At 42.9% G+C, this 144179-nt stretch overlaps 8 protein-coding genes across 9 annotated transcripts; 3 read left to right on the plus strand and 5 right to left on the minus strand.

Moving 5' to 3' along the window:
- The first annotated feature begins 9797 nt into the window (after window positions 1–9797).
- On the plus strand, window positions 9798–17263 carry LOC123403908 (MADS-box protein SOC1-like). Of its 2 annotated transcripts, none has more exons than XM_045097819.1 (6): window positions 9798–10259; window positions 15966–16056; window positions 16174–16235; window positions 16376–16475; window positions 16626–16672; window positions 16861–16953. In XM_045097819.1, the coding sequence occupies exons 1-5, from the start codon at window positions 9979–9981 to the stop codon at window positions 16662–16664; spliced, it is 573 nt and encodes a 190-aa protein (XP_044953754.1). In that variant the 5' UTR covers window positions 9798–9978; the 3' UTR covers window positions 16665–16672; window positions 16861–16953. The 2 variants fall into 2 exon arrangements, with proteins under 2 accessions (XP_044953754.1, XP_044953753.1); XM_045097818.1 differs by having other exon boundaries at window positions 9812–10259; window positions 16631–16672; window positions 16861–17263.
- Window positions 17264–36744: 19481 nt separating this feature from the next.
- Window positions 36745–64078, minus strand: LOC123404775 (two-component response regulator ORR27-like). Its single transcript, XM_045098722.1, has 6 exons — window positions 63816–64078; window positions 63562–63717; window positions 63011–63385; window positions 38135–38217; window positions 37300–37986; window positions 36745–36802 (listed from the first exon to the last, which is right to left on the minus strand). The coding sequence occupies exons 1-5, from the start codon at window positions 63952–63954 to the stop codon at window positions 37300–37302; spliced, it is 1440 nt and encodes a 479-aa protein (XP_044954657.1). The 5' UTR covers window positions 63955–64078; the 3' UTR covers window positions 36745–36802.
- Window positions 64079–89463: 25385 nt separating this feature from the next.
- Window positions 89464–92242, plus strand: LOC123403587 (cytochrome P450 709B2-like). Its single transcript, XM_045097511.1, has 5 exons — window positions 89464–89954; window positions 90153–90376; window positions 90715–90965; window positions 91048–91459; window positions 91651–92242. Exons 1-5 carry the CDS (start codon window positions 89696–89698, stop codon window positions 92077–92079), a joined length of 1575 nt encoding a protein of 524 aa, XP_044953446.1. The 5' UTR covers window positions 89464–89695; the 3' UTR covers window positions 92080–92242.
- A 1265-nt stretch (window positions 92243–93507) lies between these two features.
- On the minus strand, window positions 93508–97269 carry LOC123403588 (receptor kinase-like protein Xa21). Its single transcript, XM_045097513.1, has 3 exons — window positions 97184–97269; window positions 94271–96949; window positions 93508–94164 (listed from the first exon to the last, which is right to left on the minus strand). The coding sequence occupies exons 2-3, from the start codon at window positions 96906–96908 to the stop codon at window positions 93776–93778; spliced, it is 3027 nt and encodes a 1008-aa protein (XP_044953448.1). The 5' UTR covers window positions 96909–96949; window positions 97184–97269; the 3' UTR covers window positions 93508–93775.
- A 1586-nt stretch (window positions 97270–98855) lies between these two features.
- LOC123402453 (extradiol ring-cleavage dioxygenase-like) lies at window positions 98856–100392 on the minus strand. Its single transcript, XM_045096378.1, has 2 exons — window positions 100071–100392; window positions 98856–99708 (listed from the first exon to the last, which is right to left on the minus strand). The coding sequence occupies exons 1-2, from the start codon at window positions 100383–100385 to the stop codon at window positions 99073–99075; spliced, it is 951 nt and encodes a 316-aa protein (XP_044952313.1). The 5' UTR covers window positions 100386–100392; the 3' UTR covers window positions 98856–99072.
- A 16774-nt stretch (window positions 100393–117166) lies between these two features.
- LOC123403301 (flavonoid 3'-monooxygenase CYP75B4-like) lies at window positions 117167–119530 on the plus strand. The gene is made up of 2 exons (XM_045097252.1): window positions 117167–118145; window positions 118729–119530. The coding sequence occupies exons 1-2, from the start codon at window positions 117234–117236 to the stop codon at window positions 119362–119364; spliced, it is 1548 nt and encodes a 515-aa protein (XP_044953187.1). The 5' UTR covers window positions 117167–117233; the 3' UTR covers window positions 119365–119530.
- Window positions 119531–137661: 18131 nt separating this feature from the next.
- Window positions 137662–139306, minus strand: LOC123404858 (pentatricopeptide repeat-containing protein At4g25270, chloroplastic-like). Its single transcript, XM_045098802.1, has 3 exons — window positions 139022–139306; window positions 138881–138938; window positions 137662–138839 (listed from the first exon to the last, which is right to left on the minus strand). Exons 1-3 carry the CDS (start codon window positions 139304–139306, stop codon window positions 137662–137664), a joined length of 1521 nt encoding a protein of 506 aa, XP_044954737.1.
- Window positions 139307–141643: 2337 nt separating this feature from the next.
- On the minus strand, window positions 141644–143309 carry LOC123402902 (isoflavone reductase homolog IRL-like). The gene is made up of 5 exons (XM_045096868.1): window positions 142996–143309; window positions 142767–142901; window positions 142449–142692; window positions 142144–142347; window positions 141644–142044 (listed from the first exon to the last, which is right to left on the minus strand). Exons 1-5 carry the CDS (start codon window positions 143185–143187, stop codon window positions 141878–141880), a joined length of 942 nt encoding a protein of 313 aa, XP_044952803.1. The 5' UTR covers window positions 143188–143309; the 3' UTR covers window positions 141644–141877.
- Window positions 143310–144179: the final 870 nt, after the last annotated feature.

Consider the following 144179-nt stretch of genomic DNA (forward strand, 5'->3'; position numbering starts at 1 on the left):
GTAAACATTTTTTAAAAACCATGATATTTTTAGAATTTGCAAAGTTTTTGCTCAAATTCATGATAATTTTTTTGCATATGCGAACATTTCTTTCAAAACCATGTACTTCTATTTGAATCCATTTCCATTCTATGATTTCTTGAATGTTTTTCTAGAAATCACATTCTTTTTAAATTTAGATCTTTGTTTAAATACCAAATTATTTTAAAGAAAATAAAAACACAAAGTAGAAAATAAAAAATAACAATAAAACAGGGCCCATCCTGCCCCATGCATGGGATGTCCTAAAAGGGACCATGCGGGGAAGGGGGGTGTGCTGACTCGATCGCCAATGCATAGTGTGCTAAGGCTCTGTTTGTTTCAGAAGTCCTGGGAGTTTTTTTAGTCCCAACTTAAAAGTCCCTAGTCCCTACCCGTTTATTTCCAGGGACTAAATAGGGACTAGAGGTCATTAAATGATATGCAAAAAGACCATGTTATCCTTAGTAATGTAGTAGTAGTTATTAAAATGACATGCTAAAAGTAGGGGCATTGTTGGAAAAAGTGCCAAAAAAGTCCCAAAAAGACCTTCCCACAGGGACTTCTCCAAATAGTCTCAAATACCCCCTTTTAGTCCCTAAAAGTCCCTCCTGTTTGTTTCACATGGGACTTTTTAGGACTTTTTTTAGTCCCTACATCAAAAAGTCCGTGGAAACAAACACCCCCTAAATAGGAGCTCCCATAATTGTGTGTACCCACAGAATAGGATCGAGCCGCTTCGAGAGATGTCAAGGGAAATATGATCTATTAGACTACCCAAAATAAAATGTAACATAGAGTAGTAACATCCATATATTACTGGTATTAGTTATTACCTTCATAGTGGATAGTAAAATAGGGATAGTAACATCGAGCCTTTGGTTTATTAGCTTATAGACTCATTATGTCTTGTTATGTGCTATGTTACTCATAGTGTGAGTAACTAGATATGTTACTCAAATTCTCTCTGTTTTCACTAATTAGCTGTCATATCATATTTTGTGCTTAGGTGACATCTATGCTACTAACTATGTTACTCCCATTACGGATAGTCTGCATGCATGCGTCCACTGCATGTCTGCATGCATGGCCGTCATACACATGTCCCTTTTTAAAACTTAGTCATGGGATGCAAAGAAGAGTAATATTAAAAAAAAACAGATGAAAACATGGCGAGTATGAATTAACAAACTAGACAATTCCCCGCGCATTGTTGCGGGAATTGTTGGCAATATGTTAGATGATAATTGTTTATGTGGAACGTGATTATTATAATTAACAATACGAGCATGAACATACAAATATATTGGATTTATTGTACTTGATTAGTTTATTGTTACAAAATAGTTTTGAAACATAAGGAGCATAATATGAGTTCGAAATTGCTTGAAGTTGTCCACGCGAGTGTCTTCTTCATTGAGGAATATTTGGACATGGATAGTGAGAACGGCTCTCTCCCCGCTCCTTGATAGATAACTTTATTTAAAAAATGCGTAAGTAGTTACTAAATCTAATAAAAAGAAAGTATAAAATTAAAAAGAAAATAAAAGAAAGTGTCTAAAAATAGAATAAAATCTTTTGAATTACAGTAAAAAATGGCATTCTGAACAAAAATATAAGGGGTGACTAACATGAATATATGATGTGACAGCATTACATGCATTGATTAATGCAAAATTAATTGTAATTTATAAGTTAAATGGATGACCCGCTTAGGTGGCAGATTTTTCATGACTTAGTAGAAGAGAAGACTTAATGCATTGCTTAATGGGACGTTGAGGTGGACACTTTGCATATTGACAACGCTTATGTGAATTTTTTTGCAAGGCTTAGTGGGAGAGAAGATTTGAATGCAACGTTTAGGTGGACTCTTTGCTCGCAACTAGGTCATTTCCTTTGTCCAAGTATCATCTCAGTTACTAACTGTGAGCAGGTAGTTTGGTTGTTTAAATGAGCAATGCTACTTCCACGCAAACTTACGTGGGCATTTTACGTAAAGACGGATGTAAAGATCATTAATTGAATCAACATTAGTGGTTGGCCCCCACTTGGTTGAATTCAGGGGGTAGATTTGTTAGAGATAGAAAGTTATATAGCCTTAAGTAGCACTTACGTAGGTCTAGCGCTTTCGAGTTTATATTACACAAAAGATGGTGTTAACGTTGCATTCAGAAAATATTTTCGTATGCTTATGATTTTGAAATCATGGACTAGATAGTGTATTTTTTTTTCCTTTTTTGCGATGATTGAGTAGGTAGTTTTGACAGGGTAACAATCAAAATGTGACTGGACACCCATCTCACACTTTTGATTTATCTGTTCAGATTCATTTTTATTTGTTTATTCGTCTGGAGGTGAATGGTTAGGGTTACATGCAGCAAGATTATTATTATTTTTTGCATGGAAAATATCCTGATAAATGGCGGCCAAGGGGTTTTTAATATGGCAGCTGTAGCTTAAGATATCTTCATACCTAGTGTGCTTCGGACCGGGCTGGCCCACTTTTGGGCTATCACTTGAAGCCCAACTAAGGCCTGATTTTCTAGTTTGGGCTGCAGATTGAGTACCAATCTAGGCATGGGATTTTGGGCCGAGTTGACATGTTTTTTTTTCTTTAAACACAGTACAAACGCAAACGCTCGCATATACGCGCATACACTCATACCTACGAACGCACATATGCACACCATACTTTTATGAGCATCTTCGAGAGATTGAGCCGCATATCATCTTAAGATTTACGAAGTCATCGTAGGCGCCTCGTCATCGACGGACACGACTCCTCCCATTGAAAGTGTACCATCAAAAATCCTGAAATAATTTCAGAAATAATGCAAGCACCTGAACTTAATACATGATGGCTCACGATAGGCGGCTTCTAGGCGCCATCCGGATGTACACAGACGAAACAACATCCGGTGTTGCAGCATCGGTGGCTCGTCGATGTGTTGCTTGAACCTCGTAACATCTTGTGGCAGCTGACGCATGCTTGCCGTCATGTAGGCCTCCCCTTGCTACAACATCACACCCCTGCTCCTTCGGTTTGCAACGACAGTAGCTGCTGCAACGAAAGGGTTGCACGATTACGATGAAAGTGCGACCTTGAAGCGCGTTGGCGGGAGGAGGATGCGACAACGCTTGGCGGCGGCATCTCATGACATAGCGGTGGGCTGAGAAAAGGAGATGAGGAAAGTGGCTTTGAGAAGAAGACGTTGTGTATACGAGGATAAGATAGGGATAAAAGAGACGTGGGTGGTTCCACGGGACGTGTGGCGGACAGAACAATCGGCTGTCGACCGACTTGCGTGCATCCGAGTGAAACTGAGCATTTTCCGTGAGGATATCACCATCCTTCTAACCATCCACCCATCTGTTGATTCACTGGGTTACAATGTTGAGTACTATTATTTTCGACCTATATTATTAAATACTAGTACATCTGCAAGAACAAGTAACTATTCTTAAGAATTTAGAACATCTACAAACCGCAACTTGCAAGTCCGGCCTCTCAAATGCCCGCAGTCGCGCCCGGATGCGTCTGTTGACGCTGACCGGTCATTCCTCAAATACATTATACAAACCGAACATCTCAAATTAGAAACCACAAATCCATATTATTACATGCAACATAAAGCTAATACAAAGCGGAACTTGTCCAGCGAAGCCGTGCCCATGTCCGACGACCGGTTGCGCCCCTCGTAGTGCTTGTTCGGTCATCGGCAAGGTAGAGTAAGACATGGGACATTAGTCGGCTCATGAGATGAATATATGTGAGGTTGATGCCGGCCAATGCGGGTCAGGCGGATATGTCCGGGGCTCCTTCATATCTGCCCATATTTGGGGTGGATATGAGGGTTCCAATGAATCCGGGCATTTGAGTCCCGTTTGTGAGATCCGGCCGAGTCATTTTTTGTGACCGGCCAGTAAGGCCAACTCCAACGCATGCCCCCAAACAGATCCGTTTCGTTTGCTTTTTGTCCGTTTGGGCAAAAAAATGGACACCACCGCTCGTTTGCGGTCGTGGGGCCTTCGATGCGTCCAACGGGTTGACCGGACCCCAAACGGCCCGTTTGTTTGGACGTGAAAATAAACAGCAAAACCCCAAATAAAAACATTAAAACAACTCGAAAATATTACCACGGGCATTAATAGGTCCACATTACCCAAGTTCTCATCTTAAATATAAACAAGATAATTTAAAACATTAAAAAAAAAGGGTCGTCGCCGCCGCCCATGACCGCTGTTCCCTGTCGTGGCCGCCGTCTACTCCTTGTCGCCGTCCTCATCGCCAGTGAGGTCGACGTATGGCGGGGATGGTGACCATTGGCCGGCGTCCACCTCGGGCATGCACGTCACGATGTGTGGCTGACAACCAGGGCTCGCCGCGCGTGCGCATTAAGTTTGGGCGGTGAAGGTAGGTGGGCGGCCGCCATGCGTTCCCGAGACGGACAACCCGTAAACACGTGCCCGTCTATTCCGCGTCTTTGTAGACGCAAACTGAGCGCATGTTTGCGCCGGAAATGGAGCGGGCCGGACGCCAAACGGATAATATTTATGGGGTCATGCGTTGGAATTGGCTTTAATCGAACGGTATGATTGGACGTTTGAGGGGGTGTTTGGTTTGAAGGAACTATTTTTTTTTTAGTTTCGGGGACTAAAAGAAAAAGACCCTCCAGTAGAGTCTTTTTCTAGTCGCTTAAAGAAAAGTCCCTCCTGTTTGATTACATAAGGACTACAAGAAACTTTTGTAGATGATGTTTGTTTTCAGGGAACTAGACTTTTTTTAGTCCCAGGAATAAATAAAAAAATTCTTTAATAAAAAGCTCCTCCTGTTTAGTTACGTAGGGATTAAAAGAGACTTTTTTTTAGTAAAGTCGTTGTAAACAAACCGGGCCTTAGTTTAGTCAGTGTAAACAAATGGGAGCTGATAAGGATGTGAGGGGTGTCCAGACTGTAGATGCTGTGACTGCTGTCCAGAATGTAGCAAGGCATCTACCGGCGCGATCCGCACTCTGCCCACTGTGTTGGCGTTGGCGCCAGGCAAAAAGCGGCCCCGCCCTTCCTTCCTTTTAGTATTTCCCGGATAATAATAATAATAGTTTAGTGGACCGGACCACCACCGGACGCGGATGGGGCCGCGCGCTAGCAAAGCCCACTTGGCTCGTTCATGGTGGTCCATGCTCCGCGTGTCGACGGAGGGTTCGCCGGGCCGTACGGCCCCCCACGCGCCCCGCCGTACGGACCCCGGCCGCCGGTCGACACGTGTATATAGGATAGGAAACAAAAGAAAACAAGAATGGGCGGACGCGGGTTTCCCGATCTGGGGAGGCGGCCGTGGATTGGATGCTCGTCGGACGATGCATGCAGTGCAGCAGTACAAAAAAATATTGTTTTCTTTCTTTCTTTCCTTCTTTCCTTCTTTCTTGAGATGAGATACGATATGCCTGTCCTGTCCTGTCATGTCTTTTGAGATGAGATGAGATGAGATGCGATGCGATGCATGAACTCAACAGCTGGTTTCCTGCTGCTCATTCTTTTGAGGCCGTCTTAGCTTCAGTTTAGCCGCATGCGTCCCCCACAAGCCTGCACCATCAGGCTACTTAATCTGAACTTTTTTTTTTCTCTTGGTACTGCACAGGTTTTGGTTAAGGTGATTACGCGGTTCATTTTTTAGCGCAGTTTTCATACTTAAAATAACTTCTTACATAAGCTAGACCATTCGCACGACTAGCCGCAAAAAAAAAAAAACACTCTTTGGATGCGTAGTTTATAGAACAAACTCTAAAAGCATCTCCACCCGAACCTTTTATATCTGTCTCAAACGCCCGCAGACCGTTTGGTGAGTAGTCGATTATAAAAACGCGATCCAACCAAAACTCTCATATCCGTCTCAAACGTCCACGCTAACCGACACCCCTCATATCCGTGTCGAATACGAGGACGATATGAGGGCTTCTGGACGCGACCGGACTGACGGGCACCCCTCATATCCATGTCAAATACGAGGACGATATTAGGGCCCGCGGCCGCGCCCGTACTAACGGGCACCCCTCATATCCATGTCAAATACGAGGACGATATTAGGGCCCGCGGCCGCGCCCGTACTGACCGGCACTCCTCATATCCACGTCAAATACAAGGACGATATTTGGGCTCGCGAACGCGTGTGGACTGACGGGCGCCCCTCATATCAGTCTGAAATACGAGGACGATATGAGCGCTCGCGGCCGCACACGTACTGACCGGCACTCCTCATATCCATCTTAAATACAAGGATAATATGAGGGCTCGTGGATGCGCCCGTACTGACCGGCACCCCTCATATCCATGTCAAATACGAGGACGATATTAGGGCCCGCGGTCGCGTCCGTACTGACCGACACTCCTCATATCCACGTCAAATACAAGGATGATATTAGGGCTCGCGAACGCGTCTGGACTGACCAACACTCATCATATCCGTTTGAAATACGAGGACGATATGAGGGCTCGCAGACACATCTGGACTGACCAGCACTCATCATATCCGTCTCAAATACGAGGACAATATGAGGGCTCGCGGACGCGTCTGGACTGACCGGCACTCCTCATATCCATCTCTAATACGAGGACGATATGAGGGCTCGCGAACGCGTCTTGACTGACCGACACTCCTCATATCCATCTCTAATACGAGGACGATATGAGGGCTCGCGGACGCGTCTAGACTGACCAGCACTCCTATATCCATCTCAAATATGAGGACGATATGAGGGCTCGCGGACGCGTCCGGACACGTTCGGTCAGTTTGCCATGTAGGACACGCCCCATCCTGAACCATCGTTTTCTCTTTCTTTATTCATTTTTTCTTTCTCTCTCTTCTTCTCGATCAATGACATGTAAATAACCAGACATATGAGAAATCTGATTGCGTGGACGAAAAAGTAGAGGTTCAATACACACACACACCCAGTAATTGACCGAACACGCTCACGAGCGTATAGGGGATCATATTTGCTAAGTCCGGGTATATATGCTCTAAGCGCCCCATGCCACTACATGGCTCGAGCCCGGATGGGCTAGATAGCTCTAGCCAACCGAGTGACACCCTGTTCTCATTTAGAGGATGTTTGGTTTCCAGCCTAAGGTTACCACGCTTAACCTTAGTCATGTCACAATATTTTAGGCATGTGTTTGATTCATTACCACACTTGTGGCTTGCCACACTTTTATAGGTATATGGTCCACATGTCATAGACTCAATTTTTTGCCAAGTCTTACACTTTGTGGTGTCTATTTTGTTAGCCACACTTTTTATGGCAGCCACGCTTTACCTAAGGTTAGTTGTGACAAAGTTAGTCGTGAACCAAACATGCCCTTAATTACTTCTTTAAATGCAAAGGCTTGAACGATCCCTTAATTTCTAACTAGTGTTAAGCTTTTAGAGCAAGTATAATAGAGCTGAGTCAGTTGGCTATAAGGGATAAACTAATATATTTTTGTTTAGTTAGAGCAAAGAGAAAAGGAGAGAGAAGGTAAGCGGGCTCTTAGCTAAGAGCCAGCTCTAGCACGTGCTCCTAGGCATTTTGTGAGTATGAAAGGTGAACCATATAATAAAGAAGTAGCACACTTTTACAATGAACTATTGTACATGTTGGCTTTAAGATGAGTTATAGATGACATGACAATGACTTATAGCCAGTAGCTGACTATACTAATGTACTTGCTCTTATAGTTGCTGATAGGTTGTCAGATGTGATTCCTATTAGTTTTTGTGTTGTTGGTACTCCTATGAAGTTTGACAAATAGATAGAAGATTTTCATCACACAAGAAAAGAAAAGAAGCACCCACTTGTAGACGAACTGGCCACACTAGTGTCCGTTCGTGGGGCTCCAACAAAACCGGCAATCGGAAAAGCATCCACATGTACCATTTTTATTTAAGTACGTGATCGATGTACGTGACCGGGCGACCTAGGCCTATTGGCGCTTGGCGAGCATGCAAGGACATTTTCGTTTTATATATAGTACAAGTAGTACGGTACTATTTTACTTTAGTCACATGCCTTGGCATGCATACCTTGCCACAAAAGGAAATGTTGATTGGTGCAAGCATGTACTGATATGTTTACTACTCCCTCCATACCTAAATATAAGTCTTTTAAGATATTTCACTAGCTGTCTACATATAGAGCAAAATGAGTGAATCTATACCCTAAAATATGTCTATATACATCCGTATGTAGTCCATTAGTGAAACTCTTAGAAAGACTTATATTTAGGAACGGAGGGAGTATATGTATACATAGGGTACTAGGTTGCTAATTGTCTCCTCCTTCTATTCACCATAATAAAACAAGACACCACATGGTTAGATTTTGGTAGACTACCCATAGCCGGGAGTGATTTCGGCTAATAACATGCATATGTTACTAATCCCTGTTACTACCTTTATAGTGAGGAGTAACATATGTATGGTGTCATGTAGTATTTTATTTATTAGTTTATAGACTCATCTTGTCTTGGTACATATATATATATATATATATATATATGTGTGTGTGTGTGTGATATTACTTATGATGTGAGTAACTAGATATGTTCCCCCAAAACAAACTAGTTATATTACATAAATAATTTTTTTCCGCATTAAATCATTGCCATATAAGCAAATTTATTGAATTGAAACTTGTGTTACCGCTGAAGTTACTCGCACTATGAACAGTAGTATAGCCTCACAATGTGGCTAACTATTGCATGGAAAAATAGCATGTGAACCTGCCCAGCCAAGCCAAGCCTCACAAATTCGCTATCATGAATTGATTGACCACTATTGGCCTTGCTTCGCGTACCACTCGATCGACCATGATGTTTGTGCCCACGCCATCACGATGAAAAATCAGTTTGACATGTATGACATCACCCCTCCTCGAGAAAATGTCATACATAGTCGCAACTCGCATGGTAGCACGATTCACTATCATATTCATAAAAATTGATTGACGGAAGAAAATAACCCTTAGCTAAACAAGTGCAACTCCCACCATATCTTTTAGATTAGTTCAGTTTGGTATTATGTGGGCTAGCAACCAAGGTAGGTCGGGGTACGTGTGCGGGTCGCCCGGTTCATAAAGTGGGCTCCTACTCTACAAAGACGGCCATCTCTCTATCTCGGTTAGTTGGGCGACTAGTCGTGGCACAACAAGCCATTGGCCCAAGCACCGTAGGCCCACTCGTAAAATAAATAAAAAACTTGAAACAAGAAACAAGTACTTTTTTGAAGGAAAAATTGCTTGCGCCGAATCTTGGGAACGGTTTTCGCTCCCACGTTATCGGGACCACACGAATCTTAAAAAAACAGAGTACCCGGCGTGATATTCCGGCAACCACAGATATGTATACATGCGCGCCTCCACGATCATCCGCGCCCCTCCGTTGCAACCAACTTTTATATCGGCCTCCGACGCCATCGATTAAGACAATAGACAACCACCTCCCCTAAACAAACCCAAGGGAAAAAAATACCCCCCCCCCCCCCCCCCCCCCCGGGAAAAGTGAAGTAGAAATATGTAGTGTAGCAGTGGTGATAGCTCCTCCTCCTAGTAGAGAAATGAGAAATCAAGGAGCATATGGGGCAAGTCAAGCCGTGCTAATTGTGGCAGCGGTTTCCACTTTGGTGGAACCCGAGGTGAAAGTTGGCAGCGGCCAATGGGGAGAGGGGAGAGGAGAGGGAGAGGGAATCAATGGGGGAGGGGGGATGTGGAGGTAGCCATGGGGGCCAACCAGGCGTTGCCATTTGTGGGGCGGCCCCGCCCCTTCCCGGTCCTCGGAACCTTTCCTTTCTGAGTAACAAAATCGGCCTCCCCCCTTTGCCTCCCCGGAAAACACATCTCCCCTCCCTCCACCAGATTAGGCCTGGGCCGCTGCTGCTGCTCCTCCTCCTCATCACTCCCTCCCTCTCTCCCTAGATCCGTCCGATCCATGGCGCCGTCGTCGCCGGAGGCGGCGGTGCCTGAAGGAGGCGAGCAGCAGCAGATCGTGGCGGCGGCGGCGGCGGCGGCGGCCAAGAAGGGCGGCGGGAAGAGGGGCCGGCGCGAGATGCGGCGGATCGAGGACGCCACCAGCCGGCAGGTCACCTTCTCCAAGCGCCGGAGCGGGCTGCTCAAGAAGGCCTTCGAGCTGGGCGTGCTCTGCGACGCCGAGGTCGCCCTCATCGTCTTCTCCCCCCGCGGCCGCCTCTACGAGTACGCCTCCGCGCCAGAGTACGTCCCCTCCCCCCCCACCCCGCCGCCGCTCCTTAACCCTAACCCTAGACCTAGATCCCTTCCCTTCCCTGCTTGATTTCCGCTTCCAGATTCATTTCCTTTCTTCTTGTTACAAAATCGATCGACGTGGGCACTGCTGCCCGTACACATGAAATACATGCCAGCTCCTTCCACTGTCCACTCCCCCCTCTCTCTCTCTCAACAACTTTCTTTCCAAGATCGATCGATTACGTGGGTTTGGATGCAGGCTAAGCCATATCGGCAGATCTTGGACAATTAAACCACTGTTCTAGGGTTAGCCACCGAAAATTCCGGAAATAATTATCTCACACCTTCCCCTCAAATACATATTTGGTACTACTATATATGTACTCATCAAATGATTAATTACAGATACGTGCCTTGCTGTTTTTACTACTTCTGGCAGACACGCGTCCACCTCTGCGCATTGTTTGTTTGCGGATGAAAAAGCCGCTCGTGCTAGCCAGCCAGCACACCCCAAGTGCTAGCTAATTTCCTTCCCAATCTAGTAATCCATCTTGTTATATGACTCCAACAACCATGAAAAAGAAAGGTGAAATCTTGACAAGTCGCCCTCAACTATGAACTGTTTGTGAACACAGTTTGTTTCTTAGCCCAAAATATTTCCCCCTTAATTAGTAGTACTACTATCATTGGATTTTTTTTTTGATAGCAGTGGCGTAGCAGCAGCACGGACGCATGCATGATCCCGGCCTGCTTTTGTAGCCTGGACACACGTTCGTTCGTTCGTACAAGAGCTGGCTCAGCGCCGCGCCCATGAGTCAAGCTTGCTGTGTGGGGTACGTAGTAGTACGAATGGACTATATCTTGAACTGGCTGCTTGGCTTTAATGCACATATATATCAATGCGCCTGTACTTGCCTCCCTGCAAACCCACCAACTATCATACCGAGATGCAAATGTGTTGCTGCCTGCTGACACCGCGCGTCAGCGATGTGCATCTGCGGACTACGCCCCCATACTTTACTAACCGGATAGTACATGAAATACAGTGAACGTCTACAGTAGTTTCTGCCCCTTTTGGGGGGAAACTAATTTGCAGCTGTGGGGAATCCGCTCAGTTTGTTAGTATTTCTCTCCCTTGGAATAAAATGGCGATAAAATGCACGCACTTTATTGGAGTATGCATGTTATGTGTGTGCGTGTGTGTGGAATGACCGAATGAATGACTAACATGCTTTCTTTCTTTTGCCTGATGAGCGAGATCCAGCCATTGACACTACTTAAGATAATGGTTTCGCAATAACAATACTGCGAGACTCATTTTGATCGGAACTGAAGAACCTCTAATTGCACGTGATGCTACATTGTTGAACAGTCGTGCATATGGCCATTTTTTCCCCACCAGTGACATGTGCATCTTGTTCTTTGTGGCAGCTCATTTGATATGCTTTTAAACTTCAAATGCAACAAGTTCCTCTTTTCTTTTTGATAAAACTCTCCATGTTAAACCGACACACCTTCTGGAACAATTCTCGATATGAAGGCTACTGTTGCTAAAATAACGTCATGTTGTTGTTACACTGCCGAAATGTAACTAGCTAGAGACCTCAATATAGACCTTATATTTTCAGTGCAACACATAAGGTAAATACTTAAGGTAATCATGATCGATTTGGTTTTTTGTGTTGTTTCATTCCTCGTACCAACACAAAAGCTTCTTGTACTAATTCCATCATCCACTCCTATACACTTTGTGTTATCAAATGAAATTAGAAAGTTTTTGCATGACATGCTTATCAGTTGCTGAAAAATAATAATACCGAGCATATGCCGGCTATGAACTTTCATGTAAATGCTCTACATGGTGCAGGATGAACAGGAAATAAATATGGATCTTTTCAATTTTGTAAGATCCTAATTATCGCTATAGCTTGTTTAGTATTTTTCAACTTTGTTAGGATCTTGGCCGTAGGCCTCAACTTAGGTGGTGGGCAAAATAATGCCTACCTCGTGCTTGCATCGAGGGTAGGCAAATATCTAACCAATTGGCACACTCAAAGTTCTCCGCTCTCTCTCTCTCTCTCTCTCAACCCTAGTGGTGGTGCTTAGGCCGAATTCAGGGTGTGCGTGTTGGGGTGGGGGGAGAAAAATCACTTTGGGCCAATTTTAAATGGCCATATAGGCCGAATATTAGAGGCTCATGGCCCTGGGGGTGGCAGCCCAGGTTGGCCCCTCCGAAGCACCGCCACTGGACAACCTTCTCCTTGTATAGAGTCGCATTGTAGATGTGCAGGGTCTTGCCATATTACCTCTTAAAACATTATGTCCCTTTCACCCTAATCCTCCCACAAATTACAGACCATGTGACAATTTGGTATTAGCCCCCTTCCTCCCCCACAATTTCTACCATCACCAACAAAGGCATGAACCTCGCAAAGATTGAGAGGACCCGGAAGGTTTCTGTTGTTATGAAAACAATTTTTGACCAGGGATATCTCTAGCACCATCATAAGTGATGTTAGCAAGTATGCATATGATGTCCTTATAGCGAAGCTCATTGTACATGAACACCTCAGTGGGATTGGACAATCGCAGGCTCTGAGTCATAATGCGCTCCTCAGAACCCTCACAAAGTCATGGCCGAGGTAGGCCCGAGTCGCAACGTGAATAATTTGACTCATTTCGAGAGTGACTTGGGAACTATAAATAGGTCCAAGAGCTTAGAGCATCTCTAGCAGACCCCGTAAACTGGTCAAATCGGTAAAGAAACAAGGTATCTACAGTTTCAGTCGGAAAAACGGCGCCGAAGAGACCCTGTAAAACTTGTTCGATCCTTCAACTTTTTAAGGGGTATGGTAAACTTATCCGCAAAAACCTTATATGTGCATTTTCAAAGGAAATATACGGTTCAACCCTTAAACCGGCCAAACCTTGTCGGAGCAGACTCGCCGCTGCGGAACTGGCCGGAATGTTCCTGGAACTCATCGGAATCCGTCGCTGCACGCCGGAAGAAGTTGCTGCATGCCGGAATTTGCCGCCACCGGTCCGAATTGCGGCTGATTCGACTTCCAGTGCCGAGGCGAGACCGTCCACGGACAGGGCGGAGCAGGCCACTGGCGGCCCGAATCAGGGCGGGAGGCACCGGGAAAGAGCGGGGCAAGGGTGGGGGAGCTTGCACGGCCACGACGGCGAATGCGCGCATGGCGGCGGGCAGTGCCTTGCTCAAACAGGGGACGGGCGGGTGCGCCAGGGAGCGTGCGGTGGGGGCGGGCGGCACAGGGCTCCTCCACTGCATGCGTGGCTCGGAACAGTCGGTGCCGTGACGAGGCGAGCGCGAGGCGGGCGGCGCCGAGGCGAGCCGGGGCGCTAGGGCGAGGCACGCCATGGCCGGAGACGGACTCTGAGGAAAAAAGAAAAAAGGGGCTATAATGGGATACAATTTTATTTACGGGGTTTGTTCTGTTCGGGGCAATTTCGCACCGTAAAAATGGTTTACAGTGCCCTTTATACGCGTTTTGAGGGTCGACTTCTACTATTTCTGCTAGAAATGCTCTTAGTGCCCTCCCCTTGAGTTTTTTTTGTTTGCGGAAAAGGATCCACATTTATTATAAAAGTTCAACAAGAGTATAAATTAAAGACCTCAAACATAATAATTTTTCTTAGTGGTCCCTAGACCTTCGAACAACTACTACCGCCGCCAGACTGAGCCGCTATCGCCGCGCCCCTATCGGAACCGGCTTGACCTTATTAATGACAGCCATAAAGTCTTCATGCACATGCCCCTAAGGACCTGCGCTTTGGAACCGCAGTTGTTTCCGTTGAAACATTGAATAGATTTAAAGTACCTCACACCAAATCTCGCCACACGACAATAAACCTAACCTCACTGCTAGGATATGGCATGAATCTACCCTAGAGCTCCGTCGACTACGTTCATACGGACAAACTCGGGGAGGATCAGAGCCTGGAAAACAAACTCAAAGAGGAAGCAACACCATCCACAGGAGTTTTGCACCTGTGAGGACTAAAAACTCGCCCGAATCGCCGATCCACCCGAGCCTGAAAGACAAACTCGAAGAGGAAACAAAACTGCCGTCTACTGCATGTAGCTTCTTCAATATGGAGTTCCCACCTACATTGGCAAGGTTGACTCCCCAACATGTCTTACCCGTTGCTCTCTCTTCTTTGTCAAGCAGAGCAACGTAGAAGCTAAGAAGGTGGGCATAGCCTCATTCCATTTGGTGGGTGACACCCAACACAGTACAACAAATACAAGGATGCTTGCGGCCATTGACCATAGCACCAATTCATCGAGTTCATTAATAGTACTCGATTTGGCCGAATGTCTCCGAGTAACACCCTTTTCAAACCCATCCCACTCAAGCGCACCAGCATGGTGGCAGTCTGGTTGACTTCAGCAAGCAGTTCAGTGACTTACTTAGCCGGGTGATGTGACTATACCAATTAACCCTACAGGTGATGACTTACACCACCAACCACCAGGAACTGCTTAAGATTGAACTGAAGTTGGGGCGCCTGAATTCTCACTCGAGGCGATGTATTGCCACTGCCAGCTCTAGAGATGACCGTGGGCACAAGCGATTTACCTGGGCTTTATGATGCATACCTCTGGTCAAACCGATCATGAAACAGTGAATCAGTTATACCCCTCAATATTTCTTCCCTTGCATGTGTTGTGTGACAACCCCTTAACTAGCTGGAGTGGCTCCACAGAGTTCAGCCCCCCCCCTCCCCTTCTTGTAGTCTACTCCCACAAATTACCCACCATTTGATGTAAACCTATTATTATGGTTGTTATGACATTTATTAGGTTCTTAGGCTTAAACTGCAAATGGGGTTGTCATTAGTCATTTTTGGTATTCAATGTCATTTTTCCCTTTTCAAGGAGTATTTGAAGATTAAATTAAAAAGTGGTGGCTTTCATTAATTTATTTGTGTTCATTTGTAAAATTGGTATTTCTCGGTGCTCATTTTCTGGGAAATAAATCCTTATAAGAGAGTTTACATGTAATCCAATTGTCACACAAAGTAATCACAAATGTTTCATGCCATTTACATGTAATCATCATCTAAGTGATTTCTTAGCATTTCTCTGCCTCCTGATTTAACTGGCCTCATATATATATTTTATCTCATGATCTAGAATTTTGATAAATAGAAAATATATGTTTAGAGTTTCTAAAGTAGTGTGATGAATGCAATTGATCAATATTAAACACAACACAGGCAACCGTAAGCTGAAAACGAATATACAAATGGTTGAAATATCCCTTCCATACATTAGCATCTAATGCACCAGCCCTAAGCTGTGTGTACTTCGAGGAAGTGAGTTTCGTGGACATGAATTTAGGTTTCTATTGTACTGTACTCTTTTATTATAGTTTTCCTTAAAAAAAAGTTATATAGCCTACAAGAGCACCCGCTGCCAGAATTAAGAATTTCACCCGCTCACTTGGTAGTAAAGTATTTTGTTTCTTTGAACTTCACACTAAGTTCAGATAGGTTGTAAATTATGGTTTTAAAATTAACAATTAAATTATTTTTTCTAAAAGAATTATGAAATTCCAATCTCGTCTGTGAGCATCAAAATAATTATTTATTGACAATGTTAAACCATGATCATTTAATTATACACATGTACATGCACATACAACTTAATTAGTTTATTATTTTTTGTTAACATTTGGAAATTCTCAGTTTGCAGAGGACGATTGATCGCTACCTGAACCACACAAAAGGGACATCTGCCAATCAGAAAACTGTTGAGCAACCAGCTGCTGGCGTCGAGGTGCAACTCTCCACCTTTCTAATACTACCGCAATTAATCTAGATGCTATACTACATATGTTTGGCTCATTATATATGCTGTGTATGTGATGTATTATATATATGTATACGGGTGCAGATGTGTAGATCTGAGGCTACTGCCTTGAAGCACAAGATAGACGCAATTGAGGCCTGCCAGAGGTGACGACAGTGGCTTGCATGCTGAATCATCAACTATTCTTAGTTCATACACGTGAAAACAACCAAGAATATGTATATGTAATCCGTTCGATCCTGGGAAATAAATTATTAAATTATACACCATATGAATGCACATGCAGGAAGCTATCTGGAGAAGGACTGGGATCCTGTTCGTCCCATGAGCTGCACGAGCTGGAGCTGCAGCTGGAGAAGAGCCTAAGCTGCATCCGGCAAAAGAAGGCAAGCTAGCAGAGCAGAATACACTAATTCGGCTCTTCTTTTTCTTTTCTAGCTGAATAATTACGCAATGTATAACAGTATTTATCGATCTAGTTTCTCCAAATTCTAGGCTGAATCGCTGGTGATAACACCTTTTGTTTCATTTTCAAGAGCAGCAACAGAAAATGCTGGATAAAATCTCGGAGCTGAGGGAGAAGGTATGTGTCAACATGTTCATCTGCCGTTAATTAATGTTATTATTGCACTGGACATTATATATGTGAAGAACTTGTCACCTGTATAGCTAGTTAGTTAGTTAGCAGAATCATAAAACAATGTATCCACGAAAAATAGCATGATCAAGATAAGTGTGTAACATGATGGTTATGTATGTGTATTAATACAGGAGAGGAAGTTGTTGATGGAGAACTCGGTACTCCGTGAAGAGTACAAGGCGCTGCCTCTGCTAGAGCTGGCGACTGCTGCTGCTGCTGAAACATCGCCTGATGGTGCTGGAGCTGAAGAAGATGAGGAGGACGAGCGGCAGCGGCATTACATGGAAGTGGAGACTGAGCTGGTCATTGGAAGGCCCGGGTCGTCTAGCTAGCAGCAGTAGAGAATTGATTGATTAAATCTGCTCAATCAATCAGTCCATGAAGATCGATTCAAAAATCGATCAAATATGTTTGTCCATATATAAAATCGATTCAATTAGGTCGGTGTGAGACTGGGAGATAGCGATGCAAAAAATAATTGACAGGCTGCAGCATGCGTGCAGTGCAGGTCTTATAAAAAAGAATTGGTCGCAAGATCGATCTGCATGCATATGCTTTTATTTGTTTTTCTATCCAAATTAATTTAACGAATATATGTATGTGAAAGTCGAGCGGAATGATGTATGTGTTGGTGGAGGGTTGTTGCGTTGCCAATGCTCGATCGATGAGTTTGGTTACAGTGGCACTTGAGTATATTAGATACTCTAGCTGTGGACCATGCATGCAAGATACTTAAATATAAGCCTTTTAAAAGATTTCATTAATAAACTACATATGAAGTAAAATAAGTGAATCTACATTCTAAAGTATACCAATATACATCCGTATATAGTCTTTTAGTGGAACATCTAAAACGACTTATATTTAGGAACGGAGAAAGTAAATATAAGTCTTTTTAAAAATTTCAATATGAACTACTCTCTTCGTAAACTAATATAAGAGCATTTGGATCACTACTTTAGTCCAAACACTCTTATACTCCCTCCGTTCCTAAATATAAGACTTTTAAGCGATTTCATTAGGGATTTATATACGGAGCAAAATGATTAAATATACACTTTAAAGTATGTCTATATACATTCATATGTAGTCCACTAGTAAATTTAGGAATGGAGGAAGTATTAGTTTACAGATGGAGTACATAGGAAGCAAAATAGATGAATCTATTCTTTAAAATATGTCTATATATATCTGAAACTCCGCCTATGTTGTCTCCGCATAGTCGGTCCCAAGTCCGGGTAAAGGAGGAGGGTTGTGATAGGCGTGGCGAGCCAACGTGAAAAACCCAGCCACTCTTATGGAGATGAAACCCAAAGGAAACTCGTTGGGGCGTAACCCTCTTAGCGACGTGCCACATCGGAACCCGGACGTGGTGTCAAATGGGCAAAGGCCAGGCCGTCACCCCCTTGGTGGCGCGCCGTATCTTGATCTGGATACGGTGATAAGTGAGCAAGGGTCGGGTCGCCGCATCCTTAGTGGCGCGCTGCACCGACGCCCCGGTGTAGTGAAAAATGAGCAAGGGTCTTCGCATTTGACTCGACGAGTGCGGAGGGTAAGGAAGTTAGCCGAGCCTAGGAGGATACGCTTAGGTAGCTGGAATGTAGGGTCCCTGACGGGTAAGTTACGAGAGCTAGTTGATACGGCGGTGAGGAGGCGTGTTGATGTCCTATGTGTCCAAGAGACCAAATGGAAGGGACAAAAGGCGAAGGAGGTGGAGGATACCGGCTTCAAGTTGTGGTACACGGGGACAATTTCAAACAAGAATGGAGTAGGCATCTTGGTCAACAAGAGCCTTAGGGATGGAGTTGTGGACGTTAAGAGGCAAGGGGACCGGATGATCCTTGTCAAGATGGTAGTTGGGGACTTAGTCCTCAATGTTATCAGCGCGTATGCCCTGCAAGTAGGCCACAATGAGAGCACCAAGAGGGAGTTCTGGGAAGGCCTGGAGGACTTGGTTAGGAGGGTACCTATTGGTGAGAAGCTCTTCATAGGAGGAGACCTCAATGGCCATGTGGGTACATCTAACACATGTTTTGAAAGGGTGCATGGGGGCTTTGGCTATGGCATCAGGAACCAAGAAGGAGAAGATGTCCTGAGCTTCGCTCTAGCCTACGACATGGTTGTAGCTAACACCCTCTTTAGGAAGAGAGAATCTCATCTAGTGACGTTCAGTAGTGGTCTACACTCTAGCCAGATTGATTTTGTCCTCTCTAGAAGAGAAGACATACGCGCTTGCATTGATTGTAAAGCGATACCTGGAGAGAGTGTTGTCCCTCAACATAAGCTTGTGGTTGCTGACTTCCGCTTTAGGATTCGTGTCCAACGGGATAAGCGCGCCAAAGTCGCTAGAACGAAGTGGTGGAAGCTCAAGGGGGAGGCATCCCAGGCTTTCAGGGAGAGGGTCATTAAGGAGGGCCCTTGGGAGGAAGGAGGCGATGCAAACTTGATGTGGACGAGTATGGCGACCTTCTTGCGGAAGGTCGCTGTAGAGGAGTTTGGGGTGACCAAGGGAAGTAGAAGGGAAGCTAAGGACACCTGGTGGTGGAACGATGAGGTCCAGAAGGTTATTAGGGAGAAGAAGGACTGTTTCAGATGCCTATATCTGGACAGGAGTGCATCTAACATGGAGAAGTATAAGGTGCCGAAGAAGGCAGCAAAGCGGGCAGTGAGTGAAGCGAGAGGTCGGGCGTATGAGGACCTCTACCAACATTTAAACACTAAGGAAGGCGAAAGGGACATCTATAAGATGGCCAAGATTAGGGAGAGGAAGACGAGGGATGTCGGCGAAGTCAAATGCATCAAGGACGGAGATGATCAACTTCTTGTGAAGGATGAGGCGATCAAGCGTAGATGGTGGGAGTACTTTGACAACCTTTACAATGGAGAGGTTGATAGCTCTACCATTGAGCTAGACGACTCCTTTGATGATACCAGCATGTGCTTTGTGCGACGTATCCAGGAGTGTGAGGTTAAGGAGGCGTTAAAAAGGATGAAAGTAGGCAAAGCGATGGGTCCTGATGGTATCCCCATCGAGGTGTGGAGAGGCCTTGGAGACATAGCGATAGTATGGCTAACTAAGCTTTTCAACCTCATTTTTCGGTCAAACAAGATGCCCGAAGAATGGAGGCGGAGTATTTTAGTACCAATCATTAAGAACAAGGGGGATGTTCAAAGTTGTACTAATTACCGCGGAATCAAGCTGATGAGCCATACTATGAAGCTATGGGAGAGAGTCATTGAACACCGCTTAAGAAGGTTAACAAGCATGACCAAAAAGCAATTTGGTTTCATGCCTGGAAGGTCTACCATGGAAGCCATCTTCTTGGTACGACAGCTGATGGAGAGATACAGGGAGCAAAAGAAAGACCTTCATATGGTGTTCATTGATTTGGAGAAGGCCTATGATAAGATACCTCGGAATGTCATGTGGTGGGCCTTGAAGAAACACAAAGTCCCAATAAAGTACATTACCCTCATCAAGGATATGTATGATAATGTTGTGACAAGTGTTCGAACAAGTGATGGCGACACCGATGACTTTTCGATTAGAATAGGGCTACACCAAGGGTCAGCTTTGAGCCCTTGTCTTTTTGATTTGGTGATGGATGAGGTCACAAGGGATATACAAGGAGATATCCCATTGTGTATGCTCTTTGCGGATGATGTGGTGCTAGTCGATGATAGCCGAACGAGGGTTAATAGAAAGTTAGAGTTATGGAGGCGGACTCTAGAATCGAAAGGCTTTAGGCTTAGTAGAACTAAAACTGAATACATGAGGTGCAGTTTTAGTGCTACTAGGCACGAGGATGGAGAGGTTAGCCTTGGTGGGCAGGTGGTACCGGAGAGAGACACGTTTCGATATTTGGGGTCCATGTTGCAGAAGGATGGCGATATCGATGAAGACGTGGGCCACCGAATCAAGGCTGGGTGGATGAAGTGGCGCCAAGCTTCTGGCGTACTCTGTGACAAGAGAGTGCCACAAAAGCTAAAAGGCAGGTTTTATAGGACAGCTATCCGACCTGCGATGTTGTATGGCGCGGAGTGTTGGCCAACCAAGAGACGACATATCCAACAGTTAGGTGTAGCAGAGATGCGCATGTTGAGATGGATATGTGGCCACACAAGGAAGGATCGGGTATGGAATGACGATATACGAGAGAGACTTGGGGTAGCACCGATTGAAGAGAAGTTGGTCCAGCATCGTCTCAGATGGTTTGGACATATTCAACGGAGGCTGTCGGAAGTGCCGGTGCACAACGGACGGATAAAGCATGCTGAGAATGTTAAGAGGGGTCGTGGTAGACCAAACTTGACATGGGAGGAGTCCGTTAAGAGAGACCTGAAGGTTTGCAATATCCACAAATACTTAGCCATGGACAGGGGTGCGTGGAAGTTAGCTATCCACGTTCCAGAGCCATGACTTGGTTTCGAGATCTTATGTGTTTCAACTTTAGCCTACCCCAACTTGTTTGGGACTGAAAGGCTTGGTTGTTGGTTGATTGATATGTCTATATATATATATATCTGAATGTAGTTCGTATTAAAATATTTAAAAATACTTATAGCCTTTTACATATATTAGACACCCGCTCCCCCCGCCCCAAATTTTTGAGCAAAAATATAAGTAAGAAACAACTCAAGCCTCTTGCTGGAAAAAGAAAAAGAAATACTACATTGAATCCCTACTGGACTGGGCCATAACAAGCTGCCTTTGAGGTCACCATTCCTCCCGTGTTGCCAGCAGCAAGAAATAGTGCCGCCCATCGACTACAGTCAACATCATGTTCTGCATGTTTATCCATTTAAATTTTTATTGTTTTTTATTTTATTTATATTTATGAAATGTTTTACAATATGTATGAGAAAAAAAATCAACTTAGTTTAAAAAATGTTAATGAGACGCTAAAAATTAGTGAAATTAGAAACAAATAGTTAGATCATTTTTAAGATTTTTTTTTGCAACATTAAGAAAAAGGTTCATAACTTGAAAAGTATTCATACATATAAAAACATTGCTCATGACATTAAGAAAAACATACATCATATGAAATATGTTTGGGAAATTTTTCGTAAATGTTGATATCATTAAAACAATGTTCATGATATTTAAAAATATTCGCACATTTACAAATATTCATGACATATAATTTTGTCTCCAACCTTTTAATTTTTTTTGTAACATATAAAAATGATCACATGTTTACAAGCATGTTCGTAAACAATGTGAAAAATTTCAGACCTTTATTTAAAAACTTCTCAGCACTTAATTGAAAAATGACCAGATGTATATGAAAAATGTTTAGCAGGATTTCTGAATTATTCAATATGTATTTGAAAAATCATGATTTTAAAAACAATTATTGGTTAAAAGAATGTTCATGAAATGTAAAAAATGTCTGTGAAACTTTGAAAATTGTACATGATATATTATAAAATGTTCCTATACTAAAACTGGATGAAATACATATTTTATGAATTTGGAAAATGGGAATATAAAAAAGAAGAATAAAGGGAAAATATAAAAATACATTTAGAAAACATAAAACAAAGAAGAAATTAAGGAAAAGGGGGAAATAAAAAACCACCAGAAAATTAGATTAAACCGCCAATAACAAAAAACCAGAAACACAAAAACACTGAGAGAACCTCGCTCGCTTCTGGGCCTACCTGACCCATGTCAGCGTGCGACGAGGGGATGGTAAGTCTCGGGGTAAGAGAGACGTAGCATGCACATATCATTAAGATAGCTATGCGAGCTGGAAAGCCTAAATGGGTCGGCAACATGTGCAGTCCAAGGGTAGGTATTTTTTTATTATTTTGAAATGTTTTCAAAATTAACATATAATTTTGTAAATCAATTTTAAAATAAATAAATACTCCCAATATTTTGAAACATAAGGCGTACAGATATTCGAAAGTTAATCATTCATGCTTGACTAATTTATATCAAAATTCACAAACATCTAAAATACAAAATAAATACAATATGAAAATATATTTCGTGAAGAATATAACGAGATTTTTTTTGTACCATAGACATTTAAATGTGCGTTGATTTTTGATTGAATGAATTGTTTTCCTTATGAATTTCTTATGCATATGAAGTGGGAGACATAAATGTGTTTTATATATGATTCATGATGCTCTTTTATGTTTCAACTCCCACTTTTATGGGAGCGTCATAAAAATATATCAATGCTTAGCTAAACGGCATTAAACAAAAACGCTTATTGAGGGACAACCCTATATATATCTTTGGTTCCCGGACTCAGATGAGCCCGACATGAACATTAAAATCATAAAAAAATAGAAAAATTGTTTGAAAAATTCCGTTTTTTTGGTGGTGAAAGATGCATGAATGCGTGATGTTCGTACCAAATTTGAGATAATTTGAACATCGGAGAAGCTTCCAGGAAAAAAGACAAAATTGGAGGCTGTGAAAAAGTTTACTGTTATGTACTGTTTAGACCCGATTTTGTCTTTTTCGCTGAGAGCTGCTCAAATGCCGAAATGCTCTTAAATTGGCACGGAGATCAAGTACATCTTCTACCACAAAATAATTCAGAATGTTTTGAATTTGGTTTCTATTTTTTTCGTTTTAACTGTTCACCGGGAGCATCTCAGCTCGGACTCAGACATGGATTATCGAATCTAATGGCACTACTAAGTGTTTACCATGCTGAGTTTGCAAGTTTATGAGTTCTGTTTCGAAACGAGAAGTTTTTTTGTAATGTCCTGAATATTCCTGGATAATCAGAACATGAACAAATCTAAAAAAATTCACAATAAACATTTATGAGTTCTTTGTTATGTGGTAAATTTTCATAATTTTTGGATACAAAAATATGTTAATTTATTCTTCCTTTATAGGTTGTTCTATTCAGAAAAATTAATGTTATAGTTGCATTGTTTGCTCATGTTTGCTCCAACTGTCATATCAGACCCACCTGGTTTCGCTCAATGACTATAAACACCAAGAACCCTCTACCTTTCTTGTTTAGTTGCTCTAAGTGATTTGACAAGTGTTACACGAGCAAACCGTCCTCCTAAAGATTTGATAGAAATCGTAAGAGCGGAAAAACTAGAGCCTAAAATTGCTAAGTGATTGAGCATCGCCAAACAAGTAGATCAAAGTTGTACTTGTACTTTTTACTCTTGAGGACTATGCATCCTCCACACGGTTAAGAGTCAGATCAAGGGCAATGAGAGTGTATTCGCTAAATAACAGGTCCGTGAAGGTCCGGAGATCACCTCAAGAGCTACCATGAGTAATTGAGAAAGTTGTGAGGAACTAAACTCAAGGACAACAAGTCGGGAACTTTTGTGTCTTTAGATATGTGGCTTGGTCTCTCCAACCTAGCGTAGAACTGTGTCGACAGTTTGAACGAGTTAACACATCACCATGTCTTCACCGAGCTACGAGTATCATTCTTCACACTACCTTTATATTTCTCTAACCCATCGGTGTTTGAAGAACTTTCCCTTCTACCTTATTTGCTTGTGCATGTCTCTCCACACGAGGCTCATTACTAAGGGTTCAAATCCCACGTGTAGCACCTACTTTTTTTCTTCAGATTTTTTGAAATAACACATGCAGGTGGGTATGCTTTCTAATTAGAACAACTAAAAGTGTTTTTTCATTTATTTTTTCAGTACATGTAGTGCCATTGGACATAGTACAAATGAATTGAGCTACCATGTATTATCACTAACCAAATACTAGCCCAAAATGAAACCTTTGTCTCCACATGAAGATTCAAATCCCACGGGAAGCACCTATTTTTTCCTTCAAATTTTTGGAAATGAAACATGATAAGTGGGGTTAGATTTTTTAGTTAGACTAGTTTCAAAGTAAAATTTTGTTTTCACTAAAATATACATGTAGTGCCATTGGACATACTACAAAATAATTATCTCACTGAGATGAACATGTAGTGGCATTGTACATAGTACAAAAAATTGAGATACAAAGTATTATCACTAATCAAACACTAACCCATTGGTAAACCTCTCAGTCTGATGCATACGGAAGGTGAAGTCATGAGTTTGAATCTTCCATACTCATTCTTTTTCTATTTATATGTTCTTTACTAACGCGTCCAAGATTTTTGATGGCACCGAAAACCATCACTGAATATGCACATGCAATAATCCTACACCTACGAATAGATCCTTCGTAAACTTACTTAGCATTTCATAAATACTCTCCCCGCCCTTGAATTACACCAAGGTGGAGCCCAGCTGCTAATCTTGATCAAATTAATTAATTATATCCTCACGTAAGTTGTGTGAGTCTATGCACATGTCTTGCGGCATGGAAAATCATCACCTAAAATCTAAGTGAATTCTCACCGGTGATGCCCCGGGCAAGGATTAATTTGGGAAGGCTATCGCGAGCTAAAATGATATTACGATCACGGTTTTCCCCCATCACGTTTTTTTACAAATGATCACCTTTTTGTAGTGTATCATGTTATACCCTCGTTGATCAAATTGGAAGGTGTATTATGTTTTAAAAAGTTAAACTTCTCTAGAAAAATCTATTAATATTTTTTTACTAACCATTCAAAGGTTTTCGGTGACATTGAAAATCGTTACAAAATATGCACATATCTTGTGACAATGAAAATGGTCACCTAAGATGCCTGAAGGGCTGTCCTAGGTAAGCATTAATTTGTGACAGTTACAATCACCAAAAATGATCTTAGGTTACGGTTCTTTCCCTGCCACAAGGGGTTTCATCACACATGATCACATGTTTTCCAGTGTATTATTTTATACTCCCTTTGTTTCAAAATATAAGGTGTATTTCTTCGAAAAGTAAAACTTCTCTACATTAACCAAGTTTATGGACACAAATGAAGGCAAAACAAATGAAACTTCAAAATTATCAACATATAGAGATGAAACTTAATATTGTTAAGATACCTATAACCACGTGTACCTCTCTCATAATAATTTCCAGTGGTGTAATGAAAAAAACTTAGTAATATAACTATCACATAAAGCATTATTTTGATGATCGACATGCAAAAAGTTATTGTCACTCTAAGCAAATTTCTTCTTGTTAGTAAATACAGGGAGTAAAACTATTGTAGCTAACATATAAAACTTGAAAACGAGAAACTAATTGTACATTAAAAGGGTAGTGTTCAGTAGGAGAGTACTCAAAATTATGACAAATTTCATAAGAATGATTATCACTATTATTTACAGCATAAGTATCATCACAATAACATCATGATTAGCAAATTTGTTCTCATCGTAGTCAATTGAAACATCTTCCAAAATAGTGGAATCAACACTAAATAAAGTTATGACCTCTTCAAATCCACTTTAATTAGTATTCCAGTAAGATCCAAAATAGTGAGAACATTGCTACCTAAAGTTGACACTCTTCCAACCCACTTTCATTATTGTAAGCATCTTATCTAGGAGGACTATTCTCATCATAATTAATTTCACCATCAAAAGTAGGGGGACTAAAAGATATATTCATAAAACCCTGGATCCCCAAGCTTATAGTTTTGCATATCATTAGCATCATTGATATTCATAGAACACATACTAATAACATTGCAATCATGATTATCATTCAAGGAACTCTCATGAATCACATTTTAAATTCTTCTTAGAATACAACATGACCATTTTCTTTCTCAGATACAATGTTTTCAAGATAAACTTTTTAAATAAGTGCACCCAACTCCTTTTTCAATTTTATAAATCAACCTAGTGAATAAAACAAGAAACTAAAAAAATCGGTTGCAAGATCTAAAGAAGATACCTTCAAACTCCCACCTCCCTCGCAGCGGCACCCAAAATAGCATGATGTCCACTACATGCTTCTATTTTTGTAGACTCTATTGGGCCTCCAAGCGCAGAGGATTGTTGGGAAATAATTTACTTCCCTCAAGTGGATGAACTAAGATTTGTCAATCAACGTGAGGTGTGGCACGAAAGTCGTCTTTGTCAAACAACCATGCAATCAAATACTAGTGGTCTATTGTGTCCCCAACACACCCAATACAGTTGTGACTTGTATAGGTGCACTAGATTAACGAAGGGATGAGAATATATGTGTAATATGGATGATAAAAATATGTTTTTGTAATCTGAATAAATAAAAACAACAAGGTAGCAAGTAAGAAATTTAACTAAAAAGGGTTTTTCAATGCTTGGAAACAAGGCTAGGGTTTACACTTTCACTAGTGCTAACTTTTAACATCATTAACATAATTGAACATCATGATAATCCCTCAATAATTGTAGCAAAGAATCACTCCAAATTTCCTACTTCTATCGGTGAAACTAGTACGAAAACGTGTGGGTGCGCTTAATAGCAAATCACCTCAAAGTCTCATTTCCAATCTTGATCTATTAAACCACCCCAATGTGAGAGAGATAGTCGAAATTTTACTACGACAACACCATATGATACTTACCGTTCAAATTTTACGGGAAGAGTACCACAATGTCACCATGGGTATCCGCAAGTTAATTACTATACATGCATCATGTATTCTCAAATCCAAAATATTCAGTCCAGCAAAAAGAAACTTCAAAGAGGTACTCTCAATTCAACCCAAAATAATAATGGGGGATGGACATCATCAGATCCAACTATATTAATAAAGCCCAGGATACAATAAACATCAAATCCTTCAAGAACATGGGAGAGAGAGATAGAAGACAAAACTACTATACATACCCTTAGTCTTGATGATGAAATACTCACACATCACCAATGAGGATGAAGAGAGAGTTGTTGGTGATGGCGATGACGGAGATTTCCCCGCTGGTGTTCAGGCTCCACCAGAAGAGAGGGGGAAGGTCCCCCTCTTTCTTCTTCTCCCTTGGCCCTCCGAGAAGAGAGGGATCTCACCCCAAGATTTGATATCACTTTACTATCTTCTGCTTTCGCTTTTGTTTTCTAGCCGGGCACCATTTTTAAATATCTGGAGATCCATAACCCCGACAGGTCTGAAATTTTAACGGGATTTCTCTCTCCATAGCTCACACACGGATACGTAGCGGGGTTGGAGCCTAGGACAAGTTAGGAGCCCTCGGACACCACCATATGGTGATTCCTTCGCCCAATATTTTTTTCCCATGAAAACATCTCATTTCGGCTCCATGAATTTTTGACCTGTGAACTTCAAAACAATAAAAAACGGACCTCTCACACTGGATTAATATGTTAGTACAAATAAATATTGTGTCAGAAACATATATATTTGATGTAAATATAGCATGAGCACTTCATATATTATAGATACATTTGGCATTTATCAATGGCTTTGTGTGCCAACGCCACAGATAAGACATATACAAATGGTGTTGGGGCCGGACGCTGTCAGTACCAGCTTACCACTGGCGTCAAACTAGCGGTGACACATTAGCGGGGCGGTGCCACTGAAGACATTTTTTCGCTTGCCGCTAGTATGCATTTCTGCACTATTTTCTTGTGGTCCTGGAAGCAACTTCGTCTCAAGCCGCCATTGTCGTCCTCCTCAAGTAGCCTCGCCCAAGACAGCCCATGATTGTTGATTAGGAGTTGAGATATCAAGCCGAACACATCTTAAAGAGGAGCATGAATGATCTGTATAGCGATACATATCGACATAAATCTCCCACCTTTGGACATGTCCATTAGCGGAGGCAATCGTTCAACGAGAAATGGTTTCGGCTGGTTTTCAAAAGTTACTCGGAACTTCTGCCCTGTTTTGGGAAGGTTCCATAAAATTTATTGCTGTTTTTTTCTATTTTATTTACGATTTCTCCCTTTTTATGTTCAAATTCGCGTCATTTTCCAAAATTGCAAAGATTTTACAATAGTGAACCATTTTGTAATTTTGCAAACATTTTCTAAAATTTTCCAACATCTTTTGATTTTCGGAATATTTTTATGGTTCATGAACATTTTTGAAAATTTTGCGAATATTATTTCAAATTTGAGAACCTTTTGAACAAGCAAACATTTTCAAAATTCACAACAATTGTTCAAAATTTATGAGTATTTTGTCAACTAAAATAAAATTGATCAAGATATATTTTTAAGATATTAAAATCGGCTAACAGGAAAAAACCAGGTGAAAAAATGGGAAGCAAAAAGAGAGAGGGTACCCTTGGGAGGCCTATTTACTCTGTGTTATGATTATCATGATGGGACGATCACCATAAGTGATACTAGCAAATATGGTCATGCGTTGCAACGGCATGCTACAGTTAAAAATATTACACCCACTTTTCCTGATATACATGGCTCAAGATCTATATTATAGAACCCCCTTTTTGAAATAGTAGCACAACGGTCATGCTTCACTATTTTCTGCTAAGTTTCAATATGGCATGATTAATATGGGACTATAAATTAGAAGATCGTAAGTATTTTATAGATGCATTTGAATCTGACAAATATATAAAATGAAAGGGATAACACTGGTTACTGAGCTGAATTACATTTAGTGCAACCTATATGTTATCCATCCCCAATTAAATAAATAGGAATAAAGAGAGAAAAAGATCCTAAACAGAATTTTGGAAATGATTAACATGCAACATAATAGCCTATTTAAAATTTACACATTTTTGAGGAATTTTGTATATACAAGATGGTAGATTTGGAGTTAGGGTTTGAAAGTTATATATATATGTATGTATGTATATATATATATATATATATATATATATATATATATATATATGTATATATATATATTTTAAAAACATTTGACTCTGCCCAAAAAATAAATGATAAAATAGAGTAGTTGGGCCGAAACTGCAACATTTTGCAACCCATCTGCTAAGTGAAGCTTGACGAGGCATTTATATCATACACCCACCAACATTTGAATAGAAAAAGGAGAAAAAAAAAGAGAGAACATGAAATCAAACCCAAGTCTCGGATATGGAGTAGCGAAGCTCAAGTCATTGCGCTGCTTATATGCCTGTGGAACATCAAGGGCTTGCTGTAAATAAACTAAAGTCGATGGTAACTTGAGAAGGGGAAAAGCGAATAGTTTTTTTTCATTTACCGGTGACTGGGGTTAATTGTTGAAAACTCCAGGAGCAATATGATGAAGAACGGGCATATGCACTAACACCTTTATTAGTTGGTATAGATATATCTCCTTGTTCATTTGTTCTTTTAGGGCCATATATCACCTTGTTAGGTGAAGCGCGGGCTGGGGAATCATCAGATTCAGAGGAAATCCAAACAGGTCGTTAATCTTGCAAGAGCTTCTCCTCCTTACTGGCCAATGGGTGCCGCTATGCGCTTCCTAGTGTGGTGCACATGCAAGAGTTATATCTTGCATATACCGAGTTATATGCTTCTCTCACCTAAAGCTCTTTCACAACGTCCACTGTTTTGCTATTCTTTGGTTTTATTTAGTATTCTTTCGTTTATTTTTGATTTTACCGGTTTTCTTGGTTTTTTACATCGTTTCACTGTTTGCATTGGTTTATTTGATTTTTCCTTTTCCTGTATGTTTTTATTCTTTAATTTTATTTGCTTCTTTATTTTATTTTTCATTTTTCACCATGTTGCACTGTTTTGGATTTTTTTCTTCATTTTTGTATTATATATATTTAGAATATCTGTAAGTGTCCAGAAAGAAATCAAAACACAACAAAAGCGTAAAAAGAAATAAAAAAAACGAAGCTGCTGCATGTCGGCCTGCCGCGTACTGGGCTGGCCCAGCCTCGCTTAGCGATGCTTCCCTATGTCTTGCTTGGTACATAGGCTCACACGGAGGCTCATATCTGGTTCGACTTTAGAGCGCTTGTGGTGGCTCGTCCTGCTGGCATCAGGATATTATTGTTTTCTCTTTTATTCTCTTATTTATATTTTAAACTAAGTGCATATATTTAAAAAAAATCAACATGGTACATAAAATTTGTTAGAGGAGTTTTATAACAATGCTGAGGATTTAAAAACATTTTTTATGACAATGAAAAATAGTCCAGCGTTTCAAATAAATATGTCCGATTTTTTTAAAAGGGTATAAAATATAGTCAAATGATTTCATAATTTCATAAAAAAAATTCATGTCATTAAAAATGTTTTCCTCACTTGATTGAAATTAGAATTTATTTTAAAAAATAAAATGTTTTTGACATTTTTAATATTGTAATATACAAATGATAATTTGTTTTCACGTAAGTGCAAAAAAGTTTCCAAAATATAATTAATCCCGACATTCTAATGAAAGTAAACATATATTTGAAAAATATGTTTGTTATTTCAAATATGTAGACATTGTATTTGGATAAATGTTACCATATATTTGTCGTTGGTGAAGTCCGGATGGTTGGGAGTACTTGATAAATTGTCGACATATGTGCTCGAGCGCATTCTAGGGAAATGGTGATGGCGAGTTGTAGTTTATGGCCAATGAGATATCTTGTGAGTAGTGTCCAGTTCAAAATAGAACCTAACCAAAAAGTTCGAAATGCATGTGCACATACATGGTATCAATGTGGTGTGACGTTCCACTATATAAAAAGTAAAGTATGGTGCTAACTAGCATTCGGTTATATCTTGAAGTGATTGATGTGTATTACCATCTACATTGTTGTAGAATAAATTTTATACATTAAACAGTGGCTAACTCTGGCCACATTGTTATTAAATTATTGTTGTATATCTCTACTAATAAAAGCACGAGAGTGCAGATCCAAATCACGATCTCAGCCGTCTATTCACTTAATCAAGGGTGTAAACACGTCGTTAACGAAACTGACGTTTTCGTTAGCGCTAATCAATCCCTCGCTCGCACGCGAATAGTCCTCGCACGCTCGACCGCCTCCTCCTGGTTGACCCGCTCGCCGCGCCTCCTTCCTCGCTCGCCGCAACCCCCCTCCCGCCGCTCGCCGCGACCCCTCCCACCGCTCGCCGCGCCTCCTCCCGCCGCCGCGACCCCTCCCCCCGCTCGCCGCGACTCCTACCGCCCGGTTCCGCCGCCGCCCCCGCGCACTCGCTGCCGTGCTGCTCGGTTCCGTTGTCGCTGCCGCCGCCATGTCGCTCGATTCCGCCGCCGCCCCCCGCACACTCGGTTCTGCCTCCGCCGTCCGCCGATCTACTCATCGAGGAAAAGGAGCGACACGAGTTTGAGGTCAACGCGATCTCGCCTTCGCCCGCAACCGCACGCGACGTCGTTGGTGCATATATTTAAAAAAAATCAACATGGTACATAAAATTTGTTAGAGGAGTTTTATAACAATGCTGAGGATTTAAAAACATTTTTTATGACAATGAAAAATAGTCCAGCGTTTCAAATAAATATGTCCGATTTTTTCTAAAAGGGTATAAAATATAGTCAAATGATTTCATAATTTCATAAAAAAAATTCATGTCATTAAAAATGTTTACCTCACTTGATTGAAAGTATAATTTATTTAAAAAAAGCAAATGTTTTTGATATTTTAAATATTGTAATATACAAATGATAATTTTCTTCCGCGTAAGTGCAAAAAAGTTTCCAAAATATAATTAATCCCGACATTCTAATGAAAGTAAACATATATTTGAAAAATATGTTTGTTATTTCAAATATGTACACATTGTATTTGAATAAATGTTACCATGTATTGAAAAATGTGTTCAGAGGATTTAATTTTAAAAAAGGTACATCATGTTTTTTATAAATGTCCAAGGCATATCAGCAATATATTTCATGTGTGTTCTAAAAATGTTTGTACTTCAAAAAAGAAGACACGTGTTAAAAAAATGAGGAATACTGATAAAATCAGGTGAGGAATCAGAAAGAGAACGAAGTAAACACAGAAAACTAAAGTAGAAACAAAGAAAACCGAAGTAAAGTGAAATTAGAAAAACAATTAATGACAAAAACGAAGAAAATTAAAGAAAACCGGTGGAAAAACAAGGAAAAAAAGGAAAGGAACAAAAGAAAGCCAGTGAAGAACAGTCAGGCGAACCTGCGATGACGGCTATGGGCGCCAGTGACCAGCCACCCTAAACGAGTCAGCCTGCTAGTAGTCGCCTATAAGCGATTGTTTTTAGGAATCGGTACGGACGACACATAGAAATGTTTGATTTTGTGTCCAGCCAAACACCTCCAACGCCACGTTGAGATGGGGAGCTTGTATTTGTCGATTATAGCTAAGGATAGGCGCCAAGCCATGTGGGAGGGGTTGTTGCTATCCATGTTTTAGCCGTCAGTTGGCTCAGAAGAAAAATGTGGCTGAAAAAAAAGGTAGCTCCCGTTAAAAAAAGAAAAACAAGATGTCAGTGTTTTGGCAGATTGTGAAAAATGTATAAAAATAGTTTCATGATATTGTAAAATATTTATTGATTAAAAATATATTTATATTAATAAAAATAGAAGTCTATGAATTCCTAAAAATATATGTGATTTATAGTAAAAATATGCTTCTACAAAAGTGTTTAAGATTAAAAAATCATTTTCGTCTTTCTCAATTTTCCAATTATTTTAGGTTTTCAATGAATTTTATTTTTTTTATCACGGATTCTAAAAAAGCTCATAGCTTTGAAAAATATTCAATAATTCGTATTGAAATTTAGAAAATGGTTGTACTATTTTTAAAGCATTCATGGAATTTCAAGAATGTTCATTGAATTTGAAAAAATCTTGATGTATTTAAAAATGAAGAAAAATGGTAATATCTGAAATAAAGGAAAGATGAAACCGTAAATGTGAAAAGAAAATCATTGAATAATAGTTGTAGTGAAAACTAATAATAAGTGAATCATTTTGGAAGGAGAGAGAGCCAACAACAATCTCTAAAGTCCTAACCGTCACCTGGCGTCTATCCCTCGCGCCGACGCTAGGGCGGGTTGGTGGGCAAAGTCCGTGCGATGCCCGTCTCGGCGGGGAGGTGTGGATTGAGGCAGTCTGTTGTGGAGGTGTTGGAGGGTTGCCGTGGGATGGCGAAGGAGATGTGTTATTGAGTGGCAACTGTCATTAGGCGGTGCGTGACATCGTCGTTGGTGAAGTCGGGATGGTTGGGAGTACTTGATAAATTGTCGACAAATGTGCTCGAGCGCATTCTAGGGAAATGGTGATGGCGAGTTGTAGTTTATGGCCAATGAGATATCTTGTGAGTAGTGTCCGGTTCAAAATAGAACCAAACCAAAAAGTTCAAAATGCATGTGCACATGGTATCAATGTGGTGTGACATTCCACTATATCAAAAGTAAAGTATGGTGCTAACTAGCATTCGGTTATATCTTAAAGTGATTGATGTGTATTACCATCTACATTGTCGTAGAATAAATTTTATACATTAAATAGTGGCTAACTCTGGCCATATTGTTATTAAATTATTGTTGTATATAGCTATTGAAAGTAGCATCTAACTAATAAGATTTTAATATTCGCACAAGACACAATTCTAGCTTTATCGTGGATAACCACCAAAACCGCCACATAGTTTATTCCAGCTCTGCAAAAATAACAATACTACTAATACCACCACTTAACATTTTTCTTTTATGATGACTGCATTATTAATAAATATCTCAGTCCAAATATCTTCTGCGTGAGTGTGAAACTTAACACTCAAATAGAATTGGTGAATTTAAAACAAAGAAAGCCTTGCATCAACGCGGCTGATCATTAGGAAGCGCAGAGACCTTACAAGTGGTGTTAGTGCAAGGAGTAAGGATCATCATGCAACACACGCATTAGAGGTACGAGTGTATGAAAGGTCTTACATGGACTAGTAGGGTGTGCATCCAACTTGCTCTCTCATGACGACCTAGAGCATTTGAGGAAGCTCATCATTAAAATACCACCTCCGATCAATATTACTTGTCGCTCAAACAAATGCATCTAACACTAAAATAAACATTCATTGAAGCAACTGAAAGCACAACTTCTCCCTAGGTGGGTTTTATAATTAATAACAACATATAGTTTATTGAACTAATGAGTTTATCAAGTATATTTCAGAAAAAGTTCAATGGATGAATTGGTAGGATTGTCAGGAGGATCCCTGGATGCAAGGAACATCAATTGGCAAGAGCTTCAAGACTCTACATTTTATCTTATCTGAGAAATCATAATTGAGTCCATAGAAAAGCCAATACTATTAAAATGGGATGATGTATTAATAATGATCTTGTTGCTCAAAGTTCTTAGAGATTAGCCACCAAAAACCCCAGTCATTCTCCCACAAAACATTCTATCCAAAACTCATATGATCAAAATCAGTGCCACCAACTTGTTTCATTTCGGCTCCACCTAGTTTTCCTTCGACAGAACCGAAGCCAAACCCTAGCAACTCGGTACAACCGAGACTCGCTTCGGTACAGCCGAAAAGCACCATCCATAATTCACTAGATGCGCAACCTTCGACCACATGTTAGGCGGTTATTAACCTATTTGACTGTCAAATTTACACTTAAGAGGGCAGTATACCAAGAAAATGTTCTATGTTTAGTTTCCTGTACGACTTTTAGAACTCTTCCTGTTCTACCATTTTGTTTGACATGATTCTTGTCGGTAGATCACTCCTCAGCTTCCGAAAAACTAAGGAAAGAACAATAATAATGTAAGACTTATTTTGTAAAATCAATAAATTCGTTGTACATATTCATTTTTACATGTTCCCGTAAAGACTCCAGAAACTATTTCACAATCTTCAGAATACTACTATTTTTACATATAAGAATTATTTTTTACAGGCAACTTTACTAATGGAGGCAGCGATCTTACGGCAGCGATCTTACATGCCGCTGCGATGCTGCTCGTTTTTGGGAGTGGTATTGGCAGGGGGTGTACCCATAAAGTAGGACAAACTGTAGCCCTGATTTTACTATCGTCTCAGGTGTTGGAGCTGCCTATTTTAATCTGAATAATTGTCCGTGAGAAAAGAACATTCTGAATAGTCGGCTAAACCTATGTTGCTTTGAAGGTGCCCATGGTAAGGAATTGAATGAGGTTCTTGTCCTGGTTTTTGTTCTTATTTTATATTTGTGCAAGATAAGAGAGTGTTATTACACTATATTTATCTACCTGGTAAATCAAAGTAAACATACATTTATTTTTATTTTATTTGAGACATATGGAAATATTGTGGAATTAACCAAGATTGTTATAGATCCACTGCGGTTGCAAAATAGAGCCAGAATGATATTTATTTTGAAGTATTTTTGTTTTGAGAGAAATTTGTAATAACACTAAAGTCCTTGAAAAAAAATCACAAAAGTAGCCAACAACAATATAGTATGATCACACAATTTTTAAAACTGGTAATAATCTCTTGCGGTTAGCATCCAGTAAGCTTGCATCGTTGTCCATCACTAGCTCACCATCTTATTGTTTGGACTTAACACCAATCTCACTCATGCAACAACTCTTGGTGCAATCAGCTTCTCCTTGACTGCATATAAATAAATTATGAAAATATTCAGACATTTATAACACACATACATATTTAACAGTCTTATCTAACATAAATGATAACTGAATTTCTCGTACTTATGATTTTTACAATAAACATAATGAATACTAGCTCACAAGTCGCGTAATTCAGACAAGAAGTTAAAGTTTACTTGAGCCCTGCATTCTGAAAATGTTCAGGCTACACACTGAACATATCATACTCGAGTAGAGGGAGCTATCATGTTTCGGATTAATGAGCAGATAGTGAAAAATCTTAATGATTAGTAAAATTGTCGTTCAACGGTGCTCAAACCCTTTTTTCTGTTATTTGGAGCCAATTAAGTAACACACACTGAGTTGCATGCTTGGAGAACGATACATGTAATTTCTAATTGCTTCAACCTTTACATGATGAAGTTACTTCACAAATTAGTATACAAATAATTGTAATACCATCATACTGAAATCTGCTGCACAAGGACGTTGTAAAGAAGCTTTACTGGAAATTTGAATAAGTATTTGCAGTGCGTAGAACGACATCAATGCCTAGATCATGTTTCGGTCCGAGGAAACTATACCATACTAAAAAATGAAACATCCGCTACGTACCTTCTACGCAAATTTATATATTAAGTTATTAACCCATGGAAAAAAAACTTACTTTTTTGTGATTTAAAGAACCATTGATCCATTTGACTACCTGCATAGTTGTTCAGATAAAACAAAATAATGTTAAAATGGTATAGGTAATTAGGTATTAGTAAAAAAATTGCAGCAGCACTCGCCAAGGAAAGATACACACGAACGGAGGTAAAGGGAGCCGAGAGAGACATCACAGGGACGATGCATGGTGGCAGCAAGGATGATGAGCTCAGATTAGGGTGGTAGAGGGAGCTAAGAGTGATCGCGAGGGTGGCTGATAGATATTGGCCTTCAAGAAGAATTAGCCTAACCGTTTTGGTTGAAAATGCATCTCGAATTAAAAGAATATGATGTGAATAGTATTTATGTTACTCACTTCGAAACTAAATGGTAAGATGGGACTAATCCTGTCCCCACCCCTAGGAGTAAAATGTACCGTAAAAAGGCTATTTGTGATGGAATGGGGGTGCACGGGTACTAGAAAAATGGTGAAATTTTGGAAGGGACAATGAAACGAAAACATCCATGCATGCTAATATAGAGAATAGTACGTACCTACTGCTTCATAAGGTTTTCAAATTCCTCCTTAGTTAGTCCATGAATCATCCCGTCTGTCACTACACCACCTCCACCTGATGTGCCAGCTGTTTCAGAAGTAGTGTTCTCCGAGTTGAAGAAAACATTGTCAAGGTTTTGAGGCTGCACTGCATTGGTATGACCAGCAAAAGCATTTCCATGCATTCCATGTTGTACTGGTGGTGCTAGGTTGGACGGCAGTGATACACTTACCATGCTTCCACTTGTTATAACTCCACCACGACCGCCATTACCATTACCATAAATATTATTAGAATTACCGTAAGGATAACCATAAGGATTATTATTGCCATAACCAGAATGATGATCATAATCATTAGCATTGGTAGTACCATAATGATGATCATAACCTTTTATGTTGCCAATGCCATTACCATGATGATAACCATGCCCATAAGGAGAACCTCCACCAAGATTAGTTGTGTGGTTCCCATTTCCAAGAATGCCATAGTTAACTGGTGATGCACCACCGCTTAGCCAACTGGTTTGGTTAATATCTCTTGCACCCTGGGATCTCATATGGAGTCTGTAAGTTCCCTCACTTTCTTGAGATTCCAAATAGTTCTTGGAAGTACTATTAGAATGTGATGGCCTAGAACTTGGCATGGTTGATTGCCCACCAGTACGACAATCCCTTCTGTATTTCTGAAATTTCAAATATTGTGAAAACATGAATAAATGGGTGCTTCGTTACTAGGACATAATTTCTGATAATTTATCTCGTGATCATAAAATTTGATCTCATAGTTGGTTTCAGAATGAAGAAACATCAACCAGGTTGTCTAAATCTTACCTGCAGATGGCTACTGACTTGAGTTGTAGTTAGATATATACCGTCAACCTCCAAAAATTCTCTTATATTGTTTGGCGTGTCACCTGTATTAGAAAATAATAAATTATAACAAATGGCTAGAGCTTAGAAAGATGGAAAAATCACAAGCATGTGCTTTATTTATTTCAGCTACCATACTAAGCTCACTCTAAAATTTTCCTTGACTATTCGTGCGAATTGTAATAAGAAAACATCTAAATGATCAGACTTGGGCAATTAATTCAAATAAAAAATGCAATGAATATTACTTATGTGAAGGTATCATAGTTTCAAATAGCTCGCTATCTCAACATTATAACGACACTATAGCATTTGGTGGGGCATCACACTAAGCCATTTAGCACTATTTAGCTCATTTGGCACCCCATAGCTCAATTATTTGTAATAAAATTAAAATATTAAATTTTGCAATTTCACATGGAAAAAATATATTAAAATTTCAGCAACGTACAAGCGTTCATAGAATCACAAAACCATTTCATTCATAATGTGATATAGAGGTAACTATGCATCTTATGTGTTATCATATTTACCTATATTTGTCCAAATATATGCTTCAAAAATGACAAAGATGTAGAAGTAATGAATTTATTATGCATTAATAGACTTGCAAATTATAAGTTATACATGGAAAAAATAAAAAAATATGTTGAAAAAAGAATAAATCCTGTCAAATATAAGATAATTTAGCTTGTATATACATGGGAGGTAATTAAAGGGTCAAACTGTACCACATGAACAAGACTTATTTCGTATTTGGCTCAACTGATTTTGCTTAGGTGTTTTTGTGATAGATATTTGGGTAAACTGACTTGGGCAAATAATTCGAATAAATCATGCAACAAATATTACTTATGTGAAGGGATCATAGTTTTAGATAACTCGCTATCCCGTCGTTATAATGGCACTATAACATTTGGTTGGGCATCGCACTAAGCCATTTAGCACTATTTAGCTCATTTGGCGCGCCATAGCTCAATTATTTGTAATAAAATAAAAATTGCAATTGCACATGGAAAACAAAAAAAATTAAAACTTCAAGAACATAAAGCGTTCATAGAATCACAAAACCATTTTGTTCATAATGTGATACAGAGATAACTATGCATGTTATGTGTTATCATATTTATCTATAGTTTTCCAAATACAGGCTTTAAAAATGACAAAGATGTAGAAGTAATGAATCTGTTATGCATTAATGGTCTTGCAAATTATAAGTCATACATGGGGGAAATTAAATTAAAACTTTTCTGTTACAAAATGAATAAATCCTGTCGAATATAGGATAATTTAGCTTGCATATACATGGGGGGTAATTAAAGGGTCAAACTGTTCTACATGGACAAGACTTATTTCGTATTTGGGTAAAATGATTTTGCTTAGGTGCCTTTGTGATAATATTCTAGAAATGTAGATCTAACTAGCTATAATGTTTTAGGACTCTCTCTCCCTCCCTCCCTCCCTCTCTCTCCCTCCCCCCCTCTCCCTCTCTCTCTCTCTCCCTCTCTCCCTCTCTCCCTCTCCCTCTCTCTCCCTCCCTCCCTCTCTACAATAGCTATGTGCAGAATCCATTTGCAAGCATAAACCCCAAACGGAGTAATCATGTATAAATCTCTATCAGACATGCACAATCGTAACTTTTTTGCTAACTCCATTGTTCCTCCACCCCCTCCCACGTGAACAAACAAGCGATTTGTAGTGCTACAATTAATGGTTTTCCATATTGGGGATGGCATTTTTCAAATTCAAGTGGCCTGGCTGGCTGAAGCCAGCTTGCCAAATACTTTTAAACAGAGCCACTTATATGTTTAGGTGGGTTCTACAAGGAATAACGCATAGGATAACAAGATCGACGAGATTTGTTGATTATAACCGTACTTATATTTTAAAAATGATTTATCTTAATGGTGTATCTATTTTTAGGTGAGAGGGCATTCAACCATTCTAGTCTTGGTACTCAAATATGGTATAAATTTTGTGTTCACCGCTCATTGCTTAATATCTAGAGGTCAAATGATAGATGTAGCAGTCGAAACTAACTCATAGATTTGTTGAAAGCAACCGATGGATCTTGTTGGATCAATCTACTTGTGATATTAGATGTAGTTCATAAATGGAAGCATGGTTTCCATGAGATAGAGGACAAACTTCATAACAATTCTTACTCAGTTCTAACCATCGGTTGATCTTGAAGAGGTATCTAGTTTAGACGAGAATGTATTGAACTAATGATATGTCATGTTTCCCGCAAACATGGTAGAATTTTGAGTGTATAAGACATAATCTTATGTATTTTTTAAGTAGGACAAGTTAATCTATTTTTTTGTTTGATCAAAGTTTGGACATGGGAATGTCTGATAATGAGATAGATGGGCAAAGTTCATACCATTTTAATATCTATTCAGATATATTGGATGGTAAGAGGTCTATATTTTTATTGATATGTTCTATCTATGTTAGTAGTACCTCAATGTACCACCTAAATATGGTAGGAAGTTCATATTAATTACCTAGTGTCCGCCTCTGCATAGTGGGGGAAGATAGTAGAAGTTTGATAGACTTGACAATGAACAAAGCTAGGACAATCAAGTCAACTACCCCTAGATTACCCCACATGTGTCACTGCAATTGTCGTTGTAGCTCATAGACACTTTCGTAAGTACCAATCTAGCATAGCCTTGGTAAAATTATTGGCTTAATCATATTTTAAGACCATTGGCTATATACTCGAACATTTTAGTCTTTCATTTGATGTAACTTGCTCATCGTTCCCATGCGAACCTCCTTGCCGAAGCTTGTAATTTGAATGTTTTTAGTGGAGCCAATTATCTGTTTATTCATGGTTTGACCATGGAAATGTAGATGAAATGTGATAGATGTAGAAATTTGGTAGCAATTCTTATGATATTCCAATTGATGGTAGAGTTCTAATATGTGTAAACTATAAGTTCTAAATGTACTTGATTAATAGTATAACGGAAGTGCATTCATCCGACGAAGTTTTCCATGACAAAGTGAGATGTGGATTATTAAATGCCACCGCAATAAAAAAACTAGGAAAATAATAGGGTGTTGTATATTCTTTCCCCAAGGAGAACAAGCCAATGTTGACTTAGGCGAATACAAGGTCATAGGAACTTCTGGAAGCTATGGAACATGAGTAATTGACCATCACACGCAAGTAATATCTCAAAAAATATATATATGAACTTAAAAATGTATGACATAATGTACTACAAGCTTTCCTCAATGTACTGACGCCTATTGAGTCTCATGCATGAACAATTGGGGCCGTGCTGACTGTAACATGTTGAATACTTTTGGAGGAAGCTATTTTTGTTGGTAGAATAGGTCTCCGAGTGTGGATATATTGGCAACTAGATTAATGGTCAAAGTTCATATATAATAGTAGTGTACTCGAACTGAAGGTGTATCTTTAAGAGATATCTATTTTAGGTGATAATGTACTAGACTTCTGGTACCTTATCGTACCATCCAAAATATAGTAGAAAACTGTGTGTTTTTTGAAATTAGGGGTCCATGCTTAATAAACTGTATTGAATCCTTTGAAACAAGTTATGTGTATAAAAATGGTTTAGAAGTGGAATCATATGGGCTACAAGACTTTGGGAGGAGTATTCGTAACAATGGTACATATATGAATCAAAGACAAATCTTGAAGAGATATCTGCTCTAGGTATTGAAAGCTAGTACCTCGTGGCACAACACAAAGGTGGTAAGAAAACTCATGTTAATTGTTAACAAACTAATAGTCGTCCCACAAAAGTATAGACAGTCAAACTTAACACGTCTGCCGCCATATAGAGTTCCCCATGTCCCTTCATATAGTCCTTATGTGTGTGAGAAAAAGTCAACATCACTACCATAGAATCAATAACTGCCTTTGAGGTGTGCTCATGGAGGTACACCTTCCCAGTCTTGCCTCGGTTCCACCATGGCATGGTTCTTTGCTTATCACACACAAACTTGTTCTAGTCTGATACTAATGGGCGTGGCTCCGAGTGGAAGGAACCCGAACTCCAAGCATTGACATTGATATTCTGCTCACTATTGTGGTAATATTGGGGTGAAGAGGCGGTGCCACACAGTCTCGCCGTGTTCAATTTTTTGTTCCTATAATGCCTTCAAGAACATCTTTGTGTTGCCGTGCAATGTCAAGTCCATCCAACCATGATATTCATTGCATGGTGATGCGTTTCTTGTTCTAGGTGTGTTCTCTTGCACGATCTTTGATCTTCGATCTTCGATGGTGCATGCGAAACACTCTGCACCACATGTGATTGTTCTTTTGGTAGTGGTTCATATGTTCACCGTCTAGACAATGCTTTGTCATGCACAACCTCGTGCCTCCTTAGTTTCATCCATTTGTGAACTTGTAACATTTGCATGCTTGTTATGATATTTCCCCCTACTGCTATGGAACAAAGTAGTACACATCTAATCTCATTGTTGATTTACTATGGAAATATAGAACTTTCCTATTTTTCATAGCAAACAAATTTCTTGGTTTGGGTCTAATGGGCAATATTTCAGTGATATTGTACATACATGGACAAAACCTCAATCTCCACTTTTCATCCTCATTGTGCTAGTTTGCTCTATTGATTTAACTCCCATTGTGCTCGTCTAGCCCCCCTTCTCCCCGCAATGTTGCACGTCCGCGATCCTGTCGACGTCATAGGCTAGCGCATTCGTGACCTTGAAACCGCGTTATAAGTTCATGGCTATTGATTAGGGGTCAATTATCTAAAACCTAGGTGTATTTTGCAATATAGATAATGTGTGGAATTAAAATTTTCTTCCAGGTGACAGTTGCCACAACTATCAAGCCATCACTTAATTTCAAGCATGCATTAATATGCAACTAAAAATTGAATTTGAATTGAACATAGCCAATATACAAAGGGTAACGCTTAATTTTCCAATGTATAAGTTCTCCAGCAATTCAAAACAAGTCAACGGATGAATCGAGCTCATGAGCCTAGACATCTTCGTTGATCTTGCTACTTATTATGTTGATGCAGGTGTAGCATGTCCTTTGCAACAACCATGTAGCAGTTCCATCGAAGTCGCCAACAAAGAGGCCATTGGACACGAAGAGTGATGACGACACTGTGAACCACTTCATGGTGGTCATGATTCCCTTGGCACATGTTACCTATGTCGTCCCCATTTGTCATTCCGGAGATGAGATACTTCCTGTGTAGCCTCCTCCTTGATGACGGTGAACTCCTCATCTACGAAAAAGAGGCAGCTCGCTATCAAAACCTAAGAAGAAGTAGAATGGGTGTGTCACCTCGATTAGTTAGCAGGCCAAAAACTAGGATCTTCCCAAACTTCCCTCAAATTACGTATACTGATTGCCACAAATGAGCAATGCTCCCTCAACTTCCAACTCAATTCAACCAATATACATTACACATGGAAGTTTGATCTCCATGATTGAGTGGCATATATTCATCATAGGGAACCATAAAAGAAGACTAAATTGTAAGGTCACAACCTATGTATCCTGACCAGTGACCTCCTGAAAGGGATGTCAAGTGTCTGGCGTTGTAATGTATTTGAAGTAATATATTCAAATTGGGGTCCTTTCCACCTTGGGATTGTCTTGAAAAACCATTCTCTTGTGGCTTGCAAGAAGAGATCACTAACACATATCATTAGACATGCCTTATTTGAGAATTGGAATGGTTCATATAAATAAGTGAACTTTTAATTTAATAGAACATACTAAATATGGTTTTTATTGAAAGGTCTTTAGGGGGTAAGCCCAAATGAAGATTTTCATTAGCCGTAATCGTGGCAAAGCATCATGGCTAAAGGGTTTTAGGCTTCTGACAAGCGAGCAACAACCAAGGCAATTAACAGTGCACTAGGGCAAGGCAGTGAACCACTACACTCAATATTCTAAGATCGATTTATATATCATACATGAGCATCACCACAAACACAAGATGACATCAATGTTGATGTTGCCCACAACAATAGAAAAGGGAGCACGCTTGTTGCAGATCACCTTAGTATTTCGCCTCTCCCAAATGTTCTAGACGACGACAAGGCAAATTGTGGAATATAGGCGGGTGTGATCTGGGAGGTGGAAGGTGCTAACAAGGCACACCACCTCCACTGTTGTGGCAATAGGCACATGCAGTGCCCAAATGCCATGGGTGTGGCTGCATGCGTGAAGCAGGCGCGGAGGGACACATCTGCCATGAACGAGGCACCGGAGGGGCGCATGACACAACAGTCCGACACCCTCGATGAGAGTGACATATTCCCCAACTTCTTATGCAGACTGCCAATCTCGACGTGCATGATCGTAGAGAGACTAGGCAGTAGGTGGTCTTCAATGCACATGAGGACAACTGAAATGTATGCTTTTGGACGAATGGAGTGCGCGAAGAGAAATGGGAAACGAGACTCCAAACTCTCTTCACCCCACCAGAAAGCCATGTGCTTAACGTCTCCAAGGCTCGCGGATCTCCATCCAGACAATCTTGCTCTTGGAAGCAGGTACGATGGTGTCATTTTCCTAGAAAATTGATTGGTATCTCTTCACGAAGGTGGCATGTGTGTGCTTAATAAGTTACAGCGACCCATGTTAATGGATGGTAGGGATGTGAGGATGGCGTCGACAAAATTACCCTTGCCAGACGAGGAAAGTGGTGTGCCACACCATCGAATGAGCCATTTGTCTGCATGGGCTATGAGAGGGACCAGATCGATGATCCTGAGCTTGTAGGTGGAGAAAGCAAGTGAAGTACTGTTGGGGGATGTTGGGCACCAAACAACCAAACAACCAGGACAATTGTTCGATAGTCTTGATTCGGCCCTCAGAGGAACGAACATGCACTTGGCAAAGTTGAGGGTGATGCCAGTGATTGCTGTAAAGTTGTCGTCCACATATAGCAGCACTAGGCACGACAATAAGGGGACAAGGGGGTTTTAGGCGGCCACCATCTGCACCAATGTACACAACTAGGATGAAGAGGTAAAGGAAAAGGGATCCCTTGACGGAGCCCTTCTCAGTAGGCGCTCCAATTGCCGGGGACACCGTGTTGGAAATATGCCCTAGAGGCAATAATAAAATGGTTATTATCATATTTCCTTGTTCATGATAATAGTCTATTGTTCATGCTATAATTGTATTAACAGGAAACAGTAATACATGTGTGAATAAATAGATCACAATGTGTCCCTAGCAAGCCTCTAGTTGGCTAGCTCGTTAGTCAATAGATGATCATGGTTTCCTGGTCATGGGCATTAGATGTCATTAATAACGGGATCACATCATTGGGAGAATGATGTGATGGACAAGACCCAATCCTAAGCATAGCACTAGATCGTATTGTTCGTATGCTAAAGCTTTTCTAATGTCAAGTATCTTTTCCTTCGACCGTGAGATTGTGCAACTCCCGGATACCGTAGGAGTTCTTTGGGTGTATCAAACGTCACAACGTAACTGGGTGACTATAAAGGTGCACTACGGGTACCTACGGAAGTGTCTGTTGGGTTGGTACGAATCGAGATCGGGATTTGTCACTCCGTGTGACGGAGAGGTATCTCTGGGCCCACTCGGTAGAACATCATCATGAGCTCAATGTGACTAAGGAGTTAGTCACACGATGACGTGCTACGAAACGAGTAAAGAGACTTACCGGTAACGAGATTGAACAAGGTATAGGTATACCGACGATCGAATCTCGGGCAAGTTCTATACCGACAGACAAAGGGAATCGTATACGGGATTGATTGAATTCTTGACATCGTGGTTCATCCGATGAGATCATCGTGGAGCAAGTGGGAGCCACCATGGGTATCTAGACCCCGCTGATGGTTATTGGCCAGAAAGGTGTCTCGGTCATGTCTGCGTGTCTCCCGAACCCGTAGGGTCTACACACTTAAGGTTCGGTGACGCTAGGGTTATAGGGAATTGTTATACGAGGTTACCGAAAGTTGTTCGGAGTCCCGGATGAGATCCCGGACGTCACGAGGAGCTCCGGAATGGTCCGGAGGTAAAGATTGATATATAGGACGGATGGTTTCGGACACCGGAAGTGTTTCGGACATCACTGGTAACGTACCAGGACCACCGGAGGTGGCCCCGGGGGTCCACCGAAGGGGGGCAACGACCCCGGGAGGTAAGGTGGGCCAAGTGGGGGAGGGAACTAGCCCCTAGGTGGGCTGGTGCGCCTCCCCACTCAGCCCAATGCGCAGGGGAGAGGGAAGGGGGGGCAAACCCTAGGCACAGGTGGGCCTTAGGCCCACCAGGTGGTGCGCCACCCCCTCCCACCCTAGCCGCCGCCTCCTTTCCCATCTGGTGGCTGCCGCACCACCTAGGGAGGGAACCCTAGGGGTGGTGCAGCCCCCCTCCTCCTATAAATAGAGAGGGGTTTTGGCCCTTGGGAGACAGACTTCTCCCTCTCCCTCGGCGCAGCCCTGCCCTCCTTTCTCCTCCTCTCCGCCGGTGCTTGGCGAAGCCCTGCCGGGAGACATCGTCTCTCCATCAACACCACGCTGTCGTGCTGCTGGAGTTCTTCCCCAACCTCTCCCTCCTCCTTGCTGGATCAAGGTGCGGGAGACGTCACCGGGCTGCACGTGTGTTGAACGCGGAGGTGCCGTAGTTCGGCACTAGATCGGAATCACACCGCGATCCGAATCGCTGCGAGTACGACTCCATCAACCGCGTTCTAGTAACGCTTCCGCTTAGCGATCTTCAAAGGTATGAAGATGCTCTTACCCCTCTCTCGTTGCTGGTCTCTCCATAGGAAGATCTGAATATGCGTAGGAAAAATTTGAATTTATGCTACGTTACCCAACACACCGTTGAGCATGACTATAGACCGACTTGATGTGTTGAGGGCCTAAACCCACCTTCTCCTGTAGGAAGGAAACCACTAGTGCCACCTAAGACATGTAATCTAATTTTTTTTGAAGCAAAGTTTGAGTACCACCTCCCGTGCACTGTACTTATGGAAGATTTGACAAGCTTCGCATGAGGATGGAATTTTCCAAGATTCATCGCCCGTGCAGAATGCATGTCTACTCAAAATGCACAAGGAAAGGAATGAGCGGCTCCTGGTGAGACAACATGAGGCATGACAACATCTTCGAGGGAGGGGGGAGTTTTGCAATCAGATATATCAAGAATTTGTCGGAGAGGTGGGAGCATTCACCTTTAGCAGGAGGGCGATGAAGGATACGTTTTGTTGAATAATCAGCCTCGTGGTTGTACAACCATTTTATGAGAGCGATAAAATTGGGGAGAAATTCCCCTAGGCCCTCTTGAGAAAAATCGGACAATATCCATCACGCCTAGCATAGTCCCAAGATTTTATCCAAGGATAACCTTCTTGAGCTCAGAGGTAGAGAGTGGATACACGAGCAAAGACCACCTAGAAAGTATCCAAGAGAGTATGTGTCGTGGTTTTGTCACGACGGATGTCCTCGTGAGAGAACTTGAGTGTGAGGCCATCGCCCCTGTGTGGCGACTCAAAGGGGTTGATCGGGAATGAGAGACGAGTTTACCCAGGTTCGGCCCCTTTGATGGAGGTAAAAGCCTACGTCCTGCTTTGTGTGTATTGATGATGAAATCGATTACAAGGGAGCGGATTCACGTGACCTAGCTATTGATTGATTGTAACTTAGCCCTATCGACCTCAGGGGCTTGCCTTTATATAACAGGTCAAGACCCAGGGTATTACAAGAGACTGGGTCGTGCTATCATTCGTTACCCGACACATCTCTAACTCGCCTTGCCTTTCCAGCAAGGATATCTTCTGCCGACCTTCTACCTCATGAGCCTTGTCCCGCCATCTTCGTGATCGAGAGCCGCCAGGCGGCTTACTGGAACAGGCCGCCTTGCACCTTTGGTCTTGTACGCCAAGGCCCATCTTGATTACAATGGTAAGCCGCCATAACCATGACCCGGGCGCATAGGACGGGTCATACGGCGGGGTAATATCCCCAACATTAGGCCCCATATTGACTTGAATTTATTCATGCCAATATATTTTACCTTAATCTTGGCGGCTTGTGTGTAATTCGTGTCTTTATCTCCTCTGAGGTTGAAATGCCGACTTTATGAAACTTCAAAGATCTTTATAACCGCTTTCTCTACTCATGAGTGATATCACCCGCCCCAGAATCTAGGGACTCGATGACATCATCGTAACGCCTCTTTATACTTATCTGTCTAGCTCGGAAATCAAGGCGCCCCGGGCTCCGAAATTTACTACTCCTCCTTGATTCCAGCGCCTACCATTTACACTTTGGTTTTTGGCCTTAAATACTCGCGAGGGGCCCTTTAATTTTTTACCTTTCCCTCTCGTCTTCTTCCTTGTACACACCTCTGGTCATCGGGTCGTCGCCGCCGCCGCCGTACTCCTTCGTGGCCAACAGCGCCCCAGGAACACGACTCCTCCTTACTTCATTGGGACGCAGCTAGTCGGCTCCGCCGCCATCAACAACTCTTCCGGTAAGTTTTTTCTTCATCCTTAGATCCGCATTAGGTCGAGGTTTGTTCATCGTAGTTCGTCGAAGTTCATCATATGTTTCTTCCATTAGTATCAATCTTCACCCATGCCGATGAGATTCCCCATAGTACTACGGCGGTAGATTCAGTTGCCCCATCTTCGTCATAAGGCTCCTTAAACTTCGATTCAAACCTTACTGTTTAGGGTTAGCAAATATTTCCCTTTTTTGAACCATTCACAGATCTGTAATTTTGAATGCTTAAGTAGAAACATGTTTGTCCCATACTCAGTAGAAAAAATAGAAAACCTTGTCCATCTGTAACCCGCCTTTACATCATGCGGGCTCCTTAATATGATTGTAATCCACCCGCTTCTATAAATCGCTTCCCCTTTGTGTGGCGACTTACGTTAGGGTGACTTCGGTATTGTAGATTGTCCTGTTACTGAAAACTAGAACCGCCCAAACTAGTTCCTTCTTGAGCATCACTCTTATCAAATAATTTGTTTTTCCTTTAAATAACCTGCCAAATATGCTTCTGAAGCTCCTTTCTCCTGAATCCATCATCATGTCAAAACCCGCCTCATGCAATTGGGTGCCTTCTCAAGTCTCTAATACTATACTCCAACACTATGTGTCCTTTGGGGCCTTGTCACCAAAAGAGGAAATCGGTTGGTGAGCCGGCGTTGGGGAGGAACTACCACAACCTGGTGAAGGAGAAGTAGTGGTTTTTACAAATCATCTTGAGTGGGGTTTTTCTCCTCCCGGGTCAAAATTCTTTTTAGATGTTCTACACTTTTACAATCTCCACCCTCAAGACCTCGGTCCTAATTCCATAACCAACTTGTGCCAATTTCAAGTGTTTTGTGAGGTGTACAAGGGAATGGAGCCGAGTGTCCTTTTGTTCAGAGAGTTCTTTTATCTCAACCGCCAAGCATAATTTGCTGATGGACCCTGTTTTAGAACTTGGCGTGGCAACAATCCAGAGGAGAAGGAAATGTGGATTTCCTTCTGCTATATTGCCTAGTCATCCTAAAGGTTGGGGCAAGACTTGGTTCTATTGAAAGAACACATACCCAGCCAATGAGAATCCCCTGCCGGGTTTCAGAGCAGAACGCCTTCCAATGAATTTTGAACTGCCCGACCCAATTACTCAAGAAGAACGTTCCCAACTCGCCTTTGTATGGACCAGACTCACAGCCTTGACATTCAATGGGTTAAACAGAGTTGACGTGACCCGGTGTTGGGTTGATTGGCGGATCATATCCCTAGGTCACCGTGGCGCCTTGATGTGCGAGTATGACGGCGACTTGAACAATGCACAACGCTTCAACAATATCAACCTCGACTCAATCGAAGTCAACAAAGTTGTGAAGAAGCTATTGGGTGAAACAAAAGAAGTTTGCTGTAAAATTGGTCTGAAGCAGTTCTATACTCACAACCCAGGTCTAGAGGTAATAATCTTTTACATCTCTTTTCTTGCTTATAAGTTTCTTCATAGTTCAAAACTTGCTTTTCCTTGTCAATATTTCTGCAGATAGACTCGCCATTTTGGAAACGAGAACAATAGAAAGTTGCTGGCAAGAAAACCAAAGCCGCCCCTAGCAAGAAGAAGAAGAAGAAGGCGATTGTTGAGGAATCGTCGGTTATGGGCGAGTCACAAACCGTTGACAACCAATCTGAGGTAAAACCTTTACTATAAAACTGTCTTTAAATTAAACTTGCTGACACCCCTTCAGTCACAGGGTGATGAAGAACCTAACCAGGATGAAGATGTCGAGGTAATTTCTATCTCTTCCAACTCATAAGTCTCATTTCCAAGACCACCAAGGCGGGTCGTTGGGAAAGTACCTATGTCTCACACGCAAGCTTATTTGGATCCTGATTTCCTTTTGAAGAAGACTCTATATACACAAAGGCGCCAGACCCGCAGCGCCTCAAGTGATCTTGTGGCAGGCTTGCCTGAAAAGTCAGCCACTCATAAACGTCAGAATGAGGTGCCTCATAATCTAACTCTTTCTTTCCCAAAAGTCGTCCTTATGCGACAACCTCTTAAATATTCTAATTCAATCTATCAGGAGTCACCGCCTTCATCAGGTGACTCGGCTGTTTCAAAGCTGCAACCACTCATTGTCAATCCATGGTAACTTTTCCTTTTGCATCCAACACTATTTAGTACCTTTAATCTTTGCATATGTCTTAACCTTGCTTTATAGGGCCCAAGCCAAGAAGAGAAAAAATGGCGGGTCATCAACCAATCCTGGTGCGCTACAGAAGGAGAAAGAGGAACCTGTTATTTCCGAGACTCATGTTGATCCTGCTGATATCCACATTGAGCTCCGTGAAGCTCATCAAGATGCTAGTGATGATCTTGCTGATACTCATGTTGAGCTGGCAAGTATTGGTGATATAGCCATGGAGACAAGCCTGAAGGCCAACCGTAAACCACCTAGTCCTCTGAAACCAACCAAAGACACTGCTTCTTACGAGGAGGGGTTTGTTATCACTGGGACATGTTACACGACTCCCGTCTTCACTATGTTGGCCAAGTAGACCGATAAAAATGCAGCACCTGCTATTGAAAAAGGGAAATCTAAGCTTGAGCTTCCCAATATTGGAAACCTTAGTTTCGAAGAATTGCACTCTGGGTATCTAAGCCGCCTTTCCACAAGACGGGATACGGAGGCCAGCCTAGTTGGTATGATGAAAAAAGATTTGAGGTATACTCAACTCGATCTTGTACTCCATATACCCTTATGTAGCCCTCAAGGGCTGGGTCATATTCTTGAAGATGGGGCGGGTCTTGATGAAACTGAAAACTTTGGTGAAGCCTGGTGTAGCCCTCAAGGGTCGACTTATCTTCTTGAAGATGAGTCGGGTCTTGATGAAATGGAAACTTTGGTGAAGCTTGGTGTAGCCCTCAAGGGCCGGCTTATCTTCTTGAAGATGAGCTGGTACTTATCATGCTTAATTGTAAGATTTCAACCTGTAGCCCCCAAGGGCCGGGTCATTATGAAAATAATGAGCTGGGTTTTAGCATTCCGACTTGTAAGATTTTGACCTATAGCCCCCAAGGGCCGGGTCATTATGAAAATAACGAGCCAGGTCTTATTATGATGACTTATAAGATTTCAACCTGTAGCCCCCACGGGTCGGGTCATTATGATAATAACGAGCCGTGTCTTATAGTTTGCAACAACATAATGTCAATCTATCATGAAAAGTGTAGAGCCTGTACACCCCCAAGGGTCGAGTCATCTTGCTTGAAGATGAGCCAGGTCTTCATGTAATATATGGTGTACAAAACCAGTATACATTAGCCCCCAAGTGTCGTGAAACTTGTAACAAACTTCTTTGCAGCCCCCAAGTGTCATCATGCACCATGCTGGCAGCTTAAACTCGACTAATATCCATTTTGGCGACTTTATTTTTCAGGAAGCATTCAATCTTTCTGACTCAGAATTGAACAACATGAGAAAAAATCTGGCTCTATAGCAAGACGCACGCACAAAAGTTGATGAGAAACTTCGGGTCTCTTGTGAAGAGATGGAAAAAATCAAAGCTGATTTCAAGGCGTACAAGGAATCTTCTGAAGCTGAAAGAGTCGCCTTGGTGGAACGTGCTGAAGACGTCAAGGGTCAGTTGAAAAATGTTACCGAAGATCTAACTGGTCTCAAACGACATATCTCTCAGATGACCACAACTGCCTTTGGTAAGTAGTGTTTGATGAACTTGTGAGAACTTTCTTTATAAACAAAAGACACGCCAGGCGACTTATATGCTTGAATTATTTGCAGGTCTCTGACTCGCAACCTTCAAGATAATAGCTTACTGAAGCTAAAAGCTTTGTATACGTTGACTGAGCGATTGTATGCTGGGAGCTTATTCACCATCAAAGCTGTCATGGGGGATAAAGATCCAGTCAAGTTTATCAATGATGCGCTGAGGCGCCTTTCAACAATTCCAAAACAAATTGAAGAATTGATGAGATCAGCTTCTCGGAAGGGTGCAATATTTGCTCTGAGCCGGCTTTAGCTTATGCACCGGAACTTAACCCGAAGGATATAGCTGGGGAGTTTCCTCAACTCAAAATGACGGGTCAGGTTTTACACAGGAAGACTATGCCCACTGTATCAAGGCGTATCGAGTGGTGGATAGTCATCTGGCTAAGGGTGTAGATCTGAAGACATATCACGTGGCTTACGGTAATAACAACACACGAGTGCGACCACCTACGTATGAACCGGTGGATCTGACTCCTCAACACCATAAGCATTTTTTGCCCGTGATGTTGACCCATCCCCCATCTTGAATGACGAAGCTGAATTCCATGCCTTAATCCCTTGCAACTGGGATGTGGACAATCTTTAGATCCAGGAACCAGAAGGCTCGACGCAGGATGACCCGGCGGCGTCTTAAATGAGAAATCATCCTGAAGCTAACCCGGATGAACTGACAGCCGGGTGATATTATTTATTGCTTGATAAACTTTTGTTAAAGATCCTGGGCTCCATGTAGCCTTGTAATATTCTGAATTGCACCAAACTGAGTGTCTATGCCATGCCTTCGTGCATGTTTTAAGATCTTTGTCTTCCAGCTTTAAGTTGTCACAGGAGTCTTATAGGAATCAAATGTTGCTTCGTCTTTTACATCCTTGTTTTGGAGATCATACATCCATCATAGGATTAGAACTTCATAACTCGCCATCACGGGACTGGAGCTGTATAACCCGCCATCATTGGACCAGAAGCTGTATAACCCGGACACTCTTTGTGAGCCAGTAATAAATATTGGATTATCCCTGAAGTAAGTTAAGGTAAAACTTAACAGTATCAATAAGCCGACTCAGTGAGACTGGCTTGCAAGGCTCTAGTCTTATCCTTAATTGGGCGGGAAAAATAACCCATATGAATTATGATAAGCCGGCTCAATGAGATTCGGCGATTTAAAGTGGCTGATCAGGCACAAGTCATGCTTGAGTGAAGCAGGTTACATGAACCCATGATTTCTCCTTTTTCCATATGCCGGCTCTCACACGACACACTCAATGTTTTAACCTTGACAAGTTCAGGGTCCACAATGGATTGACTCACCAAGAGTACACGAGGCCAATAGGGGGAGTCGCACAAACATACAGTCAGGTCTAACCATCGTATAGCGGTAATTTTTCGCAGACCAAGAGGGTGAGAAAGCTAAACTTAGTGAGTTGGAAGCCCTCAAGTGACCCATGATCAGGGAAAAGCCTATCATAGGATTGCAGAAGACAATGCTATTACTGCCAAACAATCTGGGGACCAGTAGCCCCCAGATAAGCCGTCTTGATTCTCCTGACCACAATTGGCGCCTACGTATGAACCGTGCATCATGGCAACTGATCCTCTTTGGCTTATTAGCACCTATGTTTGAACGGTCGCAACATGGCGGATCATCCTCTTTGGTATTAATAGCGTCCATGTTTGAATGACTGCCTCACGGCGACTCATCCTCTTGGGTGGCTTAGGTTAAATAATAAAGACTCATGCTCATTGTGTAGGCTTAAACGGCAGAAAGCCCAAATTTTGTGGGTGCCGGTTTTATTATATTAAACATAAAAGGGTATGTACAAACATTGTAGGAGGTATGTAATCGAGGAGCCATTGGCTCTAGGTATAATAAGGCCGAAGATGAGCAATGTTCCAAGGCCGGGTCGTCTCTTCCTGAGAGGTGTATGAATTGGGCCGGAGGTCCACCAGGTAATATTAACCATTGTTGAGATTCTTACTGATGACGAAAGGACCTTCCTAGGGTGGTGGGAGCTTGTGCATGCCTTTATGATCTTGAATCAATCAAAGCACTAAGTCATCCTCGTGAAAAGCCCGGCTCTTAACTCTACAACTATGATAGCGACGTAAGTCTTGCTGATATGTAGCTGATCTCGCTGCTGCCAAGTCACGTTCTTCCTCTAAGGCGTCCAAAGAATCTTGGCGTGCCTATTCGTTGTCGGCTTCGACGTAAGTGGTGATTCATGGAGAATCATGTCGTATATCACTTGGTAGAACCACCTCAACTCCATAAACCAGAAAAGGGGGTGTGTAACTAGTGGATCTATTTGGCGTCGTCCTGATGCTCCAAAGTACTGCAGGGAGCTCCTCAACCCAACAACCCGGAGTACGTTGTAAGGGAACCATGAGTCGGGGCTTGATACCTCGTAAGACATCCTGATTAGCTCGTTTTGCGTGCCCATTGGACTGTGGATGTGCTACCACCGGTACATCAAGCCAGATATGCTCATGTTGGCAGAACTGTTTCATGGCCCCTTTGGATAAATTGGTACCATTGTCAGTGATAATGCTATGAGGATAAACAAACCAAAAAATCAGCTTTTTCAAAAATTTGACTGCCGTCTCTGCTTCGCAATTACTGATGGGTTATGCCTCAACCCACTTGGTAGACTTGTCAACCGCCACTAGTAGATGGGTCTTTTTGTGAGAAGACATCTTGAACGGGCCAACCATATCAAGCCCCCAGACCGCAAACGACCAAGTGACTCCTGAGCCGACACATGAACTTGTCGAGCAAACTTTTGACATCCATCACACCTGTGTACGATATCGTCAGCATCTGCATGAGTTGTTAACCAGTAAAATCCATGACGGAAAACTTTTGACACCAAAGATCGTGAACCAGCATGATGCCCACAGACTCCTGCATGTATCTCATTGAGAATTTCCCATCCATCCTTAGGGGAAACACATCGCTGAAAAATTCCACAAGTACTTCGCTTGTCTAACTCGCCCTTATGGATAGTCATAGATTTGCACCGTCATATTATCTACCGCGCAACGATTTCCTCAGCCGACAGGTCTCCCCAAGCCAAGTAAGCCATATATGGAACCGTCCAACTAGGAGTTGCCCGGAGAGCCGCCACCAACTGCGATTTCGGGTCAAGGATACATATATCCTCCTCAGACGGTAACTTCACACAGGGGTTGTGGAGAACATCCAATAACACATTGGGAGGGACAGACTTGCGTTGAGATCCAAGTTGTGACAAAGCGTCGGCCGCCTCATTATGTCGGCGATAAATGTGGTCAACCTGGTAACCATGAAAGTGACCCGCCACCTCGGTTACTGTACGCCGATAAGCCGCCATCACGGGGTCTTTCGAGTCCCAAGTTCGAGAGACCTGTTGAGACACCAAATTTGAGTCGCCCAAGCATCTGACCAGGCTAAGGTTCATCTCCTAAGCTATCCTGAGCCCATGTAAGAGAGCCTCATACTCAGCCACATTGTTAGTACAAGGGAATATGAGCCGTAAAACATAATAGAACTTGTCACCTCGTGGAGAGGATAACACTACATCAGCCCCCGAGACTTCCAATTGCGTGGAGTCGTCAAAATGTATAGTCCAGTACATGTTATCCGGCCTATCTTTTGGAATCTGCAACTCGGTCCAGTCGTTGATGAAATCCACCAGTGCCTGGGACTTTATGGCTGTACGAGGCATGCACTTCACATGATGAGGACCAAGCTCAATTGCCCACTTAGCAATCCGACCAGTGGCCTTGCGGTTCTGTATGATGTCTCCAATTGGCGTCAAACCGACCACAGTGATTGGGTGTTCGTGAAAGTAGTGCTTCAGCTTCCGGCTTGCCATAAAAATTCCAAAGACCATCTTCTGCCAATGTGGGTATCGCTGTTTGGACAAGGTTAGCGCCTCGCTGATGAAATACACCGGCCGCTGAACCGGATACTCTTTCCCTGCTTCCTTGCGCTCGACGACCACTGCCACACTCACTGCCTTAGAATTAGCAGCAATGTAGAGGAGCATGGGCTCTTTATCAATCGGAGCGGCCAAAACAGGTGGCTTAGCAAGCTGCTTATTGAGGGCTTCAAAGGCTTCATCACCTGCATCCGCCCAGACAAAATTATTCGTCTTCTTGAGCAACTGGTAAAGAGGGATAGCCTTTTCACCAAAGCGGCTTTTTAACCGGCTTAACGCCGTGATGCGACACGCCATGCATTAGACCCGGTTGGTACTAGCCGGCTTACCCAACGAAGTTATCGCCTTGATTTTATCCGGGTTAGCCTCAATGCCTTGCTCGGACACCACGAAACCTAGTAACTTGCCCGCAGGAACACCAAAAACACGCTTGGTCGGGTTAAGTTTCATCTGGTAGACTCAAAGATGATGAAACGTCTCCTTGAGATCCTCCAAGAGCGTTTCCTTCTTCTGAGATTTCACCATGATGTCATCAACATAAGCATGAACTTTTGCCCAATATGATCGTGCAAGCAATTCTGGATGCAGCATTGATAAGTCACGTCTGCGCTCTATAAGTCCATAAGGCATAGAAACATAGCAGAAAGCGCCAAAAGGGGTTATGAAAGCCGTCTTCTCTTGATCCTCCTTAGCCATCTTGATCTGGTGGTAACTTGAATATGCATCCAGGAAACACACGCGCTCTCAACCCGCCGTAGAGTCAATAATCTGATCGATACGAGGAAGAGGAGAGGGATCCTTAGGACAAGCTTTGTTGAGGTCGGTGTAGTCGATACACACACGAAAAGTGCCATTCTTCTTCAGAACAAGCACACGGTTAGCGAGCTACTCAGGATGAAAAACTTCAACAATGAACGCGATAGCTAGGAGCTAGATGACATCTTCCCCAATAGCCCTGCGTCTCTCCTCGTTAAAACGACAGAGGTATTGCTGTACGGGTTTCATCTTCGGATCCATATTAAGGTGGTGCTCAGCGAATTCTCTCGGCACTCCAGGCATGTCAAACGGCTTCCATGCAAAGATGTCCCGATTCTCATGGATGAATTCGATGAGCGCGCTTTCCTATTTGGGATCCAAGCCGGTCCCAATAGTGAACTGCTTAGAAGAGTCGCCTGGGGTGAAATCAACTTGCTTGGTGTCGTCTGTTGGCTTAAACTTGAGATGCGGCTCAGAATCAATAGTAGGCTTCTTCAAAGGGCTCATGTATGCCGGGTCAACATTGGCCGTATGGAATTTCAACTCCTCAGTTGCGCATGTCGACTCAGCATAAGCCGTGTCTCCTTCCTCGCACTCCTGAGCTATCTTTTGACTCCCATTCACAGTAATAGTGTCCTTGAGACCCGACATTTTGAGTTTGAGTTACACATAACAAGGTCGGGCCACGAAGCGGGTATAAGTCGGCCGTCCAAACAAGGCATGATATGGACTCTTGATTTTAACCACCTCAAACATCAAAACCTCGTTTCTGTAAGTGGACTCGTCACCAAAAGCGACGTTTAGCTTGATCCGCCCGACCGGGTATTCCGACTTGCCTGGAACTATACCATGAAAAACCATTGTCGATGGTAGTAGGTTATCCTCAGAAAGGTGCATCCTCCGTAAGGTGTCATAGTACAAGATATTAATACTTCTCCCCCATCCATGAGAACCTTTGAAAGGGTGTATCCACCCCACCACCACGAAAGCCAGACCATCAGGGGTATAACCTCGGGGCGGGTGATCTTCCTTGCTCCAAGTGATCGACTGTTTTGACCAGTTGAGATACCTGGGAACTGCCGGCTCAACCATATTGATGGCTCTCTGTTTGAGTTTGTTGTCCCTCCTGCAGGTGCTGGTGGTGAAGACATGATACTGACCACTATTAAGGTACTTAGGGTTACTCTGAATACCGCCCTGATTGTTATGCTGCTGATTATTCTGCCCAGAATGTTGTCCACTGCCATTACCTGAGCCGCCCTATCCTTGAAAGCCGGATCTAGGGAACCCGCTAGATGAACCCCCCATGTGACCCGCCTGGACCAGGCTAACCCGGGTGTCCACCACCATTGCCTCCTTGGTTATCCCTAGAGGCTTGGAGATGAAATTCCTGCATAACATAGCAATTTCCCCAAGAATGAGTAGACGGGGTATCTGGGGTACTATGCTTGGGGCAAGGTGCCTTGAGCATCTCCTCGTAATTGTGTGGTTTTTCCCATTGAAACCTCATCCGGGGCCAGTGTTTCGAGGCTGGTTTATGAACCCAGTATTGGTGTTGGTGACAAAATCTGACCCGCCATCTTGCTGCCTTCGCTTTCCTTGACCTCCCAGGTTCCCATTACGTCCATGGTTTTGATAATGACCCTTTGTGCCGTCTCCTTTCTTGCTCTTTCTAGCTTTGTCCTCATCTGAGCAGGCATCCTTCTTTCCATCTGACTCGGCGTACCTGGTGAGGGTGTCATTAACTCGCGCATGTCCTGCACCTTTCGTTTCAAGCGGCCAAGCTTCAAGACCAGCGGCTGAAAATGGCAATTCTTCTCCAAAATCAGGATAGCTTGAGCCGCTGTGATGCCATCTGATGAATGACTGATTTCGGTGACCCGACGTGTCCAATGGTGCGTCGACTCATCAGAGCGTTGAACACAATGCTGCAGATCCACAATCTTCATTGGGGGTTTGCATGTTCCCGTGAAGTTTCTGATAAACCGCTCCTTCAACTCCACCCAAGTGTTGATAGAATTGGGCGGCATGTTTTTCAGCCACGTTCGAGCCGGACCTTCCAGCATTATCGTAAAATAGTTGGCACACACCGCATCACTGACATCAAGCATGTCCATGACGAGTTCATAACTCTCAATCCACGCCACCGGCTCAAGATCCACCGTATAGTTGGGTACCTTGCGGGGCCCCTTAAAGTCCTTGGGCATGCTTTCAGTGCGGAGAGCCAGAGACAAACATGGGACCCTGCTCGTTCTGCTATTTGACCCGCCTGGAGTCTTCTCTGGCTGGGGGTGAGCCAGAACTGCCTGATCCGCCACTGCTGCCGTTGCTTCAGCTTTGGCTTGGTGGGAGGCTCTCCCTTCATCCAGAAGTGCTTGGTCATTTGATAGCGGATGCCGGGTTGGGCCGACCTAAGCCGTTGTCGGTAGCCGCTGCTGGATACTGCTGGAGACTCCTCATGGAGGCTCTTGGTACGGCTGGCGTACGACGTGGAGTGCACCCGATCACGGCTATAAGAAAATTGCGCATGTTGAACCACTGCGGTCTTCAGCACCTCGATGGCGTTTCTAGCCTCGATCTCGACTCGGGTGTTCCATGGATAGGGAGCGACTCTAGGTTACGCGTTGCAACTAGCATGTTATCAACAGGGTTGGAGAAGTGGCCGTGTGGCATCTGGGACCGCTGAGTCGGTGACCGTGCCAGTGGAGGCTGAGCCGGCCCAACCTGTCGGCCTGTCTGTCGAGGGGGGTTGCGTTCCGCCTCGGGCGTGCGCAGGTTGGTGAATAAGTGAGCCGGGTTAAGATCATCTCAAAGCCGAGTCTGATGTCTTCTTTGGTGAACTGCGTCGAAAGCGTTTTGGTGATGCTCCAACTGCCAAGCCTTAGCCTTCAAGCGCTCCGACTTGTCATTGATTCGAGTGTGTAGTTCTATCATCCAGGTGTTCTCAACGTCAATATCTCGTTGTACCATGGCCATCTCCTCACGAAGCTTTGTCAGCTCTGCGTTAATCTCCTCCTGATTTTTTGCAGTGACTGGGGTTGCCATTAGTTTTGCCATCTCCCCCAACAGATCCATCATGGCTTGAGCCGACGTCTTGCCTGACCCACTGGCTCTGTTTGCGGCGGCTGATCCTGGTAGGTCCTGAGCCGCTGAGGCTCCCACCATGTAGATGGTGACCTGGCGTGGCGGCTCTTGGGACTCCTCGGAAATTTCTGCCTCGGGGAAACCCCCGAGTCTCCCATCGTAGAGGGGGCAAATCAATCTGCACCCCCATGGATGGCTCGCCTTCTGAGTTAACACGGGTATCTCCTCCGGTCACTTGCTCATCTGGGAGGGTGATCCCTTGCGTCAAGCCTACGAAGACGTGACACCGCCCAGCTTGACGCTGGGCAGGTTGGGCGAGCCGAGCCGGCTCGACGATGCCGGTGCAGATGTCCGGCTCGAGAATAGACATGCCGATTTTGCTGATGAAGACGTGTATCTTGCCGAAGAGGACAGGGTATCCAGACTCGATTGATTCAGCCTCGGGGCCCCAACTCGAATTGTCGATGTAGCGCTTTCCACGACGGATTTTGGTCATTAGACCAACCGCATAGCTCCCGCACCCCGGAAGGGATCCTTTTGAGAACTCAACTCCACTGTGCGACAACCCCACGGTGGGCGCCAACTGTCGTGGTTTCGTCACGACAGATGTCCTCGTGAGAGAACTTGAGTGTGAGGCCATCGCCACTAAGGGGCGAATTGAAGGGGTTGATCGGGAATGAGAGACGAGTTTACCTAGGTTCGGCCACTCTGATGGAGGTAAAAGCCTACGTCCTGCTTTGTGTGTATTGATGATGAAATCGATTACAAGGGAGCGGATTCGCCTGACCTAGCTATTGATTCATTGTAACTTAACCCTATAGATCTCAGGGGCTTGCCGTTATATACAGGTCAAGACCCAGGGTTTTACAAGAGACCGGGCCGTGCTATCATTCGTGACCTGCCCCATCTCTAACTCGCCTTGCCTTTCAAGCAAGGATATCTTCTGCCGACCTTCTACCTCATGTGCCTTGTCCCGCCATCTTCGTGATCGAGAGCCGCCAGGCGGCTTACTAGAACAGGCCGCCTTGCACCTTTGGTCTTGTACGCCAAGGCCCATCTTGAGTACAATGGTAAGCTGCCATAACCATGACCCAACCGCATAAGGAGGGTCATACGGTGGGGTAATATCCCCAATAGTATGTGCCATGAAGAGCTGGAGGTTGATGTTGTTGTGTACCGACGTCTTCGTGCCCGGGAGAGGATGGTAGAAGTAATGAAGGGTACATTTCCTGTACCCACACGTGTGGTGCTTAACCCCATTACGATCGAGGTAGGCGATCTGATTGTTGCGGAGTCGGGCTGGCACACAAGCATGGAAAAACTTCGAGTTCCCATATCCGATCTTGCAAAAGCCAATCTTGTTTCTATACCACCAAAAATCCACAAAGCGGCGTTCATGGGTTGAAAGGGAGTGTTGCATGAGGTAGATTACAAGGGAAATTTAGGGTTAGCGAAACCATGTTTATCCTCGAGGTGATCTAGGAAAAGAGTCGTGTTGTGACTGTCCTTGACGATGACATCGGGATATTTGAGCCGCTTTGCCCAAATCCCGAGGGCACTCCAGATCCTCTTCAGGCGCACCACAAAACAATTGGTCGACTGTAGGTCAAGGGCACTGCTACAGTGGCAGGGGCGGTAACGACATTGAAAACAAGGTACCCAACCCATTGCTCACCGAATCTGAAGATGTAAGCACATGGAACCTTCGTAGTAGTGATGATGAAGATAGGGATGTGCCTGAAGGCGAGAGATGGAATGAAGGTTACGACAAAGTCCGGCATGATCGAGCACCAATCGTTCTTCACAAGGAACATATCCATCTTGACGAGTGGGTGGGGGGCTCGTAATTTCATCAAGTGTTGAGCCAGTCGAGGAGAGGTAGCTCGACTAGAGCAGCACCATCGATGTAGACACTGAATAGGAGGGTGTCAATGGGCATTGAAGTTATCATTTTCTTGCACTGTAGGGTCGAAGAGAAAGTAAAAATTGCCCACCAGGGACCATGAATGCCGATGGTGTTACCCATAGCGGCGATTTTCTCTAAAATACTCCTCTCTCCTGTCCATTGCACGGGTCATATGCGCTGGTCATGGAGAAACATTCCCGGGATGTCGGACAGGAAAACCCCGCCAAGATGAACTCGGGCCTTTAGTTGATAAAACTAGGCCAGAGGCCCTCTCATCCCAGGTGGCATGGACGCTAGCGCGGCCTGTCCAACAACCTGAATTACAGTTTATATAATTTGATATCCAAACACGTCCATCTAAATTATTTTTATAAACCAGATTATATAATCTATCTTCACAATTCATATTATCATAATCTTCTATTATGGTTTCAAACAGGGCCTAACATGGCCAGGGCAAGGGCTAGGAATGTGAGGAGGAGTGATCACATCAATGTACACAAGACAGGCCGGGGCAGGTCGCGGTACGTAGTTGTCTCTCCTGGTCGCCACAACACCCGAGTGTTGGTGGGTCTCACACATCGAGGGGAATCGGAGCAACACTGGCTACAACATATTGGTGATACAATCACCTGGATCCTACCCGTAGAGAGACCACTCGAATGTCAGCACCTTTGGCTACACATGTCTATCTAGCTAGTACTACACCATTAAACCTGGTAAAGGTGCAGATGCTTGCATATGCAGTAGTAATAAAGCATGTAGTAATATGATTGAGTTGAATACGATGCACTTATTAACAACAAAACAATGGATAAAGGATGGATAAAACATGTAGTAGTACTATTAGTTGACCATCAATTGAACATGCAGTAGTATCTCACGCACGCACCTCCTGTTTCCTTGAGCTGGGTGACCGCACTGACGAACAACTCGTGCATCTCTGAAGTCCACTCGAACTTCTTCTTCTTCGTGGTGTTTGTCACCGGCTGGACGCCGCCGCCGTCGGAGGCCCCCTTGCCCTTGCCAGAATCGTTCACCCCACGCCCTCTCTTCCTCGGCGTGTCTTCCAGATGGCCGCCCTCGCTGCTGGGGCGAGGGTTAGCGTTCGCCGCGACTACGCCGGCGGCATTCTCCCTCCTCCACCGCAGGACGTGCTGCCAGATCATGTATATCTGCGTGTCGCGCATGGGCTTTTCCGCCAAGTAGCAAGCGCCTCCCTGCGTCCCCCTCCTCCTCGTCTCCATGCTCTCCTCGCCCGAGAACACTGCACAAAAGAATCCATCAGATCTATATATATATACCTACAAACAAGTTAGAACAATACTCCTCCTCCTTCGTCTCAAAATAAGCGTCGTTGATCTAATGCGACATTTATATATTGATTTAATACTAAGTATGGAACATTGAAGGTGTAGTATATGCGTGGAAGCTGCTACTTACGGATGACGACTGGGTAGCGTTCCCCGATCCGGTTGAGGAGGTCGAAGCCGTCCATCCCTCGGCCCCGGGTGAGCGCGGCCGTCATGACGAAGTCGAACCCGTCAGGGTTCTTCTCCAGCTCTTTCAGCGCCTCTGCCGGCGATGGCTTAGCCGTCACTGCAGCACGGAAGGTGGCCGTACGTCGGCCGGTCAGAACACCAAGAGCAAACTGCGGCCAAGAGGCCCTAGATCAACGGACCGGACGACGTACGTACCTTCGTAGCCGCAGCGCCGAAGTGTTTGCGTCAAGGTCCGGAGGTAGACGGGATCGTCGTCCACGGCAAGGACCTTCAGCCCCTCCGTCTCCACCATCATTTCGTCGATGGCCATGTCCTGGTCGTCGTCGTTCGCCATGGCCGCCGCGCGCCTCCTCAGTGCGGGGCGTGCTGTGGCCTAGAGGGTAAGGAGCGTTGTGACCTGTGAGAGTTGTGAGCGTGCTCTCGCCAAGAGAAGTAGAGAGCCGAGGGCGTCCAAACAAGCAGACACGTGTACACTCTACCACTCATCTGCACTGGTACCTGCCACTGCCAGCATGAAGAGACAAAGCTTTACAGCAGCACCACCATGAAGAGACAAAACCTTGCAGCAGCACCATGAATGCTTAGCTAGGATGCACAGCCGTTACGGTCAAACACGTAAAGCATGCACCCAAACATCTGTATTAGTATCATCATTACCATTATCATCCACAAACACTAAGATATCTACATAATTAATTTTCATTATTAATCAGCCAAGATTTTTAAGAGATACAAAAACCTACATTATACCCCCCCACAAAAAAAAGAAACAAAGATGAGTTTGTGTTGTCCCGTCCTTTCTTCAAAAATGCGTTGCGTCTCTCTAATCGAACCGATGTCATGTGAGGAGAAGGCCATGGGGAATCTTTCAAGCGGGACAAGTCCGGTGTGTGTGCTACATGACCCGCGATTCATGATCGAGATCACACGAAGCATGTCCAGTCTTGCGGATGATACACACCCCTAGAGGCAGGAACTAGTGATGCAAGCAGGAAACAATGAGACAAAAATTATATCTTCAAGATGGAAGAACTTTAAGCATAAAGCAACCAACCACCTGAATTAGTATTATGATACATAATTAAAACAAAAGCAAAAGATGCCACACACTAGTAGAAAAAGGGTCTTTCGGCTGAGGGCCGAAAGACCATTAGTCCCGGTTCAAATCAAAACCGGGACCAATGGCAGGCATTGGTCCCGGTTTGGTTCACCTCACTAGTCCCGGTTCGGGGAAAAATCCGGGACTAAAGATCCAGCGACTCCCACGTGGCGTGCCGCGGATCATTAGTCCCGGTTCGGGGAAAAATCCGGGACTAAAGATCCTGCGACTCCCACGTGGCGTGCCGCGGATCATTAGTCCTGATTTGTGGCACGAACCGGGACTAAAGGGTAGGCTGATCCTGGTTTTAGACAAAAACCGGGACTAAAGTTTTGCCTATGTATACCGTCGCCCCTGCCCACTCTTCTCTGTTTTTTGGCTGAAGTGTGCCCATGCTATATGCCACCCTTGCCACTCTAGTTCATGCACCTGACGTGTTCGATGAAATGCCCGAGCCACATTAGTTAAGCTTTCTCCTCTTCAAACTCGACCACCAAACTTCATTTTCCTCAATATTTGTCTACGTTTGGCCGTGCACCAACTCCAGGAGTGTTTTAAAAGGATAGCTACTTCATCCTTTCATGTGTCACTGCTAGTTTAGATCATTTGAAATGCTCAAATTAACTTCTTAGAGTATGCACATGTGTAGGGTGTCGTCCCGTGCCCGTCCTCACCGTTGTCAATCGCCCCACGCCGATCTTGTCGCGAGCACCACCGTGGTGAGCCTCTTGTTCTTGTATTTTTTTAAAAGAAAAAAAATTCTTACTTGTATGATTTAGATACATATATACTTGTATAAATTACTTACTTTTATTATTTTTTGTTATTATATAGTACGATGGTTTTGGTATCCGCCTCCGTCGGCGCTCGTCCTATTTATGATTCGGATGTGGTATATATTATCTTTTATAACTATTTGTTTATTTATTGTTTATGACAATTATGACGACCAACGTGACATATATTTTTTAATCTAGGAGGTATGTGAACCGAAAATTCCAACCCACATAGAAATTCTTCTCGAGAAGTTAAATTTGGTTGAAAAAGAAAACAAATACTTGAAGGAAAAATTGAAAATAATTGAGGACAAGAATATGGAACTAGAGTTGCATATCTCCGATGTCATTGATGATCGCAAGATGAAGATCGATGCGATGTTGTTGAAGATGGATGCACAACGCTTGAAGATGGATGCAATGCGCTCGAAGATGGATGAAATGCGATTGAAGATTAGGAATATTAGAAAATATGTCATTGATAAAGAGGCTTGGTATCATTATGCTGTTGGGTCAATTGTTACCTTAGTTGCGATTTTGATCGCATTTGTTGCTGCATTTAAATGTTTTACATAGTTGTGTGTTGTTTTATGAGAGAACTTTATGTATTTATTTTTGCAATAATAACGTTTGATCACTACTGAGCTTTGGTTTTAATGTGATGATGAACTTGTATTAATTTGGTCATTTCTTTATTCATGATGTTCTGCAATGGTTTTTTGATATACTTAATTTCATAATAGAGATGAACCGCCAATGGATATAAGGTGACCGACACACTTCAGAGTACATTACGAACCGGGACTAATTAATGCCTGAGTCACACTAAAGTTCACACGAAATGGTATCCTCGACCGAGGTTAGCAACTTTCTTCAGGTGTAATTGATACAAAAATATTGCATGTGTCAATGTACGGTGGTCATTTCACTATTCATGTATAATGCCAGATCGATGCACGGAAGCGATGGATGTAGGCGAACGACGCGCTTCCGGATTCATTGCAGGCCTGCATAAATTTATCGATGTGGCTGAGGCAAACAAAGTGGATAATTTTATGCCTTGTCCATGTGTTGGCTGTTGAAACGTGAAGGGGTACTCTAGCTCAAAAACTATTCATCTCCACTTGCTTCAGAAAGGTTTCATGCCCTCATATTATTGTTGGACCATGCACGGAGAAAGAGGGGTTACGATGGAAGACAATGAAGAAGAAGATGATGATGACAACTATCCTATGTTCACTGAAGAACACGGTGATACTACAATGGAAGTCAATGAAGAAGAAGGAGGTGAAGAACAACCGGCATCAGATGAGCCCGCTGATAGTCTTGGTCGGGTCATTTCTTATGCAAAGAGAGAATGCGATACAGAAAAGGAGAAGATGAAGTTGGAGGTCATGCTAAAGGATCATAAAAAGTTGTTGTACCCAAATTGCGAAGATGGCAGCACAAAGCTCGGTACCACACTGGAACTGTTGAAATGGAAGGCAGAAACTGGTTTATCTGACAAGGGATTTGAGAAGTTACTGAAAATATTGAAGCCGAAGCTTTCAAAGGATAACGAATTGCCCGAGACTACGTACGAAGCAAAGAAGGCTATCTGCCCTCTTGGATTAGATGCGCAGAAGATACATGCATCCATTAATGACTGCATCCTGTACTGCGGTGAGAAGTACGAGAATATGGATAAATGCTCGGTATGCACTGCAAGTCGGTACAAGATCAGGCAGGATGACCCTGGTGATGTTGAGGGCGATGACGAGCCCCCTAGGAAGAAGGTTCCTGCTAAGGTTATGTGGTATGCTCCTATAATACCACGGTTGATACGTCTGTTCAGAAACAATGAGCATGCCAAGTTGATGCGATGGCACAAAGACGAGCGTAAGAAAGACGGGAAAAAGTTGAGACACCTCGCAGATGGGTCGCAGTGGAGGAAAATCGAGAGGGAGTGGCCGGACTTTGCAGATGACCCAAGGAACTTATGGCTTGGTCTAAGTACAAACGACATGAATCCTTTTGGGGAGCAGAGCTTTAGTCACAGCACCTGACCCGTGACTCTATGTATCTACAACCTTCCTCCTTGGTTGTGCATGAAGCGGAAGTTCATTATGATGCCAGTGCTCATCCAAGGACCGAAGCAACCTGACGACGACATTGATGTGTACCTAAGGCCATTAGTTGATGAAATTTTGCAGTTGTGGGCCAAACCAGGTGTACGTGTGTGGGATGAGCACAAACAGCAGGAATTTGACCTACGAGCATTGTTGTTTGTAACCATCAATAATTGGTCTGCTCTTAGTAACATTTCAGGACAATCAAACAAGGGATACAATGCATGCACGCACTATTTAGATAAGACTAAAGGTACATATTTGGAAAAATCTAAGAAGGTTGTCTACCTGGGGTGTCTTCAATTTCTACTGACCAATCATCCCGTAAGAAAAGAAAGGCAAGCATTTCAACGGTGAGGCAAATCGCCGGAAGAAGCCTAACCTCCCTACTGGTGATGAGTTATTGGCTATGGTCAAGGATTTGGATCAAATAGTAATCTTTGGAAAGGGTCCTGGCGGTCAATCTGTTCCGAAAGACGACGTTGCCGGACACGTGCCCGTGTGGAAAAAGAAATCTTTATTTTGGGTGCTACCCTATTGGAAACACCTAGAGGTCCGGTCTTCAATCAACGTGATGCACGTGACGAAGAATCTTTGCATTAACCTGCTAGGCTTCCTAGGCGTGTATGGGAAGACAAAAGATACAACAGAAGCACAGGAGGAGGAGCAACGTATGAAAGACCCATACGACAAGAAGACTGATAAAGGGCGTCAATACTTAAGCAGCTACGCTCTTAGCAAAGCAGAGAAGGAAATATTTTTTGAATGTCTGAGCAGTATGAAGGTCCCCACTGGCTTCTCGTTTAATATAAAGGGAATAATAAATATGACAGAGAAAAAATTCCAGAACCTGAAGTCTCATGATTGCCACGTGATTATGACGCACTTGCTTCCGGTTGCATTGAGGGGGCTTCTACCAGAAAATGTTCGATTACCCATTGTGAAGCTATGTGCATTCCTCAATGCAATATCTCAGAAGGTAATCGATCGAGAACGACTGGAAAGGTTACAGAAGGATGTGGTCCAATGTCTTGTCCGTTTTGAGTTGGTGTTCCCCCCGTCCTTCTTCAATATTATGACGCATCTCCTGGTTCACCTAGTCGACGAGATTTCCATTCTCGGTCCTGTATTTCTACACAATATGTTCCCCTTCGAGAGGTTTATGGGAGTCTTAAAGAAATATGTTCATAACCGTGCTAGGCCAGAAGGAAGCATCTCCAAGGGCTATGGAATAGAGGAGGTCATTGGGTTCTGTGTAGACTTTCTTCCTGACCTTAAGCCGATTGGTATTCCTGAATCGCGGCACGAGGGGAGACTGTGTGGAGAAGGCATACTAGGAAAGAAAGAAGTGATATGTAGGGACGGACATTCTTTCACTCAAGCACACTACACAGTTCTAAAAAGTTCCACCTTCGTGGCTTCGTATATCGAAACCCTTATACTTCAAGAGAGATTGTCCGTTTTGTACACGAAGTGCATCTAGTTTTTATCGTAACCCTCTCAACTTTATATCACATGCTATGTGGGTAAAATAATGATACCATGCCAACTTTCAAAATTTTCAGAGTTCATTTGTAGTGCTTTTCAATTTCAGGGTCAACTAGCTAAAAAGAGAGAGTAAATGAACGAAAAATATCAAATGAAGTCAGAAATTGTTGAAAATTTGTGATGCGCCTTTGAATGGTGCATTTTGAACAAACAAAAAGTATGGAGTTCAAATAAGTTCAAAAGAATGAAATCCCTTTGTAACAGATGAGTTATCGTTCGAAACCCTGATACTTCAAGAGAGATTGTCTGTTTTGTACACGAAGTGCATCCAGTTTTTGTCGTAACCCTCTCAACTTTTTAACACATGCTATGTGGGTGAAATGATAATACCGTGCCAACTTTCAACATTTTCAGAGTTCATTTGTAGTGCTTTTCAATTTCAGGGTCAACTAGCTAAACAAATTAAGTAAATGCACGAAAAATATCAAATGAAGTCAGAAATTGTTGAAAATTTGTGATGTGCCTTGGAATGGTGCATTTTGAACACACAAAAAGTATGGAGTTCAAATAAGTTTAAAAGAATGTAATCCCTTTGTAACAGATGAGTTATCGTTCGAAACCACGATACTTCGAGAGAGATTGTCCGTTTTGTACACAAAGTGCATCCAGTTTTTGTCGTAACCCTCTTAACTTTTTATCACATGCTATGTGGTTGAAATAATGATACCATGCCAACTTTCAACATTTTCAGAGCTCATTTGTAGTGCTTTTCAATTTCAGGGTCAACTAGCTAAAAAAATAAGTAAATGCACGAAAAATATCAAATGAAGTCAGAAATTGTTGAAAATTTGTGATGTGCCTTTTAATGGTGCATTTTGAACACACAAAAAGTATGGAGTTCAAATAAGTTCAAAAGAATGAATTCCCTTTGTAACATATGAGTTATCGTTCGAAACCACGATACTTCGAGAGAGATTGTCCGTTTTGTATACGAAGTGCATCCAGTTTTTGTCGTAACCCTCTCAACTTTTTAACACATGCTATGTGGGTGAAATGTTGATACTATGGCAACTTTCAACATTTCCAGAGTTCATTTGCAGTGTTTTTCAATTTCAAGGTCAACTAGCTACAAAAATTAAGTAAATGCACGAAAAATATCAAATGAAGTCAGAAATTGTTGAAAATTTGTGATGTGCTTTTGAATGGTGCATTTTGAACACACAAAAAGTATGGAGTTCAAATAAGTTCAAAAGAATGAAATCCCTTTGTAACAGATGAGTTATCGTTCGAAACCCTGATACTTCGAGAGAGATTGTCCGTTTTGTACACGAAGTGCATCCAGTTTTTGTCGTAACCCTCTCAAATTTTATCACATGCTATGTGGGTTCAATGATGATATCATGCCAACTTTCAACATTTTCAGAGTTCATTTGTAGTGCTTTTCAATTTCAGGGTCAACTAGCTAAAAAAATTAAGTAAATGCACGAAAAATATCAAATAAAGTTAGAAATTGTTGAAAATTTGTGATGTGACTTTGAATGGTGCATTTTGAACACACAAAAAGTATGGAGTTTAAATAAGTTCAAAAGAATGAAATCCCTTTGTTAAAATCTTAAATAGAAAACAAAAATAAAAGAGAAAAATTATTAAAGTAAAAAAATGCCGCCTATTGGGCCATCACGGCCTGCATACGACTAGAAACCCTATCCGACATGTGGGCGAGGATGCAGGCCCGCGAGCCCAATATAGGCCCAACAGGCAACGAGGGGATAGATAGGCCGGAAGGCCTGCTTTAGAGAGGAGCTCGATGGAGATGTTGCGGCGGGGCTTATAAACTAGTGTCAGCGCCCCTCGCTCGGCGAGGTGGGACTAAACATATCGCGCAGCCAGCCGACGGGCTTTAGCCCCGGGTCGTGGCTAGAACCGGGACTAAAGACCCCCTTTAGTCCCGGGTCTAGCCCCGACCCGGGGCTAAAGCCCCTCGCCTTCCCGCCTCCTTGCCTGCCGAAAACTACCTTTACCCCCGGGTCGTGGGAAGAACCGGGACTAAAGGGTGGTCTTTAGTCCCGGTTCTTCCCACGACCCGGGGCTAAATCCCGTCCTATATAAGCGGGACTTTAATTTTTCCAACCCCCACCATCGCCAGTTTCGTTTTCTTCCTCCTCGCGCACCGCACGCGACGACGAGCTCGATGCCGCCAGGCTGCCCCGACGTTTGCCTCACTATCGCCATCGCGCTGGCATCGGATCTCCGCGCGGGCCTCTTCTCTCCCGAGGTGAGCCACCGACCCTCTTCTTCCTCTCCTCATGAGGCGCCGCGGCCGAGGAGCTTGACCGCGCGCCGGCCATTGCCGCCATGGCCGCCCCTCCCCGAGCCCATCCCCCACCTAGCCACCACTTGAGATGCCCGATCCATCTTCGGTGTAGGAGCTCGCGCCCCGTCCATCTCCGAGGTTCAAGCCGTCGGTGCCGTACGTACACACACACACGTATACGTACACACACAGTGGGCTCCGCCGGGCTGGCACTGGGATTAGTTACCTTCCGGGACGCGCAGCTTGGTGAGGAACCAGGCTCCCGTCGTCAACCCGGAGCTTCTTTGGTGGCGGTTGCGGGGGCCACAAAGGGTGGAGAGGGAGCCGGCCCCCAAGGAGGAGGTACGTCGCCGTGTCAGGGAGGAGGACGAGCATGTCCGTCGCTACATGGAGGCGTTGGATGCCAGGTTCGACATGACCTGGCAGGTTCTTTGGGGATCTCACCGGAGCTATGATCCGGTGATGGTCCCTGCTCTTTGGGTGTCCACCGCCCGCGCCTCAGTAGTACGACGGCTCTTTGTTGACTGATCAGTCGTTATTATTCGATGTATTACTGTATTCGAGAGATGTATTATTTATGTATTCCAGATTATATATTCGATAATATTAAGTGGATTATTCGATGATGAATTAATTAAGTGGATTATTCGATGTATATATATAGTTTTAGTTGTTAGTTAATTTAGTTTTTTATGTTTAATTAATTTATAGATACTATGGATCCACACGGTAGAGACGAATATCAGGAAGACGTGATGCATGGTGTCATCCGCGGAGATGATATTTTTGTTGGCGATGTCGATGTCACCAATCAGTTTCTGAACGAGTCCGACGAGGGAGATGAGTCTCTCAACACACAAGGTAGAAGCTCCGGTGAGGTAGACGCCCACGCCTCGGGTGAGGGAGGAATCGGCGGTTCCAATGAGGAAGAAGCCGAAGAGGGAGAAGTCGACTGCTCCGTCGAGATGCATATATATATATTAATAAATTAATCCTCTGCTATATGTATACATATATTAATGCTCTTTCTTTTAGCCCTCCGGATCGAGCAAAACTCCAGTACGTACGAAACGAGGCACAACCAAGAAGCTGGATGACGGTCAGAGGTACAGGATCGAAACAGTCTCACATGCCGGGGAACCAATTGCTCCCGCAGATGTAAAGCAGAAGTTTGTGAAGGCATGCGTAGTTTTTGTTAGGGACCACATCCCCATCACCATTCGAGAATGGATTAAGCCAAGGGACCAGGAAGGAGTCTCATATGTCGGCACAGCAGCCAAAGAAAACCTTTGGAGAAAGCTCATGCTTAATTTCACCCTGCCGGCGCCAGAGGTGGATCCAGATGAGGAGGAGCCAAATGAGGAGGAAATGAATGGGCGAAAAGAGGCCCTAGAGAAAAAAAAAGTCAAGGAGTGGGCTCTTAAGAAGATGGCCGATCTATTCAGGGGCTGGAAAAAAAGATTGCATAGCGAATTTATCTTGAAAGAGAAGACTCCAGATTTCGATCACGGCTATGAGAAGATAAAAGGCTACTGGACTAAATTTGTGACGTACAAGAAATCGGAGGACGCCTTGAAAAAATCTGAAAAAAATAAGGTGAATGCAGGCAAGAAGAAGTACCACCACATTATGGGGCCTGGTGGCTACGACGCTAAGATGACTGAGTGGGAAGCACTTGAGGCATCATATCCGGAAAAAAATCACTCCAGAGCCCTTAAGATGGCTCCCACGAGGAAGAAACTGGTTTTACGGGCATGGGGGCAAGTTGGACGAAGAAGGAAAGGCAGTATATAACCAAAGACACACAGATAACCCCCTACCCATCGAGGAGATTAAACGTGCAGTACAGGATGTTGAAGAGGGAGTGTTCGTTCCCGATAGAGAGAACGACGAGCTCACACGCGCCCTTGGGAATAAGGAACACAAAGGGCGACCACGAGGCTTACCAGGCTCCCCGCCGTGGACGCTTGCGTTTTCCGAGGAAAGAAAGAGATTTCCCGATAGAAGCCATCAGAGGAGAAAGGAAAAGGAGGCAGCTGAGAAAGCAGCTGCTGCAGACCGGCTTCGTAATGTAGAAGAAGCAGTAAAGCGGCTGCAGCAGGATCAAATCGAGAGACAGCAAGGTAGCAACCAATCTCAGCGGCTCATGATAGAAGCTGCATCGAATCGGAAAAGCAGTGTCGCTTCCACGCAGCTCCAGGATGATGGTGATGATGTACCGACGACAAGTCCTCCTCGTCACTACCCAGTGGATGATATCACTGAGAGCACACTTTGTGAGCTAAAGGTGAAAGTTGCTAACTTAAGGTTGATGGTGGCGGTCGGCATGGCCTTACCAATTGGACCACATCCAACTTGGCATTGCTCTCCGGTTCCACAAGGGTACGCTGTCGTCGCGGTGGATGAAGTGATGAAAGATTATGAGCAACTGAAGCTCGACCACCCTGCAGGTGAAGATAGGGATTTGACTCAACTTGGAGAAATCAAATCCCAAACCGTTGTATAGCCAAAGGAGGACATCTTCCTTCCAAATTGGACGCCAAGGCCACCGACTCCTCATAGCAGCAATCCTTCTTCGCCTCCACCTCCCACACGAGTTTTTTTTGAAAATCAAGACCACGGGAAACCCTTCAAGCCAGAGAAATCCAATGTGCTTGTGCTACAGGATCCATCACATGAAGCATGTCCGGTCCTGCAAATGATAGACCCCCAGCATCAGGAATCTAGTGATGTAGGTAAGAAACAATGAGATGAAATCAACATGTTTGAGGGCATGTACAATGCATAGCCTCAGGATGATGTCCCGTATGTCATGTAGGATCGGATGTCAGAAAAAGTAGGTTCAGATAAAAAAACAGGATCCTATGCAGGAGCGGATGCTTGAAGAGAAAAGGTGTGGTCCGGCGTAAAAAGCTAAAAAAAATTAGAGTGAAAAATAAAGATGCATGTGTATTAGTCTTTATTTTTTATTCTTTGATGAGGCACCCCGATGGTAACTTGCATTGAAGAGAAAAAAAATCAATATAGATGTCTCAAGCTACTTTTTATCATGTGGCATCTGTATTCATATGTCACCGTTGTACATGCCCTGAGAAAGAAACACTTCAAGCGTAAAACACCAAACAAAAGCAAAATAAGCTACTCCCTCTGTCTCAAAATAAATGACTCAACTTTATACTAAAGTACATGATATATCCACATGACAAGATTTAAAAGATAGGGAAGCTACATTTACCATGGTACATGCCTAAAACCAATCAATTATTCATTGGACGGTAAAAAATGCCCCCTCTCCTCTACACACATGGAGAGAAAAACACAGATTAAATTCTGTATTTATACCATCCAAGATTTTTAAATCATTCTCTCGAAAAGGAACATTAATAATGGTCCGTGCCTAAAAGCAATTATTTATTCACGGAACAGTAGGTAATGCTTAGTTCCACCCCTGAGAAAAAAATTGTATTTTCGTCCACCACATTTCTAATTGAAATTGGTTCGGTGTTTATTAGCTTGCTAATTTTCCACTGGAATTTCGGTGCCACCATCCTGTTGCAAATGAAGATGCTGATTGAAAACCAAAACCTACATTTAGAATCATTCCCCCATAGAGAAATATGTTCATTACTATTCCATGGTGTACTGGTAGCCGCTCGTGTATGTAGGTGCTGGCCAATCAGATTATTTGTAAGGCCGCAAAAGCGAGATTATATTGTCACGTTCTTTCTTCCAAAATGGGTCGCGTCTCCGTCAAACCAATGTCATGTTTCCCGCAAAAGAAAAAAAACGGTGTCATGTGAGAGGAGAAGATCAGAGGGACTCATTCAAGTCGGAGAAGTTGAATGTGCTTGGATGCAGGACCCATGTTTCGTGATCCGGATCATACAAAAGCATGTCCGGTCTTTCCAACGATAGAATCGTAGAGGCAGGAACTAGTGATGTGGCCAGGAAATGATACAAAAATGATTTCCACAGGTTCGGGTCGATGTTGTTGAACTAGTCATTTTTCCTCCTCACCTCCGCCAACATCGCCAACAGGAGTGTACCGAAGGAAGGAGTTTGCCTGCTCATAGATATAGGGTTTGTTTTCCTTTTGTTGTTGTTCTAAAGCTCTATGCGAGTGTGTCCGAAAGCATACCGCGTCTAGGAAAAAATAGACCCCTTCTTTGGTTTTCTGTAATTTGGTGTTCTAGTAAGAGCTGTGAGGGCATAAGCTCGTGTTTATCCCTGAATTGCTCTAGGCCCCACCACCCTTTTTTCACATCAATATTTTCCATACTGATGAAGAAGGACATGGGGAGAAGCAAAAACTTCACCATTGCTACTAGGAAGGTGGGTCTCACTATCGATAGTGTTGTGGTGAGGCTATGGCGGCCACAACGATAGTTGAAATCCGGCTTCCACCATATCACCATCGATCTTTTTGTATGAAGTGTGAACCTTCTTCTTCCTCCCAGCTGTGCTGCCAATGGTGAATCGGGTCAACGTGTGCCCAATGTTCATTTGTTCTTCTTCTTCTTCTTCTTCTTCTTCTTCTTCTTCTTCTTCTTCTTCTTCTTCTTCTTCTTCTTCTTCTTGGGAACAAGAGGTCACCACTATCCAAGTGGTTTCAACCCCAAAGTCATTGAGGTAGGATCTGTGTTGGGGCTGAAATTGACCCAATTATGATTTTGTTTCGCTGTTTGTGGTTACACATGGACTTGTTTATAAATTCATTTTATCTTGGGGTCTGTCGTAAACTGACATGTATCTCCGTACTACAGGTAGTGCAATGCAGTTTCTAGCCCAATGCAATGAAGTTTCTAGCCCCTTCGAGGCCCTTTGTTAAGAAAATAAATAATTTCTATGAGATTATAGTGGGTAAATTTTCTTTTGTCGTGTTTGAACTAGTCGTTTAGTACTAGACGCACACTACTTGACACGTTCATCTATTAGACAAAATTACCTACACGCTTGGTCCTGCTAATGAGATTTTTGAGCCGAGAAGAACTGATATGTGGAATTTCTAACAATCACTTTGATGAATTTATCTTATGTTCTTACTCTGTTTTATATGTTTGGATTTGTTTTCCAAATTTCTAAAAATCGTGCTGGGATTTGGGAGAGTTGCCCAATTCTGTTTGTTGTTGGCCTTGTTTCTTTCCTTGCTCCTGGGCCAACTCTGTATTAGTATGGTGTTCTCATTTGTGGTCCGACTTTTTAACCTATTCTGTTGTTTCTTACGTTTCAGCCCATGAAAATGAGTTCACATGGCCCATGGCCACGACTCTGACCATTTTATTTCCATGCCGTTGTCGCAGCGTCGTCCGGCATGTCCACGGTCATCATCATCACGGGTGTTGACTAGCGTCTAATGCAGATCTGTAGACCCCCTCATCATCGTACACCATTAGAGCCCCTCGTCATTCTACCCCTCCCACCCACATCGCCATTGCTGGAGTCGTGTATAGCTTCTTCCACTCGAACATGATGTCCCTTATCTTACAGATTGTCAGTTGCCTCTCGGTGTGAGTTGTAGCAGCATGCTCATCGCGAGTCTTTGTTTTACCATTTACTTTTAGCCGCCATTACTATGAGAGGTGAATGGAATCTCGCAGGACCAAGTCTGTGAAATTGGGGCATGTGCCAAACTCTAAAACTATGTCCACCTCCAAAAAAAAAAATGCATTGTTTTTTATCACTTAGCAAATACATTGCGTAAACAAGGTGTCCCATTAAGAACCAGTTCGAGAAGAATATGTGGTGTATTCTTTGTAGCAAGTGATCAATTGGCGATCACCATAGTCTATTTTTTGCGTGGATAAAGAAGAAAATGCGTCCATTGGCCGACTGATAGAGAGACCATTCGATGGTAGAACAAGTGATGGTTGATGTATATGATGCAGGTAGGCATCAAACTAACAGCTGCACGGACTCGGATGCGGCAATTTTTGTTCCGAACGTAACGCCGGGTACTCGAGCAAATGGGTACCCCCGGCGTGTACATGGGCCGACCCATGTGTGTTTAGTCTTGTTCTCCCTACCGGTTTTGGCAAATTTTCATAATGTTCCTTTCCTTTTTTTCTCCTTTTATGTGTATTTTTTTTGCTGGTTTACTTTCCTTTTTTTATTTTGGGTGTTCTTTTTTTACTTTTACTTTTATTATTTATATTTGTGAATATTTATTCAAAATAATGATTTTTGTTCGAAAATTAGTGTGCTTTTAAATATTCCTAACCATTTTTATTAGTGTATGTTTTTAGATCTTGAAAACTCTAAAATTACTGAGTATTTGAAATTCGTAACATTTATTGTTTTCCCAAAAATTACTAAATATTTCTTAAATTTCGTGATCATTTTTGTAAAACAAGTCAAGTTTTTTTAGATTTGCCAAGAAAAATGTAAATCTTAAAAATATATACAATTAATTATATAAAAATAGTTCTTTTTAATTTTCCAATATTACGAAAATAATGTTGGATGAAAATAGAAAACTGACACACTTCCCACACGGACTGGTGTTTGGTGCGCTACATATAGAGGCTATGAAATTTAAACTTGAATATATTTTTTGACATATAGACTAGGTGGCCGAATCCTCCATCGTTGTTGGTGGGGTGACATGGGTTGGCTCATGTGCGCCGGAGGGCAGACAATTATATGTTTTTTTTCACATTTTATTCTTGTCTCTTTTTGACTTTTGCTTTCTTTATTTCTTCTTATACCTCGAAATACAATACAAAAAATAATAACCAATGATTTAAAAATGTTAAATATGTATGGAGAAAATGTTTTCATGTATAGAAACAATGTATACAAAAAAAATATGCATGGTAAAATTTGAATGATGTATTTAATTTTTTATTTAATTATTTGTTATAATGTTAATCTAGTACATTCTTTATATATGTATAGAATAAAATTTCACGAGTTATTGAAAAAATATTTATCATATACTTGAAAAATGTTAATCAAGCATTTGAAAATGCCAACTGTATATACAGAAATGCTGACCACATAATAAAAAATATTAATATTGTATTTAAAATATTAATCGTGAATTTGAAAAGTTTTATGAATGTGTATGGCAAAACGTCGATCGTGTATTAAAATAACATAAATCTTGTTTTCAATTTTTTAACATGTACTATATAAATGTATTAGATATATACCAAACTGCACAACTTGGATCTAAAAAGTAGATACCAAAAACAATATAAGTTTTGAAAGAATGTAATCATGTATTACAAAAATTGGTTCTTATGTTCAAGAAAAATGTTGAATGAGTAGCGAAAAGAGTAATATGTATCAGAAAAAGCAAACCAATGAAAGTCGACATAGAAAAAAAACTAAAAACCAAAGTATAACAAAGAAAGATTAGCCAAAGAAAACTAGAAAAAATAAAACCAAATTTGTAACAAAGCAAATGAAAATCAAAAAACTCGGTGAAAAGACAAAATGAACCAATGAAAAAAGAACACTAAACCAATGCAAATATTGCACACTAAAGAAAAAAGAACAATCCATAGAACGAGCGAACATCCGAGCGAGAAATCACAATACTTGGCCGGCCCATGTCAGTGGACTCTTTGGGCGAGACAAAGTTATACTACCTATCAGCAAGATATAGCTCTTGGGGATGTTAATCTCTTACTTCATAACACTTTGGTGGAAGGCAAATCCTATTTGGCACTGCACGCACTGGTTAAATTGTATGTTTCTTAACCGGTGCCTGCAGCGTTTGGTCATGGACAGGCCCAGCAGAAGGGAGATTTTTCCGCTTTTGTGAAGTTTCCGGAAGTTTCCTAGATGGGTGTTTTCATTTAGTGTTTTTTCAGGACTGGTTTTTCTTCGGTTTCCTCTTTTTTTATGTTTCTTTTCTTTAATTTTTTCTTACTTTTTCATTTACATTTTATTTTTATATAAGTTTTCTTTTTTTTTTTAAAGTGCAGCCTTTTTTGATTAACTTTATTTAAAATGAAGATTGTTTTTCAAATAAATGAACCCTTTTCAAAATTTTACTATTTTTTACTAAAATTCTTTGAACTGTTCTGAATATCATTGAACATTTTCAAATTTTTATGAACTTTTTTGAAATTGATGAACATTTCTCTGATATGAATGAACTTTTAAAAAAAAATGATGAACTTTTATACGATTTGTGAACTTTTTGTTCAGTTCACTGAAGTTTCTAAACACTTTTTTGAAATTCATGAACTAATTTTCGAAATCCGTTAACTTTTTAGAAATTTGGGAACTTTTTATTTATATCACAGCGAATGTTTTTAAATTTGTTAACCATTTTTCGCTTTTACGAACTTTTTGTGTTCATTTATTTTTTGCTCTTATCATTTTTTCTATGAAAAATCTGCCCTGGAACTGGGCTGGCCTATTTTACAGAGCGTGTGGATGCTTGTTCTCCGAGCCGGCGCTTAAGGCGCCGACTAGGAGATCCCTTGGTGGAATGCAGCACAACAGGTCCAACATGAGACCTCCTATTCTAAACCAACGTTTGTACGGCCGCTTACATAGGCCTGTCCAAGAAATGTGTGCTGGGGCAGGCGAGTGAACAATTCGTTCACTCTTGCCCTAAAAAAGATTAGGTTGCTTGGTCCACAATAATTCATACTTTATGGTTGACTTAATTTTTTTTCCCTCTGTACCGAAATATATGTCGCTGGAGTAGTTAAAATCCAGCTACTCCAGAAACATATATTTCGGTATAGAGGGAATATATGGATATGGAGCTGACTTTGAAAAATATTGATATGAAAACAAATGTTTGAAAATTTGAATATAGTCACAACTTTTAAAAAGTTCAAGAATATACAAAAAAATGATAGTTCAAAATAAATCGACGGAGTGGGAAAATATTCCGGGGGTTTGATAAAAGTTTGCGGATTCTAGCAGGATTCTAGCAGGTTCATGAATTTTCAAACAAATTCGTGGATTTTATGAACATTCATGGGAGTATAAAGATGTTCATGCATTTGAAAACAATTTATCGATTTGAAAAATATCACAGGTTTGAAAAAAATTCAAGGATTGGAAAAAGTTCACGGACAGGAAACAATTACGCGTATTTGAATAATGTTAATTGATCCACAAAAAAAATCGCGAGATTGGAAAACGTTCATGGATTTGAAAAATGTTCATGGGATCGGAAAATGTATGAGGATCTGGAAAAATTTCAAGGGTTTGAAAAATGCTTGCTGAATTTGAAAAAGGTTCACGGATTGGGAGGAGTGTTATTGGATTTAAGAAAAAGTTCATGAATTTGAAAGAACATTATGTATTTGGCAGATTAGAAAATATATAAATAAAACAATCATGGCTTTAAGAAAAAGTTTCAATCACTCAACCTATTTGACCAATTGACGGACCAGTCAACCATTTACCGGTAGACCTTTTCAAAAGAACTCACATGATTGAATTTTTTTAAAATATCTTATCAAAATGTCAGAAAATTAAAAATGTTCACGTATTAACAAAGATTATTGAACACAATAAATGTTTACAATTGTTTTTAACAAATAGCACAGATTGAAAAATAAACATGGTATAAAAAATGTTCACGAAGTCAAAAATATTGTGAATTTGAAACTTGTTCACAGAAACCAAAAAAGATCCCGGATTTAATAAAACTTCATGAATTCGAAAAAGTGTTCACAAAGGAATAAAAATGTTCTTGAACTCAAGAAAAGCTTCAATATTCTAGAATTACGGAAATTAGTAAAATTGGAAAAAGTTTCAGGAATTTGAAAAATGGTTAGCACATTTGAATAAAAATGTTTCAAAATTGAAAACTGCTCAAAATGTTAAAATGAGACATGAAAAAGTAAAATAAAAAAAAAACAACAAACATGTAAAAACAAAATAAAACAGGAAAAAAAAATGAAAATACACAAAAAATAAAATAAAAACCTAATATACAGTTAGCCCAAGAAGCAGGCAAAATCGAGATCAAACCGGGCACAAGCAGGCAAAACCCAGATCAAACTGGACGCGTATGCATATACACACGGTGGGGCAAAATGAGAAAGAAAGAACTAGAACTGTGCGCCGTTGAAAACATGGAGTGGCAGAAGGTACATGGGCGAGGCCAAGATGGATGCGTGTGAGCGCTAGGGGTGTGCTCCAGTTACCGTTTGGCCCTTAAGTGGCGCAGGCACTTACTAGGATTCACCGTCAAAAACTTCCTAGAACTCAACTAGGAATGCAGGTCCAACACTTCCTACGGCTCGAGTTCTAACCGAAGCAGGATCAATGGGTATGTGACCTATGGGTTGTGAAGTGAAGTTCTTCGAAAATTTGGGGTCCCTCCAAAATTTGGGCCCTATACGGCCGCATGGGCTACATGACCCTAGGCCTGGGGCATTCTAGGTTGTTCTCCTTTTATGGTTTCAGCCCATTTCTTAACAGGGCAGGCTTTGAGTTTCGGGGGGCTAGGGTGAACTAAGATCCGGGGCCCGTAGTGATATAAGTCTAAATAAAAATAATCTTGGTATAGATTTTATAAAGAAAACTTGCATTCAAAATATGCATATATCAAATAATGTAAACATATTGCTTTAAATTTTTTTTTGTAACATTCTGAGATGCAAAATCACTAATGATGATGCTAGTATGAAAATTAGTCTCATCCAACTATTTCTCCCCAGTAAAATCAATGGATCCCTTATGTGATTCTATCAATTCAATTGCCTCTTTTTTTTCATTTTTGTTTTCTTAATGCTGGATCCATACTTTCTAAGTGCCATAGCGGTGCTGAAGTTGATTTTTTTTTAATTTTTTTAGCATAAAGCTATGAAGATATTGGATCAGTTAAAGAAGCCTTCTCCATCATGTGCCTATGGCCTCTTGTTGTGAGGGACGGCTATAAATCGTCACGTGGGTGACACCACTAGCCAACGAAAGCTATGAACTAGAAAGAATAGACACAATCAAACAAATCTAAAAATGATGGTTAGAAAACGAAGAGATGGCCGGGGAGAAGAAAGACGAACAGACGTACATGTACCTCGCAGCGCCGGTGTCCTAGTCGAATTGAGTACGAGCAGAGCTCGGGCGATGCCTCTCCTCGTTCTGGACCTCGTGTACAAGCAACATGGTCTAGACCCATCATCTATCGTTTTAATTTCTCTACGTATGTAGTATAACATGGGCCTTCAAAGTACATGCCCGAGAGGGACCCCTTCGTTTTGAGGGTCCGGGGCGGCCGCCCCGCTTGCCCTGCCCCAGGACCGGGTCTGTTTCTTAATTGTCAATCTGTTTTTAGCTTTCCTCACAGTGACCAATCATGGTTGATTGGTCCAAAAACTGAATTAAAAAAAATCATGCGGGTGAAATGTAGTGAATCTCTAAATATATATAACAAAATTATCTATATTGTTAGAATTACATGTATTTACTGTAAAACTGGATCTTCAGCATATACTTCCTCTATACCTAAATAATTGCATTTGATGAGAACTAGTCTAGTTCTCATTAACTACATTTATTTAGGTAGAGAGGGAGCATTATGTAAAAGATGATGAATTGATCGCTCATCACGTTGTTAATTATCATCAAAGTAAATGCAAGCATCGTCTTTGTTGGGCCACGGTGTTCTGGCATTCCAGCACAAGCTTTTGCCTCAATAGAAGCTCTTGTTAACTGATCGGGATTTCTTGACGTTCCCATATTGCTCTTAATCAAATTATCAACAGATCATCTATGTGATTCTACCCATTCATCTATACGAAAGAATGTTCTAACTTCATGAGAAAAGCAAAATGTTCTGGCTTCATGAGTAAAATTGTTCCATGTTCACCAGAAAATATTACAATAAAAATGAAATGACACGAAGTAAATTAAATTTATTTTAAACCTAATTTATAAATAAAATAATAGAATGGGTGTATTTGACCTCTTCGGCCAACATCTATTCTATACTTAATAATAAAGCGGCTATTGCTTCCGTCGGAAAACCCACCACATCATTTTTATAAAAAAGCTCCTGTAATTTTTGTTATTCAACCCGCGCTTCATCATTTATCTGCAACGCAAAAGGCAAAAACGATTCGCTGCAAAAATTATAGCCGTACGCATCGCCTCCTCCCGTCGACTCTGGGCCACCCTGGCCTGTGCCCAGGCCGCCGTCACACCACTTGCCGCCGCGGCCGACCTCAACCGCCACCGCTGTCGATCTCAACCCACCCGCCTCCGCGGCTGTACCTCTCCCTGCTCACTGCCCCCATTGCGACGCTCGAGCGCATCGCATTGACCCTGGTCCACCCTGGCATGTGCCCAGGCCGCTGCCACACCACTCGCCGCCCCGGCCGACCTCAACCACCACTGCTGTCGATCTCAACCCACCCGCCTCCGCGGCCGTACCTCTGCCCGCTTGCTGCCCCCGTTTCGGCGCTCGAGCACAACTTCTGGATCAAATAAACGCGACAGCTACAACGACTTGGGATGATGCGTCTGCTCGATGCAGAAAGACGACAACGAGCGGATAAGGCGCGTCGGCGCGAAGTACTTGCAGGTGGAGGCGGGCCTCCATGGCTCACACGGGGAACTCCGAGGTTATGGCGCGGCAACGGCGACTCCTTATGGCCAGATAGAGGCGCCTAACCCTTGCTCCCCTCATCGTATCCCTCCTCCGGTAGGAACTCGTCATCTGGTGAGATCCCCTCCCCATGCCTCCAACCGTGTGTCAAGCACCGGCAAGAAATTTTGTTTTATGGGAATTTGTTTGCTGATGAATGAATGTATTGAATGTAAGATTGCATTGTTGTAGAGAGAGAGAATGGAACACCACATTCAGTTTGTCATCTGATCCCACATTCTCTACCCCATGGGTGAAATAAGATAACAGTCCATTGATCAATTCACGTAGCCTCTTTGTTTTGCTTTACTTGTCCCGCTCAATTTCTCATCATGGTGGAATTAACAATGGACGGGTTGATTTCTCAACAAAATAGGATAGGACTGACTACATTAGTTAGTTAGCTTATTATTTTAATAAATCAAAATGATTATAAAAAGATTAAAAGCGTGTGATATTTTTTCTCCCGTTGCAACGCACAGGCCCTTTTACTAGTGTATATTAAAATACGTAAGAAGCAAACCAGAAAAGGGACAATTAAGCTAAATAATCTCAAGAAAAAATAGAAACATCCAGCCCTTAATTCAGTGCATCCTGAATTAACGAGTGAAATACGCCACTAGTCTAAAAATTAAGTTCGTGGACTAATGATGTATTTCCCTCCAATTAAACGATAAACAATAGCCATTGGTCTTCTTTTGATCAAAACTAGCCCCCACACTACTGGAGCAGCAACCTGAAAAAAACTACGTTTCTCCCTGCTGACTCTTCTCTACTTCACGCCACCTCTGTTCAATTCTGATCCACCTCTTTGTTAGTGTTTGGAAACGTAGTAGAAAAAAATTGGCTCTATGATTAACCAGGAATACAATGAAGATACAATAACAGTCAAGATCGTATCGTTACCAACTCTGAGTTGCAGCATAAGAAGACGAGTTGGTGTAGATCGTTGATGAAATTCCTCGAACCTTAGATGAGCGATCCTGTGAACCGCCCACGAATGATCCCTTGAACTAAAGACCGAAACCATGACCTCTCTACTTGGTTGCAAGTGTACAGTCTTGACGATCCTGCACCACTTCACTGTCCAGAGCTAATGGTCGCCGGAGAATTAGAGGATGGTGATTAGAACCACACTGTGCTTCTAGTTATGAGGATTAGAGAAACTAGGTCTAGCTCTAATTAGTCAACTAGGATTAATTAGAACTAGAACTAGATAAACTAGAGGAGGCTTCAAAACTTGTGTTTACAATAGGGCCAATATCTCAAGTATATATAGTTTAGAGGGGGGCGGAGGGCTTCCACCAAAGAGGGAAGGTCCCTCCTTGGGGAGCCAGCCAAGGAAATAGGAGTTAGACTCATCCCCCGCTCCAATTCGGCCCACAACAAGGAGGGGGGGGGGGCGCATCTCCACTTGGGCCATAGGGCCCAAGTTTCCTTCCATCTCTTGGCCTCTTTTAAGGTCCGTTGATATTTAATTATTTATGAAATCATCCTCATAATTATTAGAGCCCTTTATATATAAGTTAATATCACATGAAACATTTTTCATCTATATATTATTTATCAGTAATACATGGTATTACCCGATAACCTCCAAAACCCTTCTCTTGACCCCGAAACGCTTTAGGATCCTCTTGAAACTATTTCGAATATTAATGAAACAATTTCATAAATATGTTATCATTAATCTTGTCCTACTAACACTCAGTACATCGTGATTACTTTAAGCTTGTGACCCAATAGGTTCGGTAAATATAAATGCCTATGAGTACACGAATAGTATTCTAGTGAACCTTTGGTTATCATGTGATATCCCCTTTGCTTTGCAATGCTTTACAAAACCCGAGATGCATCCGTATCCTCTTGAGCCATTCACATGGTCATTATATCGTTGTACTCATTAGTGGTTTTGTTTTTCTTTCTCGTTGATGCGTTCCGGCATCCCCTTGATATAGTCACATGTGTCTATCCAGACAATGATGGATGTTGTCACACCGAGAGGGCCTTAAGAATATCTCTCCATCGTCGGAGGAGCAAATTCCACTGTTGACCTATCTAGTCTCTTGTAACACTTTCTTATTAACCTATAAGTTGTCGTTGTGGTCACCTAGTTAGATATGATGTTTGTGCGATCCCAAAGCTCATTGAATATAGAAATATAATGTTACTATTGACTTTAGGACATATTTCCAGCAGTTATACCACAAGTGATTTGAGCATCATAAAAACAGTTTTGTAGAAAATAAAATAATGAAATGGCATACTGGGATTTTTCGGTCAACATTGTAACATACTGACTAGGATGACAGGGTGACAAGTGTACTTACGTCGTTCTTTGAGAAAATCGCTTGCACTGTTTCTTTCGACCTGTTAGCATCAAACGCTGCTCGGTTGCTTCGAACGATGGCCATTCTACAGGGATATACTCCCTCCGTTCCTAAATATAAGTCTTTTTAAAGGTTCAGCTAATGGACTACATACGGATGTATATAGACATATTTTAGAATATAGATTCATTCGTTTTGCTTCGTATGTAGACACCTAATGAAATATCTTAAAAGACTTATATTTAGATACGGAGGGAGTAGACGAGAAGGTTTCTTGATTCCACTATCACATGAGAGCTCGGGCAAAGCAGCTGTAGCCGTCACACGAGCCGTGTCTATCAGGTTGTTTCCTCCAGAGAGAATACTCCCAAAGATGGACATCGATGTGTGCTGCTCCGTACTGTCGTCTTCCAATCCTTGGACTATGCGCACAAACGAAAGGGTTCGAACATGATTGTTGCAAAGTTTGTGAAAATGCACATTACTGTTGTAGGTCCAGCCTCTCATGTCTTTATTGTATGATTAGCAGTTAGCACTCTCTGATTGGCAGTAAGCCCAAAAATGTGTACGACTTGACGTTGACCTAGCAATCACCAGCGGTACCTCCTGTGTGGCTCTGAACGATCCCGCTGAAGATATCTCTTTGTGTCTTCTGATTTAAGCACCTATTTTCTTCCCGTATGCATGGCTAGCCTTCTCACTAACACCATGAGACCATCTGATTCTTCTTACCACAACAGCCCTGTCTCTTCAAGGCATTTAGCATCAAGGATTTTGCAGGGACTACACAGAATCTCTGCTGCTCTTTTGGTCTCTCGGGTGCTCAGCCAACTTCTACATGCGCGTGCCTATGATCTGACAGATTTTCTCAGCGTTCGTGTATGTGCACGGGTTTTCCTGTTCTCCATGTTTGTGCGTGTGCCTAATTAGTTGGGTTTAGCAACAATGAATTAGTTAGATTTGTGGATGATTAGTTGGAGTTTGTAACTTGAGAATTAGTTAGATCTCCATGTGCCTTCTTTCCGTGGGGCCAGCCATGTGCGTTTTTTTTTTTTTGAGAGAAAGCCATGTGCGTATGGTTGCACATGCATGATGCTTGATTGTACACGAAAAAAAATGATGCTTGATAGCAGTATATTTTTTATTTGTGGGAAGAAACGTGCCCGGGCTTTGGGCCGGGCCATGGGCTTATATATGATGCTAGGCATGGGTTTGGCACTGGTGAATTTGGGGCTTTAGGACAGGCTTGGGTTGACCTTTTGATGACCGCGGTGTTGCAAGCCCAACCTGAAGCCAGACCGGCTCGAGGATTGCTCAGTTTTACTTCCTTCTCCAATATCCCATCATTTTACCACGAGGCGCCCTAACTGTGCATTCAAGTGCCGCCGCCGCCGAATTTGAGGCCCCTCCCCTACGGCTGCCATGTTGGCGCTGAGGGGGGGGGGGGGGGCTTGGATCTTGAAGACCTCTATGTTCTTTGTAAACGTCTAGTGATCATATCATAGTTTTTTTAGAATAAATTTTCTCTGTTTCTTTTGGCGGTGCCATGAGGTTAAAGAGTTTTCTATCCTCACAGAACCGATTATTCAGATCTGATGCACTGTGGTGCAGATGTAGTGATTCGGCGGCCTGCACTTCTAGGGGATCATTCCCGGCCCAAGTACGTTCATCGATTAAGGCTTTTAATCTTTTTTGATAGGCGACTCAAGACGCTTTTAAAAACCATTGATGGTAGTTTGTGTGGCTAAAAGAGTGACAACATCGTTGCTCCAGTCCAATTACAGCCTCTTTATCAGAGTCTTTGAAGCATTTCTTTGAGCAGAGAATGATGCCGCGAAGAAGATGTCTTCAAGAGATTTCATTGTAATTCTTAGTCATATGAGTTACTTTGTATTTTCTAGGATCTTAGGTCCAAATCAATGTACCTGTAAGTGTTATGAGTATGAATAAAGCTACATGTGTTTCTCCAAAAAAAAAATGAATTCACCCCACAGCCTCCCGGTTTCTTCGTATCTTTCACCCAATAATGGATCTCTAAAGCCCCATCTCACGCTGCACCCCCCTCCCTGTAGGATCCTCCTATCCCTATCTCCAAGTACTTAGATCCATAGCAATTCTTATTGACAGGTAACTTCACGCGCTAGGAAAAGAAGTTATCGAAAACATATCAAAGAGAAGACCTAGCATTGAAGTTGATTACTATCTGAGAAAAGTTCGGTAACAAATATATAGCCGGCTGGTAACTTTTTGAGCTCTAAAATAAGTCGTCAAGTGAGTTATCGTCGATTACTGCTTTGTGAATAGACCGCTAACTCACATATTAGTGGATGGTAACTTCTGAATTCGAAAATAAGTTCTTTCCGTTTGTGATGTACTTATCGAGTAGTTCACGTTACATTTGCCACCATGGCAATGATATAGTCATCCATTTGTCCATAGTACAGTTATTATCATATCACCATGACAATTATCCATCATCCCAGTTAGAGAAACCAGCATGTCAATTAATGTAGTTGCCCACTTGCACATACCATAGTTACAGTATGTCAACTATGTGATTGTCTACCTGCCTATGCTACAATGATATAGCCGCCGGTCAGAGTCATCAATATAGCAGTGATATAGTTACATAAGTAACTGTTGTGAGATTAGTTTTGTAATCGACTACTTGTGAGTAGTTTGATAACTTGTATCTTAAAACAAAAAAGGTTTGATACCTCCTGTATGTTGGCTAAAACAAATAAATAATGTTTGTCGTCTGAGAACTAAAACACATTTACGAAATAAGATGGAATTTTGTTGACATCATCATTTCTGTTATTAACTCATTATGTTATTAACTCATTATCTATATCCATGCATACATAATAAAATGTGATAGAGAGAAAGGGAAGCAAGCGGTGGTGACCCTGAGTGTTCGGTGACACGTACACTATACATGCACATATATACATAACGCTCGTTGCGTATCACACTCTAGTAGTAGAGCCACTAATTAAAGCACCATGGAAATTAATCAGTTTGTATCGCCAGAAATGATAAGAGTTAGGCACCAACCGAACAATAGTGTTTGAGGTGACCATGGCCTCACACCTAGAGTAGGCAAGCGGACGGACGCACAGCCTCTATCTTGGAATTGAGCAAGTTGTCTGCATCCCAAATTCTGTTGGTGAATCCAGCGTGTGACACCATACGTACGTAATGAGGTGCCATCCGTTTGGACTTTCTTGGACTGCCGTTTCGTCCATGATTACGCCAGCTGACCAACTCATCAGCTCGACCATCTTCTCTTGATAAAGGCATTGCACCGGCACCGATGCTCCCAACCGCGCGCATGCTAGCCGGCCGCACGGCAGGGTTTCACTGAGAGGCCTTACCAGTCTCTCGGCGGCATGGCGGCCCTGCAGCTGGCCGCTCTCCTTGCGCTGCTGCTCGCGCTGTGGCATCTTGTGTGGCGGCCGCGCGCCGTGGCGCGGTCGTTCGCGAGGCAGGGGGTCCGAGGGCCGCCCTACACGTTCCTCGCCGGGTCCTTGCCGGAGGCGAAACGGCTGATAATGGCTGGCCGGAGAGGCGTGCCGCCCCTGGACGCCGGGTGCCACGACATCATGCCCATCCTGCTGCCGCAGTTCCATAGATGGATCGCCGATTATGGTAAAATACCAACCACTACTTCATTTCCTACCTATGTCGAAATTTCTTGAGGAACTGAATTTTTCAATTCAACATGATCCCTACAAGCTAAGATTGGAATGGTTGGTCGTGGCACGTCCATTTGCAACAATATCTTTAATCCAATTTCAATTAATTCTCGGTAATAATAGTGTTACATAAATTTGGTTGTTGATTCAGGGAAAACATTTCTGTTCTGGGTCGGGCCGATTCCGGCGGTCTTCTCTACCGATCTGCAGCTCATAAAGCAAGTGCTCACAGACAGGACGGGCCTGTATCAGAAGGACTTCATGATCCCCGTGCTCAAATCCCTCTTCGGCAATGGCGTCATATTGATAAACGGCGATGATTGGAAGCGGCACCGGAAAGTAGTCCTTCCTGCTTTCAACCATGAGAAGATTAAGGTTAGAGCATGGTTAATAGCATAGTCAAGTGATAGCTATTTTTTTCCTGAAAAAATTCCGATATGCTTATCAAACATCGTGATAGTACAAAGAACATCAGAAGTAACAAAAAAGTGCATTTTTTAGGGGATAATTCTTTTACATTAACTGCACAAAAAAGGTGATAATTATACAATAACATTAAGGTTGATTACAAGGCTGGTTATTAGTTTAGTCTTAATTGTACTCGCGCTTATATATTTCTCCTGTAAATGCACGTGAGGTGTGAGCATTATTCTTAGTCTTGTAATTTGTAACACTACAATAGTTAGTTGGCTGATGATTTATCCCGTGTGTAGAGCATGTCGGCGGTGACGGCAGAGGTCACAAGGCAGATGGTGCATCAATGGCGCGAGCAGATACACCAAAGCAACATCGACAAGAAAGGAGTTGAGATAGACATGATCCACGCCTTCAACGACCTGACCGCAAAGATAAACGGTCGTGTCGCCTTTGGCACAAGCCACCGGGACGTCGAGGAGGTCATCGTCTTGATGCGGGAGATGCAAAAGATCGCCACTGCCTCCACGCTGGATGCTCCAATACTCTGGTAGAGCACTAATATTTGCTTACAGCTCTGGATCCAAGCCCAGGACATTAACCATGTTAATCTCTTGCGCCGTTCACTTCAGGTATCTTCCGACTCGGCGTAACTTGCACGTTCGACGTCTGAACAAACAGCTCAGAAGCAAGATCATGTCGATAATGCAGGCACGGCTGGCCGCAGATGGAGCCAAATATGGTCGAGGGGATACCATGGGCTGCGGAGATGACCTGCTCGGGCTGCTGTTAGAGGCATGGACGCCGCACGGGCAAGGGAGCGGCGGCGATACACTGACGACCGACGAGGTGATTGATGAATGCAAGACCTTCTTCGCCGCAGGGCAGGAAACCACGGCCACCCTCCTCGTCTGGACCATGTTCCTGCTTGCCGTGCATCCCCAGTGGCAGGACAAGGTCAGGGAAGAGGTCCTCAGGGAGTTCCCCGGCGGGGACGATGACGATGTGATGCCCAACGCCGATATTCTCGCCAAACTGAAGTTGGTTCGTGCATTTCAACAATCAATATCCTTTTTCATATATTTCAATATGAACTATATTCGGTACCATAAATGTTCATATTGTTCCTATAAGGTTGCTCAAAATTTAACTTCAAAAATATATTATATGTACTGTAATTTTGCAAAGAGGGAGTGACTAATGTGAGCATATACCGTGCCTCTTTGCTTATGCAGCTAAACATGGTATTGCTCGAGACATCGCGTCTGTACCCTCCAATCGTGTACATACAACGGAGGGCCGTCTCGGACAGCGTCCTCGGAGGCATCAAGGTACCGCAGGGAACAATCATATCAATCCCCATCGGCATGCTACATCGGGACAAGGAAGTATGGGGCCCCGACGCCGACGAGTTCAACCCCATAAGGTTCGAGCACGGCGTCACAAAGGCTGCCAAAGACTCCAAGGCGCTCTTGTCTTTCTCTCTAGGACCGAGAGTATGCACTGGTCAGAACTTTGGCATCGTGCAAGTGCAAGTTGTCATGGCGATGATCCTCAGCAAGTTCTCCATCTCCCTCTCCCCGGAGTATGTTCACAAGCCAAAGTATCTTCTGTCTTTGACACCCAGGCTTGGGATGCCTATCATTTTGAGGAATCTACTATAGATGGGTGAGAAAGATGGAAAACTTATGTTCATTTTGGTTTATGAGAGTAAAGTCATTATAATATAAGTGTCTTAGTTATGATGCAACATTCTACATAATTGATTTGGAGATGGAACCAATTATTCATAAAGATCAATGATAGCCTCAAAACTTACCTCGTCCATTGGTAGACCAAGACATGGAGTTTGAAACATAGTTGGATGACGGCAACACCTTGTTGAGTGGCCGTGTACCCCAGATCAACCCCAAGAAATTCTCATGCTCCTCCGCGGCGTCAAGCCATTCCTGCAACTGTCCAAGAAAATGCGGCACCTCCCTGCTGTCGTTCGTGTACACGACATCGAGTTGGGTCGTGCCATGTACGTGCACCTCTCCGAAGCGAGTTCTTGGCATGGTGGAAGAAGGGAAGGGAAGAAGAGAGGGAAAGAAGAGAGGAGAGCGAGAGAGGAGAAGAACAGAGAATGGCGAGAGACTCTGCTTCGGTTGTGCTTTTCATTGCTGGAAACGACGCGGGAGGCGAACCATTTGGACTTTAGTCTCGGATTGAGCCACCAACCGGGATTAAAGGGGATACGAACGGTTGCCGGCCTATTGGTCCCTGTTCGTGTATGGAACTGGACCAAAAGGGTGACACGAACCAGGACCAATGGCCCACGATGCCCGACCGACTCACGAATCGGGACCAATGACACCATAGGTTTCGGTTTGTGTGTGAACCGGGACTAATGGGATTTTAGACCCTGGATCAAAATTCTTTTTTCTACTAGTGGAGGTCCGGATGTAAATGCTCTTAGGTCCTACACACGATGAGAAGAATGGGCCGGATGGCCCAACTTTTATAGTACTACTATGACATCAAGCATGGAAGCACACAAGCAAAATCCCTAATCCCTAAGTGAGCACGTCTCTGTTGCTGAAATATTCTATTATATTGCCATGATATATGATAATATTTAGTAGTCGCTTTATCAATTGAACAAATTTGTTGGTTCCCTTGTCTTTTCCCTATAGTTCAAGGGATCTTTAGTTCCAAATTAACGTGTAGTATTTAGGTGGTGTTTCTTTTTCTAGGGACTAGACTTTTTTTAGTCCCAGGGACTAAAGAAAAAAGTCCCTCCAATAGAGTCTTTTTGTAGTCCCTTAAGAAAAAGTCCCTCCTGTTTCTTTACCTAGGGACTTTTTAGTCTAGTCCCTGGGTAAAGAAACACGACCTTAGCTGATCCAACAGTTAATATGGTTCAACTCTGAAATTAGTTTGAGGGCAGCTGGGTAATTTCCTATTAGGCCGCCCCACTACCTCGCATCCTCGTATTTCGCGGTCGTCGCTAGCCCACATTGCATTGCCGTATGCGAGGATGAGTCAATTTACACCTTAATGATGTATTTCGCGATCGTGGCTAGCCCACATCATGAAAACTCCCTCCACTCTGAAATAAACATTGTATTCGCTCCTTTTTTTTATGATGAAGGGAGTTTTCATTTACAGTTGAGGCTGTATCGAGCGATACATCCATCAAGAGTTAACACCCAGCCCCTTCATAAATACGTTTGAAGATTGTAAATAAGATGCACAACAAGGGCATGACGCCTCTTGTAAATCTCAGGGACATACTCAACCTGCTATACCCCGGAAAAAAAAAACAGCAACAACTCAACCTGCTATATAACAGGAGATCATTATCCGTTGTAAACCACTCTAGCAAAGCATGGCCTGCTCTCCGTTGGTTGTGATGTATGAAGTTCTGATTGAGTGCAACTTGGTAGTTACTTCTCGTATGCTCATCCGCTCCCCTGGGATCAGACGTGTACAAGAAAGAGCGACTTGCACGAGCGATAACAAGCATTTGTAGCCTGCATTTTCTATTCCGGTGTTTGCTTGGTTATGCCTCTTGCATTCTCCATCAAGACGAGCATCAATGATAAGTAGTACCTGATCTGGATAGTTCCTCTCCACGAAGTTGACCATGCTATGTTCATTCTCAAACAAAGGGTCCGTGGGCCTTTTGCCAATCAGCATCTCTAGGAGTACTATTCCAAAACTGTAAACATCTCCACGGATTGATGCCTGGCCAGTTTGAGCATACTCTACAAAGATATAAAGTAGCATTAATTAGTGCAGCGTGAAATTTAATTGTTAATGCAAAAAACAAATGTCCATACAGAAAAGGAACTAAGGGTGAAATTACTATACCAGGAGCTATGTACCCTATCGTTCCCTTCAGTCCACCCGCGGTATTTGAACTTGAATGTCCAACTAGGCTTGCAATGCCAAAGTCTCCCAAATAGGCATTCAAACCATCATCAAGAAGGATATTTGTTGGTTTCAAATCACAGTGTACAATCTGCCTTTCACAGTCATGGTGTAAGTAAGCCAATGCATCTGCTATGCCGATAGCTATGCTTGCTCTCTGAGCTAGGCTCAGACATTTCGAACAACTACCAGAAGTTTTGTTATGCAGCCATGAGTCCAAATTCCCATTAGGCATGAGCTCGTAAACTAGAGCCTTGAAAGCTTCACCATTATTGTCTATCGTCGAACATGCAGTTAGGATCGGTAGGAGGTTCCGATGCCGAATGTTTCTCAAAACCTCGCATTCCGTCACAAAACTTTTGTCTGCACATTTTATGTCAAGATGAAACACCTTAATAGCCACTTCAATTTTCGCTTGAGTTAACTTTCCTCTATACACTGAACCGTAGCTTCCTTGTCCGAGGAGGTTTGCCGCTGAGAAGCTCTCTGTTGCTTGATTTAGATCCTTGTAGGTAACTCTAGGGAATTGCCTACCGAAAGAAAGTACAAATTTGTATGTTCCCCCTGATGTCCTTTTCATTGTCACAAGGTAAGCCAACATCAATAGTGACGTGAAACCAAGTATTGGAATCAATACTCTAATCAAATAGTACTCTGTTTCTGATCTCTGAGAAATAACATGACATAAGGGCATATTTAGGCCCAGTATACCTCCACAGAGTCCCCAATTGCCACCGAGTGAGACGGCTGTAACATTTCCAAATACTCCTTCTCTTGGTATTTCACCTTGTAGACTATTATTAGAGAGATCGAGTTGGGTCAAGAATGACAGATTACTGAGTTCTATAGGGATGAATCCTGACAAAATATTATAGGAAAGATTGAGCACGCTCAAGCTTTTTAGACTACTTAGGGACCTCGGAATATTTCCTGTGAGAAAGTTTTTGTCCATTAGGAGGATCTGCAACTCCTGACATTCGCTCAAAGTGCTAGGAATTTCCCCATTAAGTTTGTTCGACGAAATTTGTAGGTCGACAAGTTGCTTAAGATTGCTAACCTCGGGAGGAATTGGACCTTCTAGATTATTGTAGGACACTATACATGTGGTGATTGTGGAGAGAGGACTAAATAGCTCTAAAGGAATATGCCCATTTAGATTGTTCTGACTAAGATTCAGTAATGAAAGAAATGGAAGGTTTCCTAAACTGGGCGGTATGGGGCCTTCAAATTTATTTCCATTCAGGAAGAGCTTCCACATCTGAATAAGCCCACCAATGGAGAATGGAATCGGCCCAGAAAAGTTATTGTATGAAAGGCTTAACGCTCCCATGTTCCTTAAATTTCCAATCCATGATCCAACTTGACCAGATAGATTGTTTTCAGACAGTAATAGAATACTTAAGCCTGTGAGGTTCCCTATGCTCTCTGGAACTGTCCCCGACAAGTTGTTTTTATCTAATCCTAGAGCCACAAGGTCTTGCGTCAGATTTCCAATTGAGTTGGGTATGGCTCCTTGCAGCTGATTATCGTATAACGAGAGCACTCGCAGAGATCTACAATTGCTTAATGCGTCTAAAAATTCCCAGCTTTGATTGTCATCCGCTTCCAGCATGTTCTGCTCAAGTTTTAAATATTTCAGGTTAATAAGCCTCCCCAAGGAACTAGGTACTTGGCCACTGAAATTATTGGATGTAAAATCTATATATTCAAGTTGTAGAAGATTACCTAGGGAGTCTGGGATTTGACCTTGAAACATGTTATTGTACAAGAATAACCAAGAAAGGTTAGGAAGAGTATTGCCGATGTTAGATGGCAATTCCATGTGTAAAAAATTCGAATGAAGGTCAAGCATTTCAAGAGTAGAGTGATTTAAAATTATTCTTGGGATTTTACCTGTAAGGCTATTTTCTCCTAGTTCCAGCACTACCAGATTTGATAAATGCCCAAGCTCCTGCGGAATGCTCCCTTCGAGATGATTAAGTTCTAGATTGATTTGTTCTAGAAGGGTGATGTTTCGCAGGCTTGATGGAATGGTGCCGGTGAAATTATTTTCAACGAGGCTCAAAGTCAAAAGGCCAGAGAGTAAGCCAATTTTATGGGGGATCGAACCTGTTAGAGAGTTTAAAGAAAGGTCTAGGTACTGCAAGTTGGAGCAATTTCTAAGTGCATCAGGATCGAACCCCTGCAACATATTTTTTCCCAGGATAAGAAACTGCAGCCTACGTAGATGGTTAAGAGTGGGCAACTGACCAAAGAAGCGGTTTGAGCTGAGGTCGAGACTTCTAAGGAAGGTTAAATTTCCAAGAGATGGAGCAATTTGGCCTTGCAAATTTTGGCCTGTGAGGTCGAGCGCCGTGACGCGCCCTGTGTGCTTCAGGCTGCAGTTGACACCCTCCCACTGGCAATGATGGATGCTAGTGTTCCAAGAGCTCAAGGCTTGGCTTGGATCACTGGTGATGGCTCGTTTGAAATCTAGCAAGGAGAGCATGTCTTTGGTGTTACCAGGGACTGTCGAGCATCGGGTGTTGCCAATTCCATAACAAATTAGCAGCAATGACAATAGTGGAAGCATGGCCATTTTCGCCGTTTGATTGGCAGACACAAGGTGGCCCTCGTTACCTGCAAAGTAAAAAAGACTCAACACTTTGGCAGCGATAAATCGTCTTAAATTACTCTGATGAACAATGGAAGTTTGCGGTCCAATCAGAGAAAAATTAATTAGAACCCATCTAAGTCCGCCTGCTGATAGCCACACAAGTTATAACAAGACAATAAAGACAAATCCAACAGCAAGATATATAAAAGCCAAAATGGATATTAAGCAGTACCGATCAGGAGGACAGAGTAAGGCACCTCTTCTCAGCCAGATCGCACCACACAGCAGCCTTTCTTCCAAGAAGTATGAGTTGCAATGTTGGGTGCTCAGCTGGCTGAGGTCCCAGGGGGTTTAAGAACAGCTTTACAGCGTTATCACATCCACACACCTGAAAGCCTCACACCTATCTTAACCTTGACCACGGATGGAGCGAAGACCTTTCTCGCCTGTCAATCTTATCAGTCTCCAAGGCTTCCAGTTTTTATCTCATGACGCGCCCCTGCCGTCGCTGTCTGAGCTGGAGAAGATCATTGCGGCTTGCTCTACTTGATACTTTTCAGCAGGAATCTGACAAAGATCTTGCACATCAGTGTACTACCACATGTCCCAGCGTGGAATGGTTCACTGGTCCAACATTCTCGTTTTCAGTGGTGACTGCCTTCCAGGATGTATTGCGTGGACATGACTAGTTTCTCTGTCTCCTGGATAGAGTACATGTAGAGCGGGCCAACTAGACTTGTATGTACGTATTCAATTGACAACTATACAGAAGATGGTGATGCCGTGCCTTGCAGGGTTAATTTATACCATTCCAATAGGAAAGAAAATTCAACATTTGCAGCTTTCCTTTTCAACCAGACGAAACAAAGATAAGGGAACGGTATCTCCCGCTTTCTATGCCGAGACACATCTACATGTGTACGCTAACGTAGAACATTTTTCAGCTGTCGGATTCTCACTGAAAAGTATTCATGGCAACAGAACAAGCGGCATAACTCTAGATTCGAAGCTGGGCATGCCGCAACGATCTTGTCCAACTCAGGCAGCGACAGCATCGGCGGATTAGGAGATAAAAACTGGAACGCGCGGTAACTGACAAGGTTGACGGACTCAAGGAAGACTTTGCACCAATGGGCACTCAAGCTTAAGATAAGGCATGAGATTTTCAGACGTGTGGATGTGCTGTACTGAATAAGTCTTTTTAACCAACTCGGACCTCACCCAGCTGAGCATCCAGCATTCCATTCCGTCCCAGCTGAGCAGCCGGTAAAAGGACGATGCAAGAAAGGCTGCCGTTTTGCGCGATCTGGCCGTGTTGATTGTTTGTTCCTGATTGTTTCTTTTTGGTGGAGTTCCGAACCGCTTTGAAGTGTGAGGATTCGTTCGACTACGTGGTTTGTCTACTTTATGAATTCGTTCTTCTTTCAAGCGGGATCACAGGCAAGATTACCATTTTCCTAGATACCATTACTATCAATGTCATGTTAGTTTTCTCGTTTCATTCGCTATGTCTCATTACCCACCACTTAAATGTCAGCCTTCCAATATTGTCATGAAAGCCACTTAAATGTTCATTCAATTTTTTTTAGGATCACGCGGGTATTTTGGAATCTATATGATATCGATGTGATGGAGTTCTGTCTTGGTGTCTCCTGTCTGACTTGATTTATTCCAGGGAGTTGAGCTCCAGGGGATTCTTAAGCACATCGTTATCATTCAGATTTCTTAGTATCTCAGGACGGGGATGTTCGAAATTGCTTCAATACTAGTAATGGCAAGAGGAGTCCGGCATCCCCAGTACTGATAGACAGAGTTCGGATATACTGCTATACTTGATATCATTGTGATTACAAGGGTTTGAAGAAGATGAGGGAAGGGTGAAAGGAAGAAGACCACGGTATTTGTGTCTCCGAATTTAACATAATGACATATAGAGGAGAATGGAAGAATTGTAATGACATTTTTCCAATGTGCATAAGTGTAATTTCGTTTTTCCAACTTGCGAAAGTTGTAGTGGCATAGAACCAATTAACCCTTTAGTAAAACATGGTTTTCTTTTCCATGAACTCCGTCACATCTGAAAATTATTCCGGTGTCCACCACCGTTCCAACATACTGCAGTTCCCCATTTGAGGTGTGTGAGGACTTAATCGCAGACAAGAGCAGGGGTAGCGCAGTCACACGGTGGCGCCGTCGGTGTATCTTGCTGCTTGGTGGTGAACCGGTAGGACGCGTAGGAGAGCGTGGCGTTGGACCAGCTGCGGTGGATGAGCTCCGCCTTGGCGTCCGGCCCGGCCGCGCCGAGCGCGACGTGCAGCGGGTACAAGTGGTCCGGCTGCGGGTGCGCCACCTTGGCGAACGGCGCCCTCTCCTCGTACCGTTTCACGTCGTCGTGCCGCCCGTTGAGTAAAGCCTCTCTGAGCCAGGCGTCGAACTCCGCTGCCCACTCCGGCACGGGCTCGCCGCTGGTGGGCGCGAACGTCCGCAGGATCCGGCGCAGGTTGTGCGTTGCGCTGCCGGAGCCGACGATGAGCACGCCCTCCTCCCGGAGCGGCGCCAGCGCCCTGCCGAGGTCGTAGTGGTACGCGCCGTCACGGTCCGTCTGCACCGAGAGCTGGCACACCGGGATGTTGGCCTCCGGGTACATGAGCATCAGCGGCACCCACGCGCCGTGGTCGAGCCCGCGGCCGTCGTCCTCGCTCACCGGCCCGAACCCACCGTCCTCCAGGAGCTTCTTGGTTCTCATGGCCACGTCGGGCGCGCCCGGCGCAGGGTACACCAGCTAGATATATGTGCACAATAAATAGCAATGTCAACTCACGTTATATCCGTGACAGAATTGCAACTAACAGATTCATATTAGTGTTTTAAATAACGGGCTGTGCTAAACAGCGACGGTCTTTCAAATAAGCGCTATACCGGATGGCCGGGCTATAGTGAGGTTGTATTCTCTCCGTCTTAAAATAAGTGCTGCACATTTAACACTGCTTATTTTGAGACGGAGGGAGTATTAGCGAACTATTACATGAGTATCATTTAGCGACATATATTTTGAAAGGATACACCTATAATGGGACTATAACCAGATATTTAAAACTATGATTCATGTACTATAAGCATGGATGTGGAATTAATTAAGGCGACCTTGTACATCTGCTCGGGGAAGCCGTAGAAGTCGTAGATGGTGTCATTGGTGCCTTTGATGACATTGACGGCCGGGGTGTCCGTCTCCCAGTGCCCGGACACGATCAGGATGGCGCGAGGCGGCTGCGGTCCGGCGAGACCGGCCGGCTCCCACGACTTGAGGAAGTGGCGCGCCGGCAGCGAGTCGTCGATGGAGAGCGTGGGCGAGCCGTGGGAGATGTAGAACGTGTCCATGCCCATCGTCAAGGAAAGGAAGCACCGGATGGATGGATGCTGCTGGTGCTGCGTTGCCGTTGGCGTTGGGTTCCTTGCCATGCTGTTTAAATATTCTCGTTGCCGTGGTGCGCCTGGTTTGGTGGCCATGGCCTAGCGAAAGCTTGTTCCGCGTGCTGGGTTCAGTCTGGCTGCACGTCACGTCGTCGACTCGTGCCATTAGTGGCCATGGCCTAGCGAAAGCTTGTTCCGCGTGTTAGGTCACGTCGTCGACTCTGCATCCGCAATGGAGAGCTATGTTTTGGCTGACAAGCGCGAGTGGTCGTCAACATGGGCCTAGAGTTGTTTGTATGGTGCCACTATTTAAACATTTGATTCAAAGGAGTCAGATGAAAAACTGCAAGAATTTTATAATCCACTTGGAGACCTCTTTTCATTACTATGCATGAAGAACGAGTCTGAGATCCTTAGTGACACAATAAGGCCTTATTTGGTTTAAACGAAAAGTGAAGGAAGCACATAAGGCCTCATTTCTTTTCATTTGTGTTCTGCGTGGCCTTCAATCATCACACGTTCCCTTTGAAAACCATGTTTCTTTCTCTAAAGATGTTCTCGTTTCTAAGCAGCTGCAGCTTACATTACAACTTCTGTTAAATCTGCTGAATTTTTAACTATAACATTGACATATTGAGGCCATTTCATGATACCATGCCAGGTTTAGAATTTTCAAATCATATTTGCATGTCATACGATTTTAAAATCTAATAAGCTCCATGTCTCTGGTCGATTCCTCCCTCCCTTCCTCCCTTCCTCCCTCCCTCCCTCCCTCCCAACCCTAGCCACCTACCCCTCCCCCTCCCTTCCTCGCCGCCGCCTGAGGCAGCCGCCGGGCAAGCCCGGGGCGCCAAGGATGGTGGCGGCGGGGCCTAGGCTGCCCTGCCTCTGCATGCGGAGTCCCGGATCTGGAGCGGCGGCTCCATTGGCGAGGCACGGCAGGCTAGCAGCCGTGCGGGAGGTGGATCTGGCGTCTCGGCCGCGCGGGCGGCGGGATCCGGTGGTCGCTGGCGTCTGACGACGGCTTTTGCAGTGGCCGGTGCGCGCGATCTAGCGCCTCCCCTCCTTCCCTGCGGCGTGCGGGCCAGCCTGGTCGGGCCGCGCTTCCTTGGATTGCCGGTTTTATACAGGAGGTGCTGCTAGTGGTGGGGATCTAGTTCGGGCGAAATCCCTGGTCGGCCATGGCCGGCCGCGTCGACGGCGACGCCTGAGGGCGCCGTTCCCCTCCTTGGAGGTGTCGGTATGGACTGATCCCCTCACTTCCCCTTCCCCTAGGTCTTCCGGGCGAAAGCCTTAACTTTGTTGGGCGGCGGCGGCGCTCACGGCGCCGTTCCCTTCTTGAAGGCGCCGCTTTGGAACCTTGGGGCTAGGTGGCGCTTGTGGGTGGTGGGCGACGGCGGTGGTGCGACCCTATCCTAGCATGGATCTCCGTCCTGCTTGGAGATGGACTCGCGTAGGTGGAAGTCGTCGTTTGGCGTCATGATGGCGTCGATGGCGGAGGCACCTGCCAAGGCTGGTACCTCAATCTGATCTGAAGATGGACCAGTGGAAGATGGCGGCGACAACACATGTGAGTGCGTCGGACCGGTTTGTACCCCGGACCTGGTATGTGGCTCCGTCAGGGTCTTCAGCTTTAGATGTTAGGCTTAGGTGAGTGGTCTGGGTATTTGGTCCAGCTTGCACCCCTTCATCATATGGATAGGTGTAGCGGCAGATGTTGCCAAGATGGTGGATTCAGGCATATTGTTCTACTGTTTTGTAAGGTCATCGAGAATAATCAATAAAATGGCTGCATGCATCTTCGAGATGCAGAGGTCGGGGGTCATCCTCCTTTTCTAAAAAATGTCTCTGGTCGATTGTTGCCACTTAGCTGTTTGAAATAACATCCGATTCATTGTATGTAGCCTAAAACTATATACCCAACATTGATACGATTTTCAACCCATTTTCGTGGACTACTCCATGTACACTAGTGGGGACGGGGCCTTTAGCCCCGGCCCGTAAGGGGCTTTAGTCCCGGTTCACCAACCGGGACTAAAGGGACGGGACTAAAGGCCTAACCTTTCGTCCCGACCCTCTTACAAGCCGGGACTAAAGGTGCTCCACGTGGGCGCCTCGTAGCGCCCCAGGGGCAGGCCCTTTAGTCCCGGTTCGTTATACGGACCGGGACTAAAGATTTTCAGATTTTGCTGGTTTTTGGGGGTTTTTTTTGAATGAAATTATTTTTGGGTTTTAGGGTTTTAGGGTTTAGGTGTTCGGGAGATTAACGTGATGCCTCGTTTGGTGTTCGAGAATTAGTTTTCATATAATTTAAATAGAAATAATTATGCATATATATATATATATAAGATTAACTTATCTTACAAGCGATCATATATATACAATTATATGAAGATCTGAATTATCGGGACTAGAGCCCGTCTATTCGATTACATGGACGAACATCAGTAATGGCCCTTAGCTACAGTAAATCGTCCTTTGTCTTCTATAGCTTTCATCCTCAGAAATCCCGCAAGCTCCTCTGCAACAGCAATCGCGCGTTGCTCTGGTAGGACATTCGTCCTCATGGCCGTGTGCTATATAAGAAGAGGAGATGAATATGAATATCAATCATGATAACAAAGAATGACGGGTAAAAATAGAGGTGTGAATGTTCATTGCTTACGTCGAATCTGTGATCCTTGAACTCAGAGGTAAACGTGCGAATGGTCTCGCAAACATAGTATCCGCATAGATGCGTTCCCCGTGGCTGCTGGTCGCACTTTACGAGAATAGAATATATATAATCAAAATAATAATCTAGCATCATAAATGTATTGAAAATTAATAGAAGTATATCATACTACTACTTACCTGAGCCGCTCTAAAGGTCAGCTTCTCAGGAAAGTTACCGGGAGTCACGCACTTGAACCGCTTCCAAACCCTGCCCGACAAGGATAATGATTTGCTAAGTTTTTCATTCATTGATATATCAGAAAATCATGGAAAGAGATCGATAGAGCGCAAGAATGATTAAAATTACCCTTGGAGCATGTCCTGCAGGCTTTGGAACTGTTCCAAGGGTCTCGATAATGGGTCGAAGGCATCAACTCTTCCCTTATCAATTTGAATGTCCAACAGAATCCAATGAAAGCTGCACATGTATATATATATATATATATATATATATATATATATATATATATATATATATGTCAGTAACTTATCAATTACACTTATAAGTGAATGGACACAACAGAGTAAAGACCCTCACCTGAAGTTGTATGGAAACAGTATGTGGTCACAGAAATTTTGATCTATTAGAAACCTTAGAAGGTTTTCCTCCGTCTCTTTGGGTTTGTCAGTTAGCGTCGCTATATGTATTTTATCTGGGTCAATAAACTCAATATTTAGGATGCTCTTACTTTTACAATCCAGAATCTTCATTCTGCATAATAGAGTACAAGTTATATATAGACAATGAATTGAAATAACTAAACAAGTTATACGTAGACAACGAATTGAAAAACTTACAGACAATAGCAACTCATAAGCGATTTGTCGAGGGCGTCGCCATTGTACATCTGGAAGAGTTCAACAAAGTTGATATGGATTTCTTCGGAGCGGCCGTAGTACTCCCGTGGGACACTCAGCACGATCATCGTTCTCCCATTCTTTGATTCACTTAAGTACCATTTATGCAAGTAACGCATATTTGTTGGGAGATCATCTTTGCTGATCAAAGGCTCTCCCATGAAAAACTTTGGCTTAGGGGCTACCACAGCCTTGGGTATCCTGTCGTCTTGGGAAGCCAGCAAATCTTCAACCGAGATACCACATTCAGCCGCCAACTCCTTTGCTCTTTCAAAATCTTGCCCCTGCACCGGAGGGGGAACATTCTCGGTTAACACCTTGAGGGGTGGGATCGACTGTTTGGCCTGTTATCCAAGCTGAGGAACGTCTGATTTTTTCTTGCTTGTAGTTGAACTTGATTTGCTCCCACTTGCACTTGCACGTGAGCTGCTCTTTTTCACTTCCTTCTGCAATGTGCGTGTATAGTCATCAGGCTTATAGTGTAAGTCATACTGTGATGGAAGGGTTATAAAGTCTTTTGCCCATGCTATTTGCTTCTCGGTGTATTCCGGGCAGGGCTCGGGTTCCTTCTTTTTCATCTGCGCATCATGTTGTTCCTTTGCTATCCTGGCGTTTTCCTCGGGGGTACGATCATAAGGTCTGATAGGAAGATTAGCATGAGGTACCTTTGGGAGGGGCGACAGTTTGCGCTTTGGGGAGCTCCGTCGTTTAGAAATCATCGACGGAGTGTTCTTGCTGGCACGCTTCCGCTTAGTATCATGTGCGGCGGCGGCGGAGACGGACGACCCAAGTCCGGCGGCGGTGATCGAGATGGACTCGTGTTGTGCTGGCCGACGTCATGTGGAGGGCTTGGAGGTAATGGAGGTGTAGGTGACCTGCGACGACTCGGAGGCGGTGTTGTCCTTGGGCCGAGCCTGGAAGCTTGATGTAGTTCTTGTCCCATAGGATGACTCCACCCAGTTCTCCTCCGAGTGTCCTCTCATCTTCGGGTCCAGCTATGTCGAGCTCCATATCATTAAACCCCGTCATGATTTCATCCACCCCGACTTTAGCAAAGCCAGCTGGAATCTCACGGCCATGCCAGCGTGCATCAGGGCCAGAAGGTAAAGCTTGTCCGACGGCCACCTTCATGGATATGTCCTTGAATTTCTGATGGAGTTCACATGATGTTGACTCCTTGATTCCATCCACGGGGTAGCCGGACCGCCCTCTATCATTCTTCGTTCATCGTCGGGCGGGGCCTCAGATTCAGCCACGCTGCTTTTCTGCTTAGATGCGGCGCCGGTAATATCAAGTGCAGGATCTTCCTGGCGCGGTACTCCTCTAAGCTCATCAATCTGCTTCTGTTGCTCGTTAATCCTGGCAAGCAGCTGGTTGAACTTGTCATTCTCCTCATCCTGCTGCCGCTTCTTTGCTCTCTCTCGGCTTCTGTAAGTGTCTTGGTCTCTGGCAAACCCAAGCCACCACGGGTAAGAAGGACCGAAGCCTCGCGTTCGTCCTCCATGTTCGTCATTGCCGAGGACCAGTGTGAGCAAATCTCTATCTCTATCTGCAGTGAACTTTCTTGTTCCCTCCTTAATTTCTTTCACTATCCTTTTCCAATTCTCCCTGGGTATCCTAAGATCGTCATTGCAGATGAGGTCCCCTGTTGTTTTGTCGTACGACCCACCATGCGCAAGGAACCAATTTCTTGCTCTCAATTCCCACTCATCACGGAGTGGTTCAGGTACGATACCTTTATGTATCAGATCTTGCTCTTTCTTATCCCACTTTGAGATGGCAGTCTCATAGCCCCCTGGCCCCAGCTTGTGGTGATATTTCTTCTTGTCGGCATTTATCTTGTTCTTTTCTGATAACGCCTGGGCATCTTCTGACTCCTTGTACTCTTGAAATGCCTTCCAGTGATTCGCCTGCTTGGCTAGATACCCCTCGAATACTGGCACTTTCTTTGTCTTCAGATAGTTTTTCCATAGCTTTTTCTTCCAGCTACGGAACAGTCCGTCCATCTTCTTCAGAGTCCACTGCTTGACTTTGGCCCTCAGTTTGTGTGCGGCGTCTTCATTCTCACATTCTGGCAGGTTGAAATGTGACATGAGACCATTCCAAAGATTATCTTTGTACCTTTCGGCGACATAGTCACTGTCGGCTGCCCCTTTGCGCTTGTTCCACCCGAACGCTGATCGGGACGTGATCCCTAACGAGAACTCCGCATTGCTTCTTGAATGTGTCAGCAGCATTCTTAGGAAGCTTGGGTTCGCCCGTAGGAAATATCACCTCAAATGTGTAATGCGTCCGTGCATCCAACTTTCTAGTCGGGCCTCGTTTCGTAGTTTTGCTCGATGTGAAGGCCTAAGAGGGAGAAACATTCGTCAAATGAATGTATATGTATACAATATAGAGCTATCTCCAATATTTTTCACATATTACAAGTGATTGTCGAACTTCATATGTATACCTCGCCGGACTTTATTATTTCTTCACCGACTTCTCCATCAGTGGAGCTATCACCTTCTCCGTCATTGGACCTATCTCCTGCCCCATCGGCTTCATCTTCGTGTCGCTCAACCTCCATTCCAACGTCCTGGTTTAGATATGACGACGGAGATTCAGCTGGTTCAATGTCGGGGCCGTCTTTGATTATATCTTCGAGAAGTTCTTCCTCTTCGAGGTTCCTGATATGTGGATCCATAGTTCTGCAAAAAACGGATTCTCTTAACCTTTGTACAAAAAAAGAATTATTCTATCAGGAACTCCGTTCCAAAACAACATTAGTCCCGGGTCGTGGCTCCACCCGAGACTCCTAGATTTCTGCATAGTATTCAAAGTAGGAGTACTTTTCCAATTTGAGCATTCAATAAGCAAAACCAAATCGTAAAATAAAGTAGTATTCAAATTAGCATGCATTCAATTATAAGCTAATACATCATCACTTTTGTCCGTACATCGTCGAATATTATCACTAATACTCCTCGAATACTATCATACATATAGCATCACTGATACATCTAGAACCGTAGCGCCCGACGGGTATCGGTGCGGGCGGTGGACACCCAAAGAGAAGGAACCATCACACGATCATAGCTCTAGTGAGATCCCCGAAGAACCTGCCAGGTATGCTCGAACCTGCCCTCCAACGCAACCATGTAGCGACGGACGTGCTCATCCTACTCGCTGACACGGTGACGTACCACCTCCGCGGTGTCCGGAAGCCTCGGCACCCTTACTGGCCCACGCGACTGCCACCAAACAAGGATCGGGTCAACGACGGGCTGGCTCCTCACCAACCTACGCCCCCCGAAAGGTAGCACCTCCCAATACCAGCCGGGCGGAGCCCAGTCCCGGACAGGGCCCCACTGATCAAGCAGGTGTCCTCCGCCGAGTCGACGACGAGGATGCGGGATAGGCATCGTAAAATGAACTAAAAAAATAAACTAGTTCTATTAATTTTCTTGTTAAAAATAAACTATTAACACTTAAGCATAAACAATAGCAAAATTAAACTATTAACACCTAAGCATAGACAATAGCAAAATTAAGCAATAATCTAAGAAACACTATTAACACTTAAGCATGTACACTATACAATAGCAAAATTAAATGACAAAAAAAAATATTTCTTCTTCTTGTAACCCTAAACTAATTTTTCCTCTTCTTCTATTTCTCCTCTTCTTCTACTTCTTCTTCTACTTCTACTTCTCCTCTTCTTGTAGTACTTCTCCTCTTCTCTTCTTCTACTTCTCCTCTTCTTCTATTTTTCCTCTTCTTCTCCTCTCCTCCTCTTCTTATTCTCCTTTTTCTTCTTTTCTTCTCCTCCTCTTCTTATTTTCATTTTTCCTAATCTTATTTTTGTTCATATTTCTTCTTCTTGTAACCCTAACCTAATTCTAAATATTACTAACCCTAATAATCTAGCACAAACCTAATAACAATAGGAATTAAATGACAAAAAAAATCTTTTTCTTTTTCTTCTTTTCTTCTCCTTTTTCTTCTTTTCTTCTCCTTTTTCTTCTTCTCTTCTCCTTTTTCTTCTTTTCTTCTACTGGCCGGAGTGTTGGGGAGGAGGGGGCGGGGGCCTTACCGGCCGGAGGTGTCGACGGCGCGTGGCGAGGAGGACGGCGGCGTGCGGCGAGGAGGACGGCGGCGCGCGGCGAGGAGGACGGCGGCGGCGAGGAGGACGAGGCGACGGCGAGGAGGACGGCAGGCGGCGGCGAGCAGGACGTCGGGCAGCCTGACGGCGTCGTCGAGTTCGTCGCTGTGCCGCGCCGGGCAGGAGAACAAGAGGAAGAAGAAGAGAAATGGACGATTTGGGTTGGAATTTTTCGAAGTCCCGCTTATATAGGTGGATCTTTAGTCCCGGTGCGTGGCTCGAACCGGGACTAAAGACCCCCTTTACTCCCGGGTGGAGCCACGGCCCGGGACTAAAGGCCTCTTTTCGGGCAGACCAGGAGGCGGGAAGTAGGTGGTCTTTAGTCCCGGTGCGTGGCTCCAGCCGTGACTAAAGGGGGTCTTTAGTCCCGGGGCGTGGCTCCACCCGGGACTAAATCCCCTCCTCGGCTGCACGATAAGTTTAGTCCCACCTCGCCCAGCGAGGGGGACTAACACTTGTTTATAAGCGCCGTCGCAGCTTGTCCATCGAGCTCCTCTCTAAAGCAGGCTTACGGGCCTAAACTCACTGAAAATTGAAACTATATTCGAAATTAAAGGGAAAATTCAATCTAAATTCAGATGAGAATTTGGATTGAATTTTCTCTATGATTTCGAATATAGTTTCAATTTTTTCTATTTTCATAATTAATAATTTTGACTATCCAAACTATTATCTATTTTGTTATTTTCAAATAAAAACTATGTATATTAAAAATTCGTTTTGTATATTTGAGAATTTGACAAAACTATGATAATGAAAAGTGTTTCAAATTGAATAAATAATGCAAAACTATTTTAAATTTTCATAATTAATAATTTTGACTATCCAAACTATTATCTATTTTGTTATTTTCAATTAAAAACTTTGTTTATTAAAAATTCTTTTTGCATATTTGAGAATTTGACAAAACTATGATAATGAAAAGTCTTTCAAATTGAATAAATAATGCAAAACTATTTTTTATTTTCATAATTAATAATTTTGACTATCCAAACTATTATCTATTTTGTAATTTTCAATTAAAAACTATGTTCATTATTTATTTTTTTGCATATTTGAGAATTTGACAAAACTATGATAATGAAAAGTGTTTCAAATTGAATAAATAATGCAAAACTATTTTTAATTTTCATAATTAAAAATTTTGAATATCCAAACTATTATCTATTTTGTTATTTTCAATTAAAAACTATGTTTATTAAAAATTCTTTTTGCATATTTGAGAATTTGACAAAACTATGAAAATGAAAAGTGTTTCAAATTGAATAAATAATGCAAAACTATTTTTTATTTTCATAATTAATAATTTTGACTATCCAAACTATTATCTATTTTGTTATTTTCAATTAAAAACTATGTTTATAAAAAATTCTTTTTGCATATTTGAGAATTTGACAAAACTATGATAATGAAAAGTGTTTCAAATTGAATAAATAATGCAAAACTATTTTTAATTTTCATAATTAATAATTTTGACAATCCAAACTATTATCTATTTTGTTATTTTCAATTAAAAACTATGTTTATTAAAAATTCTTTTTGCGTATTTGAGAATTTGACAAAACTCTGATAATGAAAAGTGTTTCAAATTGAATAAATAATGCAAAACTATTTTTTATTTTCATAATTAATAATTTTGACTATCCAAACTATTATCTATTTTGTTATTTTCAATTAAAAACTATGTTTATTAAAAATTCTTTTTGCATATTTGAGAATTTGACAAAACTATGATAATGAAAAGTGTTTCAAATTGAATAAATAATGCAAAACTATTTTTAATTTTCATAATTAATATTTTTGACTAACCAAACTATTATCTATTTTGTTATTTTCAATTAAAAACTATGTTTATTAAAAATTCTTTTTGCATATTTGAGAATTTGACAAAACTATGATAATGAAAAGTGTTTCAAATTGAATAAATAATGCAAAACTATTTTTAATTTTCATAATTAAAAATTTTGAATATCCAAACTATTATCTATTTTGTTATTTTCAATTAAAAACTATGTTTATAAAAAATTCTTTTTGCATATTTGAGAATTTGACAAAACTATGAAAATGAAAAGTGTTTCAAATTGAATAAATAATGCAAAACTATTTTTTATTTTCATAATTAATAATTTTGACTATCCAAACTATTATCTATTTTGTTATTTTCAATTAAAAACTATGTTTATAAAAAATTCTTTTTGCATATTTGAGAATTTGACAAAACTATGATAATGAAAAGTGTTTCAAATTGAATAAATAATGCAAAACTATTTTTAATTTTCATAATTAATAATTTTGACAATCCAAACTATTATCTATTTTGTTATTTTCAATTAAAAACTATGTTTATTAAAAATTCTTTTTGCGTATTTGAGAATTTGACAAAACTCTCATAATGAAAAGTGTTTCAAATTGAATAAATAATGCAAAACTATTTTTTATTTTCATAATTAATAATTTTGACTATCCAAACTATTATCTATTTTGTTATTTTCAATTAAAAACTATGTTTATTAAAAATTCTTTTTGCATATTTGAGAATTTGACAAAACTATGATAATGAAAAGTGTTTCAAATTGAATAAATAATGCAAAACTATTTTTAATTTTCATAATTAATAATTTTGACTATCCAAACTATTATCTATTTTGTTATTTTCAATTAAAAACTATGTTTATTAAAAATTCTTTTTGCATATTTGAGAATTTGACAAAACTATGATAATGAAAAGTGTTTCAAATTGAATAAATAATGCAAAACTATTTTTTATTTTCATAATTAATAATTTTGACTATCCAAACTATTATCTATTTTGTTATTTTCAATTAAAAACTATGTTTATAAAAAATTCTTTTTGCATATTTGAGAATTTGACAAAACTATGATAATGAAAAGTGTTTCAAATTGAATAATTAATGCAAAACTATTTTTAATTTTCATAATTAATAATCTTGACTATCCAAACTATTATCTATTTTGTTATTTTCAATTGAAAACTATGTTTATTAAAAATTCTTTTTGCGTATTTGAGAATTTGACAAAACTCTGATAATGAAAAGTGTTTCAAATGGAATAAATAATGCAAAACTTTTTTTGTTTTCATAATTAATAATTTTGACTATCCAAACTATTATCTATTTTGTTATTTTCAATTAAAAACTATGTTTATTAAAAATTCTTTTTGCATATTTGAGAATTTGTCAAAACTATGATAATGAAAAGTGTTTCAAATTGAATAAATAATGCAAAACTATTTTTAATTTTCATAATTAATAATTTTGACTATCCAAACTATTATCTATTTTGTTATTTTCAATTAAAAACTATGTTTATTAAAAATTCTTTTTGCATATTTGAGAATTTGACAAAACTCTGATAATGAAAAGTGTTTCAAATTGAATAAATAATGCAAAACTATTTTTAATTTTCATAATTAATAATTTTGACTATCCAAACTATTATCTATTTTGTTATTTTCAATTAAAAACTATGTTTATTAAAAATTCTTTTTGCATATTTGAGAATTTGACAAAACTATGATAATGAAAAGTGTTTCAAATTGAATAAATAATGCAAAACTATTTTTTGTTTTCATAATTAATAATTTTGACTATCCAAACTATTATCTATTTTGTTATTTTCAATTAAAAACTATGTTTATTAAAAATTCTTTTTGCATATTTGAGAATTTGTCAAAACTATGATAATGAAAAGTGTTTCAAATTGAATAAATAATGCAAAACTATTTTTAATTTTCATAATTAATAATTTTGACTATCCAAACTATTATCTATTTTGTTATTTTCAATTAAAAACTATGTTTATTAAAAATTCTTTTTGCGTATTTGAGAATTTGACAAAACTCTGATAATGAAAAGTGTTTCAAATTGAATAAATAATGCAAAACTATTTTTTATTTTCATAATTAATAATTTTGACTATCCAAACTATTATCTATTTTGTTATTTTCAATTAAAAACTATGTTTATTAAAAATTCTTTTTGCATATTTGAGAATTTGACAAAACTATGATAATGGAAAGTGTTTCAAATTGAATAAATAATGCAAAACTATTTTTAATTTTTATAATTAATAATTTTGACTATCCAAACTATTATCTCTCGAAGTAGGAGCGTTTCGAACGAGAACTCATCTCTTACAAAGGGATTTAATTTTTTTGAACTTATTTGAACTCCATACTTTTTGTGTGTTCAAAATGCACCATTCTAAGGCACATCACCAAATTTCAATAATTTCTGACTTCATTTGGTATTCTTCGTGCATTTACTTTTTTTTTTTTGAGCTAGTTGACCCTAAAATTAAAAAGCACTACAAATGAACTCTGAAAATGTTGAAAGTTGGCATGCTATCATCATTTCACCCACATAGCATGTGTTAAAAAGTTGAGAGGGCTACGACAAAAATTGGATGCAGTTCGTGTACAAAACGGACAATCTCTCTCGAAGTACCAGCGTTTCGAACGAGAACTCATCTCTTACAAAGGGATTTCATTTTTTTGAACTTATTTGAACTCCATACTTTTGTGTGTTCAAAATGCACCATTCAAAGGCACATCACAAAATGGACAACAATTTCTGACTTCATTTGGTATTCTTCATGCATTTACTTATTTTTTTTTGAGCTAGTTGACCCTGAAATTGAAAAGCACTACAAATGAACTCTGAAAATGTTGAAAGTTGGCATGCTATCATCATTTCACCCACATAGCATGTGTGAAAAAGTTGAGAGGGCTACGACAAAAACTGGATGCAGTTCGTGTACAAAACGGACAATCTTTCTCGAAGTAGCAGCGTTTCGAATGAGAACTCATCTCTTACAAAGGGATTTCATTTTTTTGAACTTATTTGAACTCCATACTTTTTGTGTGTTCAAAATGCACCATTCAAAGGCACATCACAACATTTCAACAATTTCTGACTTCATTTGGTATATTTCGTGCATTTACTTATTTTTTTTGAGCTAGTTGACCCTGAAATTGAAAAGCGCTACAAATGAACTCTGAAAATGTTGAAAGTTGGCATGCTATCATCATTTCACCCACATAGCATGTGTTAAAAAGTTGAGAGGGCTACGACAAAAACTGGATGCAGTTCGTGTACAAAACGGACAATCTCTCTCGAAGTAGCAGCGTTTCGAACGATAACTCATCTCTTACAAAGGGATGCTATCATCATTTTTTTGAACTTATTTGAACTCCATACTTTTTGTGTGTTCAAAATGCACCATTCAAAGGCACATCACAAAATGGACAATCTGTCTCGAAGTAGAAGCGACCCCCACAATAAGAGACGACATTCTTCTTCTCTCATATATGGTGGACACTAGCTCACCTGATTTTTCAACCGTCGATGATGGTCGCTACTCCTACTTCCCCTAGTGCATAACCAATATCTAGCACAAGGAGAAGAAGGAGAAGCGACCCCCACAACAAAAGTGGTTCCGCGACACGCCACGTGGTTCCGCTGCGCGCCACGTGGGACTAATGGTCTTTCATTTTTAAATGACTATTTTAATCAAAAATAGATCTATTACAAAAGGGATTTCATTTTTTGAACTTATTTGAACTGAAGACTTTTTGTATATATGTGTGGTCGAAATACATGATACCATGAAGTTAGAAAGGGCTAAACCATTCAAAAGTAGCAAATGAAGTTAGAAAGGGCTAAACCATTCAAATTTGGAAACTATAATGGCACAAACAGAAACTAGACATATATAAATTGGTCCAAGAAGTACATGATACTAGTCCAAACAGTACATAATAATAGCTACCATAGATATATATACAAGTGTTCGACGTTCAGAACACTACTCGTCTGAAACATCTAAATCAGAATGTCCACCTTCCTTGATGTGACGTTGGCCATAGTGGACGACTCGAATCTTGCGGTACAACTCGTATGAAACGTATGCATCTTTTGCTGCATACTCAATGTTGATATCATCAAGTGGGCCCTTCTCCCAAAGTTTGTGCTGATACTTTGGGAAACTGGTCTTCATATCACGATATCCCTCGTCGATCAAGGCAACTGCCATATGAGCCATCGAAGTCCTGTCATGTCGAAGCCTGAATACCGTTTGGAGATCAATGAGGCAACCAGCTGGTATCTCAATACCGAAGTTGTGCCTCATCTTCAGCTTGTCGTTCCTTATGTCAACGGAAGCAAAAGTGATGCCGCTGCGAAGGAAGTCCATGAGTTCTAGACAATGCTTGTCACTCCTGCAATAGAAACAAATTAAAATGGAACAAATGTTACATACTGCTGCAATAAGGAAACATGTTTCACTACAACTAAAGAGAAACTTATCTTTAGGATTCAAATAGAACATATGCAATGGAACCTAGAGAGATCACTATAGCTATCCAATGGAACCTAGAGAGATCACTAGCTATATGCAATTTTCATGACTATGACATATCATATTGCTATCCAATGGAACCTAGAGAGATCACTAACTATATTCAATTTTCATAACCTTGGATCAAAGAACACCGCATAAATTTGTATCACTACAACTATGATTTCAATGGAACATATTGAACCAATCAGATTTTTCAGATTGTGGAACACTATTCCAATCAGATTGTGTTCCCTTCAACTAATCAAAATTGTTTCACTACAACTATTTGAAGCGAACCAACTATGATTCCAATGGAACATATTAAACACTAGTTGATTCTAATACGATTTTTCAGATTACGGAACACTATTCCAATCAGATTGTGTTCCCCTTCAACTAATCAAAATTGTTTCACTACAACTATTTGAAGGGAACCAACTATGATTCCAATGGAACATATTAAACACTAGTTGATTCTAATACGATTTTTCAGATTATGGAACACTATTCCAATTAGATTGTGTTCCCCTTCAACTAATCAAAATTGTTTCACTACAACTATTTGACGGGAACCAACTATGATTCCAATGGAACATATTAAACACTAGTTGATTCTAATACGATTTTTCAGATTATGGAACACTATTCCAATTAGATTGTGTTCCCCTTCAACTAATCAAAATTGTTTCACTACAACTATTTGAAGGGAACCAACTATGATTGAAACAAATAAACTTACAATGTCACTATCTTGGATCAAAGAAAGCCTCAAAACTTACCTCGCCCATTGGAAGATCAAGACATGGCGTGCGACGCATAGTTGGATGACGGCAACACCGCGTTGATCGGCCGTGTACTCCACATCAAGCCCCAAGAACTTCTCATGATCCACTGCGTTGTCAAACCATTTTCCTTCAACTGTTGAATAAAAAACGGCACCTCCCTGCTCAGGTTCGTGTACACGACATCGAGCTTGGTCGTGCCATGTGCGAGCACCTCATGAAAGCTAGTTGGCATGGTGGAAGAAGAGAAGGGAAGAAGAGAGGAGAAGAACAGAGAGGGAGAGCGAGAGAGAAGAAGAAACAGAGAAATGGCGACTGTACGCTTCGGTTCGTGCTTTTCATCGCCCGAAACGACGCGCGATGCAAACCGTTTGGGTCTTTAGTCCCGGGTTGAGCCACCAACCGGGACTAAAGAGGTATACCAACGGTCGCTACCACTACGGCAGGCCACGTGTTAGTCCTTTAGTCCCGGATTGAGCCACCAACCGGGACTAAAGGGGGATACGAACGGTTGCCACCACCACTGCCCGCCGCGTAGCCTTTTAGTCCCGGTTTGGGACACGAACCGGGACTAAAGGCTCCTTACGGGCCGGGACTAAAGCCTCGAGGGAGGCATTGAGAATTGGGGCGACGTGGCCGGGCCTTTAGTCCCGGCCCAGAGGCAGGCGGGGACTAAATGATCCCGGCCAAAGGCCCGTTTTCCACTAGTGGTAGTTGCAGTTCAAATTTCCATTATTTCCATTTAATGCCTAGAAACCCAACTAATGGCTTCAAAAAGAAAATGGATCTTAAAAAAATACCAAATTTGAACATGGAACACGTAATGGTATATGTTCAGCGTAGAATTGTTTCAAGGTCAAACGATGAAGTAAATGTCATTGGCCTTCAATCATCACGCATTCCTTTGAGTACCACGTTTTTTAGATGCTCTGATTTCTAAGAAGATTTCATTATAACTTTTCTGAAGTCGGCTGAAATTTTAACCCCAACATATTGAGGTCATTTCGTGCCACCATCCTAGGTTTTGGGCTTTTCAGGTCATATTGCATATTTTAAAATTCAAAATCCAATAAGCTTCATGTTTGTGGTCAACTCTTGCCATTGAGATGGTTGAAATTTTCCTTCATTTTTCGGGGAGGGCTAAACATATCGTGAAGAACATCAAATTTCCCTTCATTCAGCTGTACTACTTAATGTACTTGTTCAAGTTTCTATTATACTCATTAAGTGCCTATAAATCTACTGAGTATCTTAAAAACAAGAAACGAACCCTGAAAATTGCCCACTATTAACTAGAAACATTTAATAGTTTATGATCAGTGTACAAATTGTTTGACGGTCAAACAATGTTCGATTATCACACATTCCCTTTGAAAACCATGCTTTTCCCTATGAGATGCTTTGGTTTCTAAGCATCTTTTGTTTCTAAGCATCGTACATCAAAATTTTGTGCGATCGGCTGAAATTTGAACGACAACATATTGAATTGATTGTATGATACCATGCATTTTTTCAGATTATTTATGCATTTTCATGATTTATAATACAATAATCTACATGTTTGTGCTTGATTGTTGGCACCAGATGTTTGAAAACTCATTTCATTTCTCGGAGGAGGGCTAAACATATACTCAAGAACATGAATATGCTTTTCAACTCGTTTTTGTGCATCGTTCCATATACTTGTAAGCTCATTTGGGAGAGAGAGAGAGAGAGCGCTAGCTGCTAGTGCGTCCTTTCCTCTGATTGATTGATTGACTGAATCCCATGGATTATATATGCATGAACAGTCGAACATTTACAAGAACATATATACTTGTAAGCTTATCTGTGCTAGTGATAGATAAGTGAAAGTTACAAGGAACATATACTTATAACTTTATTAGTGTAATATATATTGTTGTCGATAAACGAAAAGGTACGAGAGACAGTATCCGCCGATCGAGCATACTTTCCTCTTATTGATTGATTGAATCCCATGCATTATATATTCATGAGCACTCGAACATTTGCATGTATGCATAGCGTAGCGGCATGGAAATCCCTCTCCCGTTGCTTCTCTCCACTTTGGCCATTTCCGTGACCATATGCTATGTCATCTTCTTCTTCTTCCGCTCCGACAAGGGGTGTGCGCCGCTGCCGCCCGGGCCAAGGGGCTGGCCGGTGCTGGGAAACCTCCCACAGCTCGGCGGCAAGACGCACCAGACCTTGCACGAGATGACAAGGTTGTACGGCCCGATGTTCCGGCTCTGGTTCGGTAGCTCCCTCGTGGTGGTGGCCGGATCGGCCGACATGGCCAAGCTGTTCCTCCGCACCCACGACGCCAAGTTCAGCAGCCGGCCGCCCAACTCCGGCGGCGAGCACATGGCGTACAACTACCAGGACGTGGTCTTCGCGCCTTACGGCCCCCGGTGGCGCGCCATGCGCAAGGTGTGCGCCGTGAACCTCTTCTCTGCGCGCGCGCTTGACGACCTCCACAGCTTCCGTGAGCGGGAGGCCGCGCTAATGGTGAGGTGCCTCGCAGATTCCGCTGCTGTAGGCAGGGTGGTGGCGCTCGCCAAGGCGGCGAACGTTTGCACGACCAACGCCCTCTCAAGGGCGACGGTGGGACTCCGGGTGTTCGCCACCGCCGGCAGCGAGCTTGGGGCGGAGGACTTCAATGAGATCGTGCTGAAGCTGATAGAGGTGGGCGGGATTTTGAACGTCGGCGACTTCGTGCCGGCGCTCCGGTGGCTTGACCCGCAGGGGGTTGTTGCCAAGATGAAGAAACTGCACCGCAGGTTCGACGACATGATGAATAGGATAATCGCCCAGAGAAGGGCCGTGTCTACCACGGCCGGCAAGGACCTGCTTGCCTTGCTGCTCGCAATGGTGCAGGAAGATAAGTCCCTCACCGGCGTTGAGGAGGACAAGATCAGGGACACAGACGTCAAGGCTCTTATACTGGTAACTTGGTTGGTGTGACAGTCACTGGTAGCTAGTTTTACAGCACTGATATTCATACGTAAAGCTTTCACAAAATATTTTAGTACATCAGTCCTAGTTTTACATCAGCTATAGCTAGTTTTTCAGCAGTGCTTATTCAGACTTCAGAGTAATGACAGTTAGCTAAAAAGATGGAGTAGTTACAATGTAGATTTTTCGGTAGAACTTTTAAGGATAGGAATGGCGTTTTTGCTAGTTTTAATTAGCATGCTAAATCTCTCCTCTATAGCTTTTGCAAGGGCATAATATTAAACCGTTTACTACACTACTATAATATAATTTAGTATGCTATAGCAACAATTTCTGCTCTGTAGCTGTATCTCAATTGAACGAGCCTTCATCAAATCTCAGTCAAGTGACATGATATATAAAACAAGGAATAAAAACTAGAAAGAACATTACATGAATCTTCACATAAAATCTCACTAATATAGCATCGACTAAGATTTACCAATCCCGTTTTCATGATCTGCCATTTACAACTTTGATGGTAACTCAACATGGCAATATCATAACCTTTGTCTCAAATATACTCTCTATGTAGAACTTGTTTGTGGCTGGGACAGACACGACATCAATCACAGTGGAGTGGGCGATGGCGGAGTTGATCCGACACCCCCACATCCTAAAGCAGGCGCAAGAAGAGTTGGACGCCGTCGTTGGCCGCGACAGGCTCGTCTTGGAGTCGGACCTGCCGCACCTCACCTTCCTTAACGCGGTCATCAAGGAGACTTTTCGGCTACACCCATCGACGCCGCTCTCGCTGCCACGGATGGCCATCGAGGAGTGCGAGGTCGCCGGCCACCGCATCCCCAAGGGGACACAACTTCTAGTGAATGTTTGGGGTATCGCCCGCGATCCGACCCTGTGGCCTGACCCACTAGAGTTCAGGCCCGCCCGGTTCCTCCCTGGAGGCTCGCACGCCGGCGTTGACGTCAAGGGAGGTGACTTCGGGCTGATACCATTTGGGGCCGGCCGGAGGATATGCGCCGGCCTTAGCTGGGGCATAAGGATGGTCACCGTGACGACCGCCACATTGGTGCACTCGTTCGACTGGGAGATGTCGGCAGGCCAGATGCCGGACATGGAGGAGACATTTTCTCTGCTGCTGCAGCTGGCCGTGCCGTTGATGGTCCACCCGGTGCCTAGGCTGCTCCCATCAGCATACGAAATCACATAGCGTCACTTCGCCTCCACGGCGCTGATGATCTAGTGAGAAGTCAAGCTTGTATGCTGTTTTGAGAAGTTTAATAAGCCATTGTGACAAGCAAAATAACGTTCGTTGTGTGAGTTTGTGTACGAACCAACATCTTTTTGTTATCACAATTAAGAGACCATTGAGATCCTACTCGTCAACCAGGTGTTGTCTCCAGAGATGGTTCATGCAAAAATATATACCATTTATACTATAGATGTTTTTTATTATTCTTTTGATTTCTTCAGAGTTTTTTTACCTCGAAACAGGTTTTTTTACCTCGCTTTATAAATAAAGCAATCAACATGTCCATACAACAAGTTGAAGTATTGCACCAAAAAGAATCAGTATGCTAGGGTAAGAACACAAATGACATGCCCAAACACAAGATGAAATAAAGACCACCAAGTGGTCTGAAGCTCAGACGATCTACGACAAGGGAAGACGGCTTGTTGCGAGCAGAGCGTCCGCAATGAGTCCAAGCTCGTTGTGATCCCGCTGCCTGGAAAATAATCTTCGTAGGTTCAATTGTGTACGAAACAATATTGCTTTATTTGCGTGAAAAACAACATTAATTTGTCGTAAGCAATAAGTGATCATTGGGATATTGCTTGTTTACGAGATGGTTTATGCGGATATGGTTGTTGTTGTATGGACATATTAAGGGCCTTTAGATTCAAAAGAAAGGTGTGTAAAAAACATATGAAGAGCAAGATTTCTTTTGGTCATACTCCCTCCATTCCCTTATACAAGGCCACTATGGAAAATACATTTTGCATCTATATAAGGCCACTAACAGTAATGGAAGCAAAAAATTAAGGATGTTTTCTCGTAGTAGCAATTTATTTAATACTTACATGCATGTAGTCATAATGACACTTAGTTTCTTTTTTCTCATTCCTTCCTTGCATGCATGTGTCATTAATGATGTCGGTTAATGAAAAGAAAAATTCTATACCTAATAATAAAGAGGCTATCGCTTCCGTCGGAAAATCCACCGTGGTATTTTTATAAAAAAGCCCCTGTGCTTCTGATTGAGCCGATTTTGTTTGACGATTTTCCCTGACCGGTCGTCTTCGCAATCTAGGAGCAAACAAAACAAAAGGCCGCTTCTTCCTCCCCACGCCACCCAGCCTCCTGCTCCCCCAAGGGTCAACGCCATCGATCGGCAGCTCGTTTCCCCTCCTCCCGTGCCGCGCGTTCCCACTCGTCATGGCCGCGGATGCCGCCCCTCCCTCCCGCACTATCCCCGCATGCCTGCTCCTCCTCCTCTTCCTCTCAGCGCGCGCGGCGGACGCGGCCCCCCTGGCGGCGGGGCTCGTGTACCCAGGCTTCACCGCCTCTGGCTACGAGTACATCGACACCCGCGGCGCCTTCCTCGAGTCCAACAACGGCGCCTTTCGGGCGGCCGTGCACAACCCGGGCAATCAGCTGGCCAGTTTCTACCTCGCCGTGCTGCACGCGCCGACCGGCACGCCGGTCTGGTCCGTCAACCGCGACGCGGGTTGAGGCACTGCGTCGAGCACGCAGCCGGAGTGCACGCGCCGACCGACACGCCGGTCTGGTCCGCCAACCGCGACGCGCCGACGGCGTCCTCACGCCGCGTCCAGCTCTCCGCGCGCGGGCTCTCCATGACGGATGCAGATGGCAAGACGGTGCTCCCTCCGCAATCGTCCCCGTCGCCGCACTCCAGGCTGCTGCCGGTCAGGAGGTCCAGCAGGGGATGCACCGCGTCGAGCACGCAGCCGGAGTGTGTGGGTAGGTCGCGCCGAGTGAGGGAAGGGCCGGCTCTGCCATGTCTGATTTGGACTCTGTTTCTGTCTGTGACCATGTCCTGCTACAACTCGGTGCTACCTGACGAGGATTGGTCTTCTCTCGTGTAAGAAGCAACGATTTTGAGCTGAAATCTCCATCAGGTTGCGTACTTGGACCAGAAAAAAATACATCAAATCCTGGAGTTGGACGAAATAAGCATCATGTGGCCTTCAAGTTCGACGGAGGCAGAAGCGACAAGTTCGCCGGAGGTAAAAGATCGACGGAGGTAGAAAAATATCCATCGAGCCATCCAATATCGTCAACAATGGCTACACCACAAGTATGTAATATAATACATTGTCTGTCAGATATTCATTGGTAGATATGTTTAGTGTGTGCGACTTTTTGACTGCTGTTGTGTGTGAATTTGTTCTGCCCATTATGTATATAATCACTAAGCATTCCAAATTCGATTATCTAGGCAGCTTTTAGATCACACGAACTATAATAAAAAACGACAGTGCAGGCTTCCAGGCTCTGCACGTCCCTTAGCCTACATGCCTCGAGATAGCCTGATAAATTCACTCTCTGGGCCAACTAGATCTGAGAAAGACTTGATGAAAATTATATCTCACCTGTTAGGCAGAGAAGAAGCAACGGCAAGGCAGCGTTCTTGGGTCAAATGGCTAAAAGAAGGTGATAGAAGCACTGGCTTTTTTCTTGCAACAGCTATAGGTCGAGTCAGGACCTGTATCTCTTTTGGTTGTGTGCCGAGGAACTCAGCAGCATGCTAAAATTCAGTGGACCTTTATGCTTTCACCCAAGGAACCAAGGAATAGTATCTTAAGCAGGAAACTGTATATATATACTTAAAGCCATCCATAGTCCATCACCCTGTTTTGTTCTCCTTTAATTTTACTACCTGCATCCACGTGATGTACATTTTGCTCTTACACTTTATGGTCAATGCCACGAAAAAGACATAATTGATATATGGATTACAAGATAATATACTAATATGGTTGTATGGATCTCTATAGTGGAGCTTCCAGTTAATTTGCTTGAGTTTTTTACCTTTCCGAAGTACCAAAAAATAAAATAGTGCAATCATTTCTCTCTAATTTTTTTTGTGACTGCAGAAAATAGATGACAACAGTGAACTTAATATTGCAGAAGATTTCGATAACCGACCTACCAAAAAAGCAAAAAATTCTGAATGGATGTTCTGGAGTCATCACCTATGTTAACATCTACTCCTCTTTCTGATTGTTTTGAATCGATTGTGCCGGAATCAGATATTCAGATAGATCATGATCCATTACCATCGACTCCAGCCCCATCTAGCTCCACATTATCTCATGTTTTTCCATTACATGATGTTAACGAACCAGATTTACATAAAGAGATCAAAGTTGATGAGAAAAATGATCCAGGCCCATCCAGCCCCACAATATCTTCTAATTTTCCATTACATGATTTTAAGGATCCAGATTCAAATAAAGTGATCAATGATGATCAGTCATATTATTACCTCCCACAAGGTATTTGTGTAACTTATGATGTGTATTTTCATATCCAATATATATTCTTTAATTGTTTTTTTTTGCAGAGTATACATTAACCCATCATGATCTATGTGCTCATATAGCAATAGAATCACATCCGGGAAAGAATTGTTGGTTCACATAGATGGAAGTATCTATACCTAATAATAAAGCGGCTATTGCTTCCGTCGGAAAACCCACGACGGCACTTTTATAAAAAAAGCCCCTGTATTTTTTGTTATTCAACCCGCGCTCCATCATTTATCTGCAACGCAAAAGGAAAAAACGATTCGCTGCAAAAATTATACCTGTACGCATCTCCTCCTCCCGTCGACCCTGGGCCACCCTGGCCTGTGCCCGCCGCCCCACCAATCGCCGTCGCGGCCGACCTCAACCGCCACCGCTGCCGATCTCAACCCACCCGCCTCCACGGTCATACCTCTCCCCGCTCACTGCCCCCGTTGCGGCGCTCGAGCACATCATGTCGACCCTGGTCCACTCTGGCCTGTGCCCAGGCCGCTGCCACACCACTCGCCGCCGCGGTCGACCTCAACCACCACTACTGTCGATCTCAACCCACCCGCCTCCGCGATAGTACCTCTGCCCGCTTGCTGCCCCCGTTTCGGCGCTCAAGCACAGCTTCTGATCAAATCAACGCGACAACTACAATGACTGGGGATGATGCGTCTGCTCGATGCAGAACGGCTGCGGCGGCGGATAAGGCGCGGCGGAGCGAAGTACTTGCAGGTGGAGGCGGGCCTCCATGGCTCACACGGGGAACTCCGAGGTTATGGCGCGGCAACGGCGACTCCTTATGGCCTGATAGAGGCGCCTAACCCTTGCTCCCCTCATCGTATCCCCTCCTCCGGCAGGAACTCATCATCTGATGAGATCCCCTCCCCATGCCTCCAACCGTGTGCCAAGCGTGTGGTATTTTTTTCTTCCGTTGCAACCCACGGGCCCTTTTACTAGTAACTTACAAAGTAGTCATTAATTTTTACCTTGATACCTGTAATATGAGTTTGTGGAGGATAAGAGAATGGAGGGAGTACTACCAATCCATTTGCTTCAAAGAAATCGAGGACATTGCACTTTCAACTGTTCTCAGTTTCACAAGAAAAAACATAAGATTTAAAATTCACTTGGACATCCTGTTTTAGTTGCTGCACACGAAGAATGATATTGAGGTATTTCATTACATAGTGACATCTTATGTGTATCCTGATCATGTTGTTTCACATGTATTTATCTGCTTTTATGTGGATTCATATGTTTTCCTATTCCTGTGAACTAAATATCCAAGCCTAAATATCTTCATGAATTAACTTTTTATTTCCAATTTTCTATTGGTCCAATGCGTAAAATTATGAATTCATAAGAATCTGCAAACCAAAGATGCTCTAAATATGTTTGTTCGATTAAGATTTCCTATTTAGCGATGACCATGGAATAAAACTAAAAATTCCAGCCCCACAGTATGAATACCTATGTAAATAAGATTTAATCTCAAACATTTTCAAAATAATAAATATAAAGTCCTTGTATTTGTGAAGGCCACTTTACTAATTTGATAACGATGAAAGAAAAAATATAAAAAATCATAAGAAATGATGAGAAAAACTTCAGAACCCTAACCCTAGACGCGGCCAAAACTAAGAATCAAGGTTGCGTAAAGTTGACATCCTACCATACGAGTAAGATGCACTGCTCTACCAAATAAATTGTCCTTTTGCTGAGCTACTCAAAGTTGGTGTATCTTAAAGGAAGAGATTTTCAAGTCTGTGATGATGCCACTCCAACGTGCTTCAGTTGTTAAGTGTACATACCGCTCCCTCGATGGGCTATGTTGTAAAATACGTACACATTGTTCTCTCATGTAAAATAATAAAATTACAGTTAGTATCCTTAGATCATAGAGAATCAGTTCTTGTTATAGCCCCTCGGCGCACCATCAGATTTTCCTGAACTGCTAGCCTCTGGTAGAGTTACAGGGCGAAGGACAGAAACGACAAGCCTTGAAAATAACTTCTGAAACTCCCGATCAACATGGCCCCCGTTCACATCAGTAAACAATATTATTCTCTTTCACGAGCAGAAGTCTCCGGCACGTAAAGTACTAGTGATGTAAAGCACTAGCCGAAAGAATAAGGAGAACTTTACCAATCAATGGCATGATTTCATGCCTTTCTTGTCAAGCCTAAGAAAGGGTCCAACAAGAGACGCACCTAGTGATGTAAAGTACTAATGACTTCATGGCATGATAACATGCAAGGGGTCCAACAAGAGACGCACCAAACAGCACAACGTGCTCAGAGAAGACACCTAACTGATGACATCTAAAAGATACATTTGCTCTGCCGGTTAGGTCCGTGACTAGAAACCTGCTAGCTGCTTCCCTCATCCTGCTTTTTTCCAACGTTGTTCCCTGTAGGAGAATAGCAAGGATCTGCTTCTCGTAATAATGCTCGTCCAACTTTTATCTAAATTAAGCCTGAATTAATGAAATGCAGCTTAAACCAAACAACTTTCAGCTCTGTAGATGGTTTCCTATTCTGTTGTTCCCGGGACACCCAGGGCCTGGACATATTCTCCTTATTTATATACTTATGTATGCATGCATCGATTGTAAATATAGTTATTCGCATAGATTATATGGATACTAATATGACTGTTTTAAATTAATTATTACTTTAGATTATGTATTATAAACTCAAAAAGGAGAAAATATGACATTTTCATTTGTATATATGGTTGTACCTAGGTCAATTCATGTGTCCTAGTTATAGATTAGCAAAATTGCACCATACGTATCCACCGTGTGATAGGACGTGACAATCAGCATAGCTCTTGATGGCGCATCTGCACCAACCTTTTACCCAGCCACATGCCTCTATCCTTGCATCTGCCGACCAAAAAGCACTATAACAAAATGCGACAACAATTGCAACACCTTTAGACGCGCGGACCAAAGCTCGTGTGCTCCAAGAAAAGAAACAAACACAACCCCATGGACAGGTCCCAATACAACCACATCTACCGGCAACCCGTGTAGTGCACGATCAAGAACACATATAGAAAAAAGCAACATCTATTTTCCAACATTGTTCCCTGTAGGAGAATAGCAAGGATCTGCTTCTCGTAATAATGCTCGTCCAACCTTTTTCTAAATTAAGCCCTGAATTAATGAAGTGCAGCTTAAACCAAACAACTTTCAGCTCTGTAGATGGTTTCCTATTCTGTTGTTCCCTGGACACCCAGGGCCAGGACATATTCTCCTTATTTATACTAGTTAAAGGCCCGTGCGTTGCCACAGATTAAAAAAATATAATTCTAAAATAGTTGCATGAATTGATAAATATCCATCGATCATGAAGTTATGTAATTTTCATACATACTTGACAACATGATTCTCTAGCAAAATAAAAATGAAAATAAGATGGCTCTGGCTTAACTGTGGCAGCTTTAAGCACTCTCATCAATGTGCCTATGTCAAACCGATGAAGATTTTCCAACAAGGATTTACTGACATCAACGAATGATTCACAACCAGTAAAAATGAAGCCCGGAAATAGAGGATAACTGGAATCTCAAAAAAGAAGCAAGCAAAAATGTTTTGGGTGCTCACAGTCTCACCCAAAGACCATGTTTCATTCAAGACAAAATTTGCAGTGCTTTCTACAATAGTATTAGTCATGTCCACCTTGCTAACCCTAGACATCACGAAATAGAAATACATACAAAAAATCAGACCTTATTCATTCACAGGAAATTAACATGAATTTTGTAGCGATTCTACAAACAACAGTTAACATATTTAAATTGTATGATAGGCCCGGACTACTCTCTCTCTCTTGCAAGGCTAGCGGTTGCTTCACTTTATTGAGTGTCACCATGGCTGTGTTCTCTCCTTGAATGTAATCTTCAACATTTCTGAAGAACATCAAATGGAGCGCTTGTGTGTGCTCACCTCAAGGTGGCGCCTGACACCCTTATAGAGAAATCCATGCTGCCTCCCATGCTCAAGCGTCTACAAGCTTACATTTCAATCTATAGAATTACACAATAAGCAACTATGTTAAGCCGTGAGACCATGATTCCCTTTAGCACGAAAAATAATTTCTCTGCATAAAGAAATTGCATTATGTACTTTGACCAGGTTCATTGTCAAGAAAATGTCTTTTTTTCCTGAAACCTTAACCCTAGCTAAATGATTTTGATGCATAGCAATCACGGCATATACTTTTCTTTACTCTGCAAGTCCTGAACAAAAAGTACAAATTAGGGTGAAGCATAATTTGTTAACAAAACATATTTTAGGTCTGATGAGCTTAGATGGAAGACATTTTAGTAAAATAAAAATAGTCTATGTCTATTAATGTTTTTCTTCTTTTGCTAGATAGGAATTGGCTAGTTTGATAAAGAAAAGAAAGAAAATATAACACGTGACATTTTACTGATCCAAGTACACGCTCATCGTTTGCGGCAGCCTTTATTCATGTATCACCAAATTTAATCAACAGCTAGATGAGAAATTAAGAAACAAACGATATAAGTGTGCCCCCGTAAAATGACTAACAAGTTAAGTTTGTACATAAGAGATATCTTTCCACAACAGAATGATGCTCTGTCCAGTACTATTACCATTAGCAAATAACAACCAATGCCCACTATTAATTCGCTGTCATATTTATTATTTAGCATGCAAAATGGCATGAAAAGCTGCCTATGTACCTGTCTCCGTCTTGCCACCCTCATCTCAGTTGTCGTCGCGCTACCTCTGCATCCAACGCTCGTCTCCGACTATGTCTACCTTCACTCGTCCCGTCGCGTCGTGTCACCTCTCTACAGCAGCCGAGCAAGCTAACAAGCATGATACCAAAAACCACCAATGAAATCAATGTCGAAAAACAACAACACTTGGTAGGTAGCAAAATCAATGTAGTTCTTCAGCTTTTTTATTACAGCTGCAGATTTCTTCAGCTTTTTTATTACAAGTACAGATTATATCAAATTCAATAGTAGCTTCATGGAAGAAAATACCCACTGTCTTATAGTTTAAGTCAGCTGAAAGGAAATAGAGTTTAAGCTAACTTCTAATACAAACTAACTTCTGAAAGAAACTCATCACTGATATAACTATTCATCTACGTGAGCAGCAATCATCAAACCTTAAACATGTAGGACGCCACTGCTTGCCAGCTTTCTCGCAGCAACCTCTGCACCTTCCACCCGCTGCAACTCGCTGGTCCCCTGTCTCACCAACACAAATATGACACTACTTCAAAGTGGCGGCATCCGGTAGTTTCTGATAATCTGCATGTCTTAGATGAATAATTAGTTACCGTAATCATGAGAGGTTGGCACTTATTGTTTTTCAAACATAAGTATGTGTTCAAGTCTAAACCATAATTAAACAGTAACACACACTTAAGAGAAGTAACCTTCGTGCATGAACACTCGATCTAATAGCATGAGTATGAAATGACAAGTTGGGTCAGTTAGAGGATATAATAGGAACAAACATAGCAATCAATAAAAAAGACCATCGGATCATATACACCAAAGTGAATCATTCTCCCCTATAAAAGAATAATCACCTTCAATTTAAAGATCAGTGCTTGCATAGAATTGTAGTTGCAGATTAACTTCACTTTTAACAAATTTGAAGATTTTAGTTTTCAAATAATTCACTTGTTCCAAGAGGTCTCTTTCCACATGTAACAGACTAAAAAATTAATTTTCAAATAATTCACTTGTTCCAATAATTCACTTTCTCCGGTTCAGCATCTAAAAAGTTCTAACAAAATCTCAAAACTGGCACATGAGAGGACATATCCTAATATAGTACGACAGTCGGCATCAAGATGTCCCGAAGATGTAAACTACCAGTAATTTATCATGAAAATTCTCCCTGATACGGTCTAAAGTCCAAATTTTCATCAACTTTATTATATAAAATAATCTTCAAATAAATATGCATACCAGACATCTCGAATAAAATGCACCCCTCCAAAATGCTTTATGAAGCTGACAGGTATAGAAAGCATGTAGCCACACCTATTCTTGAATCTTCATGTCTTCAGAGCTTCAAAAATGAGCTATCAGCATCTTTCCAATAGTTTGCTAAGTGGTAATCACCTTGCAGGCTAAACAAACACGATGGTCAATGTACTAACTAATTCAGGCACAAACAACATAAAAAAACAAATTGAGATAGAAGCTACTGCACACGTACTATTCTGAATCTGACGATCAATTGAATTGATGCCTTTCTGTGTGTACACATCTCCAATATCGCAACTTATAGTTCAACTTTTGCTCACACATGATTGTGTTCACATGCTCAGCAATTACTGGTAAAAAAATGGTGTACAAATATAACCTGGTGTGATCTTCAAAAAAAAAAAGAATAGAACATGGTGTGTTTGTGTTGTCGCTTCAGCATTGCGTTACTAAAACGGGAAGCATGATATTTCTTTCTGGGTAGGCCTTATCGTAATGATGACAGCTTGGCACTCATCATTTCTTGTCGTGATGGTTCAACCAAGCCTTTCCTTGACGTGTAAACTCCCCGCACACCAAAAAAACCAAATCGCCTTGCCTCCTCTCCACACGTCGCACGAAAGGAAAAAATAAAACCATACCCACGTCCCACGTCCCATGTCCCACTCCCATTCCCCAGATCCCTCCCTCTGAATCCCGTTGCTCTCCAGAAATCAACGTCGGCAACCTCCTTCCAATCGTGGTCTGACTACCGAAGCACAACCTGAATTACCCAGAAAGTTCTGTAAAAAATAAATAAATCACCTAACAGCAATATTTGAGCACGCTGAACAGACGGCACAAACGAGCCAAACACATGGGACCAATCATACAATAGACTACATGAACTAATTAACTCTTAGGATTTTTAGCAACATATAGTTATATGATGGCCACGCACAGCAGGATTCGAACAAATAAAAGTGACTGGATTACCTCTTCGCACATCAGTGGGCTTTGGGATTCACCTCCCTAGTAGATTGCGCAGAGTGGGTCGGCGAGGCATTCTTACTCCAGCGGCACTCGCGTGCAGACTGCCCAGGGCTGCCGCCGCTTCAACCCTGACACGCCTGACACCCTTTCGACCATCCCTACGCACCTGCCAGCGGCTTAGATTTCGGGTGTAGCTGAGCCCGAGCACCAAAACGACCCTCTCACATTTTTTTCCCTTTTGACGTGATAAACCAAGGACAATTGGTTCCAACATGCAGAGAACATACTTAACAGATTTCTTCTCTGGTTTCCTCTCAGCATCAGCCCTGGGAGCAGGCTGAATCTTCGTAAGTTGTCGTGGAACTATATCATCAAATGGGTTCCAGAGTACCTATAAAAGCATAAACACACATAACTAATCAACAACCAGTTAGGCGTCACAGGTAACAGAAAAACAGATAGAAGAATCTGCTTTGTTTTAGAAGTATTCCATAACTAAATGAAACATGAGGGGAAAAGCTACCTCGACTGAAAGAACTTTCTACGGGTATACAGGCCGATCATCCTTATCAGTCTTGATATCAGCCAAGGCCAGAAGATTGAAGATAGAATCCCCAGTGACCTGGACGCGTGCACACACACACGGTAAACTGTAATCACCTCCAATGAAACAAAGGTTTACACCAATACATGCACAACGGGGACAGTCAAGCTAGACACATACCTTCCCAAAAATTGTATTCTTCTTATCAAGCCAATCGTAGCGGTCAAGGGTAATAAAGAACTGGCCTCCATTAGATTGACGTGTGTCCCCGCATTGGCACACGCCAATAAAAACCCGTGGTTAAACCTCAAACGTGAATGGAACTCGTCAGCGAACGGTGCCCCATAGATGCTCTCACCCCCTGCAGGTTGATATCTGATAATCATCAGGTTCAGTTCAGAACACCCCCAAATCCACCAATCACATATATGGCTCAAACAGATAGTTAACCAGGCACAAAATTCTAAACTTAGACACAGATAATTATAAAGACCGACGGTGAAATCCGGAATCAGAAACCATATATTATATCTATACAGGTCTGGTTAGGGTTTAGGATCTCACCGGAGCCGGAGCCAGTGGGAGGAAGTGGGATCGTACGAGGTCGAACCATCACGACAAACAGCAGATCCTGCTTTAATAGTAATATATAGTATATATAGATAGATGACTGACAAGGAGTGAGGTTCCTTTTCTGGCCAATGCAAACGCAAATGGTTTGCGTGCAAATACATACATTCTCAGAATATGTATGTCTTCGTGTACTTTTTTTAAACATGTCTTCATGTACTTAAAGTAAGTGTTTGGGGAAGAAAACCACATACTGTTTTCTGTCCAAGAACCACACTCGACACTGAACTCAAACTCAGACTTTTTTGCTTTTCTTTGGAGTACCATATTAGCAGGTTTTCATCCTGCAAACAGAAAAGAGAAGTTATGTTGGGCTAGTGTGAAATGCCTTTTATTTTTTCTATACCTAAACTTTTTTACGGTTACAAGTTTTAATACAATTATAAAATGCATACTTGGTATGAAAACAGAGAATACATGACCAATCCTGAAAGCTAGATTTGGATTTGTCTATTAACATGGCACGGTTCAAAATATATTGTGTATGAGGGTAGTGAAAGAACGTGCAAATTCTTGTGCTGGTAGTATTCCGTAGTGCCAAAGAGGCTACTCACACATGATAGCCTGAAAGGGCAGAATCTGGGCTTCCCTCTCTTCCCACACTTGAGTAGATGGGCGCCTTTCTCGAGAGAAGCAATGGCCTCAAGAAAATGACTTGAGCAATTAAACCATGTAACTGGAAACGCATGGCATGTATCTTTTGCAGCATTGCTGCTACTTATTGTACTTATAAGTGAACACAAAAAGATCCAGACAAGAACACTGTGAAATGAACAACCCAAGTTGTTTCAAGCTTCAAAATACTACGAGACTGAAAATGCAGAGTGCCTACTGGCTCGCTGAAAACAGCCAGGAAGAACAGATCCGTCTATGCAGAGAAGGATGCGGCGAAGTACGAGGGAGACGGAGGGGAGTCTGATCGGTGCGGTGATGTGGGTGAGGGAGCCCGTGGTGATGGACATACCGGAGGAGGAGGGTGCGGCAGCGAGGGTGCCGCCGCGAATCAGGAGGAGGCTGCTCGAGGGCAGGACCAGTGGCGGCGGCGGTCCGGCCAGCGCCGAGGAAATCGAGGCCAAGCCCAAGGACTCCGACTCCCCCATGAAAAGGCTCAACCAAAGGATTCTTTCACAAGCCTAAAGTTACTGTAAAATTCTTCAAAAACAGCATCACTTTCTTAAAAGTATAAAATTATATAGCACTTCAATAGCAAGACATGCAACCATTGTTTCACCGGTAAGGATGGGAACCACCAACAAGGATAATAGCAAATAGTATATCGAAAAAAAGGCAGTCATTAACACTTCGAATTCACAGTTCATGCCCCCGACTTGTCAATCCACCGAGAAGGAAGAAGGGGAAAAGAGAAAAAGAAAGGTATCCGAGAGGGACACCTACCTGCCTCCGGTGGTCGGCCTTTACTCCTCAACTTGTTTCTCCTGTTTCTTCCTCGCCGTTCTGGGCATCGTAGTACCAAGTACTCCCCGGGGGAAGTGGTTTCCGAATCGCACAGCGGATCCAACGTTAGGGCCGGAGCCGAGACGTATAGGACTAAGAAGAAGAAGAACATGGGTTGGGGGAGGAGACCTATGCATCCATGGCGGCGGCGGTGTGGTCCGAGGTCGATGGCGGCGTCCCGAGAAGAAGCACGAGAGGTGAGGGCGGCGTCCCAAGCCGGCCATGGCGTGGGCGCGGAGCAGGCACCCCGTCACGCCGCTAAGCAGAATCACGCGCCGAGGACGGACCACGGGGCCGACGGATCTGCGAGCGCCATGGTCGTCGCCTCACCTTCTCGCTCTCCCTCTTATCTTCCCTTCCCTTCCCTTCTGAAAACGGGAGGGGGGAGGTTGCGGGCGGAGGCTGGTCGGAGGAGATGGGCGTGAGGTGCGGCGGCGGGGTGGGGAAGGAGCTTCCCCAGATCGCATCTAGGCGAGCCGGGCCAAGTGCGCGGGGGAAACACTGGGGCCAATCCCGTCACCGGAGATGAGGGAGGCGGAGTTGGAGGGGGGACTGGTGGGGTGTGGCGGAAGGGGAACGAGAAAGGGAATGGCGGCGGCGGAGGGCTCGAGGGCGCGGCCTGGGGGTGGAGGCCGTCGGGTCCAAGGCGACGGGGTATTCTGCGAGGGACGGGTCGGGGCCGGTGGGGCGGGTGCGGGGGTGGGCGGGTGTGGGGTACGTGGGAGGTCGAACCGGTTTTTCTTTACGTGGGGTTTTTCTTTACGTAGGAGGAGGAGGTCGAACGGAGGTGGGATGTAGAGGTCGAACCATCGCCAAGGTTGAACCATCACGACGGCACATCCTGCTTTAATAGTAAAGATACTTATGTATGCATGCATCGATTGTAAATATAGTTATTCGCATAGATTATATGGATACTAATATGAATGTTTTAAATTAATTATTACTTTAGATTATGTATTATAAACTCAAAAAGGAGAAAATATGACATTTTCATTTGTATATATGGTTGTACCTAGGTCAATTCATGTGTCGTACCTATAGTTTAACAAAATTGCACCATACGTGTCCACCGTGTGATAGGACGTGACAATCAGCATGGCTCTTGATGCTGCATCTGCACCAACCGTGTGCCCAGCGACATGTCTCTATCCTTGTGTCCGCGGACCAAAAAGTACTGTAACAAACCGTGACAACAGCTGCAACACCTTAAGACGCGCGGACCAAAGCTCGTGTGCTCTAAAAAAGAAACGAACACGAACTCATGGACAGGTCCCAATACAGCCACATCTACCAGCAACCCGTGCAGTGCACGATCGAGAACACATATAGGAAAAAGCAACATCTAACGACAACTTTACATTTGCTTCAATAGAGTGACAAATTATGTAATTAGCCAAAATAAACCCGAACGATCAAGAATGTCCGAAAAAAGGCAACGCCCAACAAAACATTTCCTGAACCACAGGCATCACACACCATCTCAAGACCATGGACAACATCAAATGGGTGTGCTTTCCCATAAATTTCATCTTCCCAGTGCACATCTAGTCTATGGGAGTTAACTGCACGTACTTTCCACCCCCATCACGTGTCTGACTCGACGCTCCAACAAATGTGTGTCTGAGTTCCGCTGTAAACACAACGTCAATTTTCGCAAGACAAAGAAACACAGAAAAGCCAATGATAATCGGGCCTAACACAACTGCATATAGGAAACAAAGGATGTGTCACAAAAGGGCAACGACAATGTCGATGGTAAACATAGGAAGAACACAAACCAAATGTTGAAACCAACGCCACAAAGGAAGTTGGAAGCCGGCGAAGCTGAGTTAGCTGGAAGATGGCGACAACATGTCAGCTGGAACCGGCGGCACCGAATAACAGGGCCGGCCCTGGCGTATGGCCGGCGGGGCGACGGCCTAGGGCCCACGCAGGAGGGGGGCCATAATATAGTATGTATGTACATTATAGCGTATTAAAAAATATACAAAATACAAAAAAGGAAGAAATCACATGGTTAGGCCCGGCTGCGATCAATTGTCCAGTTTACGCACACCTCGTAAAATCTGTTCGTGGCTTCGTCTTCCGGTTGCCTTGACGGCTCGACGCCTCGTCTTGAGTCCCCTTGTCAAACGAATCGCCGGCTTCAGTACTACGGCGTCTCGACCGGCAGACCGGATATCCAACATCCATCCATCAGCAGACAGCAGTATTGCGCAGCAACGCACGGCGACGTCTCGATCTACCTGCATCTGAAGCAGGCAAGCAGCGTTGGAGTCTTGGAGAAGAACTGAAGGAGCAGACAACAGTATTCTTGCATCTATTCTGTACGAGGAGAAGGAGCCCCTGCTGTACGCCCCAATGCCCCATCCATCCATCAAAATTCAGAATGAAGAGTAATCACTAATCAACAGCACAGCATCAATCCATCCAGTACGTAGTTCATCCGTCCATCTTTATTTAGTAATTCAAGTAATTTTTCATGTATGTCTAGGGTTTCCATCTGATACTTTTTCATGTATTTAGTAATTCAAGTACTTTTTCATGTACTTTTTCATCCAGTACGTAGTCCATCCATCCATCCAGTACGTAGCCCTGAATGACTTTGCATCAAGAAACCCCCAAAGAAACTTTTTCTAAAGAATTAAATTATTATTGTTGTCGATGAAGTCAGTCGAAACTTGGTTCTTATTTGAGGTAATCATGTTATTTTAGTTTCATTTCTCTATCTTTTTAGTATTATTATTGCCAATTTAGTAAGTTGAAATTTTGTTATTATTATTGTCAATGGAGTCAGTCAATTATTATAGTTAAATTTTAGACCAAAAATATATGGTCTTAGGACATAGGGGGCCATGTCACTGAGTTTGCCTAGGGCATCCCGAAACACAGGGCCGACCCTGCCGAATAAGATTGAACTACACCCTAAACAAAGTGAGACTAAAGACAGTGTATACTGCACCAGCAAATGACAAAACAACAAATTTATAAGCAAACTCAACCGACTTCATATAAAGACCGAAACACCCCGACTGGCCTCACATTGACTCGAGCGTACCGAGCACCACATGGGGCAACAATCACGTTCAAGCTGGCTCGCGCAAACGAGGCATCTCGTCAGGAAGCGAACACGCTCGAAAGATGAACATGGCTTCCCAACAAAATAACATGTAACAAGCCTCATGGGGCAAACGGCCCTGACCGGCTACCACGTGGATTATACGGCACGACGGGCGAGCACTTTCGCCCTTGAAGGCTCCCATGAGGCGAGTACTCCAACATCCTTCATAGCAGTATTGATGTTTGAGTAGTTTTCTTTTGTCATATGCCTTTGGTGATGTATTGTGTTTGATATGAATTGCATGCTAATCGCCTTATTCCAACAGGTCTATTCTTATTCTTAAGTAAAACTTGTGCATGTTATTGATAGTACCAAATTTATATCTTTAGTTACATCATGAAAAATATTTTCATATTTTTTGTATCTGGTATTGTGGTTGCAAATATTGTATTCTTAATCTTAGTCAAACGTACATACGACTTTCATAAAAAGTGATGCACCCTATAATGTGGAATGGGGAGTGTTTGATATGGTGGTGTCCTCTTGTGCTAATATATGAGTACACGCGTATGTTAGATCACATTTGAGGTTAGTAATGTGTCGAGATGAATATGCATAGGGTGGTCGGAGTGATTGAAATTACCAACATGAGTGTACAATTCAAAGCTTATAAGGAATTTTTTTTTCCTTTCACAGTGATTTTTTTGTGATGCTATTTTATATGTTTATGGTAAAAGCAAGATCTCAAGTGGTTGAAAAAATACCATAATCTCTAGAAAATTGATGGAATAATTTTGATATTTCTCATATTGGCTGGTATATATGGCGGGCTGGGGCTTACTTGATCTCTCCATTATCAGCACAACTAAGATGGGAGATCACCCATGAACCACTGTGAGCTCCTACTGACTCGCTGCTCGGCTTGTGCACAGCATTAGTACCACCTCGGCAGTTTATAGGAGGTACGATTAGCTTATGTTCTGGCCTTCTGCGGCCTGTTGATATGCGGCACAGCCTTACTTTGTAGTCTGGTTGATGCACTTTGAGGGGTTGTTTTAATTTTTGTTTTTGTTGTTTCACTTTTTTTAGTCTGCAAGAGAATGCTCTTTAATCTTACTTTTGATTTGTTATGTGGCTCGATGTGCAACACTGCAACTTCTAGTACCACAAGGTAACAGCACACTAGCAGGCACCAGCCTATGTTTTTTGTTGGGTCTACATCACAAGCAGGCAAAATGATTCTGTGCTGCGTTGCTATATTTGCAATCAAAACTTTGAAGATATGAAAAACGTAGCAATCAAAACTTGGAAGATAGGAAAGTTTTGATAGAGGGTGCCTAGGCATCCGGGAGCTATCACACCTTTTTGATAAGAAAAGTGTGAGAGTTTGCCATGCCGATTTGATGCGCCAACTAGAATATTAATCCATCTCAAGATTAGTGCTGGACAATAATCAGGTACTAGGAGGGTTGTGCATGCTTTGCTGCGATGTTGATGTTGTTAGGTTTCTTCAAAAAATAATCACTCTGTTTCAAAATATAAACTGTGTCATTTTTTTGAAAAATCAAACCTTTTAAATTTCATCAAATTTGTATGGAAATATATAAAAACCATAATATCAAATCAGTATTTTTAAATTCACCATGAAACGAATTTCCATACTTTTTTGTTTAGTATTATGGATGTCGATAATTTTGCTCTAAACATCATCAAAGTTGAAGAAATTTGACTTTCTACAAAACTAATACCCCTTATATTTTGTAACCGATGGAATATTTAGATTGGTGTGTGGGGAGATGATAGAGTGTGTTTAAATTTCATTCGTAATGCAGTGATTTGGTAGACCTTTCGTGGCGTGATTCTATGTTATCGTCTAACGAACCTATATTTCTATGTCGGTGGTCTGATGTATTATTACTATATAGCAAAAGGACCCGTGCGTTGCAATGGAAGAAAAACAATTATAATCTTCAATGATGCTGATCATATTATGTCTTTAAAAAATTTTGAATTAGCAATTTTTTTTTTCAATTGCATTCAAAAAACAACACACAAACTTTTTTTCAAAATCCTGGATTTTATTGTTTTCATCAACATTGTTCTCAAAATTATGAACAATTTTCTGAAAAAATCCTGAGCATTTTTTGAATTCACAAACATTTTATATTTTCTTCAAACTTTTATTTCAAAATTCCCAGTTTTATAAATTGCAAAAGTTTTTCAAAGTTCTAAATTATTTAAACTAAAAAATGGAACAGAAAAATGAAAATAAAAAATGAGACTAAAAACAGAGGCACGAAATGTTTTTAAGATTTTTACACGAACAACTCGTATGCCTCTCTGACCATCCCTGCTTTGCCTAGCATGTTCACCAGAGAGGTGCAGTGCTGTACAGTAGGCTGAATTCTGTACTTGTTCTCCATCTCAGAGAACAGCCTCATGCCGCCCTCCACCAATCCTAGATTGTCGCACGCCGAGAGCACCGCCATGAAGGTGGTCTCGTCCGGCCGTGCTCCGGAGTCCACCATACGGCGAAACATCATGAGAACTCTGAAGTCTTGGCTATGGGCAGATAGTATAGCATTCCATGAGGCCAGGTCCCTGACCGGCATCGACTCGAACACCGACAGGCCATGGCCTAGCTCATTCTTTCTGGAGTACATTCCAATCAGAGCGTTTGCCACTGATAACTCCGTCTCGAGCCAATGACGGATCACCCAGGCATGAACCTCCCGTCCCTGTTTGCCATCACCAGGGTGATGCGAGAGCATCGCCGACAGCACGACGGAGTCGGGCTTGTGCCCTTCTCCGAGCATCCTCCTCCAGGCCTCCGTTGCCTGAGCAGAGAGGCCACCGTGCCCCAGCAAGCCACCAAGCAAGACGTTCCATGAGACGGCGTCCCTCTCCGGCATTGCGTCGAACACCTGGCACGCCATCTCCATGTCGCCGCACTGGGCGTACATCTCCACGAGGGCGTCGCACACGGAGACGTCGGCGGCGAGGCCGGCTGTGAGGGCGTCGCGGTGCACGGCCCGACCGAGCTCGGCGGACCGGGTGTCGGAGCAGGCTCGGAGCGCGCTCTCGAAGGTGAACCCGTCGCGCGGCGCGCCCTCCTCGTCCATCTGGAGGTAGAGCGCGAGCGCGTCGTCGTGGCGGCCGACGCTGGCGTATCCGGCGATGAGGCAGTTCCACGGGAATGCGCGCTCCTGGCGGGTGCGCGCGGGGAGGAGGTGGTCGAAGATGTGGTGCGCGTACGCGAGGAGGCCGAGGGAGGCGTGGATGTGGAGGAGGCGCAGCGCGAGGTCCGGGTGGCGGCGGAGGAGGGAGACCGGCAGGAGGCCGCGGAGGGCCGCGAGGCGGCGGCGCGGGGCCGGGTAGAGCGGGAGCGCGGCGAGGAGGGGCGCGAGGAGGGACGGCGTGAGGAGGCGCGGCTGGGCCTCCAGGTCCGAGAGCACGCGGTCGAGGGTCGACGGACGCGGCGGCGGTGGCGGTGGCGGTGGCGGCGTGGGGAGGGGAGGGGGGAGGCGGGTGGACGGAGCCGGAGCGCGGCGGTGGCGTCGCCGTGGGAGCGCGCGGGAGGCGTGGGTGGCAGCTGCAGTTAGCGCCATTGGTTGGTTGCTATCGGCACTACAGAGACCGACAGGACAACCAACAGACGCACTCTGACGAACTGACTGCATTCAGATCCTCTACCGGGGCAAGGGGCGAGGGCGGCGAGGCTCCGGTGGCAGGTTGGGGACGGAGATGGTCTCCCCCAGACCGGATCGGGGCGGCGGCGACGGAGATCGAGGCAGAGGGCGGCGCGGTACAGGCGGCGCTTGGGGCCGGCGAGTGGAGTTGGCTGCAGGCCGGTGGCCGGCGCGGGGTGGCTCGACTGCGGATGGTGGTTCCCCGGCAAGATGCATGCGAGGGGCCGGCGGCGTGCTGCGAGGTCTCGAGCATGGAGCGGCTGGTCGCCATGGAGGAGCTCGGGAGGAGTACGGGTTGATTATCAAAAACTATGAGGACGTTTCTGCAAAATGACAGAAAACGGTTCGTTGTGGCTTAAAACTGGACTGCGGGTTGATTACCTAAAACTGTGAGGGCTTTTCTGCAAAACGACGGACGACGGACGACGGACGACAGAAGCGCTGCGCGCTTTATTATTAGGGGAGATAGTACAAATGCCCGTGCGTTGCAACGGGCTAAAAATATCGTAAAACTTGCTCCGTATGTCAGTTTCTTATATCCGGTTCCGATAAACATTGGTTATAGTTTATAATCTTATTGTTTTTCGGAGTATGACGCGACCTGACGATAAAGTCCCACGCGTACTCGTCCGGAAACCAGGCGGTCTGACAGACGTCTTGTTATATAAAAATTTCTTCTGATTTTGTGACATTTGAATATATAATGATTCTCACCTGGACACTGGGGCTTCTGTCATGAAAATCTTGGTTTCAAAACTTTGGAGATGTTCTACCTGGTGGAATTTAGCGAGTTTCACACAAGTACTCAGTAGTGTTTTAAAACGTCTTATATTGGTTTACAAGTATAACACGACTTGTGCCATAACCATGTAATGTTTGAACATTATTTACACTCATATTTGCATGATATCCAAATATGATATTAATCATCTAACACCATTTTTGCCATACCATGTAATGTTCCAGAATTGTTGTAGCAGGGTTATAAGTTAAGTATAAGAAAAGATGAGATAGGTCCGATGTTGTGACAGGCCACAAGCATCAGAAACCTGAAATAGATGGGTTTCAGACCCAGCTCCTAATTGTCCTTTTGAGATGCTTCAACTCGTCGTCGTCCTCGCTATCTGAAGAAAGATCCGTGTCTCTGAACACCTCCTTCCCTGCTTCCTTGCTCAATTCAGAAACAGAAATCCAAACAAAACTAAGCGGAAGCAGCAGCAGCAGCTCGGAGACTCATAGTGCTCACCTGCGGTTGCACCTTCTTCTGGAACTGGATGTTGACCAGGTGCGGCTGTGCGCCGTCCGACCTGACAAAAAAGAAAAAACCACCGGCGAAATTTTGTGCTACGTCAGCCTTAGTCTCTACAGAATAAATGCTAATAATCCGGCAGCTTCCGCAGGATCGCCGCTGCGAGCGCGTCGGTGAAATTTCTGTCGCCGGTGAGCTCGCGGGCCATCTGTTCCACCAACGCCCTCTGGAATTCCGGCGATGCGACCTCTCGGCACACCTTCTTCAGGTCCGGCTGCGCCTCCCCTGCTGCCTCGATGACCTGCAGGCCTCCCCCGTCCTTGGTGAGGTCCAGCGTGATGGTCGGGCCGGAGGAGTTGATGGAGATGGAGCACGGCACCGAGCCGCCGCTCGACGCTGTTGCCAGGCTTGCAGGAGCTGACGCTCCAGGTGGTCGTCTTGGCCATCTCCTGCAGCACGTCCTCCACCGTCAGCTCCGGGCAGCCCTTCAGCCTCCCCGCCGCCGGCGCCGCCGCGGCCGTCCCTAGCGTCGGCGTCGCCGCCGCCTCGTCCTCATCGTCAGACTCCATCGATTCGGTGTTGGGTTGTCGGGCGGCGCGAGAGGTGTTGGGTGCGCCCAACGCCAGGCCTGGTCGCCCAGGTAAAGGAGCACGGCTATGAGGGCTGCGTTCTTGGCGGCGACGCTGAGCGCGGTTTGCCACCTCGATCGACCTGCGCGGCGGCGGCGGCAACAGCGGCATCGGTGCGCGACGTCGGGGTGGAGGGATGGGGGCGCTGGTCCAGGAGGGATGTGGATAAGAAGACCTTGACCACGGGGAGGGGTGTTTCTATAAAAACGAAACGTTTTTTAACTAAACAAAGGACTGCGGGTTGATTTCAACAAAATACATGGGGTTTTTCGCAAAATTGCCACGACGGACGGCAGAAGCGATGCGCGCTTTATTATTAGGAGAGATTGGTGCTACCTACAATATCACATGGTGACACTTGTTTTTCAGGTGGTTGGAGGTTGTGTGGGATTGATATGTTTTTATAGGGCGTTTGATGTCGATTGATTTGAAAACCGTTGGCCCCATCGAAATCATAAACCAAACTCAAAACTAAATATCTTAATTGAATGGATGAGCTTTAAAATTAGGGAACATAGTCAATTAAAAGAATTGAATGAGAGAGGGTGAGAAACTGTTGACCCGGTCAAGATCGGTTGACCCATTTCTAAATTGAATACCTTAATTAATTGTGACACATTAAAAACTTGGAAAGATAGTGCATAACATAAAAAAAAACTAAATGAGAGAGCTTTGAGAAATTGTTGATCCGATTAAAATCAGATGACCAAATTCTAATTAGAGACCTCAATTAAACGTGGAGTCTTGAAAACTAGGAAGCTTCGTGTTATAAAGGAGTTGATGATTTATCAACTTTTACAGCGCAATTCCATGCTTTTCGGCAAAGCAGAGGTATTTATTCATAGTGAATTTACACATGTTACAAACAAAACCACATACATCATCGGATTTGGTGGGGGCTCTTCATGATCTTTACTGTAGATGCCGACTGTGGCTGTGTGTCATTCCAGCCAGCCAAAAACTATCAGAGAAGGCGGTCGAGATACTCGTCGACAGTGTTGTACTTTAGGTCGGGGTACAACTCAGTGGCCTCAACGCCAAATGATGGTTCAATCTTGAAGTTGGCCTGGTCACCCCCGACAAAGATGGAGAGCGCGAGGGAGAGCAATATGTTCAGAGGGAACGCCGACTCTGCATGATTACATATCAAGAAAGGTCAGAGGTGCAGCTGCAAACATGTACTACACACACCATAGACGCGTCTGGGCACAAGATTGATGATGGATGTACCCTTGATCAACTTGAGGAGATCTGCCTCTGGGATGCGCACGATCTGGAATCTCCTGCCCACTTTCCTCTCCCACATCGAGATGAGCTCGTTGTGGGACAAGATGTTCGCCCGCGGCCTCATGTACAGGATCTTGTTCAGGGTTCTAGGATCGTCGACCGCCCTCATCGTGTAGGCAGCTATGTCTTCTTCCACCACAAACACGGCTATATGCATCAAGAATCAAAATCAACACATGATGCCATGCCACCGATCGACGACGTAGGGGCGAATTAGCAGTGGCAAGAAACGGGGTGGGCGTGCTTACCTTTTGCATCTCCATCACCTAGGACGGTGATCTTGTCGGACGGAGGACCAGCGCCAACAGCGGTAACATCGCCGATGCTTGGAAGGTAGGTTTCGGCAAAGCAGTTGCAGCAGACATATGTATGAGGTATGCCCTCTGCCTCAATCAGACGGCGAATGCTGACTTTACGAGCGAACAATGCAGCCGCTGGATCTACGGTGTGCACCTGCGTTACATCGGAGCCGAACTCGGACGGCAGAAACCTCTGTACAGCAGCTACTAAGTGGTCAAACTGCAGCCATTGTTCCATCAAGTAAGAAAATAAGCTGATAATCTGACCTTCACGTTGCCAGACTCCTTGATTGCCATGACAATCCTCGTCTGCTCGGCAACCAGACGGGGCCCTACAGCCGAAACGACCACATCTGCACCCTTTATGGCATTTACGAGGCTCCCATGGTCGAATAAATCTCCCTAGTCATTAGGCAGATAAAAAAGAATCCACACAGAAAAACAGTACTATAAGTAGTTGAAATGCAGACAACAGAAAGTGGTATTTATCTTATACCTTGATGAGAGCAACACCGGTATCAATGAAGCTCTTGAGGAGCTGCATCTTGGCTAGATCAGACGGTGCAACATCTCTGATAAGGACGGAGGTCGAGTGGCCATGGCGGGCACTCGCGGCGACGATATGCTTGCCTATGTGACCTGTCCCACCAATTACAAGGACCCTGCTCCTCCCCTTGTTCAGCGCCATAGTTCCCGATTCAAATATCGAACGCCCTACTAGCTTTATGTGTGCTGCAAGCTCTTGGTTGTGATTTCAAGTGGTGAGAGGTATTATCTGTAAGCTACACTGTTGTGCCATATGATGAAGCTGAAAATTCCTACCTACTACAAAACAACCAATTGACAAGTTTCAACAACCCCCACCTTCCCTTTAATTCTTTCGACCTTCCTTTAACAGCACATAATATCTGCTCTGGCCATGGCCATGGAACTCATTCACACATGCATGGTCACTGCAATTGTAAAATCATCCTAAAATGTACTTCTAGGTATTACTTAACCTCCGTGATTGCGAGTTCTGACATCTTAAAAGAAAATAGTGCACGATTATACCTTGTTATTCAAAAGACCATGTTGTCAGAAAATATTTGCAATAATAGTGACTTAAGGAAATTAAATTATGTACGATATAATTTTCCTCCTAAAACAGAGGATGTACTTTTCAAGTTTTTGAGAGAGAACAGACGGGAACCATCTCGGTAGCCTTTGTTTCAGTTAAAAAAGTGTTGAAACATCCAAGTATGTCCATGAATTCTCTAAGGAGTTACATATTGTCATTGTAATTTGTCTGCCGTTCTATGTGAAAGTGAAATACTACCTCTGTTCCTAAATATAAGTCCTTTTAAAGATTTTAATAAAAACTACATACAAAACAAAATGAATGAATATATACATTAAGATACGTATGTCTATATATATCCGTATGTAGCCCGTATTGACATTTTTAAAAGGCTTATATTTAGAAACGGGGGAGTAGATATTAACGCGTAACTTAGAGCAACTCCAACCGGCCGACCCAAACGGACGACGCTTTTATCCGCTTTTGGTCTATTTGGGTCGGCCCGGCGGACAGCAACGTCCGCTTCCGCGTTTGGATCAACGCATACGCCCAACGCTGGCCCCGACCCATTTTAAAGACGCGTCAATAAAATCACAAATATTTCCAAAAATAAAAATAAA

This window comes from Hordeum vulgare, chromosome 6H (genome assembly GCF_904849725.1).
Source record: "Hordeum vulgare subsp. vulgare chromosome 6H, MorexV3_pseudomolecules_assembly, whole genome shotgun sequence".
Classification (NCBI taxonomy): domain Eukaryota; kingdom Viridiplantae; phylum Streptophyta; class Magnoliopsida; order Poales; family Poaceae; genus Hordeum; species Hordeum vulgare.

Excerpts from the sequence above, each read along its gene's own strand:
- LOC123403908 (XM_045097818.1), top strand. The coding sequence starts at position 9,979 with ATGGCGCCGTCGTCGCCGGAGGCGGCGGTGCCTGAAGGAGGCGAGCAG. Across the intron at positions 16,057-16,173 it reads AACCAGCTGCTGGCGTCGAG|ATGTGTAGATCTGAGGCTAC; the intron begins GTGCAACTCTCC and ends ATACGGGTGCAG. Across the intron at positions 16,236-16,375 it reads GCAATTGAGGCCTGCCAGAG|GAAGCTATCTGGAGAAGGAC; the intron begins GTGACGACAGTG and ends ATGCACATGCAG.
- LOC123404775 (XM_045098722.1), bottom strand. The coding sequence starts at position 63,954 with ATGGCGAACGACGACGACCAGGACATGGCCATCGACGAAATGATGGTG. Across the intron at positions 38,218-63,010 it reads CCAGCTCAAGGAAACAGGAG|GTGACACGCCAAACAATATA; the intron begins GTGCGTGCGTGA and ends TTTCTAATACAG. Across the intron at positions 37,987-38,134 it reads AAGTCAGTAGCCATCTGCAG|AAATACAGAAGGGATTGTCG; the intron begins GTAAGATTTAGA and ends TTGAAATTTCAG.
- LOC123403587 (XM_045097511.1), top strand. The coding sequence starts at position 89,696 with ATGGCGGCCCTGCAGCTGGCCGCTCTCCTTGCGCTGCTGCTCGCGCTG. Across the intron at positions 90,377-90,714 it reads TCAACCATGAGAAGATTAAG|AGCATGTCGGCGGTGACGGC; the intron begins GTTAGAGCATGG and ends TCCCGTGTGTAG. Across the intron at positions 90,966-91,047 it reads CTGGATGCTCCAATACTCTG|GTATCTTCCGACTCGGCGTA; the intron begins GTAGAGCACTAA and ends CGTTCACTTCAG.
- LOC123403588 (XM_045097513.1), bottom strand. The coding sequence starts at position 96,908 with ATGGCCATGCTTCCACTATTGTCATTGCTGCTAATTTGTTATGGAATT. Across the intron at positions 94,165-94,270 it reads GATAGGGTACATAGCTCCTG|AGTATGCTCAAACTGGCCAG; the intron begins GTATAGTAATTT and ends ATATCTTTGTAG.
- LOC123402453 (XM_045096378.1), bottom strand. The coding sequence starts at position 100,385 with ATGGCAAGGAACCCAACGCCAACGGCAACGCAGCACCAGCAGCATCCA. Across the intron at positions 99,709-100,070 it reads TCCCCGAGCAGATGTACAAG|CTGGTGTACCCTGCGCCGGG; the intron begins GTCGCCTTAATT and ends ACATATATCTAG.
- LOC123403301 (XM_045097252.1), top strand. The coding sequence starts at position 117,234 with ATGGAAATCCCTCTCCCGTTGCTTCTCTCCACTTTGGCCATTTCCGTG. Across the intron at positions 118,146-118,728 it reads ACGTCAAGGCTCTTATACTG|AACTTGTTTGTGGCTGGGAC; the intron begins GTAACTTGGTTG and ends CTCTCTATGTAG.
- LOC123404858 (XM_045098802.1), bottom strand. The coding sequence starts at position 139,306 with ATGGCGACCAGCCGCTCCATGCTCGAGACCTCGCAGCACGCCGCCGGC. Across the intron at positions 138,939-139,021 it reads CGGTAGAGGATCTGAATGCA|CTGCCACCCACGCCTCCCGC; the intron begins GTCAGTTCGTCA and ends CGCTAACTGCAG. Across the intron at positions 138,840-138,880 it reads CACCGCCGCGCTCCGGCTCC|CACCGCCACCGCCGCCGCGT; the intron begins GTCCACCCGCCT and ends CGCCGCCACCGC.
- LOC123402902 (XM_045096868.1), bottom strand. The coding sequence starts at position 143,187 with ATGGCGCTGAACAAGGGGAGGAGCAGGGTCCTTGTAATTGGTGGGACA. Across the intron at positions 142,348-142,448 it reads AGGTGATGGAGATGCAAAAG|CCGTGTTTGTGGTGGAAGAA; the intron begins GTAAGCACGCCC and ends TGATGCATATAG. Across the intron at positions 142,045-142,143 it reads TCTCCTCAAGTTGATCAAGG|AGTCGGCGTTCCCTCTGAAC; the intron begins GTACATCCATCA and ends GTAATCATGCAG.